We start from the raw sequence: 144179 nt of genomic DNA, 5'->3' as shown, positions 1-144179 counted from the left end.
AATTTTCCAGAAGTGATTGGCTTTACTCATAAAACAAAGGAAAACCAGTTGTACTGAAGGTAGCAGGACAAGAGGTCCAGTAGCAATATTAACGCAAGGTTGTATTGACCAAACAAACACCCTCTGTTATATGACTTGCAAAGTTTCCCCCTCCTCATGCAATAACCTGTATACAAGGTATCACTGTGGGAGCAGAGCTGTGGCTTGGAATCTCCAAAAATGGCACAACAGAAATGTTTTTGAGATGGCAGCACATCCTTGGTTGGGCGGGCAATTGGCGTCTATTGAGAGGGCTATAGTTGAGGTCTTGTGAAACCATGCCAGTCCTTTGCATGGTGCAGCATTATTTGAGGCTGAAAGATGGATTACCTATGTTAGTCCCAGGCATCCTTGGAGGCTGGACCCAACAGAGTGCTTACTCGTTGTCCTGTAGAGTGACATTCAACACTGTAGAGTTGTCATGGTGTGCGTGGATACGTCCTACTGTACCCATTTAGCTGACAAGGCAGTGGTGGTGGTATAACAATAATTTGAATTTTCAGATCGGCAAGGATTTATTTTAAAGGCACTGCACACGGGTTATACAAAAGGCTGGTTTTTCACTCCTGTCTCTATAACTGTGGCATCAAACTTCGTCTCATACTGTGTATCAGTGATTTCTGCAATGATATTTATCAGCCTACACTCAGAAGTGACCTAGGGCCTGTTTCATGGAACTTTTAGCGCAGTGCAACGTGGCTTTACACTGGTGCAAAATGACTTTACACTGCCAATAAACACCCGGTGCAAAGTGTATTTTTGAAGTGCAAAGTGACTTTGCACCTGTGCAAAGTCACTTTGCACTGCGCTATAAATTCCATGAATCAGGCCCATAATGTGTATCTTGCCCATCATCATCAATGTTGTGTGTAATGGTGTGCAGGAAATTCCCCCTATTCCTCATCACTGCATGTGTGTTTTTTTGGCTCATCAGTCTATGCAATCCGCACCTATTCCTGCCCAACCTCAGAGACTATGAACTTAGCCACTCCACCTCACGGGCAGGCCGCCTCTCGGAACATATGCTACTTTATGTTGCACACAATAGTAATGTGCGGCATAATGTGTGATTGATGCCTTTATAACACCATGGGAAACATTGGCACGCTCATTGCATAAATCAGCTACTGTAACTCTTGTAAAACATCATCCGCTCTCATGTCTCCTCCCTCCCTGCCACAATTAGGTGCTTCTGCCATGTTAGTACGTGTATGTTAGGTTTTTATTCCTAGTCACTAAAAATAAATGGTGCAAGGTTGTCATCGGGATTATCTGCTGCCCACTTTTCTGACTCTGCCACTGCTTGGATCAGTTCCTTCCTAAGCAATAAATCCATGCAGGTTTTCTCCCCTTCAGCTTCCGCGGACCCTGCCCCTATTTACTGTGGTGTCCCTCAAGAATCTTGTGTGTCTCCTACACTTTACAATGTGTTCACTAAACCACTCTTTGGTGTTCTTGACTATCTGGGTGTCTCATACACTAATTATGCAGATGACACCCAGATACTCATGCCCATCACGGGTGACCAAACAGTTGACACCAAATCCTTGAACGACGTCTACTTTGCCTCAATGATCACAAGACGGAACTCCTCATTCTAGGATCCACTCAACGTCTCAATAAACTAGAACACTCCTTTAAGTCTTTCACATTGACTGCAACGTTATCAAGATCTCCAAGGATACAAAAACATTAGGTATCTATCTCGACTCCACTCTATCTCTGATCAGACAAACTAATGCAGTTAGTTCAGCTTCGGCCTACACTTGCAAACTTATAACGGCGTGTAGGCCATTTCTGACCACTCCTAACTGTATCACAATGGCTAGAACTCTATCATGTCAAAGATTGACTATTGTAGTGCTCTCTATCTTGGAACTAGCCAGTCCAACCTTAACAAACTGCAAATTACCCAGAACAATGCCATCAGAGCGGCGTTAAATATTTATAGAAACCAACGGATCTCCTACTTCAGAACTAATCTACATTGGCTTCCTGTCAAGCACAGAATCTCCTTGAAAACTCTTGCCCTGACACACACGTTCCTGGCCAACAAGGCCCTTTCCTACCTATCCAACCGCCTTATCCTCCACACTTCTACCCGTCCCCTGAGAGCGGCCCAAACACACAGCCTATCCTTGCCCAGATTCAAATTACAAAAAGCTGGGGTTGTGAGCTTCCCTGTCCTGGCCACCAAGCATTGGAACTCACTCCCCAACGCCATTAGAACTGTGCCTTCTCTCCATTCTTTCAAGAACAAAATCAAATCATGGCTCATCGCACATAACATTTGATCTACCCACTGTGCTTGCTGATACAGCCTGTTGTCCCTAGCTTTGAGTTAAAGTTCATACTGCCTTATTGTCTCATTGTATATTTTGCCCTGTACTTAACTTATGCTGTCATACTGTTAATTGGTTCATATCTGTATGTTTCTGTAAAAAGGTTGAGCTAAGCTCCTTCACTATCGTATGTAACTGTAACTGTGTTCTATAAGATTATGCGCCCTAATGCCTCTGGGCCTGGCGCGCTTTACAAATAAATAAAATACAAATAAAAATAGTACTGGTAGCCACACGTTAATGACATACACTGTCTTTACAATGGGCCTCATCACGACCTCGGCGGTAACCCTTAAATCCGGCGGTAGCGCTATTACCGCCGGATTTAAGGGTCCGCCGAATCAGGGCCTCGGCGGATTTCAACCCAGCTCTGAGCTGGTGTGAAATCCACCGAGAATTCGCGCTCATACCGCCGGCGGGAAATCCGCCAGCGGTATGAGCGCGAAATTTCCCCATTGAGCCCAATGGGGAATGGGGCATTCCCGAATGGGCTCAATGCGGAATAGGGACTACCAAGTCCACCCAGCTCATGATCCTGTGCTATTAGCGCCAGGGGCTATGCCGGTCGCGCTAATAGCCCCCACGCTAATACCGCCAGCGTTACCGCCGAGGTCGTGATGAGGCCCAATGTCTTGCTTCCGAATATACTATAATTTCATATTCCCTTATACATAAAAAGGTGGATCACGAAGCCACACAAATTCAACTCCCACCTGACTTCATCAATTGTGGGATTGTGAACTCCAAAAAGTCCACTGACAGAAAATGCCATTTGGATGTACGATATGCAAACTGTTTTCTTGCACCTCTTGCAGTAATTACCAAAACAAGATGGCACATATTTACTCACTCAGCTACAATGTCTTAAGGTAATCACCTGCCTGCCCCCAACCAATTCTGGGCTTTTAGCTACTGTGACAAAGTCACTCTCGAGAGGGTCGGGAAAAGGGCTTGAGAATGGTAATAGGGCTTTGATGCTAGCCCCAGTGAGGGTAAATGGGGCATTCTGCAGGACCTCCAACCCGTCTCTAGCATCCAATGCTATTGATTTATTTAAATATAGTATTTTTATAATGGCAAACCCTGGGGTATATCAGCGTTTGTAGAGTAGGGGCATAATTACAACAGTAAGATCAGCAAGGCGGCTACGGTAAACAGTTCAATAGTACCTTGGTGGTTATAAACGGTAAGTAAAGAGTGTCATTATTTATTGAAGAGCCACGTTTTCTTGAAGGTAGTGTAGAATCATTCATCTCTGATGTTTGGTGGGAGAGAGTTCGAGAGTGAGGGGGCAGTGACAGCAAAGCTTACACCTCCAGCTCTGGACTTTTTGAAGTGTGGTGCAACAAGAGAGATGCTGGTGGAGGAACAGAGAGTAGGCAAAAGCTTTTTGTAGATGCAAAGATGAGCCAGAGTTGACATTGATGCAGGCTTTGATGGGAAGCCTGGGAGTGGACATGTGATCAGACTGGTGCAGGCCCAGTGCTGCCCGAAGGGCTTTATTTTAGAGGCATTGAAGCTTGGCTAAGTTGGTTGCTGAGGTGCCCATGAGAAGAATGTTGCAATTTTCAATTTTACTGTGAGCATGAGACAATTAGTTGTTGACAGAAATTGTCTACCCAAGGAGATGATTTTGGCAGCTTAGACTGTAGAGGAGGCCAGGGAGTTGATATGCGTGGGCATGGTAAACTCAGTGGGCCTCATTCCGAGTATGGCGGTAAGGGATAGCGGCCACCGGTAACGAGACCGGTGGCAGTATTCCCTTACCGCCATACTCCGAGTTCCCTCTGCGCCCTCGCCCTTAACGCCTGCTTTGAGCAGGTGTTAAAGTCGAGGGCGCAAAGGGGCCTGCAAGCCAATAACGGTGACCGTAATGAACGGTCACCGTTATTTGCATCTTCCCCATTCCCATTGAGGCCTATGGGGGCTCATTTGGGAATGGGGAAGAGCCTTGGTGAATGGGGAATCACCGCCCCGCCAACCTTGGAATGGGGCGGTGATTCCGCCATCCACCAAGGCGCTGCCGTTCCGGGTCCGGCCTCAACCAAGGCGTTAATAGCGCCATTGGTTAGCGCCGTACTCGGAATGAGGCCCAGTGTCCAAGTAGACGCCCAGGGTTTTGACTTGTTTGAGTACTGGGATGTCAGTGCCATCGATGGAGAAGGATTAATAGGTAGCATATAGCTTAGTGAGGCAATAGGGGATCCCACAATAAGTAACTCTGTCTTATCGTAATTCAAGTAGAGATTATGAGTGGCCATCCTGTTAATGATGATGGTGTCCTCAGTGTATTAGCCTGTGATGGGATGAGGATGTTTGTGTTGTCAGCAAACTTATTGTATGAGATATCAAGTGAGTCAAGAGGCCTCATTACGAGGTGGGCGGTTAGGGATTACCGGCACTGGTAAGGGCACCGGTGCCGGGAATCCCTTACCGCCCTACTACAAGTTCCCTTTGCGGGTCCTTCATTAACGCCTGGTTTTACCAGGCGTTAAGGACGGGACCCGCAAAGGGATACCGGGGTCAATAACGGTACCGCATTTTGCAGTCCCGTTATTGCTGCCTTCCCCCTTCCCATTGAGCCCTATGGGGGCTCAAATGGGAATGGGGAATGGCTCTGGTGAATGGGGAATTACCGGTCCCGCTGACCTCGTAATGGACCGGTAATTGCTCCATCCACCAGACCGGAGTCAGTAAGATTTTGGAGGCAGCCTTGGCGCTAATAGCGCCATGGCTACCTCCAACCTCGTAATGAGGCCCATAGTGGCTTAGTATAGGTATTTGATAGGGTGGGTGACAGACAAGAACCTTGGGTGACACCTAGGAGAATAGAGATGGGGTCAGCTGCAGAATTCCCAATGAAGATTCTTGAGGTACATTCACTGAGGAAAGATGTAACCCATGTGATGGAATCTGCAGAGAATACAAAGTGTGAGTCTAGGTGTTGGGAAAGGTTGTTGTGGTGAACCAAGTCGAAAGTTGCTGACAAGTCAAGATTGAAGAGGATGATGTCAAGATTGCCAGAGTCCTGGATACTATCATGCTGCATTTCAAGGTGCAACAAGGTTTTTTTGGTGCTGTATTTTGGTCAGAACCCTGATTGTCTTTCTACGAGAAGAAGATGGGATTCTAAGAAGTGTTGGACTTGGGAGTAGGCGATGCAATCAATCATTTTGAGCAAGAAAGGGACAGTGGCGATGGGTGGATATTTGGTGGGTAGTGAAGGATCAAGGAATTTTCTTTAAGGAGAGGGGTGATCTGCACAGATTGCTGGTCTTCAAGGAGACATTAACAAACTCAATGATAATAGTGGGACACTGTGGTCTCACAAAGCTTGACTATTTGAGCTGGGCAAGTCTCCCTTAGAGTTTGTGGGTTTGAGTGACTGGATAGTCTCCAGGACAGTCACTTCAGTGACTTAAGAGAATGAGAAGGGGTTTGTCACTGTGATTGGAGAGATTGCATGGTGGCATGGTTGCCTGAGGAGGAGATTTGGTTGCTAGTTGGATTTTGTTTGAAATAATTTAGTTTCATAGTAACTCAATTATGTTGGCTATGCAGCACAAATGGCTCATATACCCAGAACCTCCCACTGGCCAATGACATTCCACAGAAACCAACCTTGGCAGTACCAACTGTAAGTCATCTTTAAATCAAGACGCCATAGAGTATGCACCACATAACACCAGGATATTTCCTTTCTACACAGAACCATGATGTGTTCTTCAGCTAAAATGGCCATGTTGGAGAACATTTACGTTTTCCTGGTATCTGTCAATCAGAAGGTCCATTCCTGAAGAGCAAAAAGCTACCATGGATCTCTTTCTTAAAATAGTTGTACAATTATGAACAGAATTTAGAACGGAGGGCAAAACGAGAGGATGATGTTGCGAGAGTTATTAGATGGTATGGGAAGACGGGAATAGCTAAGAGGAATGAGAGAGAGAGAGGAGAGAGGAGGGTAAGGTTGGAGTGGAGCAAAAGCTAGAAAAAGAGGAGATGGATGCAAGAGATCTAAGTAGAAAGTAAGGTGAGGATTGGAGGAGAACACACTAAGAAATGAAGAGCTAGCAGAGAATAAACCATAATGGAGCCCTCAACCAAAAAGATGAAAAGAAGAAGAATACAGCTACCTAGGAGGGTGGGCCACCTGTCAGAAGCAGAATCAGTGATGGAGAAGGCAACAAGAAGTTGGAAGATCCCTAGGAACTGGTTTTATTTTCTAGACTTTAAAGGATGCCCTGTTCATGGCAGGTACTTCATCCATTTCCGAACCAAATCCACTGTGGCTCACACCATGATACGTGTCCTTGCTTGGTTTTATCATGATATATATTGCTTTGAATTCACACAAAGATTCCCCTGGTTCGACAGTGAGGATTTGCAGGTCCCCAACTACCACATGTCACAATTGACTTACATTGGTTGAAAATCCTGAATTGCATCCATCATTATTTGGCTCTTTGAGCATTAAAACCTGATATCACAACTCTTGACAGTTTTTCCTCTGGTGTTCCTTGGGATTGAAAAGTATTGATGCCAGAGACACAAGTAGGTTCTCCAAGTATATTCCTGCGACCCCACGTCCAGCACTCCAGCTCTCCCTCCAGCAGATCAACTGATTCTCTCCTAACCATCCAAGTTCGAACCCTCCTTAATATTCATTGCTCTAATTCTACCATTGTAATTATGTGTTGTAAATATATGTGCATAATACTACACATCCCCCTCGATTAAACAAAAATAAACAGTGAAATTAATAATTTTCCAAAACATCTTCACTACTTAAAAACCACATACTCCCGTTGCTTGTTAGGCATTTTTGAATTCACTTGCTTCTCCTAACTTCTTCATTCTCTCTTTCTCTCCTCACTTCTTCAGTCTCTCTTTCTCTCCCCAAGCCTACAACAACATCATTGGCATCCCTACCAACTCCGGCATCATCAATAGTCTCAACATAGAGTAATCCCAATAATGTATTTTTTATTATAATAGGTGTATTTGTTTAAACAACCTTTCAAACTAAAATAAACATAATGAAAAGAGATTAAGCATTCACAACATACATTGCAAGAGTACTTATCAATGTTAATTCAATAAAACCATAGGAAAATGCAGCATAAAATAACAATTACAGCCAATTGGTAGTTAATGGCATCAGTCTATCTTTCCCAGTTTGCCACATATAATAAGCACTGGATACCACAACAAGTGATTCCGCTCCATAGAGCATACTCCAGAATTGGTTGTGTTGAGGATTCCGAAACTTGGCAAAACCTTTGGCATATAGAGATTGAAGTTTAAAACATTGGGCCTCATTACGAGGTTGGAAGTAGCCTTTTACCGGTAAGGCTACCCCCAAACTCGCATCCTGCTCTGGCACCCACGAAATGGGATTCACCAGGCCATTTCGACCTCTGCGGACCCAGTAATTCCCCTTGTGTGGGTTCTGGAGCTGGTACGTCCCCATTCCCATTTGAGCCCCCATAGGGCGCAATAGGAATAGGGAGGATGGTAGCAGCAGTACCGTTTATAACAATTTACTGCAGCCAACTGCTTTGAGATATTTCTTACAGCATGTTTATCTCGCTATGCATGTCAAATCAATTAGACTGAATGCAGAAGAAATACACTGAATCTAAATTACCTTCTCAAACTTGTTCTTTATCATACACAGTACATGTGCGCCCACATTGTCATTCACAACATGAACACAGTTTTGTCTGAGATAAAGTACAACAAAACTGGCAGGAAAAATACACTCTAATTACCTAGGTTAAACTGGTGATATTCCCTGACTCAACTAGGCAGTGACCCAGGGTCATTCACAGATAAGGTCGCTGGAGACTTTGCTACTCTTCTAAGGATTGCCAACCTAGGAGAGAGAGCCCAGTAGACAGTCAGCTTGCAAGCACTGGAATCAGTCTGCCCAGGAACCAGCCCTTTACTTAATTTGTCAATGAGTGCAAGAATATGAATGCCCTGCAACTCTTCCTCAAACCCTTTTCATAAAACCCTCCCAAGAGCACCTCACTTTGACAACATCATCCCATTAAAACATCAAGTGATTTCCTCTGTGCCTTTTAGCGGGAATGCACACTGCATTGCTGAATAGAACTTGCTACATGTCTTCCTGCCTCACAACGATGCCATGATTTTAGTACAACATATCTTCACATTCCTCAGTTTACAACACAGATCCATCCTGCATGTTTAAATCATTTTTCTTTTACATTTTCAGCTCAATCTGCATCCAGTTTATATCATGGACTAATTTGCACTAAATGTTATCATGGGGATCAGTTACATGTTAAATGGGTTTGGGCTAATTAGTATATTAGTTTCATGTTAGTATTATATTTCAATGAATCTCAGCCCCTTAAATAGCCCCTAAAAATAGAACCATGGAGCAAAGTGATCATTTTCTAGCATGTGCCTGAGACTCATTTTCTTGAGTTCCTCAATGAGTCTCACACCCTTGGCCACAGTTAAAGTTCAAAACCTTGCCTTAATGTGAATGATGAAATGCGGAGTCTAGATGTTGAAATGCATAGCCTAGATCCCTACACTTCCTCCTTTTTTATTGCTGGGATATAACCCAAAATCACTGCAGGAAAAACAAACATACATGCTTTACAACACATGTGCTTCTCCCAGATTCACATTTTTCAGAATGTGATATTGAGCACAATTTTACCTGAATGTTATCAGCCAAAAACAAACATCATGCAACTGGTAATATTCATACATGAGAACATTATGTATAAGAGATAATTTTTTCAAAAAATGTATGAAACGCGGATTGTAGATGTTGAAATGTGGACTTTAGATTCTCTGCATTTCAACATCTAGACTCTGCATTCCATCATTCGCATTAAGGCTAGGGTTTGAACTTGAACTAGGGCCAAGAGTGTGAGACTCATTAATGGACTCAAGAATATGAGTCTCACACAATTGGCCCTAGTTAAAGTTAAAACCATCGGCTTCATGCGAATGATGAAATGCGGAGTCTAGATGTTGAAATGCATGGCCTATATTCCTACAAATGATACATGCCAGAATTCCCATATAAAGACATCCTCATGTTTGCAATATACCAGTAATGATACTATACGCAAAACACATCCAAGCTGGCTCTGCAGATATATGATAGTGCCCACACATAAGAAAATACTCCTGTTGATTTTGCCATTAAAAAAGGCATGCACCAATAAGAAAATATGTCTTACACACACACAGGTGGATTGTGAGTGGTGAAGGCTGGAGCTCAGATACCCTACGGGGCCCCAGCAGTGGAGGCGGTGTTAGGTGGAGTTTCATAAGAGTTGTGAGGTGAGGGGTTATTATGGAAGGGATCAATGTCTCTGTTCCGGGTCGTGGTGAGGGAAGCTGGGTGTATTCTTGGTGTTTTGGGGAAGTGGACTTGAGAGATGCAGGAACTTTGGGTGTTAGCTGGAGTGGTGGTGGAAGGTGGAGAGGGTGTGTGATCAGGTATAGGGTCGGGATCTTGGCTCCTGTTCTGAAAGGGGAGTGGAAGCTGCGATGGGGAAGGGGAGGAAACGGGTGCAAGGCTGTGAGTTGGAACGATGTGTTGGATTAATGTTGTAGGGGAGAGGTCTGAGGGACAGGATCAAGGTGCTGACCTCTAGGTGAGCAGGGCAGGGGTGCCTGGTGTGTGTGCCTAGAGTGTTGTGAGACAGGCTGCAGACTAAATCAAAACGAGTGAAGTAACTGGTTGAACACTGCTCAACACCTGCATCATATGGTGAGTTCAATCCCCATAGGGTGATACTAGGAATGGGTGGGGAAGTCAGAGAACCATATCAAAATCCCTTTTTCTCTTCAGGAGATCCCACTAATGCAATGCCACCCCGAGGGCAATTCGCTTCACCATTATCCTCATTTCTTCTCACCCATCACACAGTTGAGCACATTTAAGAAGTGCCATCTGTGGCTGTGTTGCTAGGAGGTGCGGGGCATTCCACAAGGAACCAGGCATCTCTGCAAGTCTTAAGGTAAGCGTTACAGGTGAGTGGGAGTGAGAGGGGAAAGGAGGACTGCAGTGTGTGTCGAATGGGTGGGGGGCATGTCGGTGCAGGTGGACCTGGAGGGTCTGGTGGGAGTCCTGAGGAGGTGGGACGATGAGGTTGCTCTTGGAAGGCTGGGATGGGAGTGTTCTCCATGAGGGGCCAGGATATGGAGGGGGCAAAGGTGAGTTGGGATGGGTCTGACTGAGGGGATGTGCTGGTGTCTGGTGTTTGTTTGTTTGTTTATTTTATTTATATAGCACGCCTGACCCAGGGGTATCTGGGCACTTAAGGTGAAGATAATGGTTACAAGAAGATTCATTCAAATAACAGGATCGGCAGGAGTGAGTGGGGAGCATAAAATGGTATGAGATACACAGCAGGAAGGGCGGATATATACATGAGGGAAGGGGAGTGCAGAAAGATGTCAAGTGGAAGGTGAGTAATGTTAGTTTTTGTTAAGTAACCATGTGATGAAGTGGCTTCTGAATTATTCAAAGGTTTGAATAGATTTGATCTCCTGTGGAAGTGTGTTCCATGGTGTAACAGAGTGCCCCTCTAACCTTTGAGCTGCATGTCATGGTGGATGATAAACTCTCTTTGTCCTGAGGGCATGGGGGTGCAAAGGAGGAGGTGGGACCCACAAGCATACTTGGTCAAGGAGAACGTCCATGCTATTCGTGTGAGTGTGTGGGGGTGAGGTGAAGTATGTGGAGATGAGGAGTAGAAGGGCAGTAAGGAGAGTTGAGGGAGCAGGGTATAATTTCTGGGTGGGAGAGAGATGCAAGGAGACGGCACAAAACAATACTTAGGTTCAGAATGGAGCTAAATTTAAAATACAGTTGACATTACAGTTGCAGGCCTACAGCCCTATCTCTGTGAGAAAAGCTGCAAAACAATAGCTAGAAACAGAATGTGGCTAGATTTAAAATACAGTTTACTTTACAGTTGCAGACCAACAGCCCTAACCCTTCGGGAAAAAATGCAGGGAGCTATTTAAGGAGCTCATGGTGGCAACAGTAAAGACAGACACATGTGATCACAGATCAAGGGTGTTTATTAAACTGTATGGGTAGGTTGGAAAAAAGCCTATTCTAAACCTAAATCTAAGATGGGGTAAGCGTCAACCATCAAATCAAAAATAAGGCAGTCCTAGTGGCGTTGTGTGAAATAAAAGGGCCTATACTAAGAAAAACCTATTACCAATTTTACAACTGATACAAAAAAGAATGTGTCATAGTTTACAAGGAAAGAAAGAAGTGTTCACAAATGATGTCTGGATGCGGTAGCCTGGGTCTCCCTTCCCCACATTTTGAGCACAGGGTAAGGCAAGATCTTAGAGTACACTATCGAGCTTCCCCTGCACAAGGTGATAGTTCCGCTTTCAGCTATCAGGGCAGTTGATGGCCAAGTCTCATTTTTCCTGAATGTCTCCTGCATTCCTGGACCTGATGTCTTCACAAAAATAAAAGTTCCTTTAACAAATGATAGTTCGAATTCTTATGACACTCAGGATGATTCTTCACCCCTGGGTCCCCCTCTTATGGCTGCTGAGCCTCTCAAATCTTAACATCCTTCTGCAGGATTCACTATAGTTGTCCTCTACCACTTTAGGGCAATGGCATTGCACCCGTGGATCCCCTTCTATTGGACTCAAATCTGCAAAAGTCCTTAGCAATATCAGGACCTTTTGTTCTTTATTTTGGGTGAAGATTTCACCCCTGGATCCCCCTCTTCTGGGCGCTAACCCCTCAAATAGTTCTTTATAAATATCAGTAGCTTCAGAAGTTGTTTTACCTGATGTATCCAAAACAGTAAAATAAAAAGTTCCTTTAAACAAATGGTGTTTCCTTATGCTACTTAGGATGAGGATTCCTCACCCTTGGGCCTCCCTCTTCTAGGCGCAGATGCTTTCAATCTCAGCCCCGATCTGTCGGGTTCACTATGGCCTTCCTTGCTTTCAAGAATCTTAGTGTCTTTTTAAACAGTTCTCTGTGTGCCTCCCTCCACCGGGTTCACTTTTATCAACACACTGTTTCTTGGGACTTTTAGTCTTTGCCCCCTTTTACTGGCATCCCGCCTCCAGGTTCACTCTTGCCATTTCACAGTTCCCTTTTTTTTTTAAATATCTGCAGGATTGACTTCCCTTGATTTCTCTCAATGCAGGAGTCACTTCCCTTGCTTTCTCTACAGTTTGTAGGTCAAAGACTTTGAATTGTACAGGGATTTTGCTAGACCTCCTGTATGACCACTTTGACCTGTCTTGGCGGCTCTCCTATGGCCTTCTGGTACCTGTAGTTTCATCAATATGGAATAAACCAGTGTTTCTCGAGACAACACCCATGTGGTGTCAGTCCCTTCTGCAACTGGTCTTCCCGTAACAATTATGCCACTTCGCGATTTTCATTCAACACAGCCCGGTTCTTATCGGTTCTCCCTTCGACTTACCGGCTGTGATGAACCGCTTGGCTTTCCTTCTATCTGGAGACAAGGCTGGCACCACGGTAGCAGAAGTCACCCTCGCTCCGGCTTATCGGCGTAGGCATGCCTCGTGTACCGTTGACATCTGCTGCAAGACTGTATAGCTATTGTGCTCAGACTTATGTATTTTCTCTTGAAGGTTTTGTGTGTTTGGGTCTGAAAGGACAAGGTCGCTTCTCTCCTTGTTACTCTTTAGATTATCACTGCCTTTCTCCTCTTCTTGAACTGCCGGACTTGATTAGCTGTCTCGTCATGCGGTCTGCCTTGCCCGTACTGTGCTCTCCTGCTCCACCTTTCATCCATGTGGGAAGGGAAAGGGCCATCAGGTGTGTGTAATTCTGGTAAATTGCCTGACTTTGCCTGACCCTTGTATTCCGTTGTCTTTTGTGTTGTGCAAAAGTGTTTGTGTCGGAAGGGGGGAGCAGTGTTTTTGGATAGCCTACGGAAGATGATGGGGAAAAGGTGTTGCAGGAACGGGGAAACCATGTCTCATCTGTCGGTGTCCCACCTCCACTCCCCGAGGACCCCCCATCCAGGTGATCCTCCGTCACTGGTCCACCACCAGGAACTGGATACAATAGCGATGGATGTGTCATGGTCACCTGGATGACAGATCACCGGGGACTAGCCAAGGAGACACCTTCATGTTTCTCACAGCTAACATAACACAATAGCTAATTTAAAGGCCTATCACAGTGCAGAGGGTAGACAATCGCTGTACCTGGATGTACAGGACTTTTGAATCATTCATCCAGTCAACTGCAACTTTCTTAAGAAGGTAGATTCACTGTAGAGCAGAGAACTTGCAACTGCATAGGATGGCAGAGCAGCATGAAGAAATCCACCTGCAAAGTTGTTCCAGGTAGCTGTGCAAAGGTCAGCTGACCCTGTTTCAGCAGCCAATTGCGGGCAGGAGAAGAGCAGGCCAAGGGTCGGTACGAGGGAGGGCTGAGGGCAGGGATGAGGACACAGAAGTGTTAGAGGCCAACAGGCCTTTGGAATCACTTACTGAACAACTGCAACTTTCCTAAGAAGGCAGATTCACCATGGAGAACATGCAACTGCAGCCTAGGATGGCTGGACAGCAAGAAGGAATCCACCCGCACTGTGGTAGCTGGGCTGGGACAACTGACACTGTTTCACCAGCTAATCGTGAGGTTGGGGGTGGGCCAAGTGATGGAGCGTGGGAGGGCTGAGGGCAGGGGTGAAGATGCAGAAGCATTGGAGGCCTACGGACCTTTCGAATCACTCACTGAACAACTGCAACATTCTTAAGAAAGAAGATTCACTACAGAGCACAGAACTTGCAACTGCAACCTAAGATGTCGGGACAGCAAGAAATAATCCACCCGCATGGTGGTTCCAAGTAGCTGTGGATGGGTCAGCTGACCCTTTTTCAGCAGCTAATCGTAGGACATGAGGGCCGGGCCAAGGGATGGAGCAAGGGATGGCTGAGGGCAGGGATGAGGATGCAGAAACGTTGAAGGCCTGCGGGCCTTTGGACTCACTCACTAAGCAACTGCAGCATTCTTAAGAATGCAGATGCAATCTAGGATGGTTGGACAGCAAATGAACTACAAAAATACTGCAAAACCCACAATGAGGGAAATAATGGTCACTAAACTGTGATTCTTCCTTGATCACCTGCAATATGTATTAAGGTATGTCAGTCATCTTGGCATTTCAGTGGAGATGTGCTGTTAACTTACTGCTTTTTTTGTAAGTGGACATGCATTTAAGAAGGCCGTATCCCACCAATTAAGAGGGATGCAAATTAAATTGGTTTATTAATCGAAAGCCAAAAGTGCTCCCTTGCTTGCAACCATATGTGACTCAGTCACATATGGGCCTTTGGCCATCTGCTCTGTCCTCGAAGTGGCGATTGGGTAATGATTTAAACAATGCAAGGTGGTCATGTCTATCAACAGTTTTTGTGTCTGTGGGCCAACAGTAGCCTACCTGACTTGGTCAATTGGGCTGAGAGAATTCTTGCATGTTCAAGATCTGGCTCAAGCCCAGAGACCTGTCTGGTGGCCTTGAAAAATGAGGGAATCCCTGAAATATACATTGAAAAAAAGGTACTTTCTCATTCTAGCTTAGTGTCCAGACTTGACAATGAATGGCATAAACATTTGTGACTCAGCATTTATGATTAAGTTGTACTTAACATAGGAAAATCACTTTTTCCGATGCTTATATCTTTGACAGCTTGTGATGAATTCTTAATAATGATATAGACATGCCTTCTATTTATGTTGGAAGGTTTACTGCTGCTTCATCCATGGGGGAATAGTTGTAGAGAGGTTCCAAAATATATGTTTTCTCATGTATTCTCCATAATCAAAGGTTTGCTGTAATAGGATTCAATTCAACACTACAGCTAAGTCAACACCTAGTCTAGAATACTGAATGGAAACCCTTATTGATATATCTTTATGTCCAGTTCATGCGTTCTGGATGACTACCCCTATATAACACCCCTCTCTTGGAATCCCCCTGACCCCACTGAGCCAAGAAGTAGTTCTGTTTTGCAAGTTAAAAGGTTTATTTGAGAATTTAAACAATATATATATATATATCACACTTTATAATAAATTAATAATTGGATATCACACTTAATCTGATCAGTAATCAATAATGGATAGTCTGGCACTAGCACACTTGTGAATAGGAACAGAAGAATAAGACGGTAGAGAATACTTTATATAAGTTCAGATGGATGTAATGTTGAATGAAAAATGCAATATAGAAAATACTCAATATGATTTCAACCAAAACAATGTAATCACTTTTCTCTGGCAATCCCCTCCCCCTTTATGCAATGCAAGGAAATGGAAGGAAAGCACACAGTTCTCAGAAATGCAATCAAATGTAATTCAGTTCACCCCAGCAAGCTTAGACTACAGAAGTTGGAAACACAGGCCCAAAATGCTTTTATATGTGCTGGCAACGAAGTGAAAAATATGCTAAAATGCTTTTAATTCCCCCTAGAGGTTCAGAGTGAGTGGTGTCAAGTTAATATTAGTCCAGGCTCACTCTAGCAATGATTCAGGGATGGTTCTTAAGAGGGAAACAAATTTTTAGCAAGGAAAGCAAAGAATCTTCTGTTTTCACACATGGAGAAATTTGCAAATCGCGGCAAATTCGCGAGTGCGTTTTTCGCGATTGCGGCAAAACTATAGGGAATCGCCACGGATCTGGTCAGGTTTTAGACTGGACTCTGGTCTGGTCTCGGCACTTCACAGTGATCTGGGTCAGCTCTCTGGTTCTGCTAACAGTGGTCTGGGTCAGCTCTGCTCTGCCTCTGGTTCTAGATATTGATAGATTTGAAGTCTGGATCTCTGGATGTGGATAGATTGAAGTCTCTATGTTGGCTCTCTGAAGGTTGATGGAGGTAAAGTATGGATTTTCCCAGCAGCGCGTCCCGCAGCAAATGGATTTGAAGGTCCCTATCTGTCCTGACTGTCTGCTTTTATGTGTTTTGAAAATGGGTGTGTGTGCAGCATCACTAGGCTCTACCCCTCTCCACTTGTCATTGGCCACTTCATCCTCTTCCCCTTGATTGGGGGAATGAAATGAAGTGTCATCATGATGAGGTCTGTTTATGGTACAGAGAACCCACCCCTGTCAAATTACACACAATCTATATTTTGACCCAAAAGACATATTTGCACAGGTACACATTTGTTTAAAATTACATGCACCCCTCATATATCACAGGAGGTATACCGTGTCCAAATATGCTCTTCCTGGGAGCTTGCATTCATATTTCACTTTTTAACTGGTTTCGCAATATCGGACATTAACCCAAATTTAAACACATGTGCGCAAGGAGTATGGACATTACTTGATGAAGCGTCAGATTTTTAACATGCATACATTTTAAGTAATACCCTCTTAACTGCTAGCTTGCCCCCAGATCATGCCACCGGTTCTAAAAACCTCTTAAAATGTGGGCAGAAAAATCACAAGAATTATGGTATCATTTAAATAATTATGACAAGTCCGTACTATGAGTTATTCATCTTTTTCTAAAACCATATTCTGGCTACAGGGGTGTGTCTTTTCAGGTCACATGGTACAGAAACCAGTCTTTCCACTTTCTTCAAGCTCAGCCTCTGTCTCCAGTTTCTCCCCCTCCCAGTTTCTGCCAAGAGGAAGCCATTTTTATTACACCTGCAATAAACCATCTGCCTGGGCCCTGGAAGGCCCATTGTTCAAGAGGAAGCCATTTATGGCCACTTCAATAAACCCTCTGCCTGGGTCCTATGTTTAGTCTCTAGCAGTCCCTTGATAATTCAATCAGAGAAGTGTCATATCCCTTTTGGTGGGAGCAGCAAAAGGCAGGTAGGCCTGGGAACACAGCTGTTGTGCAAGTCTCAACTCCTGTTGGGGGTAGCTGGTGGGCAGAATTCAGTTCCTTAAGCCAGGCCCCAGCTAATGTCACTTTTTGTTACCCAGTTTAAGTCAAGACAATGTTTACATATGCAGCTAGAATGCTGATTCTAAGTTCAAAACTATGACATTTAAACAATTGCAACCTATGTGACACTCAAAAGTAGGTCACTCATTTCTTTTAAACATTTAGATTTTTAGTGTCTTTCAGTCCAAATTTACTTAAACTGCTGAAATCCACAGCTCAGCCAGTCTTGTTATAAACCTTCAAGTCACTTCAGAATATAACTTTACATTGTATCCACCTCTCAGTAAGTCTTTCTTTGGCCTGCTTTGGGTTCATTTATTCAGTTTTACACAAAGTCTGGTGGTTTTAAAACGCCGGCTTTCTGATAGTGGTGAGTGCTGGTAATGCAAACATTTTTGGGATTTAAGAAAATGAATTCCCTAAAATTCTAGGTTGCTTTTGCCAATCAGCATTGCCATTCCCAATGGTTTCAGGCTGCTGTGTGGGTAGTCCAATGGTGGTTTTAGGCAGTGCCCTTCTGTGCCCATAACATCGGCAAAAATGAGTGGCAGCCTATTCTTCATGCATTTCCCTGTGCATTTTCTGGGAATCTCTGGCCATCATGATGTTTTCCATGTCAGTACTGTACAGTTGTGAGGTAGGGCTTGGATGCATGGATAAAACACCCCACATTGCTCTTACCTATAGCCTCAACCATTGCATGGATGGGAACCAAACTTTTGTGAGGAGAGGTGCTCTTCCCAAAAGTGAGATTTCCCAAATGTGGTGCCACTCCATCCTGCAAGGTCTTCAGAGGGTACCCAAAAGTAGTTAAAAACAATGATCTATATCTGGATTCAGCCAGTGATATCTGTGAACCAATTACACGGCAACCGTAGTGGCCGTGTAGTTATGGTTAAGTTGCTAAACCCATAGGAAGAGCACTTTTTGGAGGCCTATAACTTTGCTCCCCCCTTGACGAATCCACACCAAACTTTGCAGAAAAAGTATATGGCCCACTCTGAATTTTTTGCAAAGTTTGGTAAGGTTTGGTCCGGGGGGGGGCAAAGTTATAGGGGGGTCCCAAAATGTCTTTTTTTTCCCATTGCCTGAATGGGGAAAAAACTTTGCTCACACCTACAGCCCAAACCGCTGGACGGATTTTCACCAAATTTGCAGCAATAGCAGCGGCTTTGCCCCAAAAGTGTGCTTTTGTAAATCTGGTGAAAATCCATCCAGTAGTTTTATTTTTAAATGACCAAAAAGTACATCACAAAAAATGTGTGATATATATGTCTGCTCCGCGGACACACTTCCCTGTTCACTCCGCGGACAGAACACCAATTGGCTAGTCGGCTTGCGTCTTGTCCACCGACAACATGTTTGCTGATTGGATGGTGAAGAGCGTGAAGTGCGTCAGATTTTTGGAAACGCCCGCCATCTTGGATTCGCGGACACCTCAGTAATAATATATTAAAAAACACAACATTGCACTTGTCAAATAATCTCTGGGGAGGTGAGAGGTGATGAGAATGGGATGGGATATGGCTGCAAGAAGCAAAAAACAGGTGTTTTTTGCAGTGAAAGTCCGCGAACAGTTCGGATGTTCGTGAACAGTCCTGTGCAGGAACGGAAGAAAAAGTGGTTGATTCCATCTTCGCCTCCACACAAAGCACTTGAGAAGATTGTGTTTGATAAAACTCTATCAAGAGATCTGACGGGGCTCACAGCATTCTGTCATATGGTAGATTTGGAGGTGTTCCACAATATGTGCCTAAAGTACAGGCCAAAGAGATTGCAATTCGGCATTCAAGGGATGAAATATAGGACATTAGTAACGGTATTAGCGCATAACGAGAATGTAGGCCGTGACCAATTAAGGACTGAGGGAAACCTTGGGATGCTTCGCTACAATATGGCCTTTACAAAAAGAAGCAAATAATGGGTGATCAAGCCGGTATATGATGAAATGGAATTTGATTTTGTGAAAGATCTTATTATTAATGTTTTGGAGATGCATCATCATGGTAATGCGTGCAATTTTGTTCCGAGTACACATACATTGCCACAAAACATTGCCAACGTGCCCTGTCCACCTAAAACAGAGCTCGTGGACGGTTCAAATCCAGGTACAAATGATTACCATCAGTTTTTTTGATCAACAATGTTTTTAAGAAGTGTCCAAATAAAGCATCCAATTTATCTGTTAAAATGTATCCTCTTTGTTATTTTTTCTTTTTTAACTAGTGCAGTTTTTACAATTGCCTTACAATCTCACAAAGGGATGAGACCTAGGCTACATAAGTGAATGAGTCCGTAACCTAAGCATATGTGGGGCTATTGTTGGACACACTTTGACTCCTTTTTGTGTACCCTCTACTCCAATTTTGGAGTAGGGCGCATTCTGTCATTGCAAAGTTTGCCCTACCACTCAGCAGTGCCACAATCACCCAGAAAGGACAGCCCCCACATTTTTCCTCCTGTGCCCGTGCATCACAATTACAGTTCTCATGGGTGCGGTGAGCCAGGATGTTGCAAACTAAGAATGCATCTTCATTCTGAGTGAAGGTCACCAGCTTTGAATGTTTGCTTGCAAGCTAAGGAAGCCCACACATTGCACACACAGTATAAGGTTCAATTGTTTTTTGCCCTTGAGAGAAAGGGACCAGTCCGAAAGGAATTGAATCAAAGGAGGGGTGTAATAATGTAAGATATGATAAGGTTATCCATTCCAAAACTGGACTAATGAACATATAAATTCAGTTTATGAAAAATCGTTGGTGCGAACGGAGTCTGCGTTACGGTCTGAGTTACGCCAAGAGAATGGAAATGCTGAATATAATGTACGTTTGACTTTCGACGATTTCATACCCGAACGAGCATCAACTTATCATTAGCTGACCATTATTGCTGGGTTACATTCTATTTGTTTGTTCTGTGTGGCATATTGCAATGAAACGCAAGTATAACCTTTGTGTGTACTGTTCTTTCTACCAGGCACATGGCCAGTCCAGCATCGAGATGCATGTAGACCACCACTAGGTTCTCCCAGGTTCAACGCTAATATTTAATTAAAATGCCAACTACGCGCACCTCAAATTGTAGCGTCATCTTCCATATCCCATTTAGAGTTGAACATACTACATAGCACTATCCTCGGAAGCAAATTGTGTAGTACTTTCCATGTTGTTTTCTCTCTGTTGACATTGTTTCACATCTGTGCTAATCGTTAGTTTAAACTCTATGCCGAATTAATAAGTCAATAGATAAATTGTAATAAAGATCGGCTAATGAGACACATTTCTATTATGTTTTCGTAACAGGTACATCCTGCCATTCTGCGATTGTCATAGATTCCAGATGCCAACTGACGTGTTCTTCAACCGGCAGCTGCAGGTACTTGTGAACAACTGGATATATTTGACTCTTTTTTGGGACGATCGCCAAGGACCGATATGCCCTTACGCTGTACCAGCGATTAGGAGCAACATGACATCCTTTACGGTGGTCTAGCCCCAAGTTGATGCACAAGCCCTGCAATTCTCTGTGCGACCCAAGTGCTTATTTTCCCCAAAACGAACACCTTGTGTATCCAAAAGGAACAACGCTTGACTCACGATAAACATTTTCAGATCGCAAGCAAAGAAAAAAAGAAAAAAAATCCAATTTGATCGAATATAGCAATAGCCGGATGTTCTCGGAGCGTTTATTGTGAAATAAAAGTACTTTACAAATTGTACAGTCTTGCTGTTTCCTTTTAAAGTACGGTTTCATATTACGAATTATGACGTGCTGTGTTGTGAGACGATGTGTGTTGATTTCCGGGTTCTGCGTCATGTCACGTAGGTGATGACTGGGCTGCCCAGTAACGTCACATAGAAAGGTGGAGAATATCACTAGGATTGGTGATGTCAGGCTCAGGGGCAGGGCATATGATTTAATGCCGCCAGGGCAGTTCACCTTAGGGCAATGCAGCAACGGATAAGATTAGCACAAGATGGCCGCGCCCTGCTGCCAGATTTCGCATGTGTACAAAAGAGGAAAACTAAGGTAAGGTGCATTGGAAATGTTTGTGCGATCGATCAACGGTTGTTTAAAAATACATGCCCGAACCCTCGGGACAATAATATTTTCTGAGTGTTGCACTTGTCGAACTTATCTAATAATCTCTGAGCAGGTGAGGGGTGATGAGGATGCGATAGGATATTTATGACCTGATTCCGAATGAGATTACAAGGTTTGGTGAGATTCTGTCATGGGGGGGCAAAATTAGAGGGGGTTCCCAAAATAATGTAATGGCTTATAAATGAGGTGCCATTTGACGAATCTGCACTTAATATGGGAAACTGATAATAGATCTAGATATAAATGTTTTTGCGAAGTTTGGTGGGATTTTGTCAAGAGGGGGCAAAATTAGAGAGGGTGGTCCCAAAAGGCTTAAAAATGTGGTGCCATTTGACAAATACACAAAGGTTTGCAAAAAGATTATAGATCTAGATATAAATGTTTTCGTAAAGTCTGAATAGATTTTGTCAAGAGGGGGCTAGGTTATATGACAATTGTATGTGCATACATTTGACACTTTTGAAAAAATAAAACATGGGTGGATTTCTAGCAAACTTGCGTAACGAGCATTGGCAAGGACCTAAAAGCATGGTTTTGGAAATGTGCCAGTGTTGAAAAGTGTCATAATGTAGCTACAAAAAATAGCAGTATACATTTAGTGACTGAGGGGTAGCCTGTGGCCATGGGCAGTGGCCAGATTGTCTGGGTCATGGAATAAGGTCATGATCGGACAATCTGGCTACTGGCCATGACCACAAGGGACTAAACATAGGATTAAAGTGGCCATGTCCACCTGGGACAGGCTTTGTGGTAAAGTTATTCGAAATTAGGATAGATTTGAAAGGGAAGAAAAATGTGCCTGTGGTAATATGGTCGTGGGGTCCTCTTTTTGCCTTCTGCAGGCTGCGATGCAAAGCGAAGAAGGGCCCTGTATGGAACCCCCGCACTCCCTTTCCATGGCGGCCATCTTGGGAAAGGATTTTCCTTCCTACAGCGGGGCACCACAGGCGTCCCAGTGTAGGAAGAAAAATCTGCTTTTTTAGTTCCCCGGGGTCCCGCTTTGGGAACCTAGGCTGCTAATGGCCTTCATCCCCCATTTAGGGGCTGGAATGGGGGGATAATGGTCCAGAGACCTCGTTATCCACCCTCGCTTCGCTTGGGCTGATAACTTGGAACGGAGGATGAACGGCATAATATTCCCATTAGCATAACACAAAATGCAAATGGAAATGTTGGAAAATCCTATTCAGTCTATGTACTTTACTGAGAAATATAAAGTAGATGGAGTCTATACGTTTTTTTTTAGTTCTATTTTTTAACTGTGAAAGGTGGTTCCTAAAAGGAACATTTATTTTGTTTTTGGATGCATTTTTTTTTTTGGCAGGAGAGCTTAGAACGAAAGGTGGGGAGGGAAATGAGGAAAGAGGCACCAAACACTAATATGAAGGGGCAGGTGGACAGGGGAATGTCATCTTTGATGTCCTGGGTGGTAGTCTTAGCAGTGCACGGTGGTGGCACGAGTTATGGTTGCTTAGCTACCATAACTGGCGAATTTCAGGGGGTTTTCGGCTTTACTTGGAACCATAAAGTCCCTTCAACAATGTTTTTTCACTGAATTTCATAGGTTTTTAGTAGCGCAACTTATCCATAACATCCCTTTAAGAAAGTTTTTTCATTGAATGACATAGGTTTTTATTAGTGCAACTTAACCATAACTTCCCCTTAACAAAGTTTTTTCATTGAATTTAGATATAGTCGTTCATCCCATTGGCTTCTCAAAACCAAATAAGGGAATACCATATTGTCGCGTGGATGAAACCTATGTCATAATCATAATGGCATGACAAAGGTGATACTCTGGGAATAGGGTCGAATGTCACTGCACATGTTGACCACTGGCACTGGTGGCATGCCATAGTGATGTGTTTGTGCTTGTGACTTTTCTGGGGTTAGGGCCAAATGACCTACCTGGTGGAAAAAAGCTACCTAAACTCCCGTAATATATTTAGCAGCACACTTGCATTACATTTTAGAGCGTGCAAAAAACCAATCAAAACATCACTCAAAACGAGACGTTGCCTGATAACATGCAAGCCTGCTAGCCACTCCCACTGCACTCAATCACACCCAAGCCAAACAAAACACGCTAAAACATAAAAATGAAACATTTAGTACTATTAAACAACTTCAAGAGAACCTGTAGAGCTCTCACAGCACCGTCTCAAACAAGCATAGGTCAGAAACCACATCATAGAACAAACCACATCTTCAATGTCACCACCATCATCCTCTCACAAACAGGCAAACACAATCAAGCATGATTCTGTTTGCCCCGAGGAAAACAATCTTCGTTCTCCAGGGCTTCACAATTCCAACAAAGAGCATCTTGGGCTCTTTATGATGGCCGCCATCTTACGACAGAAGCTTGCATGGACCTGCACATCACCGGAGCCCGCCTGCACATTGGCCAGGGCTATCTATTTACTCTGGAGGCCTGGGTGCTGGCAGACGAAGCCGGCCCCCTGCAAGGGCCACTTATAAGGGTCATGTCTCTAACATGCCTGGGCCTTTCCAGGCATGGATGACCGCGGCCCTCCTTACAGCTACCACCAAACTGCATCGTATGCCTTCCTCATCTTTTCTCTACGTTTCTCCTGCCTCCCTGCTCCCCTGCCACATCTCCGTTCACGATTTGTACGACCCCCCCCTGCCTCTGTAGATCCCCTGTGCACTACGGTGCTGCTTTTCCTGTGGCTCCCTCACTTGCCTGCTTTTCCTTCACCCTCCCTTCTCCTGATGCGTTTTTTCCTGCCCGCCGCCATGCACATCCACTTCTCAGACAGTGCCTGCTAATCCACACCATTCGCCATCCTTGCAGCCCGCACTGCCTGTGCCCCTACTGGATCCGCTCTACATCTGTTCAGGACTACTTACTTCTTTAGTCTTCTGTTGCCACATCGGATCCTGCATCCTGGCCTACATTCTTAGATCTGTTTCTGTTGAACAATCTATAATACTGTGCTGCTTCATTCTATTGTTGTTCTTCCGCTTATATGTATCTGCTGCCAAATTCATGTCTGTGTTCTGCCTTTTCCTATCTGTATACACTGCTGAACTTGCAACCCTGTTTTGTCTGCATTGCCTACCTCTTACCACTGTGTTAACTTTCGCTTCCTGTGTTGCCTACCTGTTAAACTAAATTTCGCAAGGCCTAGTACTATCATCTTTTGCTGCACGTTTTGTCTCTTCACCCTGTTTGTCTCCTTTTCTTACATCCCTCCTCCCTCCCCTGTATTTCTTGCCATAACACGTGCACTTTCTGAATTGCCCCAAAGCTTACTAAGATTGTTTGTGTTGTCTCTGTTGTGCCTGCTCACCTATGTTCCCCCCTGTCCTCATTGCCCCCCTGCGCTGCATCTCATGCCATAGCACTTGCACTCTCTGAATTGCCGTATGGCCTAGTAAGATCACTTTTTGTTGTTTTGTGTTTTTGCCATTTCCATCCTCTTCCCTCCTCCCTTCTTTATTTTTAATAGCAATTTCTCATTCTGAATGTCTCAAAGCCTCCGCCTGTTTCCCTCCCCTTGCCTTGATGCGTACGTGTGTATAGGTGCATTACAAATAACCAGTAAATAAAAAATAAAAACAATGTAATGGGCAGCATGCAGTATAATAGCCAACACATTTTCTAGATTTGCCCACAAAGCCCACAAGGCACAATCTTTCCATACCAAACCGAGCAAAGTCAACAACTTTATACCACCTACAGATGCCAAATTGCAATTGAAGGTCACTAACCCAATTTTGCTTCAAGCTCTGGATTTATGTTCCCATTATATAAACACATGCTTTACATCCCAAAACCAGACTGTCGTAAACCCCAGCAAAGCAATATGAGCACACTTCAAAATTCATATTTTAAAGTGAACCTGCGATAAAGAAATACAATTAAATACCAGAATGAAAACTGTTCTGCGAACAAGAAGGAAAAGAAATCATGCACGTTCCATAATTATGAATCACATGCAAGCAAACGTTCCATTATTCTTAGTAAAAAGGCAGCAAATTCAAGGGAGTGGCAGGGGCAGTGTGAGCTAGTGAAATTGGACCTGAATGCAAGAGACGAGTGGTGGGAGTGCAGGGTTGCAGGTTGTTTTGCCTTGACTGCATGTTATTCAGTGTGCCTGTGTTCTGCATGTAAAGTATAGCAGTGCCCTAGACTGTGGACAGTTGCCTAGGGGTGGATGGTCTATTTATGATACGCAATCCCCCTCTTGCACTGCAACCCGTATAATACAGCAGAGTCCCATAATAAATGTGGTCCAGTTGTCGCCTAGTCAACTGACATGGCAGCAATCTCTGCACCTGAACACAGTGCTCTGCATTATTTTTTATTTTTTTAAACTACTTATATTTGCTAGTAATTAAATAGTCACCTGATTCTATGTACTATTTGCATGCAATTATAATGCTCTTTTTAATTTCCAGGTTTGTACAGACTGCAGTCTTCCAAAGAGCCTTCCACCCCACAGCGCTTCAGAGCCATAACAATGGCAGTAGGTGCTATTCAAATACTAAATAACATAAAACGCATTTTTAAAAAGTACAGATACCATGACCCCATATGTAATAATTAGCCTCTGCAATAGAGAACTTTATTGATTAGATCTAACCATATCACAACCCTGAACAAATAACTGTAACTGTTACTTGCACAATCTAAATATCTGTATCTGTACATAGGGCCTCATTGTGACTGTGCCGGTCCGGTAACAACAGTGCCGGTAAGACTACTGGCACTGTTGTTACCGGATTGGCACAGTACGAATCTGCTGGCGGGTGCTGCCTCGCCCACCAGGGTCAGACCTGGCGAGCAGAACGGCACCCGCCCATCGAGTTTCACAGATGCCCCGGCACCGTTCTTAATGGTTATTAACGGCGCGGGTGCTTCTTATGTGGTTCCCATTGAGTCCTACAGGACTCAGTGGGAATGGGGATTTACAATTTACCGGAGCATGACTTCCTGGAACGCCAGGGTTGTAATCCCCCGGTGTTACCGTTAAGCCAGGAGCCGGTAAATATAAGTCCGGTGGCAGCCCGCCAGTATCACCGGCAGCGTTATTGCCAGACTTGTAATGAGGCACATAGTAATCCTAAAAAAAGCCTCTAAGCTCACAAATCACTACTGAGCCGCCTAAAGGGCATGATTCATCAATTCCAACCGAGAAATTGCCCTCCAAACAGACTACCCAACCATTAAAAAATGATAGAAAATTGCATGTTTAACAAGGACAATTTATCAAAAAATCATAACACATAAGCACATATATTTGAAATATTAACTTACATCACCCATAGAGGGAATACATCAACCATGTGCCCTGAAGCCCACACACTCATTGACCACAGTTATCTTTGAAAAGTATTACAAATAAAAACGACCAATCACAAATACACGTACATCTACATTTGGTTTAGCACAAACCTTGACAGGATACATTACATTACCTTCACTTTTGCTTCAAGAACAATCCACTCACTCATCCAACCATCAATACAACGTTATCACAATAGGAAACATTCACTACTGTCATTGTGTAAAATAATATTCAGTGCTATATCAATACATCTTCAAATGCCAAACCTCTTCCATCGTTTGTTTTATCAACTGCAGATGCCGATCAACCCCCAAGTATTCACTCACACAAACAACAAATTACACGGAAATCTAGCAACAAAATGAGCGCATAGTTAAAACATTGAAACTCCAAACAAATCTGACACAATAACTCACATACAAATTATACACTACTGAATTTGTTTTAAACGAAATAGTAAATCAGTGAGGTCGCTACCTATAAAAGGTTAAACGATGGAAATGCCAACTTTTTGGTTTAAACTATAATTAGAAAAAGCGTTTGGGCACTAGGTTTTTAGAATTCACTTGCGCTTCGTTAGCATCATTAGTTTGCTGATGTTTTGTTAGTAAGCTGCGAGGTCACTGTTTGTGAAGGTGTTGCCCACGCCTCTTGTCAGTATTGTGGTTTGTTTGTACCCGGATACCTTGCGCTTTGTTAAATATGTTGTAGTCTTTATAACCTTATTGGTAGTGTCATAGGTATATTGTATTGTGCTCATTGGTGGTCAGCCGGCACATGTTTCAACCTCTACGGGTGTTTATCAAGGCTAAGGTGCAAATTCCATGGGCGCCGGATGGCAGTGGTGTGGTTAATATTTGCAGTCCTGTTGGATTGATATCAGTCCAGATGGGCTTGGGTCTGTCTGTTGTGCACTGAATTGTCCTCTGCGGTTACCATCCGGACGTGACCACAGAGGACAATCCATATTGTCAGTTCTGGGTTTTCATTTTAAAGATAAGTGCATTCTGGGAGTTGTAGGCTAGATTCATTTCGGCTAGCACAAGTAATTTGTTAGTGATTTGTAAAAGTAAAGCCTTTGCTGAGAAAAGTAATGGCCCGTCCAGTCACTGCAGGGCAGGAGAAGAAATGAATTGTAAAACTGAATTTTTAATTGTATTTATATATATTTATAAAGTGCTGAAAGCCTGCAGACATCAGAGCGCTGCAACAAAACAAAACTTACAACATAAAATAACACAAACACACAAAACAATACTAATCAACTTAATATCAATATTCTTCACAAATAGTTAGTAGTCAGCAGTTAGTCCACTATACGTTTTAAATCAGATGCACCCTTAGGCAGGTATCTGCATTTGCTAATACAATCAGGTATATTATTGGCCCACATCCTACCAGGACACAAACTCGATTGTCCTGGGTACATCACTCGTCAATATCCAGTCTACGTAAAATGTTCAAGTCTAAACATCTGACCACTCCGGCCCTGTTCTATGGCGAAGCCAGGACACTTTGTTCCTTAATGACTCTCTCGGTTCATACCCACATGATTTCTCTTCATTAGTGATGATGCAATTGCTATCATCCATGACAAAATCTTGTAGGGCCTGTGGGATGTATTTACCCATGCATCCGAGCCCTACCTCAAAACTGTGCAGTACTGACATAGAAAACATCATGATGGCCAGAGTTTCCCAGAAAATGCACAGGGAAATGCATGAAGAATAGGCTGCCACTCATTTTTGCCGATGTTATGGGCACAGAAGGACACTGCCTAAAACCACCATTGGACTACCCACACAGTAGTCTGAAACCATTGGGAATGGCAATGCTGATTGCCAAAAGCAAACCCATAACTGTGGAGAATTCATTTCCTAAATCCCAAAAAGGGTGCAGTACCAGTACTCACCACTATCCAAAAGCCGGCGTTTTAAAACAACACCAGATTTTACTTTTTTTGTGTAAAACTGAATAAATGAGCCCAAGGCAAGCCAAAGAAAGACTTACTGAGAGGTGGATCCAATGTAAAGTTATATTCTGAAGTGACTTGAAGGTTTATAACAAGACTGGCTGAGCTGTGGATTTCAGCAGTTTAAGTAAATTTGGACTGAAAGACACTAAAAATCTAAGTGTTTAAATTGACTGAGTGACCTACTTTGAGTATCACATAGGTTGCAATTGTTTAAATGTCATAGTTTTAAACTTAGAATCAGCATTTTAGCTGCATATGTAAACATTGTCTTGACTTAAACTGGGTAACAAAAAGTGACATTTTATCTGAAACCTGGCTTAAGGAACTGAATTCTGCCCACCAGCCACCCCCATCAGGAGTGAAACTTGAGTCACAGCTGTGTTCCCAGGCCTATCTGCCTTTTGCTGGCCACACTAAGGATATGCCATCTCTCTGATAATTGAATTAAGGGGAGCCCCACAGAATACAGGAGCTCTGAACAAAGCCCTGTCCTGACTCAGGCAGATGGTTTATTGCAGATGTCGTAAAAGTAGCTTCCTCCTGGAAGTAAAGGGGAGGAGCACTGCCTGTGAGAGCAAGCTGGCTTGGCAGAACTGGAAAAACCAGAAATTCAACCTTGTGCTGGGGGAAAACCACACCCCTTTGGGGCCAGAACATAACTCTAAAAAGATGAATAACTCGTAGTACGGACTTGTGAAAATTATTTAAATGACACCATAATTCTTGTGATTTTTCTGCCCACATTTTAAGAGGTTTTTAGAACCGGTGGCATGTTCAGGGGGGTTTTACGCGGAAAAGAGGATATTACTCAAAATGTGTGCATGTGAAAAATCTGACACTTCATCAATTAATGTCCATACTCCTTGCGCACATGTGTGTAAATTTGGGGTAATGTCCGGTATTGCAAACCAGTTAAAAAGTGCAAAATATTGCCATTTCTGAATGCAAGCTCCCAGGAAGAGCAGAGTTTGAACAGGGTATACCTCCTGTGATATGTGAGGGGTGTGTGTAATTTTAAAACAATATGTACCTCTGCAAATATGTATTTGGTTCAAATCTAGATTTGTGTGCAAGTTGACAGGAGGAGTGGACTTTCTGCAGGCTGTAAAATGACATCACTCTGACACAACTTAGCTCCCCCAATCAGGGGAGAAATGAAAGCTTGGCCAATGATAAGTGGAGAGGGGTAGGGTCTAGTGATGCTGCACACACACCCATTTTGAAAACACATAAAAGCAGACAGACAGGACAGATAGGGACCTTCAAATCCATTTGCAGCTGGACGCTCTGCCGGAAAATCCATACTTTACCTCCCTCAACCTTCAGAGAGCAGACATAGAGACTTCAAATCTATCAAATATCCAGAACCAGAAACCTAGACCAGACCAGCAGAACAGAGCTGATCCAGATCACTGTTAGCAGAACCAGAGACCCAGACCAGACCAGCAGAGAGAGCTGACCCAGATCACTGTGAAGTACAGAGACCAGAGTCCAGTCTAAAACCTGACCAGATCCGTGGCGAGGCCCATTTAACTCAAGAATATAGTGTGAGTACCTAGAAAACTGTGCAGAACCAATCTCTTAGTTAAAATAATATAATCCAAGCTATTTTAATCTAAGTAGAACTGCCTCCTAACTGTCAACTGTCATTTGTAAAGCTGTCACTTGTCATTTTCTAGTTGCAAGCTGCACTTGTCTTTTTGAACTTTAAAATTTCAAATCTGAAAAACGACCTTTATTTAATCACTCATATCTCCGTGACCGTTTGTGCTAGAGACTTGCAGTAACTTTCCTCTGAAAGCTGAGAATCGTGGCTTTTCTACGAATCTAGAACCGCATTCCTACCCCCTATAGTTTTGCCGCAATCGTGAAAAACGCACTCGCGAATTTTGCCGCGATTTGCAAATTTCTCCACATGTGAAAACAGAAGCTTCTTGCTTTCAGTTGCCAAAAATTCGTTTAACCTGCTAGTTACACCCTAGATCCTTGCTAAAGTGAGCCTGGACTAATATTAACTAGATACCATTCACCCTGAACCTCTAGAGGGATTTAAAAGCATTTTAGCATATTTTCTTCTTCATTTCCAGCACATTTAAAAGCATTTGGGCATGTGTTTTCAACTTCTGTAGTCTAAGTTGCTGGGTGAACTGAATTACATTTGAATTGCATTTCTGAGAATTGTGTGCCTTCCTTCCATTTCCTTGCATTGCATAAAAGGGGGGTGAATTGTACAAGAAAGTGATTACATTGTCTTTGCTGAAATCCTATCAAGTTATTTTCTCTACTGCATTTCATTCCACATTGCAGCCATTTGAAACCATAAAAGTATTGTTGCTATCTTATCCATTTCATGTCAACTCCTTAGTGATTATCAAGAAGTGTGCTAGTGCCAGATTCTCCGTTGGTAATCTTTATCATCTCAGATTAAGTGTGATATTCAATTATTAATTTATTATAAAGTGTGATAGATATATATTGCCTTACTTCTCAAATAAACTTTTTAACTTGCAAAACAGAACTACTTCTTGGCTCAGTGGGGTCAGGGGGATTCTGAGAGAGGGGTGTTATATAGGGGTAGTCATCCAGAACGCATGAACTGGACATAAAGATATATCAATAAGGGTTTTCATTCAGTATTCTAGACTAGGCGTTGACTTGGCTGTAGTGCTGAATTGAATCCTCTTACAGGCCGTATCCCCAACTAGTGACATTGATGTTTTCCTCACTCGGAACATCTTGGAAATGGATGAACTGGGGCGCCCTTTCACAAGTTTGACCCCCTCGATGGGGTCTGGTTTCATTTTTCCTATGTCCAACACTGGTAAGGTATATGGACCTTCCAGACCTTCACCTGCTTCACAGGTAATGTCATGAGGCCTAACCTTTGGGGGAGGGTCAACAACAGGGACAACAGCATCAGATGCTGACTGGATATTTTGTGTGCCCTGGTCAATTTTTCCCGGTATAGGAACTAATTGGCAACTGATGTTCATTTGACCAGGGTGTAGAGACATTGTAGAAGGGATTAAAGGATCAGTTTGGCAAGATGTGTCCATCTTGATTAGATGGTAGTTCCCTACACATGTGGTAGAAGGGATTAGTGGATCAGTTTGGCAAGAGATTTCTGTCTTGATTAGATGATAGTACCCTACACAGTTGTCTAAGGAATCCATCCAGGTACAAAAGTCTGCAAAATTATTACACCGGTTTAGGTCTTTAATTAAATTGGCCTTTACCAATACCCATTTTTCGGGGGGAATTTGCTTCTGGAGATTGTCGACCAGGAAATATGAGGCCAGTCCTATATGGGAAGTTTCGAGGTCACAGCTAGGCTTATCTCCCTCTCTATCAGAGTGAGGTGACATAAGAGGGAAAGATACATATATAACCTCTGCACTTAATTCTGGGCATTCACAATTGACAGCCTCCAGTTGTCATATCCGCCAGGTTATGAGGCAACTCCTTACACCCACTAATCAAGGCAGTACCATCCCTGATATCATGGAGCAGATCCGCCCTGTCTGTACGCAGCCTTTGTCTCCTGTGTGCGCTCAGCACCTGTACCTGAGACAAGCGGTGCCCCCTGAAAATCAGAGGAGTAACCCCGGGAGAGGATGCTGTAATTTCCTGCATCTGAAATTTGATAACAGCCTGCGCGATAGCCTGGGAGACATTAATTAAGGCTGAAGATCCCATTATCTTCTTTGGGCGGTCATACTGCATTTTACGTTCAGTTGTCATATGGTGGGCATTTTTGGTGCACGTTTTTTCACCTTCATTTTTCCCATTTTTAACATTAGTCCTTCCTCCAGGCATACTGCGCAACAAGGTAAGCACACAGTAGGGAAAGGACTCAAATACTCACACAGTACACCAAGAGACAGTATTACTTTTGCTCTGAGATTACAATGCACCAGCCGATGCCAGCCAACTGACCTCACCTTGGGTGGTACTTGAGTCAGGCTTCCATCTCCGCTGCCGATATCTACCCGAGGATGCTAGTCCCACAAAGCAGATACTACGTGGGCCTCGACTCCAGGCTCCAAGCCCCTAATTCAGAGGCTTCGGATGTTTCAGGAGCTTCTGGATCTCTGACATCTGTCAAACGAAAGGGCAGGCCACTACGACGTATTAGAGGAAAGGGCCTAGAAACATCACGCCGCACTGCTTAGCAGCCACCTGTGACAATTTAGACTCATGGAGACGTCAGACCCCTGTTCTGATGTGAAGTAGTCTTTTTACCTTTGTTGATGTTCTTCTCCTCTGGTTTCTCTCCTGTTTCCCTTTTTCACCCCCATCTCACAACTATTGCTGACCTTTGCTCTCTTCTGTCTTTTAAGTTCCCCTCTATGGCCTAGCAGGAGTTTATTTTTTATGAGCTCTGTATAGGAGAGTGATCATCACTAGATATCTAAAAATATCAGCAAGAGAGTGTGCAGTTTAGCAAAATAAAAAGCTGCATTTCGGCAGGGGCTCCGTCCTATCATTTTGGTAAAACAATGATTGCACACCTTCATTAAACAATATCACGTAACATATCGCGTAACATATCAGGCAATCCTCTTTTTCTCACTGCCTCTAGGAGAAATACATTAGGAGGTCTGCCCTCGAGGGCACAACGCGAACAGCTCAAGGAAACCTCCATCTGGAAATCGTTGCAGTCTACTGCTGTTTCCACTCTAACCACAAGTGTCTATTTTCTTTAGCAAGTTAAATGTTTTTCTAGAATTTGCATACACACATTTAGCGCTGTCTGTCTTGGCCCAGGGATCCAGCGTGTTTTCGGAAGAAGGAAACGCATGCCCAAAAATAGACTGTTGGAAGGAGGATGCGGTGCAGATATATGAAGAATGACCTTAAGCCCTTTTATTCAGCCAGGCGGCTTTACTTCTCATTGTGGTTTCAATCAATCATATGAAACAACCGCGCTCTACAAAGTGTATTTGACTAATGAGAGACACATTGCAGAGCTCCATCAGCAGAAGAAGCATGCTGTTTAAATCAAACTCATTCCCACACAACCGAGAGCCAGCCTGAATGTTAAAAGCCGTGCAGTGAAAGCTTTAATTGGACAGCATTTAAGGCACAGCAGTATTTAAGGTATGGGGCAGAGCAATATGACTATTAGGATTCAATCAGGCCTCTGTGTGTAAATTGAAGGTTACAGTTTCCAATTCCAGGGTGCTGAAGCATTGGAACCCCCCTCCTACTCTTGGAAATCTGAATCTGTCTGTAAGGAGTGCATCCTTTGGCTTTCTGTGGGTGGTGTTACAGAATTGCAAATAGCACCCTAGTGTGCAAAGCATATTCGTTCTATGGATTTTTGCACCAGGGCAATGTATTACCTTCTCAAAGTACTTGGCGCTGCTGTAAAAATGTATTCAAATAATATTTTTTTAGCACAATGGCAATTTTTGCCTTAGTGCTAATAGCTCTGCATCAGTGCAAGGTTTCTGTAATGCTGCTCTACATGTGTTTAGCCTACAACTCCTATCAGCCCCACCCAGTGAACTCAGTGGTGAGAGAACATGAGATCCGCAGGCTGAAAACATCTGGAGTTTGCCTAAACCTGTGGGTAACCAAGAGGACTAGAATGGTGTGATTGGAGAAGTACTGGTGAGATAAGGTAACCAATAGATGTGTATGCAATTCAATAAGGACAGGTTAAGGGCACAAAGGGACTGCTGCATCAGCATTGGGCATCACATTATTGCATTGAAGCATTTTAACATTTAATTTGTTTTTTACAGCACACCTAATACTGTACCAGAGTCTGGTTTCTAAGCGTGGACCAGGATTCAAACCTCTCTTGCTCCGCATGGTCTTGCTACCAAGACCAACACGTTGGCCCTGTGCTATCTGTTAAGGATTTCAATCAGGCGACGCACACCTTAGTCTCGGCCTAGTATGCAGCGCGCAATTAAAATGCTTATGTTTTATAGATTAGATTCAACATTGAGATGGTACACCACTCATATCACACCCCCTTTTCAAATACCCTGGGTCACAATGGACCATCCACCAGGCTGGTTGGTAAAATATAATGTTTATTTATTTATTTATTTGAAAATGAAAAGAAATCATACCATTTTTAATTTGGTGTAGCAATCACCAATGGGGTGATAAGAACAATAGGAATGTAAGCAAGGCACTCCGTTTAACCTTCTGTTGACACATCTACAAAACACCAGGAAATAGTAGGACTTTTTGATTTTAGGTAAGATAGCACTTGAGTTAGAATTTCCTCCGGCAATGTTCCCTCAACCCACAAAGACTCAATTCTAAATGGATAAACAGAAGCAGCAGGAATGACAAACAGGAAACAGATGGAAATCGGACCTTCCCTGCCCAAATAAGAGAGAATTTAAAGCCCTTTGCAAAGTTAAAATGACACTCAGAAATGGATAATTAAATAATGAATGTGTGCAAAAACCTTGAATAAAATATTATTCTTCACTACAGCAACAATTTAGAAGTACAAACAATCACAAACAATGTATAACCAAGAGCATACAGTTCAAAAATGAGAGGCAGGGTTTTAAAACATGTTGCAGCAAATGACACGTTGAAAACTGGCGACTTCACAATTCCCATGTGAAACTACCAAAATGGTTTCAAATAAAAATGGGTGAAATATTGTAATGTGGTTTTTGTGTTGTGGTGTAGCTATAGATCATAAGTGAAATATGGAAGTGAAATTAACTCTCTAGCTGGTAAATTGAGTGAGTTATGCAAGATCTAGTGAGGTTCGATTTTAGGAAAATAGAGCAGAGAAGCAACAGAAAAAACAGCTTTAAAATGGATTGCAAATTTTACTTAAACTGGATTTAATGACTAAGAAAAAGAGAATGCCACCTGTGAATCGCCACAATTACGCGGCCGTTGCAACTCTTCACATGGTGGACCTCGTTTCCTTTATGGAAAATTAATTTATATAATCAAAATCACTACTGGTTTATGTTCTAGCAAAACAAAAATGAAGAGAAAATTGGCGCTAACACTAGGAATCAAAGGCAGAGTTTCACATATAATGCTGACAATTTTAACAAGATATTGGGGTCAGAATAGGATAGCTCAGAGATTGGGATAGGATAAAGCAAGGCAAGGTATATTATGAATTTCTATGGTTACTATTGATACTCACCATCCACTTCTTAGTTTTTGATTTTGGACAGTTCGCTCTCTGGTCATCACACGGATCTGGTCTAACAACGGACAGCCGGACAAAATCAGTGGGACAGGATCAGCCGGGCATGGACTGGTTACCGGGTAGCACTTCTGGTCACTGATAAGATAGGGCATCAGGGTAGCAGGATGGCAGCTGTATGCAGTGATTGGCAGCAAACCAATCTCGATCAGGATGCCAAAAGTACCACAGTTTTCTCCTGGTTAATGGGTTGTTTTTTTTAAATATTAGAGGCCTTGCTGTAGCAAGATCAGCAATGCTTGGCCTTGTAGTTGGGATCTGGGGTCTGGAAAGATGAAACAGGAACGGGACACCGGCACAGGAAAATCAGGAAGAGTGTCTGTCTCTAGGGTCTTGTCAGGGACCCTTATTAATAATGCCTAGTGACATCATCAAGTTAGAGGCTGGGCAGGGTTAACTATGCATGCCACTAAACTACTTGTATTGGGCAGGTGTGCTAGTCGCTGCCTTGCTCTCAACTGGTTGGTTTTACTGAAAATCCAATTTTGCCAAAAACATTTATACTCTTGCAATCTCTTGGCAAATTACACACATCAATTGCATATTATGTGCAGCACAGGTCAGTCCAATCCTCCAGTCTGTGCAACCTTGTTTCGCCTTTCTAATACATTTTGGTAATTTTACACATGAAAGCTTTGGCCTAAAATTCCACAATTTTATACACAAATGAAAATTATCCCCAGGCATGTATGTACAAAATGTTATGTTTGCATTATTAATACTTTCCTTCAAATCTGTCATATTTTGTAACTTCTGTTCCCCATGCAGCAATGAGTTCTATCAAATTTGAAAAGAAAGCACATAAAATTAGATTTGAAACTGCACACTTTTTACATGTTTACTATTCTTGCTGCAGAGCTAAAACGTCTTTAATGTTTCTTTATAAAATAGTCTTTGTAACCAAAAGGCAGCCCATGGTTACTAGATTCTTTTTTTTTCTTCCTCCAACTGCAAGCAACTGTCATTTCCTTCAAGGCAAGGGGGGTTTCCCATCTTAATTGAAGGTTTTATTGTCCCTTACAATTGACAGGTTAGTGTCCCAGGATTTCTATTGTGCCAGACTGGAGCACAGAGAAATGTCTGATGAGCGTGTGAACTTTCTTTGTCCTAGCCCATTCAAAATGATTCAAGCAGGCAATGTTTACGTATGTGTCCTGGATTTATGGTGTGCTCCCTTCCTTGCAAATCCAGCCCATGTGTTTTAAACTCTTTAATTTCTTATTTTGGGTCCTGAATTAAACAAACCTGTGAAAGAAGATAGCCTCCGAAGATCTTTCTAGATTCCGCTGAGCATACGCAAAAGCCTTTTGAAGGTGTTTTCTTAGGTTCTCAACATACTCATGAGCTGTGGTGGCGGTAATCAGTGTCTGCTCCTGTGTTCGATAGAGCAGATGCTGAGGTAGCACCATCGTTCATCCAGTCATTCGCTCAAATGGAGACATCTTAGTTGCAGAAGAAGGTGTAGATCTGATGGTAATCAGGACAAGTGGTAATCGGTTGTCCCAACTTGGCCCAGAATCTGCAACAAACTTATAGCAAATAACAAAACAATAGTTTTATTGTGCCTCTCAACTCCACCACTAGAGGTCAGTGGTATGCAATGTGAAGTTTCCTTTTTACCTCAAGTATATCCCACATCTTTGTCATAACTTCACTCGTGAAGTGACTACCTCGTCTGACTCAATCCTTTGGGGTAGGCCAAAACGCGAGAAGATGTGATTGATCATCAGGGCAGCTGCTGTTTCTGCCTTGCAATTTGGGGCTGGGAGAGATTCCACACATTTGGTAAACAATCATGTTACGGTTAACATGTACTTGTTCCTCTTAGAGGACTGAATCACAGGCCCGATGAAATCTACTTGTAAATCTGACCAAGGCAGTGTCATCCCCCTATTCTGGAGGGCAGCTCGGTCTGTGAGTGAAGTAGGCTGAAATTGTGCACACACAAGACACCCCTTCAAATATTGGTCGAGGTCCTACCCCATGTGTGTCCAGTATGCAACCTCTTGCATGATTTCTAAAGTAGTGTGAAACCCCTGATGACCTGCTGTGGCCGCATCATGGGTGTGATTTAGCATTAGGCTTTGGAATGAGGTAGGTACCATCCACTGGTCACAGACAGATATGGATCTCCTTACCAACACACCGTCTTGGATTTGGAACATTTTTGGACATTTCACAAACACCCTGAGGTCCTCTTTCCCAATGTAATCAGTATCCGTCAGGGGAAATTTCTTAAGGTACTCAATGTGTTGATAAAATTTACCAATAATTGGATCCCTTTTTTGTGCCGTGATTATATCAGCATCTGGGGTCTCCTTACTCCATTGGGCAGTTGAGAATTAAATGTGAGCATTTGTCTGGGACCTAGTGATAGTAGCGACCTGGATTTCCCCCAACAGGGACTCGATCTCAAGGAGCTCCCCCTGGATGGCTCCGGTTTTGACCAGCTGATCAGCTAGGTTGTTTCCAGTTTTGTCTGGCACCTCTGTTCTGGAATGACCCTTTATCTTCTTCCAATAGATGGTCATCAATATTTTGGGTGAATTTGCCATGTTTAAGCTTTTTATTATTAGCACCTAGCATGCCTCTGGTTTTCCAATTAACCAGGTGCTCCACAAACCCGTTCCGGACACAATCTGAATCAGTGATTGTGACGCGTTTGTGGAGTTTCTGTTGGACAGCAGTGAGGATGGCTTAATGAACTGCCATCAACTCCGCCACCCGACTACTAGAGGGATCGATTTTGTACCCAGCGCAGGGTTTCGGGGCATCATTCACCCAGGCATTCCCAACGCCGTCCATCAGTTCCTTTTCCCTGTTGTTGTCAAGATGGTAGGATCACCCATCCACATAAACGGTGGGCATTCCCTCGCACTTGTCTTCTTCATAGATTTTGTGTGGGGAATTCAGGTACTCCTCCATGTTGTTCTAGGTTTTAAGACTTTCGTCCTCAAGACAGTTTTCTCTGCACAATCATGCAAGTCAGCCAGACCTTGCACGAGGGGACTCTTCTTGTTTTGGCAATATCTGACCTCCACAGGAAAGCCTTGCATTGACAGAATCCAGGAAGTAATTCTGGAATTATTCACATTTCCGGCCCGGATTCTGTCACTTTGGAGATATTACAACGGCTGGTGTGGAGTCTACACTATGATGTGTCCTGGATAAACGTGCTGTAATGTTTCTATGCCCACACCGTTGCCAGGAGTGCCTTCTCACAATCGTTGAATTTTTCCTCCACAGAGAATAAAGTCTGGCTTGCATAGGAGATGACTTTATTGACCTTGTCATGCTTTTGATATAATACTGATGTTAAGCATGTATTTGAGAACCCTGTCTTCAAGAAGAACTCCTTGTTTTTGACAGGGTAGGCTAGACAAGGCACTTGTGCTTGTTTTGAGTTGTTTTACTGCCTCGGCTTGTTCTGGACCCCACTGCCACTTGACCCCCCTCTTCAACAGATGGATCAAGGTGATTGTGATCTCTGTGTAATCTTCAATGAACATCCGACATTAATCAGGCAGTCCAAGGAGGCTTATTAGCTCACGCAGAGTTGTGGGGTCTTTAATTCTTAGGAGTGCTTCCACTTTCTTTTCCTGGGGACTAAGACCCTCAGGAGTTATCTCATGCCCCAAGAAGTTGACACGTGTTCTGTACCACTGTGCCTTTTGGAAGGAGTGTTTTGCTCCAGCAACCCTCAACTGTGTCAGAACATAACGTATTTCCGCTATGTGTTCCTCCACAGTTGAACTTTTTATCAAGACATCATCCACATAGGCCAAGTTACCCCTTTCACCCAAGTTGGGCATGGCCTTATGTAGGAAGATCTTGAATTTGTTGCCAGAGTTGATGTATCCGAAGGGACTCCGGGACCGGGTTTACTGCTGCCCCGAAAGTAAAGGCCAGCTTATATTGGTCCTCCCTACTGACAGGCACGGTCCTGTACCCATTGGTCAGGTAAATGGCAGTGTATACCTTTGACCCCTGGATCTGGGCCAGCCCCTGGTCAATGTAGGGGAGCGGCTATCGGGACATGTGGACCCGTTTGTTTACCTCCCTAAGATCAGTACAGAGTCTCCACTGGCCAATAGGTTTTAAAATCCCCAGCACCTGATTATTAAAGGTGCAATGAACTGGACAAATTATCTCACAGGACTCAAGATATTTGATTATTTCTGTCAGGGACTCAAGGGTTGCGAGAGGCAAGCGGTATTGCTTCACAAACACTGGAGTCATTCCAGGGTCTGTGGGAATTGTGGTTGTATGGATTATGGTGCAACCACAGTCATACGAGTCCAACGCAAAGATATCTAGAAAATCTAAGAAAACTTGTTTCAACTTTTGCTTTTGCTCCGGAGTCTCACAGGCAATCAGCTAGGTTGACTCGCTCTTCAACCATTTGCCTGAAGCCTGTAAAGACTTCTGGTTTTGCTATCTCAGCGGCCTCCTCCAGCTGGGTGGAGAGGTCCCTGGTTAGAATGTTGACCTGGACAGAGGATTTCAGGTAGGCAAGGCTGTCATTGGGGACCTGGAAGATCACCTCATCCTGCCTGATGTCACAGTCACTTCTTCCTCCCCATAAGGGCAGGAAGAGTACACCAGGAAATTCCCACCTTGCCGGGTGGAGATCCTGTCTGGTGGTGCGTCATTGTCACTATTACTGTCAAAACAGTCATTAGGGATTGATCCTATCAGTTCATTACCTAGATCGATGGAAAAATGTCAGTCATCTACCACCATCCCAATAATGGTGCCTGCGCCCAGAGTGATACTCCAAAGGTCGCTGTTATCCATCAATATTGGAATGGTGCTGTGTTCTACATTGACTAAAGGTGTTGGGTTTAACCCCAACCTCTGCTGTTGGAGATGAGCATTGAGGTGTCCATAGGTGTTAGTATTTTGCAGTTTCTGTCCTCTTTTAATTTTTAATTCAAGTGGGAATAGTCGTGTTTGGCCTGGGATGGTGACCTCCTCCCCAATTTGAACTTTAACTGCATACGGCAGCAATTGGGCTGACCGAAATGCTTTTTATGAATCATCAAATTCCATGGGATTGCCCCCTAGTCGGTACCAGGCTTTGTAATTTGTCAGGTCCAAGTTAGTGCCAAAACGATTGAGAATGTCACTGCCTAAATAGAATGCAGCAGGGACATCACGCACGACCCAACTATACTATGCTTTTGTTTCCGATAGAGATTTTGAGCATACAGATGGCAGGAGATGTTTGGAATTGGGAGTTTCCAGGCCCATTTCCCACTTATCGATCAATTTAAATGTGGGAATGGCTGGATCTTTTGGGAGCTGTCGGAACATGGCTTTGCTGATGAAGCTCTTACTCTTTTTGGCTATGGAATCGGGATTTTCAGATTGAGAATTGGTATAGAATTTTAGAATATTTCCTTCCAGTGTGTAATGCCACTTGAGACTGGAAGGCAGGTTGATTGTCAGAAATGGAGAGTAGTTCCCATCACGTCTGTTGTCCTACTCCAATTGCTGTCACGTCAGGTATTTGGTTCTTATGGAAATGAGACTCAATATGATGAGATTTTTGTTTAACCATGTGGCATGTGCCATTTAAACTAACATGGTTGACACTCTGTTTCAATTTTATTGGCCTGCTAGTCTTGGTTCAGAGGACCTTGTTCACACAGTCTATTAAGGGGGACAATCTCCGCAGGATGTCATTCCCTAGTAGACAGGGTGTGCCCTCTGGAGTTACGACTATGACAGGGTGTTTCACCTTATGTCGTGCAATTTGTATTTCCATATCCACAGTCCCCTCGACAGGAAGTTCACTCCCATCGAAGTTCTGGAGTTGTCCAGGAAGAGGGGTGAGAGGGATCTGGCATGTCTCCCCCGTTCCTGAATTTAGCTGCTCAAAGTCCCTTTTTGACAGAAGAGTGGCTTGGGATCCAGTGTCCACCAGTGCTGGAATTGCACATTGCCCTTGCACTTGGACGGAGGCGTAGAATCTAACTTCTTTCTCCTCTGATGGGCAAAGGTAATGGGCATTCTGGGCAAGCTGGGTAGTCAATTTCCTTATTTTTGAGTCCGGCATGGGTAGTTTGGGCATAAGTCTGTGTAGGAGTTTGTGAATCTGAAAGAAAAATGTTGCACTCAGAGATTGAGGAATTTTGGGCTTCTCCTTTTCTGATGCTGGGCTGCCACCCCCTTTTAGGAGGCAGCACCAGTGTTGCTTTGGGGAGTTTGTGAACCCCCTTTTTAAGATTATGGGCCTCATCACGACTTGGGCGTTAACACCGGCGGTATTAGCGCCAGCGCTATCAGCGCCAGCGCTATCTGCCCTACCGCTGAACCCCCGGCGCTAATAGCCCCGGGTCACGAGTTCAGCGGTAATGGTATTCCCTGTTGAGCCCATTCGGGAATGCCCCATTCCCCATTGGGCTCAATGGGGAAATTTCACGCTCATACCGCCGGTGGATTTCCTGGGCAAAATCTGCTGAAGCCTTGATTTGGCGGGCCCTTAAATCCAGCGGTAATAGCGCTACAACCGGATTTAAGGGTTACCGCCAAAGTCGTGATGAGGCCCTATGTCTTCTTGATGCTCGTTCTGGGGTTCGAGGATGGGCGATTCAGAATCAGTCCCCACTCCCACACAGTCTTCATTTAAATCCCTTGGGACCATTTTTATCTTTGGGAGGAGTCCCCCCTTCCCTGAAAGAGAAGATCTTTTTCCCAGAATCCTCTGAGGAGTCCTCTCCTTCAAATTGTAGGGCACTAACCTCTTCCACAAAATGGGTCTTTTTGGGTTCTTTATTACTCCTACCCGCCCTCTGTTCCTTGGGTGGCAGGTTTTTGGGGGCAGGAGATTTTGGTTCTGGTTCCTCGGTGTCCAGGGGCTTTTCACGAGTGAGGAAATAAGCTTCCTCCAGGGCTTTACAACCCCTTTTCCCCCCATGCCTCCTCCTCTGGAACTGGTGAGTTGTCCAGGTTCTCGCCCTGTCATTGTTCTGGGGTGCCAAATCCTTGGTTTGTGGGGTTCTGCGCTGCCATGTTGGTCTGAGTTTTCTGTTGAGCCCTCAACATGTGACCCAGATCCTGGGTTAGGTACTGGACCTGGTGCTCCAGTTGGGATACCCGTTCCAGCTGGTATGGGGTCTCTGGTCAACCCTAGGCAGATCACGGGAAGGGTAACTATCCCTTCTCCCGTAGTACCCAGGATGTGGCGAATTCTGGTAACCCTACACCCTTGGTCTCCCCTTTCCCGGATTGGGTTGACTGGGTTCCTGAAAGCGGGGAATGAAAGGAGGGTTGTCCTGCAGGTTGGGGTTTTGTGGGTATCTGGGAAAGAAGCTTAACCCAGCATTTGGGGAATTCCTGCCCTCCTGAGGGAAGATAGGAGGGAAGTTTCCTGGGGCAGCACTTACCTGATTGGACACTTGGGCCGGGGCAGTCCAGACATACCCCAGTATTGGTCAGTTGCCCTTGTATCGGGGGCTGATATAATCAGGGGAGTTAGGTGTCCCATTAGTGGGATTACCTCCCTGACTACCACCTGTTTGTGACTGGCCAGAAGGCCTTCTGGGTCTGGGATTCTGCGGACTTTGTGCAAGTGTATTTTTAGGCTCCCCCATCTCTAAGTCTAAAATGGGGGCAACCTTCACCTCTGCCACCTTAGCAGCAGCAGGGGTGTTGGCTGGTTTGGGTTTTTTATTTAGATTTTTATTTTCTGCAGGTTTTTGAACCTCATAAATGTGGGTCACCTGCTCTATGACCCAGTCCAGAGTTATTTTCTCTTGGAAGTTCCTCACCCGCTGGGTCATAATATACTTGGGGAGTGCATGAAAGAAGGTGGTTAAAAACTCCCTGCTATCTGTGCGCACCCTCCTAGTTGTGTGGGCAAAGGCGCGTTTGAGCTCCTGCACAAACTCTTGTAGGGCCTGATCTTCCCCAACCTGTACATTGTAGGCCGCTTTGCGAGCCTCCTGGCGGTTTCTGTGGGCAGAAAAGTGTTTCAAGATGGCTGCCCTGTAGGTGGACCATCTTGAATTGTTCTGGTCCTCCAGTCCAGCAATGAAACTGGAGTATTCAGGGGAGACTGTCCACTTTACATACTCAATACGGTTTTGGTTATCGTTCATTTGAAAAGTGTCCATCATCTGCTCATAGAGCTCCAGGTGTTCCCAATAAAAATATTTTGCATTTCTATGGTAGGGGGTTATGACACTCCTAAGGACCTTAATCTGCCTAATGGGTCTTTGGTCATAACTCGCTTGAGTTTGTTTGCCTTCTTTGGCTTAGTCACCCGAGTACAATCGCTCTCAGACTCAGAGGCACTACTAGCTGATGTCCCCTCATGTCCATCTAGACCCTCCCGGATTCTGTGATCTTGAGAGGGGCTCTCAGAAAGTGGGGCCTAGTTTCTCCATTCCTGTGGGACACAGGAGAGTAGACTTCTGACTCCCAGGGTTGGCAGAGTATTTCCTCCACTGCCCTAATTGGGTAGAGGTCTTCAGGATACTCTTTATGGGTCTCATTTCATCATGTTTTTCATGAAATTTGACCAACTCGTCCCTCGGAAAGTAATATTTCTGTGGATCTAATTCCCTGACCCTTCCCTCATAGGAGCCTTCCTTGTCAGAGACATCCGCCTGCCTTTTTGGGTATCTATACAGGGACGCTCTTCCATCAATTTCTGTGGGGAGCTGACCTGTCAGTTCCCTCATGCTGGGTCTATTGAATTCTGCCAGCCTCATGGTTTCTAGCTCATGTGAACGGATAGACATGAAGCTGGCAGTGTTCACAGTATTAAATGGGTTGGAGTTCCTTAGCATATAGGTCCTTATACTTTGATCCGGGGTTCCCCTGTCCCTCTCTTTCTGTTTGGGGTCCCTCCATTTAAGATTAAGTCTAGCACCCTCTTGCTCCAACCTTGCTAGATTTTCCTTTTCAGACCCTAGATGAGGAGCAAAGATCTGAGCTTTATGTTCAGCTATCAAGGATTTACTGGCCTCTATGACCCGCTCTTGCGCTGCCACTTGTTTGTTGAGCCCATCATTCTTTTCACAGAGCCTCATTGTCTCTCTGTGCTTCCTGTATGGTCTGGGAATACTGGACCAATTTCTGCTGCAGGAGACTCACCTCCTGGATTTTAGTATCTTTGGTCTGGGTGTTCTATTCCAGAGCACCCTCTACCCGTCTGGCGTGCTCCAGTAGCTTCCCACACTCTGTTTTCAGTTAATTTAGCTCCTGGAGGGCTAATTCCCTCCCCTGTAATTCGGTGTTTAACTTGCTTATTTCCTGGCCTAGGGCGTCTTTCTCTTGATTTAAGATACCCCTCTGTTCAGCCAGGTCATGCCTTTGCTTTTTGATGGCATTGGATTTCTGGCACCCTGATCAAATTCTGCTTGACAGTGGAGGTCTCTCATAATGACCTTATTATTTTCCTCTTTCAATTCATCTGATTTTGTAGCGTAACTGTCTGTTCTGCGCAGGCCCTATTATAGTTTAACTGTTGGGTCAGCTTCTGTTGACTCTCTTCTAGAGAGTCAACCTTCTCCTGACACTCTATTTTTGCTGCTTCTAGATGGGCCTCTTGGTCTGCATTATTTTGCTGTTGGTGAGCCAAATCCACTTTTAATTTTCTGATGTAGTTTGCAGATTCTTCCTCCCAACTCTTGGCTCTTTTGTAATGTTTGTTCCGCTAAACGTAAATCAATCTGGATTTTATTTAATAGTTCAGATTGATTCTGCGCTAAAATTACATTTTCCTCATGCATTTCCTGCATAACTCCCGTGTGGAGTTACAGGTAGGCAGTGATTCTGGCAATTTTGCTTTGCTCCTCTTTAATTGTTGGGGTCATATATAGCTCACTCAGAGCTTGGTGTAATAGGCCACCATCCTGCCATGTATCCAGGTCCATGGAGGTGACTTGTTGGGTTATGTCTTGTACCAATAACACTGAGGAGGTAAAGAGGGAAGAAAAGCCTGTGCTGGACCACCCTCAACAAAAGGTCAACAACCTTTAGAACTAAACATACAGGTCCGACAGGTATCTTGTTTGAATTCGACGTAGGTAACCTCGGGTCAACAAAAGGGTTGAGAGAAAAAGGCCTGCCCTTATTCCATTAAATCAATAGGCAATTTGTAGAAAAATATACAATTTTATTAATATTCACAACAAATGATCATAAGAATCTATACAAAGATAATACATTCACTGAAGAGTATAGCAGTAAATTTGAAGAGATTGTACTGACATTGAGTAGTACAGGGAGCGAGAACAATATAGTTTGCTGATTGTCAAATTAACCATCCTTGTTTCTTCAGTGTTAGCAATAATGGACAAGAAAAAAGAAGAACTTCAGTGTAATGACATAGATAAAACCGTCAGTCTAGGGTGTACAGGACAGAGCAAAATAGCTCTCCTACAAATTTGGGGTATTATGCACATAAAGTGTCATGCGCAATTACGCAAAAATTTAAGCAAAGTAACACCGGGTTTTCTCAAACATACACAGCATTCTCTCGTTCAACACATCTCATACACACCATTCTCAACATACAATTATCCAACATGTTTCTTTCCGTCAACCACTCAACAAAAAGAGGGGGTATAGACAAAAAATGAAAGGAAATTCGTCAGGGAACTGTCTCATCTATGTCGGTCATTTGTGCACTAAGTAAAATACGAGAACACACACATTAATTGATTCTCTCGTGATACAATCCTATCAGTGCCTATATAGAAGTACAAATGATGGCATAAGTACAATGCACCACTCTAGTATTCCTATAGGGTGTATATCCACAGCCACAACCCCATGTTGAAACGATTAGTTACCTATGGAAAAAGAAAAACAAGAAGGACAATTAGAACATGGTCCAAATGCCCTACCAAACTAACCAGTATATAAGTTACCAGTTGCGAGTTTTTTTCTATTTTTTTACAAAAATAACTCAATTTGGCTAAAAAAAAGAGAAAAGTGTTCACTAATCAACACCACCAGCCGACATCAGTACAACATCGAGGTCCGAGTCTACAGTGGGTGCCCATCACTACCGCTACCCCACTGGGTAACTAGTCCTACAAACATGCCACTGTTCCTGTGCCCCAACTAGTACACCACTTTACAAATGTGTGGGGCAGGTGCTTACCATCCAAAGGAGGTCCAGGAGGCTCAACTGCACTCTCACGTGGGCAGTTTGACCGAATGTAACACACACCAGGCGTAGAGATCCTCTGCTGCTGGATATTCTCAACAAGAATGTGCTTGGGCATCACACAACTATTCTCTTCTGTAACAAGGTGGAAACATACAACACATAAGTGGACCTCAATAGGTCTATTTCCCAAAGCAATAGGGAGAAGAAAAAGGGAAACTCTAACGTGATCCTTCTGCGATCCGGGTCGCATGACAATTACCTTTCTAAGCAGAATTCCATCCATAAATGGGTAGAGTTGTCTCGGCCTGGGGGATCCCAATAATGAGGAAAAAGGGGGAACGAGAAGCCTTGGAGTCTAAATTTCCTACAGCATGCTTCTTAATGCAGGGTCTAACACGTGTAGACACTAGCAGAGAAACAGGAGGAGAAACACATAGGGAAGGAGAAAAAGAGAGAGGTGCGGTTGAGTCTAGACCTCGCGGGTGCTCATTAACAAAAACGCATAAGACTAGCTGCTGTTTTTTACCTTGCTGCAGTCAGGCTTCTTTCCGTACAGTTCAGTCTTCCGGTATGTGATGTGGGCGTGGCTGGAAGTGCAAATCTATCCACCCTATGCCGTCCTTTATGCAGGAAGTGGAAATTGACGGAGCATTATGATTGGAGCGCCTGTGTTCTACGTTCAGTCACGTGACATTATTGGATATATCCGCTCGAAAACCCCATTCGGATTCCTATCGCGTATCTAGTGTCATGTGCTATTTCACGTGACGTCCGTGTCCCTGCTTGTTTACGTCCACAACAGTGGTAACTTAGTGAAAGTAATCGCGCTATAACATACCATGAGTACGAAAAATCCTGAACTGTACACAAGCCATACTCGGCATCGGCCCTACCAGACGCGTGCCACCCATAAACAACTCACCCACCCCATGTGTTAGGCACGGTAACCAACGCTCGATTATATATGGCACATCGGAACCTCCCACGGCACGTCCCGGACTACAACAAGAGGGCAATCCGCCCAAAAAACGGAACATCCACATCTGATAAAAACCGGGTAAATGCCATCTGAAGTGCTGGGGAGTAAGGCAAGAAATATCAGCCATCACGGGTGGGGAGAGAAGAATATATACCACAGAGGGTAAGTATGACAAAAGGGAGAGGGAGTGGAAAAAGAAAGTGGAGTCCAATATGATCCACCAATCTCATCCCTCATACCAACTCGAGATCAAATATTAAGCCAGTCGATTTTATCATTCAGACCTGTGGTGGCACTTTTGGTTAAGAAAATTAATTCTTGTTCCTTATGGAGAAGTAGACGCTTGTCTCCATTAGTGTCGGTGCTGGGTGTAAGTTTGTATATTACTGTCCATTGTAGATCTTCGAATTTATGTCCAAACTCGATCCAATGGTCGACCAGTGGAGCATTGGCAGTTCTATTTCTGAGGCATCTCTTGTGCTCCCCTATCCTCAATTTCACCTTTCTGTCCGTTTTGCCAATGTAGATTTTTCTACAGGGACACCAGATGGTATAAATGACCATACTTGTGTTACAGTTGGTGAGCTTAGTTGGTTATGTCTTGTAGCCAGACTTTCTCATCCTGTTCTGGCCACTCACCTCTGACAAATAGCTTGTGCAGGAGGTGCTCCGTAGCCATATTGATCTCTACTGGAACAGCCATTTCGGAAATGTTCTTTCTTTATTAATTATTTTGGGGTTGAATTAATTTTACTTTTATAGACACAGGCCTGGTACCTAGAGTATTTGTTTTTGAGAGGCGCTTGTACAGTGTAACCTAGTATTCACACCACACAAAGTATTATTACCCTGCAGGTTAGTCTGCTCTGTTAGACTGTCATGGGTGGCAACCAAACTCAATCCCCGGACTCGAGCCGCCAAAGTTGTTTAGGATTTCAATCAGGCGACGGACACCTTAGTCTAGGCCTAGTATGCAGCGCGCAATTGAAATGCTTATGTTTTATAGATTAGATTCAATATTCAGATGGTACACCACTCATATCACACCCCTTTTCCAAATACCCCGGGTCACAATGGACCATGAACCAGGCTGGTTGGTAAAATATAATATTTATTTATTTATTTGAAAATTAAAAGAAATCATACCATTTTTAATATGGGGCAGCAATCACCAATGGGGTGATAAGAACAATAGTAATGTAAGCAATGCACTCAATTTTACCTTCGATTGACACATCCTCAAAATACCAGGGAATAGGAGCACTTTTTGATTTTAGGTAAGATAGTACTTGAGATAGAATTTCCCCCTGCAATGTTCCCTCAATCCACAAAGAATCAATTATAAATGGATAAACTGAAACAGCAGGTAATCAGGAATGACAAACAGAAACAGGAAACAGAATGGAAATCGGACCCTCCCTGCCCAAATAAGAGAGAAAAACGGATTTTAAACCACTTTGCAATGTTAAAATGACACTCGGAAATGGATAATTAAATAATTAATGAGTGCAAAAACCGTGAAACAAATGTTATTCTTCACTACAGCAACAATGTAGAAGTACAAACAATCACAAGCAATGTATAACCAAGAGCATAAAGTTTGAAAATGAGTGGAAGGGTTTTAAAACATGTTGCAGCAAATGACAAGTTGGAAACTGGCAACTTCGCAATTCCCGCCTGAAATTACCAAAACGGTTTCTAATAAAAACGGGTAAAATATTGTAAATCGCAATGCGTTGTGATGGGGTTTAGCTATAGATCATAGGTACAATATGCAAATGAAATTAAGTCACTAGCTGTTAAAGTGAGTGAATTATGCAAGATCTTGTGAGGCTTGTTTTTAGGAAAATAGAGCAGAGAAGCAACAAAAAAACGGCTTTAAAATGGATTGCAAATTTTACTTAAAGTGGATTAATGACTAAGAAAAAGAGAATGCCAGCCGTGAATCTCCACAGTTACGCGGCCGTTGTAACTCTTCACGTGGTGTTACCCGTTTCCTTTATGGAAAATTAATTTATTTAATCAAAATCGCGACTGGCTTATCCACTAGCAAAACATAAATGAAGAGAAAATCGGCACTAACATTAGGAATCATAGGCAGGGTTTCACATATAATGCTGACAATTTTAACAAGATATCGGGGTAATAATAGGATAGCTCAGAGATTGGGATAGGAAAAGCAAGGCAGGTATACTATGAATTTGTATGGTTCCTATTGATACTTTTTTTTTTTATTTGTTTGGCTGAAATATTCAACCTTTCAAATTTCAACATATTAAAAGAAAATATTCATAATCGATTTCATCAGTTATTAAAATTCATCATCATTAACAATATATAATGCTCAACTGAAAAAGGTCATACATTTTTTATTTTTTTCACACAACCAATATTGAAACATAAATCAAATTTTTATATCTAACAATTCATAATCATAATCAAAGCAAACATTATAGGAATACAAATTTGCTCATAAAATGTTAAAAAGATATTAAACTATTTAATGCGTTTCGAAACTGATTTAAAAAGATAATTGATACTCACAGTCCACTTTTTAGTTTTTGGATTTTGGACAGTTAGCGTTCTGTTCACAACAAGGATCTGGTCTAACAAAGGACAGCTGGTCAAAATCAGTGGAACAAGAACAGCTGGGCATGGACTGGTCACTGGATATGATAGGGCATCAGGGTAGCAGGATGGCAGCAGCATGCAGTGAGTGGCAGCCAGCAATGCTTGACCTTCTAGTTGGGAGCTGGAGTCTAGATAGATGAAACAGGAACAGGAGGCCGGCGTGGGAAAATCAGGAAGAGTGTCTGTCTCTAGGGTCTTGTCAGGGACCCTTATTTACAATGCCTAGTGACATCATCAAGGTAGAGGCTGGGAAGGGTTAACTATGCAAGCCCCTTAACTACTTGGATTAGGGAAGGGGTGCTAGTCTCCACCTTGCTCTCAACTGGTTGGATTTCCAAGGGATGATGACAGGCTTATGAGGTGAGGTTTACAATGTCCAAGAACTCCCCCATTTACTTTACTGAAAATCGTATTTTGCCCAAAAAAAATACATTCATACACTTGCAGTCCCTATGCAAATTACACACATAAGTTACATATCATGTGCAGCACAGTTCAGGCCAATCCTCCAGTCTGTGCACCCTTGTTTTGCATTTCTAATAGATTTTGGTAATTTTACACATTAAAGATTTGGCCTAATATTACACAATTTTATACACAGATGTGAATTATCCCCAGGGATGTATGTACAAAATGTTATGTTTGCAACGTTAATACTTTCCTTGAAATCTGTCATATTTTGTAACTTCTGTTCCCCATGCAGCAATGAGTCCTACTAAGTTTTAAAAGAAACCACATAAATTAGATTTGAAACTGCTAACTTTTTACATTTTTACTAATTCTTGCTGCAAAGCTAAAAAGTCTTTAACGTTTTTTTATAAAAAAGTCCGTGTAAACAAAAGGCAGTCTATTGTTACTAGATCCTTTTTTTTCTTCCTCCAACTGCAAGCAACTGTCATTTCCTTCAAAGCAAGGTGGTATCCCATCTTAAGTGAAGGTTTTTTTGCCCCTTACAATTGACAGGTTAGCGACCCAGGACTTCTATTTTCCCAGCCTGGAGCACAGACGAATGTTTAATGAGTGTGTGAACTTTCTTTGTCCTAGCCCATTCAAAGTTTTTCAAGCTGGCAATTTTCATGTCCGTGTCCTGGATTTATGGTGTGTCTCCCTTCCTTGGGGAAGTTTCATGGCTGGCAACTGCAAGGTCTGGTTTTTCTGAGAGCTTGCAAATGCAGCCTATCTGTTTTAAACTCAGTAATTTCTTATTTTGGGTCCTGAAGTAAACAAACCTGTGAAAGAAGATAGCCTATGTGTGTAGTATCACCACTAACATAAACCCTTTACATTGTTAAGTAAGCAGGCTTTCATTCACAATTTATTTTTAAACAGGCCAATTTTCTTCAGTCAGCAAAGCCCATTTTTCCACATGTGTTAAAACTGCTAGCACTTCTTTCTTTAATTTCAGTTTTGCAGCTCCCTCAGCTGCCCACACTGTCTTGCAGCTGTAGTAATTTCCTTGAAGCAGGAGTTTTATCTAAAGTATAGATACATTTACACTCGACCTGGCTCAGAGAGTTAAAGTCTCTTTGAACGGCTGAGCCTGGATACATTTCGGAAAGAAATAAACGCCTGTTCCTGTGCGAGTGGAAGTGAAGTTGCTTATTGATTTCTCTGAGAGCTGTTTAGACTGGGCTTGTCATTCAGGAATCATGGCTGGTTTTGGTGAAGCACAGTGAAATATCCTGGGCATGACAGGGCCTTTTGAATCACAGTGGTTTCAGAATGAACAGAAGTAAATAGCATTAAAGTAGCATTTTTTAAAGGGTGAACATTTTTCATTTTGAAGGGGATTTTGGCTTTCGCAACAAAGCAACGCTGCTTTTTCACTTGATTCCATTGATAGGTTTCAGCACACACTGGCATACTTTTTCAGGCTGTCCCTTTGTTCCATTTTGCCTGAAGTGTGCTAGGCAGGATGATGCAGCCATTTTTTCTGTTGCTGCCAACATGCAGTTTTGATGTCCTGGTGAGCACAAGAGCCAGCACAGCCAGGTTGCTGTTTCTTGCGCAAATGCAGCTTAGTAATGTGGGGCAATGCCGTTGAGTGGGTCAATATATCCCAAACATTGTCTGTTCTTTCACCCTAATTTTCGATGATATTTCATTCAGATCTCTCTAGCTCACTCGCTTTTACAGCATTCTTCATTTGAATAATGATGGTACTGATAGCTGTGCTGAAGGTCTCCAATTTTAATCTGCCTCATTGAATCTTTTTTGAATGACCATCTACATTAGAGATTGTCTAGATAAATATTGTTGTCTTTGTTCTACAATAGGGATTTCCTATGGTATCCAAAGTTAATAAAAAAAGTCTTTGCATGAAACATGAAGGCCTTCTAATGCAACATTCATGATGATTAGGGTCCCTTCATTGGACAGGGCAACATTTTTTTGACATTATTCAAACCACCAAAATATTGGAACATTTCTGATGAATTCAGTTGTTTTAAACATAAGTGATTTGGGAAAAAAGTTTTGTGTTTTACACTAAAGCAGTGTATGGCTCAATTACTGGCTCAGACTTGTTAGATAGATGCAGGTTGTTAGATCATTTAAAGGATTCGGCTTTAGTTGAGAGTGATGTAGAAATTCAAAGGAATATGTTGATAAAAAGGTAAAACATTACAGTAGGCTTTTAGTTAAAGTATAGGTAGAAAATGAAAATAATATTTACCTGACTGAGAGGTAGAACAATTAAGTAGAATAGAGCATGTTTTGTCACTAATAGCTAATACATCCCAATGACCACCTTGAGTGACATTAACACAATATATATATATATAGTATTTAGTGCCTTTAAATCATTCTGGCATGTTTTATTGGGAAATCAAAATATGTGCTTCTTGCGAAGCTGTGCATAACAAACATGAGATGTATTTAGCATCCAAAACTGAATGATAGTCTTTTTGTGCCCATTCCCTTTAATTGTGTAAGATAACAAGTTGTATATTTATTGGCGAGCAGGGATTATATTCAATTGCTAGAAATCAGAGTATCATCATTTAGTAAGCCAGATGAGATACTTGTCAAAAGATGCAAAGTTGAGACTAAAAGATCTTAGAATTATTTGTAGACAACATGATACAGTATGGAAAAGCAACTGAGTGGGCTATCTATTTTTGCCAAAAAGATGCTCTAGTTCCAGGTAAATCATATTTTATATTTCTTGATTTGATTGATCTGATTATATCTGTATCTGTAGCTGAATAGTGCTATGCTGGAGAGAATCTCAGTGACTGATCATGTAGGTAAGACAATTACATTTGTCATGAATATTTGCTCTATCACATCCCATTGACCACCTGGCAAGACTTAAACATCTGTGAATTTTCTCATAAAATTCAGTAGATAACCTCAAAGATTACATTCAGTGTTTGTAAATCAAGGTGCCCTCTTTTTATGACCAGACCAAATCTTGTTGATCAAAATGTTACAAATAACAAATATGTGATTTTGTTATTATAATTATAATTGTTCTTTTATAATGTGCTTACTACCTGTTAGGCAGAACATTGCTTTCCAGACCAATACTAGTGTTTCATAAAAGGTTTTAGATATCATGGCAGGCATGACACGATTACATTGAGTGGCTATAAATCATTAGACTATCTTTTAGTGGCCATACCAAGTACTTGTTGCAAGATGCAATGTTCAAAATAAAACAATCCTAGAATTATTTTTAGGCAAGCAAATGTGTTCAAAGGCATTATCTGAGGGTGTTGTTTTTTTTAACCAAAGAAAAAATTGTTGGAACAGTCTGATCATTATTCGTAGGAAGCAGAAGATTATGTCCAGTGATGCAAAGTTACTGCACAATTTTAATAACAGAGTATAGTCATCTAGGTAGTGGGAACCTTGCAAGACATACATTTATGTAACGTTTCTTGTCACTGCTGCAAAGGACATCACATAATTGTTTGGAGGTAGCGAGAAGATTAGTTGATTTTCAGTGGCTGTCAATCAATGTGCTTTCGTTCAGTGGCTAGATAAAAAATTTGACACAATTTACTAACTTACAACTCACAAACCATAGAAATGATTTTAATGATAGATTTCATTCTGTGTATGTAACTGAGAAATGTTTTTGTGGATTTTCCAAACACTAATTTCAGAGAAAAAGTCTTATCATTCTTGGTAGTGTAAAGAGCTATGTGCTAAGAAATCTGTGCAGTACATCCTATGTGCGCTGCAGTGTAATACATGTGTTACTAACTTGAAGTACTAACATGGATCATGAATAAGGGGTTGACTGTAGCATTAGGAACTAAAATGGGGGTGATTTTGAACCAAACAGCTGATACAGATGTTAGATTTGTGGCCTGCAGACCTTAACTTACTAACTTTGCGGCAGGGTCTAGACAGATACGCTGGCTGTGATTTGCCAGTTTCTGAGAATAAAGCAAAGAGTGAAAACTGCATTTGCAGGCAAGAATTAGAGCGTGTGCTGTGAGGCTGTCGAAAAGGGGCCTTGAAGATAAATGGCCATTGTACTAAGTGGAAAAGAGGAAGGAAGGAATACGTTACACTATCGGGAGATGTGCTGAATGCTGCCAAAAGGTTGCTTAGGGATGGGCTGGAAAATTAAACGAGATGGGTGAAAGAAAGGCTGGAAGATTCTCAAAGGTGCTGTTACATGTTGAATTAGGATTGACACAAGAAAGGGGCTGGAGTTTGAAGGAGGGAACAGCTGACATCATAAGATAGGTGTGCAAAAATGTTCAGAATCCATGTGTGGTAGAGGAGAAAGGGATGTTTCTGAAGAAGAGTTTATATTGGACTGTGAGCTAGAATGAGGGTCTTTTTGGGCTGTTCCTGCTTTGGCTTTTAAGAGTCTGTGGCTGGTGTTTGGATTGCTGTAACTTTAAAACTGGGCTGTGCTTTAACAAACTCTGACTTCTAGCAAGGCTTGGGGTTTTAGTTGACAAAATTTGAACGAGATCAGGGGCTTATCAGAAAAAGAACTCTCAGGGCTTTGGAGCGAGGCGATGAGCTTCTCCCACCGCTGTTTACATGAAATGAGAAAACCAAGTAGGCTCATTCGTGTGCTGTTCTGAGCACAATCAAAATACTGAGGCCTTGAAACCTTCTTGAAAGCTGCTTGGAGCCATCTTTCAGCAGCCAATATCTGGGTAGCTGGCAGTGTGACAAAGTTCAGAGGAGCGCTGTGTCCTGGGATCCTCAGCTGGAAGGTGAAGGCAGCTGCCGAGTGGAGCCCAGAATGCAGACTGGCCGGAAGGGATGGCTTCACCAAAGTCTCAAATGAAGTAGATTGAGTATTAATTGGGACACAATTAGATGGGAATCACTTGCAGGGGTAATGTGGCAAGGTGTCAAACTGAGCCAAAAGTCATAACTCCCTTTATTTCTGAGGTACCCAGGGATAAAGGTAGTTGCCTGATCAAAGTACGCTATTAGGGTTGTTCTGCTATGCAGGAGAGTCCATTATATCTAATCCCATACTAATCTAACCTTAGCTAAAGGTCAACGGGTAAATGAACATTGAAGCTGTATCGATAATGAATTTGTTTTCATAGACAAAGTACTAGCTGGGGTCTAAGGGCTGTGTTGAACCAAAGTTCAAAGTGAGTTCCTATTATTTTCATGTGTTCATTGCGAATGTTTGTTTCTAAGGTTTCTATGCTCACCACTGTATCCGTTTTGAGATTGTTTGATAGTCTACATGTGCATTTTCCTGTGATGAATGAACATATAAATGCCTAGGAGGCACCTTCCATGATGTTAACTTTTTCAAATAATATTAGTATTATGCGTTACCAAGAATTTTTAGTTTTTGCAAATAATTGTACAATCTGTTAATGTTTCATCTGTATTACTGAGCATCATATTTTAGCTTTTTAAAATGTATATGATTATTGATTGCATGTTATAGTGCATGGTTTGGTATCCTCCTTGTTCAGTTAATAGCTAAACATTTGAAACATGTGTAAACATTGTCTATTAGGGATGTAAGATCACAAGAGCACAAGGAAGAAATAATACCTATAATGAATGGACAAAAACAGTAGCATGGTAAAATCTGTTTGATACAAATTCCATGTCAAACGAATATTTGTTCTCCAACCATTAACAAAGACATCTGAGATAGTGGTGTCCCTTGGAAGCATCAGTACAGCAGCCATTTCATATAAATTATATTTTTTTATTGGGGAAGTCATATTGGATCCTTCTACTGCTAGTAACTCTACAAGGATATCTCCATTTATTAGGCACATTTCTGAGTCCACACATATTATTCTAATATTGTATATTCTCCAATAAAAAATATTTTCTAACCCAGTCGTGAACCTAGGGTAGTTCAATTTGCATACACAATATAGAATGCTAAAAAAAACATTACTTATGTTAATGTAGATATAAGATCACCTAACATAAATCAATGCTGATCTTTATGTATTAAACATGATATGTGCTTAAGTAGGCTATGAGCCCGGTGGGGGGCTATTGTTTAGGCTGCAAGAGGGCAGCATCTTGAGAGTGCTCCAGCTACCAATAAAAATGTCCTTAGAATCCTATCTTGTTGTCTCAGATTCAGGGACAGAGAGATTGTGTAGAGGAACAGGTAGGCACATATACCCAAGCTCCCGCCCCCTCAACGCTGGCATTCTGAAACAGCAGGAGAAGAGCTGCACATGGGACACCCTATGTTGTCCCTATACTACATCGAGTGTATGAAAGATGATATGCACTCAGATGACCATACCGAATGTACCCTCACTTCGAGAGAGTGGATGGATGTCTGCACACACCATTAGATATCATGGAGAACTGAGTGACATCTGATGAGGGCAGAGTGATGTCATGAAGAAGATATACAAGGACATGCGAAAATGATATAAAAATACTTAAGAAAGACGATGTGACTGAAGCGACAATAGAAACATGTACAAATTGATAAACTAATCATGTATGCAAAAAAAGATGAAGTAACTTGTGGATCAATAAGTGTAAATATGCAGCAACGCAAGTTATATGAGACATGTTGAAGGTTGTTATAGAGGAATATATAATGTGGCTAGGATGCCCATAATTGGAAAATGGACGCTGGCTCATGCAAAGATTCAATCTAAATACCTTAGAAACGAGATGCTGCAAAACATATTTGTTTGCAAACAAAGAGTAATATATGTTTGCCTGGGATCAAGGATGCTATTTCAGGAAATAGCTGCAAAGCAAACAGGGAGGCAGACGGATAAGCCATGAGTGTAAGACATATTTCTGTTAGATTAATGAAGATGACAAGATGTGCAAGAGCAAAGTATTGGACAATTTACAGTGAATAAGGCTCATTCAAGATGGAGTGAGGAAGTCTCTAGAGGCCAAAAGCGTAACAATGCCCAACATAATTGAATCAAATGTTATGTTATGTTACTTGGCATTTATATAGCGCCTTATATGTCATTGGTACAACCTCAAAGCGCTGGTAGGTTGAACGCCCACGGGAACCGCATAGCAATAAACAGGAGGTCGAAATGGACACATTTGCGGGATCCTCACTTGTGATTCAGAAGTCAAAAACTAGGGCTATTCATTAAGCTGCGATTGAAGATAAGTGGTGTGCTCATACTCCCTTGAATTTCCCGAGAACAGAGAGCAACAGCAAGATCAACTACAGACGGGACCTTTTTGCTTATGGTCCAATTGGGAAAGTGGGGAGTATCTGACATGACTCAAGCACCTGGGTTTCGGTTTCCTTACGTACTGCTAGCGGAGCCGAAAGTCCAAAGTTGGGTGGGATGGCAACCAATCAGTGGATTTATGGGGCTACCTACTATACAATGTTGCATAGACCAATCCACTGCCAATTAAGTACTAACCCTATAGTTTCTGACATGATGAAGTCCACACTTGTAAGCTTAATAAGATTTTATTAAGATAAAGGCAACAACCCCCTGAACAGCTCCCTCCTCTTACCGCCACAATTCCTACTGCTGTGCTTGGAACTTGGTGTACAATTTATCAGATACATTCCACGGGTTATTCAGTGTTCTTCATTCTAACATTATAATCTCGAACATATCCTAACACATTCAATAAGTAGATATGTTCCCTTAACCAATCCCTCCCGCCACTAGGTTTGTCAGTTTGCCACGTAAAATGACATCATAGATGATGCATATTGGGTTATTGGACCTATCTGTAATCACGTTTGATGGCTGCTGGTGTACCCTGCTTTATTTAGAATAAAATAATATGTTGCCATATTCTTTGGGTCTGTCTGGTTATTTGGTCTGAACTCTTTATTGGTTCTTCCATCTAGCACAAGAGATGCTTGAAGGTACTAGAGCACAGTTGTGAGATGTGTCCTGGATGAAGAGCCTGCTTGAGGTTCTGATCCTAAACAAGCTAGCAGCCGTTTGCAGGGAGAGGCAGCACAGGTCTGTGTGAGGCCCTCCTAAGTGTTTGTGTCAGTGAAGGCCACTGGGGAAGAGCCAAGATCCGAGCCCAGGTACTCTGAGGGCCAAAGAGCAACCTATGGTGGCTCACACATGATAGACGTATGTGCGGCGCCAGGCACTGAGTTACTGCACACCAAATCACTCCTGCCCGGATTTAATGGCTCCTGAATTAAGCTCTGCACGCCAGCAATGGCTCTTCAGGGAGTACCAGAGATGGGAGGATAGTGCCTCGTGTTGGCGGATCCAACATCGCCCACCTCCAACCAAGGACGGTGGGTCCGATGTGTGAAGGATGTGTGGTCACCCGTATTGTGTGCACTAAGGTATGCTGGAGAACAAGCATATGGCCGTGTAGGAGTTGGTGCAGGCATCACCAAACTCGCCTGTGCCCCTTTCTGTTCATTGCCTTGCAGGCCTTCGTCCCCAGTCTCTGGCACGCTAGGGCTGTTGGGAGCTGTCATCAACACACAACCATGGGGCTGGGAGCCACAGGCTTGCCTGGTGTGTCATTCCTAATGTATTGGTATCAGCCACACCCTTATTTCCCACAACAACAGCTGCATGAGGACTCCACCTGGCACCACACCATCAGGAACCATGGCTCATGTGCGAGCTACAGCAGGGACCCCCACTTGTGTGGAAAACGATGCATCGGGCACACACTACCATCGTTATGCTGCCTGGGTGTCAGGGGAATTCTTATTACAACCAACCCCAAAAGGAGAACGGGGCATGGTCCCGCTGGGTGGTGGATGTTTGCAGCCGGCATTGGGCCTGTACTGAGGTCATGGCAAACCAAAACAAAAATGTGAAAATGGTTCACTACACAAAATCGGGAGCCACCCCTATGGCCAATCCTGAACAGCCAGGAGGATCTATGACAATAGATCTCAACATGTTGAATATGATATTATATGACATGATATGATAGGTTATTTATAACGTGCTTAATACCCCGAGGTTTCTAAGCACGGACCCAGGGATCGACCTGTGCTGTTCTGTGTTGTCTTGATTTCAAGGCGAGCACGTTGCCACTGAGCTATCCTCCTGAGCCGAAACCCTGCTGGCACTGAAAGATGGTACAGACACCCATGGCCAGAAGAACAATAACCACACATGCAAGGTGGATGTATCCGCGGTACAGATGGAAAAGCTGTGTGGTTGAATTTTTGAAGCGGAACAGAGAATTAGTGATGGTGAGGAAAAACTCACACAACTGCAGAGGGAGGTCACTTTGCTTCAACAGGCCATGAATAAAGTAATTGCTAAGAACGATGATCTTGAAAGGTAGATCCCAGGGGAGCAATCTGCACCTCGGGGGAGTTCCCAAATCAACAGTGATCGATAAAATTGAGACATTTGTGGAGTCTCTGGTATTGGAAGTACTTGGCAATCAAACATTCTTACATTTGTTTATAGTCAAGAGGTCACATCAAACCATGGCTCCAAGACCGCTTCCGGGAGCCCCAGAGAGGCTGATAATGGCCCACATTTTCAATTACCGGAATAGAGATCTTTTATTGAGGGTGGTGAGAGAGAAAGGTGAGCTGAAAGATGGATCTGCAATTAATAAGATCTTCCTAGATTTCAGTCCCCAGGTCCAGGAAGTGCGGAAAATATATCTTGAAGCAAAAAGGAATGTAGGGTCCATCAGACCTGGGACCATAGAAAGCCAGGTTGATGTTGGATAGAATTACAAATGTATCTAGGAACATAAGGGCAAAACAAATGTCAAGACGTTTTAGCAGATAATGAATATGGAGGGAAGACCATATGCAAATAATGCTTGGTCCCACACAAAAAGGGGCAATCCAGCCCAAACTGCTTTATCACATTCCTTCTGCACGAGACCACAAACATTCCGAGACATTTTTTGGCCTCATTGGGCAACATCAGTGAAGAGTATCTTGGGTATCTAGGCATAGCAGGCATGTAACCAAGCTACAGGCACACCCATTCCAGCCTTAGTGACTAAAGCAAATAAAAAGAGGTGATGGCTGGAAGGTTTAGAATTAATCTTAATCCCTGGCATCGTTCTGGGCAATCCTCCAGACCATCGTTCTACACTTACCAAGCCATTATAGAAATGGGAAAGACTATATGCAAATTAGGCAGAGGGGTGGAAGGTTGCCCAGAGCAGTGACAATGGTTCAGATGAATTCAAAGCCTTCCCCCTATCACTTTTTTGTTTATAGTTTGTCTCCCTTTGTGAGAGAGGGCATGCCCAGACGTGGGTCACTTGCTTACTCCAAACAGGGAACTAAGCTGCACCTCACTGATGAGGCCCAAGAAGCGCTGAAACATGTCTGAGTTGCTTGTGTTTACATGCAGAGGAGTCCTGGTCTAGCAGTTTGGGCTGGGCTGCTCCATTGGTGGCAATACTTGACTGATTTGCATATGGCTGGACCCCTTTTGCAAATTCACAGACGGCCAAAACACATTGGATTGGAAGATTGTCCAGGGAAGTGCCAGTGGTTCTGATGTATTCAAAACCTTTCAACCCATCACTTTATTTGGTTATGGATTTCAGCCTGCCATCACGTGTAGTTTGCGAAGAAAGAATCCTCCAGGTCAGACCCCTTACTGCTTCGATACAACATCCTTCAGAGTTTAGTCCTATAACCAATATTGTTTAATATCTGCATGGAGCCTATGGAAATCTGAAGTCAGGAATGCATATCAATTTTCATCAATATAATGATGATACAGAACTCTGAAATAAGTTTGAATCATTGGCCGGTGTCCTTAAACTTTGGTACTGTCTTTGTGCTATTGAAAGTATGGAAGGCCGCTCTTTCTGTAAAGTTGAATCCTTCAAAAACTGATGTTCATATGAATGTCTCTTCCTCTTTTCCCCCAATTCTTTTTTACGATTGGTTTACACCACTTTCCTCCTTAGGTATGACCCCTTCTATTGTATTTGCGTTTAAATCTCTTGGTTTTACTCTAGATTCTAAAATGAACTTCAAGGATCATATGTCAAGTTGTGGTAAATCTTGTTTTGTTAGTTGTCTTTTCCTCATAGAAGTAAAACTGCCATTCCTTCAGCAGACTTACACTCTTCTTCCCCATTCGGAAATGTTCTCTAGATGGGGTTGCCGGTTTCTAACATGCTCCTCAACAATTACCTGCCAGGCTGCCTGCTTCTTTACATATATCACTCATTGTTGATCTCACTTCATTGGCTCCCATTCCACTTGCGTTGGATGTTTCAGATTTGCTACATCACGTATAAGCAGCTGGGTCAACCAGCTTATCTAGTAAAGAAGTACAATATTTATATTGCTTTGAGGTTGACTAGGACGGCTGAGGATTTGCACCTGAAAATATCTCTTTGAAAAATAAAGACTACCTGCTCATCTCAGGCACCATCATCAGCTGCTCCTCAAGCCTGCAACTCCCGTTCTGTATCGATCTGTATTGTTCTTATTCTACTCAAAATCAGGAAATCTATAAAAACACATTTATGGCTTCATTCATGGAATTAATTTGTGCGGTGCCAAGTTCCTTTGCAGTGGTGCAGAGTGACTTTGCACTGCCAACAAACACCCTGATTGACAGAACGGTGCAAAGTGTCTTGTTACAGTGCAAAGTGACTTTGCATCAGTGCAAAGTCACTTTGCACTGCAGAAATACTCGTTGCTCTGCTGTGTGAATCAGAGTGGTTGTTGGCAGTGCAAAGTCACTTTGTGCATTTTCAAAATTCCATGAATCAGGCCCTTATTCTGTAAAGCCTTTTCCAAATGTTATTGATGTACGATTTATTTTATCATGAAAGTTTTGTCTTGTTTAATTTAGTGATTTTTAGTTAGAAACCAAGAGTGCTGCACATGACAGGGAATGGTACATCAGCGGATGGATCTTCTTGTCTGAATATGATTCTCATTTGTGAGGATTTATGGTCTTTCCATCTAAAACTTTCCAACAAAAGATTTTGCATCGAAAACCTAATCATCGAAAATATTTGCATGAAATGCATTTTTTGTATTTTTTTTTGGGCGGTTCGTAACCCACCGTTTTTTACCCACCCCAACGAAAATGAACCCTTTACCCAACACATATATGCATTCGATGAATATATTTTCGATGGATAGATTTTGATGGAAAAGGTTTCCCTGGAAACCTTTTCGATGGACACACTAGATACCATTTGTCAGTGAAATGTTCCTTAAAGAGCAGGGTTTTCAGTTATTTGCGGAATTGCAGGCGGCAGAGAGCCATGCTTGTTTTCTGCTATTCCCCTTCTTGCTCTTCTTGGATTCAAGTGCGATATGTTGGCTTCTAGTGTTGCTTCTAGTGTTGTATTGTTCTCTTTGTGTGAACATGGGATGGGCATTCTTCGGTGCAATAACGAGGCGCCGGAGTGCACCAATATCAAAATGTAATGGCTCTGATGAAACTTGCATGCTACAGGGGGAAACATGTCATGTTAATTTCCTTCAGAAAACGTGTAGCTCACATTTATTGTCTTTTTTGTTGCGATTACGTAACCCGAGGATTTGCTTCACTTCGGCAACGTGAAACTGGAATGACATTGTTAAGACTGGTGTTTTATTTTTCTGTAGGCAATGTGAAACCGCGAAGGGACACCTGGTAATGAGAAACTGACATGCTAATACTCTCAGGAAATGTGACATTGTCACGCACATTTCCAAGGTGCAGAGATGTTGAAAACCAATGTGCTTACTGTGGTGATATGAAATTAGTATGGAACTGTTGAACCTGTCATGATAACACTTTAGAGTTAATGTGACACTCTCTCCAAAACAATATCATGCAAGTTTCAAAAGTCCCAGAACAATCTCACATATAACCTACATTGGCCCTCATTACGACCCTGGCGTTGGACCATGGTGCTAATAGCACCATGCTCCATGCCGGTAACTTACCGACTCCTCCATGGCGCAATGTGGAATTACCGCCCCATTCCGAGGTTGGCGGGGCGGTAATTCCCCATGCCGCCATGGCCCTTCCCCATTCCCATTTTTGCCCCATAGGGCTCAATGGAAATGGGGAAGGCGCTAAGTACGGTGCTGCAAATTGCGGCACTGTACTTAGCACCAAGGTCCCTTTGGGGTTGGTTTTTAAAGCCTGCAAAAAGCAGGCGTTAAAGTCTCCAACCTGCAAAGGGACCTCGTAATCAGGCGTTAAGGGTTTAACAGCGCCGCCACCTTTTACGGCGTTGTTAACCCCTTAACGCCTGGGTTGTAATGAGGGCCATTGTCACAAAACATTGATGCATCGACTGTAATTAAGTTCAAAAGCCGGCACATGCAAAAGCCCAAAATGTGGCTAACACTTCCAATATTTTGTGGAGTCTATTAACTTTTTTAGTTGAAATGTACAAAACAAGCTGTATTTCCAAATACTGCAGCTTTTTTCCAAATGCCAGATCATGGGTCGGATGTATTGATTGTACACAGTATTCTTATTTATATTGTGCTCGTACACAAGTGTTTCACAGCGCGACCAGGCACAAAGGGAGGGGTACAAGTGAGAACAAAAAATAAAACAGCGATTTTACTAGGCCCAGTGACATCTAAGAAAGCACAAGTGCATGGAAAATGGAAAAAGGGAAAGTGCATGTAAGTGGGGTGGAGTGGAAAGTGCAGAGCAGAGGAGAGAAAAACTGAATACATATTAAATAAAATAAATAAAGGTAGTGCAGCCAGCAAGTGGCAGGTGAAAGTTGGTCAGATAAGGTATATCTGATAAGTGCAGAAGAAAAGTGGGAGGGGTACTGCATGGGTACAGATACAGAACCCTAGTGCAGAGGGGGGCCTGGCGGCAGTGCAGAAGGGTGGCAGCGTGAGCAGGTACCTGGGCCCAAACAACAGATGGTGGCCAGGTGCACAATGCCAAGAGAAGAAACAGAACAACAGGGGAGAAGGGGGGCAAAGGCAGAGGCAAAGAGGAAGGTCTTGAGATACTACCTGAAACAGAGATGGTTTTCCTCACGTTTCAGAGTGGCCGGGAGGCTCTTCCATAGGGTGGCACCGGCAGAAGAAAGTGTAGAGGAGGAGCTAAGTACCCCCACTCTGACTGTCCCGCCTACATTACCTGAAATGTATGAACCAAAGTATGTGAGGTATACTGAACAGTTAAACCAGCAAAGAGAAGAGTGTTAACTCTGTGCATAAGAATATCTATACCTAAGAGAATATGGGAGGTAAAGTACCCATTGAGGAAACCATATTTGCATCCAAGACAATATGATGGCTATTTGAACGAGATTCCTGAAGAAGCAAATAAACTTAATTACAAAGATGAATGGTGACGTCATATAAAGTTGAGTCGACACCCATATAAAGGATAAGCAGACCAGAGAGGCAGACGATTTATAAAGAACAAAGAAGTATCAAGGATAAGTGGCATCTTGGGATCAATATGACAAGATTTATGCCGCAGACCTCATGAAGATACTTAGATAGTTTAAAAGTGTACAGATGTAATGAAATGCAAGCAGCAAAGCAATCATGAAGAAAGCCACATGCTTTTAAATAGATTAGATCGTGGCAAGCGCCAACATATTCATATATACCTCAATAGATACAGATGGACAAATAAAGAATACATTTTTCCACTACATATAAAGCAGCACTGAACAAGCAAGCAGGCCTCATTCAGTGTCGCAGTTCAGAAAAGCAATTGAATTAAACAGAATAAGAGCTCAGCAAAGGAGTTCACTGAGCCAAGAAAGCCATGGTCTTATCAAACTGGAGTTGACTATCATTGGATACAATTAACGTGAAAGAATAGAAGCTCCTGTTCAGAGAGGTCCAGCAAAAACAAAATACATCAATGGACTATTGAAAATAAAATCAAATACATGAAAAGGCTAAATTTCATGGAGTCCAGTCAAGTGATAGAGGGAAGTTGGACGAGCGAGATGATCGCACCTACGCACGAAAGCCAGCTAGTGCCTATACTCCTTAAAAATTCTCAGAGAACAGTACAAACTCAAGGCCGACTTCAAAGTACTAATTGACACTCGACCATTGAGGTGATGATGGATGAAATTTTAATTTGTTGGAAGCTGGTGAAAAGACAAGCTTGACCGCACCTGGTTGTTCAGTCTGCATGCTGCTAACATAGGTAGGAAAAGTACTGGCGGGGGTTAGAAGCCAGCTAATTGTAGGGAACCACGTATTTGGGGGTCCTATATTGTGTGTAGCCAATGGGATGTCGTACATTTAGTGACGTTCATAGTGGCCATTTTGAAGGGAGGACTTAGTTGCCCCACCTGATGTTAACTATCCAATTACCTCTTTCTGTTACTCTAAACAGATATAGAACCTATGCTTAGTTATTCACTTAGAACCAATCCCACCACACGATAGGTTTTAGTAGTTTGCCACGTAGGATGACGTTGGTGATGATGCAGGTCAGCACGTCAGTGATGACCACTTTTGGGTACAAAAGCACAAGTTTTTTATGAAGTAGTTAGAGTATCAAGCCATTGCTAATGTTCGTTGTACTCCCTGTTTTAAGATATTTGACATTAAAACAGACAAACTTTGCCTAACTATTTGTGTCATCTTGATTATTGATGTATGAATATAATCTGCCTCCCCATCTATCTCCAGGATACCGCTACTCATCGTAAAGGGCTGGAAGCCTGCAGTCCAAAAGAGATCTACCCCCAGCTCATTTCTTTGCAAAACGTCTAACCCTGAGGGAGTTAGAAGTAGAGGAGCGAAGGGCTCGGGAAGGAATGTATTTACGGAGGGATAGTTAAAGGTATTTTCGACCCAGGCCCAAGAAAGCCTTGTGGAAAATTCAGAGGGTTTTAAATGTAATCCTTGCATCCACTGGGAGACAATGAAGGGATTTCAGGGCTGGAGAGATACGGTCCCAGGGCTTGCAGTCCTGTTCTGGATTAGTTGTAAAGGGCAGAGAGTGGAAGCAGGAAGATTTAGAAAGAGGCTGTTACAGTTATCCAGTCTGGAGAGAACCATAGCTTTGGAGACAGTGAGTTTTTGAGGGAAGGAGAGGAAAGGCAGGGTACCTTTAAGGAGGTGCAATGGAAAGTTTGACTTTTGGAGAGGTCAAAGATGTGTGCGGAGAAGAAGAGTGTAGAGTCAAAGATAACTCAGAGGTTCTTGGCTGCGCAGGTGGGGGTAGGAGGAGGACCAGGGGAGGCTGGCCAGAGAGTGAGAGAAAAGGATGGAGATGGTGTACCAATGAGGAGGATTTTGGTCTTGTTGGCATTTAGACATAGATTGTTGGTGGCACACCAATTTTGAATGGCGCTTAGACAATTAGAGGTGAGGGAAGGAGAGGAGGAGGCTGAAGGAAGCCTGAAAATGAGTTGGTGTCATCAGCAAAGCACTGGAAAGTTGAGCAGAAAATGGAGAAGCAGTAGGCGAGAGTTGCCAGGTATTGGTTGAAAAGCCAGGGCGAGAGGTTAGACCCCTGGTGGACACCAAATGTGGGGAGGAAGATAGAAGATAGAAAACATCCAAGTTGTACATGGGAGCGTCGATCAGAGAGAAAAGAGGTCAGCCATGCCAGAGCCTGATCAATGATACCCAGGTTGTCATGGAGATGATGGAGCACGTGGTATGGTTGACCGTGTCGAACACAGATGAGAGATCAAGTAAGATGAGGACAGAGGGAATGTTAGAGTCGAGGTTGGAGAGCAGGTCTTCACGGATGTTCAGGAGAACAGTTTTCATGCTTCTGGCAGCTCTGAAGACGGATTGGTGGTCATGGAAGGAGCCAACAGAGTTGGAATGAAGATTAAGCTGAGAGATGACAAGCTTTTCCAGGAGCTTACCCAAAATGGTAGTAATGGAAATTGGACAGTAGTTTGCTGGACATGATGGATCAGCAGTGGATTTCTTGAGGAGAGGATGCACACGGGAGTGTTTAAGAGGGGAGGGGAAAGAGCCAGAGGCAAAGGAGAGGTTGCAGAAATCGGACCAAGGGCTGGAGCAAGGGTGTCAATGTGGTCCTTAATGGTTTTAGAGGAACAGGGATGGACCTGTTTTTATGAGGTTTTCATAGATCAGACTTGTCTAACAACCTCATCAGGGGAGAAAATAGGAAAGGAGGAGAAAGGGAGAGGGAAGGTAGCTGAGGGAGAGTCAGCAAGACAAGAAGGGGAGGGAGCAGGAGGAGGAGCAGAGGAGAGGGTGGGCAGAATGTCCTGGGTTTCAGAGATAAAGTGAGAGCCAAGAGCAATGCAAAGAGTCTGGGAGGTGAGAGAAGGGTTGGAGACTGCAGCAGAGATGGCCAGCTCCTTGCAGATTTTGAAGCGTTCTGCCAAATTTTTGGATGCCGCAGAGATGCAGGCGTGTATGTGGACTCTCTTCTTAGTGCGGACAGAGAGTCGGAATGATATGATATGATATGATATGGCATTTATAACGCACCTATACACAAGTATTTCAAGGCATTGCCTTTGGAGCAGGCGGCAGGCTAGTTTGTCAGAGGATGAGCAAGAAGCCCTCCATTTCCTCTCCGCCACCCTACACTTCGGTTTAAGTGTTGCTAGGTCAGAGTCATACCAAGAATTCCACTTGGCTTTGTAATTCAAACGGATCCTCATGACGGGGGCAAGAGTATAAAGAGTAGCAGAAATAGAGGAGTAGAGAAGAGAGAGGGCCGTGTCAGGGTGTAAGTCAGCCTGGGGTTAAGGACGGGGGGAGAAGGTTGCAGCGAAGGCATCGACTGACACACGCTTCATGGGACGATTATCCAAGAAGGTGGGTGGCAATCTAGGAGTGGCCTTGGCTTGGGGGAGGAGATGGAGAGATGAGAGGAGAGGAGAAAGTGATCACACCAGGAGAGAGGGGTTGTAGCTGGGTAGAGATGGGGAGGCTGGGTGAGATCAAGACATTGAGTGTGTGCCCAGCAGAGTGAGTCGGGATAGAGGGAAGGTTAGAGAGGGAGAGTGAATCGCAGAGGTTGCAAAAGAGTGAAGATGAGGGACAGGTAGAATCAAGATGGATGTTGAGGTCAGCAAGGAGAAGAAGTTGAGTGTTTGAGGCCAAGAGGGAGGAGGAGATGTCAGCCCACTCAGAGAGAAAAAAGGTGATTTGACCAGGCGGCTGGTAGAGGGTAGCAACAGTAAGAAAGTGGCTAGGAGAGAGAGAGAGCATGCAGACTAGGCATTCAAAAGAGGAGTAGGGTTGAGTGGGAATGAGAGAGGCAGGAATTCACTCCGGAAGGATCAGGGCTACCCCCCCTACAGGTCGATTTGATCTGGGGGCTGAGAGGATCTTGTAGCCATCGGGGAGGAGAGTGTCAAAACACGTGACAGAGCTGGCCTGTGAGCCATGTGTTGGTAAGACCGAGGACATCAAGGTCGAGTTCTTCAAGGAGGTGACAGATGTCAGAGAAGTGTTTAACAGCCAAGCGCAAATTGACAGCGGCGAGATGGAGAAGGTTGCCAGCCTTAAAGACCTTCCGGGGAGGGGTACAGACCAGAGGTATGCCCTGCGGAGGTGTGGAAGGAGCTTGAGATGCCCTACTGGTGATATGCCCTACTCTTGGCAAATCACCTGTGTTTGATGAATAATGGGTGGCTAAAAAAAGTGAATTCTGTGTGCATGATTCACAGAGAATGTGATGTGACCTAATTTTAACTTGAACCTAAACAGACCTATTCGATTCACAAATCAGTGAATCTGACTTCTCCTGACTCACTCTGTGAATATAGTTGCCTTCTCTATTTTTAAACTAGGAAAAAGTCATCCTACTCTGAATAAACCGCTGTGGAGCTCATGAAGGCTTGTGGAATAACGTAAATGTGAAAAGCCATTTTCATTAATTTGTATGGCAGAGGGGGTGGGGGGTCCAGATCATAATTTACAATTCTGCCACCTCCTTCCCCTCCTCCATGCTAATACTACAGCATTGTTCATGCCAGAGCAAATGCTGTAGATTCCTATGGAGTCCCCTTGCTTTTCACACAAGCAAAACACAGGTGGACGCCACAGGAATCCACTGTATGTGCCGCTTGCCATGAGTACAAGCGTGTCTGCCACTTTTTCACCATGCCCCTTTTTACACTTCGCTGTGCAAACGAGGAACATTTGGTGGTAAGGACCTTTGCATGCAAAACTGCAAATGTAACAGGTCATCAGAGCCTAATCATGCAAGACTCAAACATTTGCTCCTGTGTGTTTTCTACCTGTTCCAGTCCCTGTTACACGCATTCATTAATCTCAGTTAAGAAAATTAAATGTTCCAGCAAACATACTACATTTCTACAGCCGCAAATTCGCTAGCACGTGTGGGTGATTTTCCACCTGTTCGGAGCCATGTTGTTGTATATCACGTTCATGTTGTTGACCTGACAATTCTCTATTTCTCAGTTTTATACTGCTTATGAAGGAGTCACATATCTTTATGTTTGACTCTTAGTAAATAACAACCAACAAAGGGACAAAGATAATAAGCACGTTAAGCACTTTTAAGTCTGCTATTCGGTCCATCTAAACTTCAATTGAACAGGGATAGCTGTTTCATAAACACAGCAGGAAGTCGCAATTGATTTACTAATGAGCCTACCTTTAATTTTTTAATTGGAATTCTTAATCCTCCATTTTATCACATAAACTTGGACTAAATACCTTAGGTCACGACTGATCCATTAACACTAATGGACGTGTTTAATAATGGCACAATCACATAGGAAAACGTTCCATGAATCAGGCCCTACATGATTTTGATGTACTTGCCCAACTTTGCTGACACACGAATAAAGGGTTGTTTCCTATCTGCGCATTTAGACTGAATGCGGTGAAGAAAAGTAAAAATGGGCCATGTAGTTACATTATAGCAATACATATACACCTTTCCTCAGATTGGTTACAGTAATAAAGCGTGGATAACATTATAATGTATTCCATAGTAATTGTAGCATGTGGGAGAATAAAGAAATGCAATTCAATGCGCTGCCGCTATGAGGCAACCCACCCCAATTCAAGTATCTTCCGCGCTGAATTCACACAATACAGGCCATAGAGGCCAGTCCAAGGAAGAGCAGCCTTGGCTGCACCCCACTCTCAACATGGCGGATGGAGACAGTGGAAATCGACGCAGCTTACCCCATTCTGAAAAGAATCCCCATACCTAGAGGGAAATGTGTGAGACACTCTGGATAGGCGATTCTAGATTGGTCTTTCTGCTCTGTGTGGGAATCTGAAGACTGTTTACCTGAAAAATAAATGAAAAAAGGTGGAGCAGCGTGTGGGGAGACATTGCTTTGACAGGTAGCTTGTTGATCATGATGGGAGCGAAAAAAAAAAAAGTTTCATTGTGGATCTGCTTTTTCCAAACACGCTTGATGCGCTCCTCAATATCAACATTGCCAGGTAATTAAGTTGTGCTCACTATATAATAGTCATTTTCAGAGCCTCTTGGCACCATCATTGACTGACTGTCCCTATCACCATAGGTAGCTTGTGTGCACCAGATACTACAACAACCAGAACACAAGACAGTTCCGCTCTCATTTTTGCCTCCCTAGACGTCATCAATTAAAGGTGAGGTTTAGACCTATTCTCGCCTAAATCCAATTAAAAAAGAATGAACACAATCACACTCCCTTTTAATACTCGCCCCTTCTTTTTATTACTTTTAGATCAACAGTTGCATGTCTAGTTATACTGTTTTTTCGTCCTGAAGAAGGTTCGGAGGACCTGAGAAGTCAAGACCACAGTGTGTATATCTTTGGTATTTGACTGACAAACACTAAAATTGGTTCTTCAAACCAGAAACACGAATCTGTGTCGACAGTGAATACGTGCTACACACTTATTGCACATTAATTATCTCTCTTCATGTGAAATAATTCCATCAACTTTTGTTGGTTGTTTTGCCATTTTGGAAGACATCTGTCTATTTGCTTTCTTCTTTTGGGGTAACAAATGTACTGCCCCTTTAGTTGACAAATGTTTTTTAATATGTTCCCTATATTAAAAAATGTTTTATATGCTTAAAAATTGAGTGTGACTCTGTACAACTAGTTTAAATGAATTACTAGTTTTCTCCGAGAGGTTCTCCCACCTCGCTGACGCCTAAGGGAGGGGTAGCTTGGATCACCCCACTTTTTTTGCTTCATAACCTGATCATGGTGGGAGCCAATACTGATTTCCAATGTGTATGCGTGTACACATAGCATTAATCAAGGCAATTCATTTAGTAAAGCACCAACTGCCACAGGAACCTGGTTCTTACCAAATCTCGACGCTTGCCAAAGCTGCATTCAAAGAATGGTTCTATGTCCGTTTGCTGACTTTTTTGTTGTTCGATGTAATATTTTAAGTAAAAATGACAATGAAAAAACACATCCATTTCTTTTTCTATTTGGGGGTTCCCCCCAAGATCCCTTTCCCTATATTTTATTTTAAACCCTGCCCCATCCCCCTTCCTACCCGTCGTACTCCCTTACCCCCTCTCTCTATTGCGATTCGTTTTTTCAATTATTTTATTCTGTAAAAATTCTATTGAAAAAACTTATTTCGGCCAAACTACAGTATACAGCAAAGAACCTGTGAATCCAGCAAAGAGGCCCCAAATTGAGTGATATATAATGGTAGAGCTATTTCTCAATGTATCTCTATCACAAAGAGAATGAAGAGCATAACGCCAACAATCCCAATTTAAAGAAATATATTTAGTCTATCATGTTATACATATTAATCACACATAATGCTATGTCATGTTATGCTATGCTACTTGGATTAATACCGCACTCCCATACCATTTTCATAGTCTCCTGGCACTCACATTGATCTGAAATGGAAGAAAGGGAGGAGATGAATTTAGAGAGAATTGCAATTATCTATTGCTCACTGTAGACACAGGACACCCTGGCACCTGGGTGGGTGTCGTCTTTACGTTGAATAGTGATTTGTACAAAGGCAACATTTTGTTTCCAGATGGTAGACGTTTCTGAAGAAGAGCTGGGTGTTTTGGCCAATAGATAGATTTTATGAGTTGATTGAAAAAGTTTGACTGTTTGTGCTGCTGTGTAGGTGAGTATGTGGTGAGTGGGGGTGAAGGAGTCCCAAGGCTATTAATGGGTTAAGCTTTTTCAGCGATATTTGCATTCAAGATTTCGTTTTAACATGCTTGGATCTTTCTCACTGTTCTTGGTGGGTGATGGGGAACATTTGAAAGAGGGCTCAGGTTCATAACCTTGTTCTGTTTTCGGGTCATGTTCCAAAGGATAGTGGTTGATTAGTTTAATTTTAATTGCTAGTATTTGAGTGGTGTGCTGTACGAAAGGTTCCATTTGCATGTTTGTTCTTTGTTCCTAATTATGCATGCAAACGGGCCGAGCAAGGATCTCCTAGAAAATGGTATAGTTGATTGGCACTTTGCTGGGACAATATTTAAATGTGTAGAAAATATTATTATGTATTCCACAATTTGCTGCGCTTGTGATACCTTAAGGAACACAAAGATGTTGCTCCAATCCTTATTGTATCATGTTTCTTACACTTGAGAATTGAAGACACGCGCTTATTTAGTACTTTGTCAGCTACTTGACAGATGTACACTTGTATTACTTAGATGCTTTGGCATGACTTGAGGTCCCGCTTCATTAACTCTCACAATAGTTCAATTGAATGACGGGTTCTGCGTAGGTATCCGAAAGCGCTCCTATGTAGCCTTGGTAGATGGGTTTTATTTAAACTAAAGTTGAAATACAGTACTGAAGTATCTTTAGTATATGTCGCTTTGGGGTATACCCTGACATGACCTCCTTGCCCATGGAGTGCCAGTATGTGATTCTAAGACATATGGGGTCATTACGAGTTAGGCGTTAAGGGGTTAACGGCGCCGCCAACCCCTTAACGCCTCATTACGTGTCTGCTCGCAGGAACCTGCTAAGGGTGCCTGGTTTTACCAGGTGTCCTTAGCGGGTCCCGCGAGCATACCAGGGTGCTAACAATGGGTCTGTTATTAACGGGCCTGTTGTTAGCACCCTCCCTATTCTCATTGAGCCCTATGGGAGCTCGACTGGGAATGGGGAGGTACTGGGTCCGGGTTCCTTAAATGAGGAATTACTGGATCCTCCAAAGTTGGAATGGCCCGGTAATTCCTCATTTAAGGAACCCGGACCCGGTACCTGGTAAAGGGGTAGCCATGCCACTAATAGTGGCATGGTTACCCCCTAACTCGTAATGACCACCATAGTTTTTATCAGTGTAGTTGATTTGGCCTTTAACACTCACTCTGTGGTGAGACTAAATCATCCTACATATTATCCTTCAGCGCTCGACAGTTGCTGGAATGTACTTTATACTGCGGGGCATATAACAGGCCCCACTCTCACACTTATATGTTATTTGAATCAAATAGGAGTTGCTATTAGTTCACTTTTGCTATAATACATCATTTTTATGAAACATTAAGTAAATATATATTTGCTAGGGTGCTTCTGCATATACAAAATCAGCCTACACTGCTATCAAAACTTCACAGAGTTGTAGTGTTTCACTGCTTAATTTTTAACATAATCAAAACGTTCTATTGAATTATTGTTTAATTTGTTATTTTGTAACCAACCACACATGACATGATGTTTTGTTCAATGGAGATTAAGATACGTCCTCAAATATGTACTCAGAAAAAGTAATGAGCTGTACAACCATGTGTAATCATACCACATGTCTGTAATATTTAAATGAAAAACTAAATATGTATACATTCCTGCAAGAGACCCGTTTTACTGCTAATACCATGACAAACTGAAAAAGTCTACATTTAACTGAATGTCTTTATTTTGTTATTGTGATGTTCATTGCCCATGCTCAACCTTGCACAAATAAATACACAAGTTTATACAAAGAGTAAAAAGTTACATTACATTTAAGATCATCATGCTTCATGATTCAGCACCAAAAGGGGAAGTAAAACCAAAAGCTAAAACAAACCTATGTACCCATCACCAACTTAACCTAATCAAGCCAGCCTCCTTAAGAATTTTAATTAGAACATGTGTGTCTGTAGTTTCCTCCCCACTCATGAATCTTCTCAAAAACAGACTGTAGTTCAATAGAACAAAAATAATGTATGAACCGACCCACCAGTTGAGTTCTTACTATTTAGAGGGCAGGACAAAACATAACAAAATGCTCATGAGTCTGAGTGACATCCTCATTACTGCATAATAGACAGCCCTTTCCCACTCCCACCCTGAGGGATCTGATATTACAAATCTCGCTGGCAGGGATCAGATTTACCCTAAATCTAGGAAATTGGACAATTCATACTTTCTCACCTTATTTATGGTATTTATTCAATCCCACGTAAAAAGACGTTAAACTACAAGTATATCCTTCTCCCATCGTTATCTCTCACTTTACATCATTAGGAGATTTGCATACAGTTCAAATCTACTTGGCTTCGAACGACCAGAACATTGTATGTATCCACTAAATACTTTTAACTGTATCCTGTTTTAACAATTGCGACGTATTACTGCTGTATGTTCTGACTTTGTGATTGTGATTCCAGTCCCTCCCTCCACCCCCCAGCATAGCGTCCACCTCACCTATGCTTGGTCTTCAGAACCCAGCAGTAAACAGCCATCCACTTCAGACCTAATGTCCAACGAGCGAGCTATCACTCTCATAATTGCTACCCTCCCACCACTCCTCAACTCCATTGCCACATTGAACCACCTTCCCTATAGCGTTAACAGACTACAACCCAAACAGAATGATGCTAACGCTGTAAGCAACATCTTCCTCACCCCTAGTCAATGGGTACTAAGCTTTGACACTAGGCCAACTCCTAATATACCATGTTCCATAGCCTATAGAAATGCTACACCTGGCTCTGGGACACTCACTAAAACAACTCAATCATACAAATTCCAATCCACTAAATATAGCTCAGCCAATTCCGATCTCTTCAGCACAAATAATTCTAGCTTAACTATTACTCTGCTGGCACAGGCAGCTAAACCTAACCCCTTAACTCTACCCTTGGACTCAGAGACCACTCACATCAAAGGAGCCCTTATTAACGCAAGGTCACTCATTGCTCATGCATTATATATTGGCAATCTCATCTCAGCTAATCACCTTGACTTTCTGGCAGTCACAGAAACTTGGCTCCATCCTGCAGTAGGACCATCCCTTATGCTTGCAGTCCCTGAAAATGTCTCCATCATTAGAACTGACAGGACCACCGGTAGAGATGGCTCTGTCGCTATTATTGCCAATAACGCACTTGGCATTAGAGAATTCAATAGCCATCTAATTCCTTCTGAAAACTCCTCTCCGTCAAACTCCCACTGTCTACCACACGCACATTAGCTAACTTAGGACTCCAACAGCGCATTGACAAACCTACCCATATCAAAGGTAGAACGCTTGATTGGATCTATGATCTCAACTGCAACACTACCATAAGTTCTAACCACGCTTGTGCCTGGTCCGACCACCACATCATCATTTTCCACCTTCCAGCGACCAACCCTCTTACCACTCCCACGATAGCTCCAGCCACTCCCACAAGGAACAAAAAAGACATCACCAGGGATAAACTTCTCCCACTCATCCTTCCTATATTGAACAAATGTGTGTCACAACACAACGACCCTACAGTCTTAGTAGGCATCTTCAATCAAACACTTCTCAAAGCCATTGATAATATAGCTCCGCTTAAATTACGGAAAGCTAAACAACAAGCCCACTTGAATTCCTGGTTCACCCCGCAGTTACGAGCCTTACGCAAAGAAAAACGCAAGGCTGAATCACTCTGGATGAGCCACCCTTGCGACCCCAACAAAGAACGCCTCATCATCTCCACCCATAACTACAAGGAAGCAATCCTACAGGCAAAAAAGGAGACTTACAACCAACGTATCACACAAGCAGAATCCAACACTAAGGAGCTGTTTAAAATCCTTAAAGAATTGGAAGCCCCCTCCCCCATCCCTGATACCTGCACTAAAGACAGCCAATGGTGCAATAACATCCAAAACGCTCTCCTCAACAAAATCACCACCCTGCAATCAAAAATTAACGCCAAACAAACTACTCTACTCAGGGCCCAGGCAGATGGTTTATTATGGGGACCGTAAAAGTGGCTTCCTCCTGGAAGAAAAGGGGAGGAGCACTGCCTGTGAGAGCAAGCTGGCTTGGCAGAACTGGAAAAACCAGAAATTCAACCTTGTGCTGGGGGGAAACCACACCCCTTTGGAGCCAGAATATGGTTTTAGAAAAAGATGAATAACTCATAGTACGGACTTGTCATAATTATTTAAATGATACCATAATTCTTGTGATTTTTCTGCCCACATTTTAAGAGGTTTTTAGAACCGGTGGCATGTTCTGGGGGCAAACTAGCAGTTAAGAGGGTATTACTTAAAATGTATGCATGTTAAAAATCTGACACTTCATCAAGTCATGTCCATACTCCTTGCGCACATGTGTATAAATTTGGGGTAATGTCCGATATTACGAAACCAGTTAAAAAGTGCAAATGTTGCCATTTCTGAATGCAAGGGCCCAGGAAGAGCAGATTTGGACAGGGTATACCTCCTGTGATATGTGATGGGTGCATGTAATTTTAAACAAATGTGTACCTGTGCAAATATGTCTTTTGGGTCAAAATATAGATTGTGTGTAATTTGACAGGGGTGGGTTCTCTGTACCATAAACAGACCTCATCATGATGCCACTTCATTTCATTCCCCCAATCAAGGGGAAGAGGATGAAGTGGCCAATGACAAGTGGAGAGGGGTAGGGCCTAGGAAGTTAGCCTCTCCACCCATTTTCAAAACACATAAAAGCAGACATTCAGGACAGATAGGGACATTCAATTCCATTTGCAGCGGAGCATGCTGCCGGACCATACCACATCCAGAGATCCAGACTTCAAATCCATCAATCTCCAGAGAAAGCTGTGCAGAAAGATCCAGAAGCAGTGCTGTACCCAGAGAGAGCAGAGCTGACCCAGACCACTGTTAGCAGAACCAGAGAGCTGACCCAGATCACTGTGAAGTGCCAAGACCAGACCAGAGTCCAGTCTAAAACCTGACCAGATCCCTGGCGAGGCCCATTCTATTTCTAAATATATTGTGAGTACCTAGCAGAACTGTGCAGGACCTATCTCTTAGTTAAAATAATCTAATCCAAGCTATTTTAATCTAAGTAGAACTGCCTAAAAGCTGTCACCTGTCATTTCTAGCTGCTAGCTGTCACTTGTCACTTTGAACTTTTAAAATTTCAAATCTGAAAAACGACCTTTACCATATCGCTCATATCTCCGTGACCGTTTGTCTTAGAGACTTGCAGTAACTTTCCTCTGAAAGCTGGGAATCTTGGCTTTTCAACGAACCTAGGACCGCATTCCTTTTCCATACACTTTTGCCGCAATCGCGAAAAACGCACTCGCGAATTTTGCCACAATTTGCGATTTGGCCCGATTTCTTTACTTGTAAAAAGACAGCTGCTGTTGCCTGAACTACTAAATTTCGTTTGCCTCTCGAGAACCATCCATGAATCATTGCTAGAGTGAGCCTGGACTAATATTAACTAGATACCACTCACCCTGGACCTCTAGAGGGAATTAAAAGCATTTTAGCATATTTTTCACTTCATTGCCAGCACATATAAAAACATTTTGGCATATTTTTCACTTCATCCCAGCACATATAAAAACATTTTGGGCCTGTGTTTCCAACTTCTGTAGTCTAAGCTTGCTGGGGTGAACTGAATTACATTTGATTGCATTTCTGAGAACTGTGTGCTTTCCTCCCATTTCCTTGCATTGCATAAAGGGGGGAGGGGATTGCCAGAGAAAAGTGATTACATTGTTTTGTTGAAATCATATTGAGTATTTTCTGTATTGCATTTTTCATTCAACATTACATCCATCTGAACTTATATAAAGTATTCTCTTCCACCTTATTCTTCTGTTCATATTCACAAGTGTGCTAGTGCCAGACTATCCATTATTGATTACTGCTCAGATTAAGTGTCATATTCAATTATTAAATTATTATAAAGTGTGATATATATATATCTATTGTTTAAATTATCAAAAAAACCTTTTAACTTGCAAAACAGAACTACTTCTTGGCTCAGTGGGGGTCGAGGGATTCCAAGAGAGGGGTGTTATATAGGGGTAGTCATCCAGAACGCATGAACTGGACATAAAGATATATCAATAAGGGTTTCCATTCAGTATCCCAGACTAGGCATTGACTTAGCTGTAGTGTTGAATTGAATCCTCTTACAAATTGGGGGCTCGAGCGGGACGTTTGGGTTAGATCTACCATTTGTGCAGATTAATATAGCGTGCCAGCTGACCAGATACACATATCCGGTCGGATCACCACGCTGTGTTACGCTGTAAAGCACTCCTCAAAGGAACGCTCTAAGGAAAAGGTCTGTTTTGCAAAAATAAAATACAAACTTCTGTAAGTCAGGAAGGAACTCAAATTTCTAGAATGACGACCTTAGTAGACATGAAAATAGCCAGAGAGCACTTCTTACATAAGTTATTTGTGAGAGGTGAGTGGACTCACCAGGACCGCGTAGTCTGGTTGAAGGCCATCACGCAACAGGTCACGGAAACAGGGTCAGATATATGGAGAGATCAGGGTCCCTTACATGTGGCCCTGAGTTAACTATACATGGCTCCTAAAGCTAAGGATGAACAAGACAAGATGGTTAGGATAGCGGCATACCTGTACCTATATATGGGAGACAGGCAGGATAAATGTACGGAAAGCCAAGATCTGGCGAATAAGCGACAGATGGCGTTAGAGAAATGTGGGATGTATTTACCCATGCATCCGAGCCGTACCTCAAAACTGTGCAGTACTGACATGAAAAACATCATGATGGCCAGAGCTTCCCAGAAAATGCACAGGGAAATGCATGAAGAATAGGCTGCCACCCATTTTTGCCGATGTTATGGGCACAGAAGGACACTGCCTAAAACCACCATTGGACTACCCACACAGTAGTCTGAAACCCTTGGGAATGGCAATGCTGATTGCCACAAGCAAACCCATAACTGTTGGGAATTCATTTCTTAAATCCCAAAAATGGGTGCAGTACCAGTACTCACCACTATCCAAAAGCCGGCGTTTTAAAACCACCCTGTGTTTCTCTGAAGGCAGGCTCAAACTGTCTATTTTAAACATTGCAACACATCTAAAAACTCACTGGACACCAGCAGACATTTGGTAGAATGGAGTGTTGTGTGCCTACAAAATCTGGGAAATGAAGAGCCCAAAACAATGCTTATAACAAAACTGCTATGGAGTCAGCAGTTTAAGTTGCACTGGATTTAAAGACACTAAAATCGAAATGTTTAGATTAAATGAGTGACCTATGTTTGGTGTCACATGCCTTTGTAACTGTTGAAATGCCATAGTTTTGCACTTAGAATCAGCCTTCTAGCTGCATATGTGAAAATGTTTAGTTTTATTTGAATGCAGAAACTGGGGAACAAAAAGTGACATTTTATCTGAAACCCGGCTTAAGGAACTGAATTCTGCCTGGCAACTACCCCCATCAGGAGTGAAACTTGAGTCACAGCTGTGTTCCCAGGCCTAGCTGCCCTTTTGCTGCTCACACTAAGGATATGCCATCTATCTGATAATTGAATTACCTGTGCTCTACAGGAGCTCTGAACAAAGCCTGTCTTGACTCATGCAAAGGTTTTATTACAGCGGTCGTAAAATGTAGCTTCCTCTTGGCAGAAGCTGGGAGGGGCACTGCCTGTGAGAGCAAGCTGGCTTGGCAGAACTGGATAAACCAGTATTTCCACCATGTGACCTGGGAAACCACACCCCTTTGTAGCCAGAATATTGTTTAGAAAAAGATGAATAACTCATGGTGCGGACATGTGAAAATTTTATAAATGATACCATAATTCTTGTGATTTTTCTGCCCACAGTTTAAGAGGTTTTTAGAACCGGTGGTATGTTCAGGGGGGTGTTAGCGGAAAAGTGGATATTACTCTAAATGTATGCATGTTAAAAATCTGAAACTTCATCAGTTAATGTCCATACTCCCTGCGCACATGTGTGTAAATTTGGGTCAATGTCCGAAATTGCAAAATCAGTTAAAAAGTGAAATATGTGCCATTTCTGAATGCAAGCTCCCAGGAAGAGCAGAGTTTGAACAGGGTATACCTCCTGTAATGCATGATGGGTGCATATGATTTTAAAACAATATGTACCTCTGCAAATATGTATTTGTTTCGAATCTAGATTAGTGTGTAAGTTGACAGGGGGAGTGGACTCTCTGCAAGCCATAAAATGACATCACGCTGACACATTCTTCCTTCCCCAATCAAATGAGAAATGGAAGTTTGACCAATTAGAAGCTGAGAGAGAGGTAGGGTCAGTGATGCTAGAACACACCCACATTCTAAACACATAAAAGCAGACAGACAGGACAGATAGGGACTTTCAAATCCATCTGCCGCTGGAAGCTCTGCCGGAAAAATCCATACTTTACCTCCATCAAACCTCCAGAGAGCCAAACTAGAGACTTCAATCTATCCAGAACTAGAGACCCAGACCAGAGATCCAGAGAGAGAGCAGACCCAGATCACTGTGAAGTGCAGAGACCAGAGTCCAGTCTAAAACCCTGACCAGATCCGTGATGAGGCCCATTTCACTCAAGAATATAGTGTGAGTACATAGCAAAACTGTGCAGAACCAATCTCTTAGTTAAAATAATATAATTCAATCCTATTTTAATCTAAGTAGAACTGTCTCCTAACTGTCACCTGTCATTTGTAAAGCTGTCACTTGTCATTTTCTAGTTGCAAGCTGCACTTGTCTTTTTGAACTTTAAAATTTCAAATCTGAAAAACGACCTTTATTTAATCGCTCATATCTCCGCAACCGTTTGTGCTAGAGACTTGCAGTAACTTTCATTTGAATGCTTAGAATCTTAGCTTTGAATCGCACCAAGAACCACATTCCCTTATAGTTTTACCGCAATCGTGAAAAACGCACTCGCGAATTTTGCCGCGATTTGAAAATTTCTCCACGTGTGAAAACAGGAGTTTGCTTGCCTTCCATTTGCCAGAAATTCGTTTAACCTGCTAACTATCCCTGCATCATTGCTAGTGTGAGCCTGGACTAATATTAACTAGATACCACTCACCCTGAACCTCTGAAAGGGAATTAAAAGCATTTCCAGCATATTTCTCATCCATTGCTAGCACATATCAAAGCATTTGCCTGTGTTTTAAACTTCTGTTGTCTGAACTGTGGGATTGAACTGATTTACATTGATTGCATTTCTGAGAACTGTGTGCTTTCCTCCCATTTCCTTGCATTGCATAAAGAGGGGGGGAGTGAATAGCCAGAGAAAAGTGATTACATTGTTTGGTTGAAATCATATTGAGTATTTTCTGTACTGCATTCATTGAATATTGCATCCACCTGAGCTTACTTAAAGCATTCTTTACCACCTTCTTCTTTTGTTCCTATTTACCAGTGTGCTATCTTATCCATTTCATGTTAACTCATTAGTGATTATAAAGAAGTGTGCTAGTGCCAGATTCTCCGTTGTTATCATATCAGATTAAGTGTGATATTCAATTATTAATTTATTATAAAGTGTGATATATATATCTATTGTTTAATTTATCAAATAAATCTTTTAACTTGCAAAACAGAACTACTTCTTGGCTCAGTGGGGTCAGGAGGATTCCAAGAGAGGGGTGTTATACAGGGGTAGTCATCCAGAACGCATGAACTGGACATAAAGATATATCAATAAGGGTTTTCATTCAGTATTCTATACTAGGCGTTGACTTAGCTGTAGTGTTGAATTGAATCCTCTTACAAATTGGGGGCTCGAGCCGAGACGTTGGGTTAGATTTACCACTTGTGCAGCTTAATACAGTGTGCTAACTGACGGGATACATACATCCGGTCGGATCACCACGCTGCATTACGCTGTGAAGCATTCCTCAAAAGGGACACTCCAAGAAAAGTTCTGTTCTGCAAAAATAAAACACTAACTGCTGTAAGTCAGGACAGAGACCAATCTCTAGAATGACGACCTTGGTAGATATGAAAATAGCCAGAGAGCACTTCTTACATAAACTATTTGTGAGAGGTGAATGGGTTGAGCAGGGCCAGGATGCCTGGTTGCAGGCCATCACGCGACAGGTCACTGAAACAGGGTCAGACTCATGGAGAGATCAGGGTCCATTACATGTGGCCCTGAGTGAACTATATATGGCTCCTAAAGCCAAAGAGGAACACAATAAGATCGCCAGGATAGCAGCATACCTGTACCTATATATGGGAGACATGCAGGATAGATGTGCTGAAAGCCAAAATCTGGCAAATAGGCAACAGATGGTGTTAGAGAAGGTCCAATCTGACCTGGTCTCTTCTGAGCAGAGGCTGCAGAGGAGCCAGGAGTCAGAAAATGACAGCAGACTGTACATCACTAAAATGAAGGAGGATATGGATGTGCTGCAAAAGGAAAAGTCAGAACAGGATACCAGATGTCTGGCCTTGCAGAAGGAACACCAAGAAGGTTTGGACTCCCTACTGCAAAGCCAGAAAAAGCTGGAGCAACAGCTAGACTTCAATAGGGCATGTGCTGAGCAGGTAGTCACCCTGCAAAGCCACCTAGATAGAGAGAAGGCAGAGAGCAATAAACTGATTTTGAAAGACCTGGATACCCAGACAGAGTTTGACCAGGAGCGCCAGAAAGCTGGTACCTTCCAAAGGCAGAGGGACGACCTGGCGGCACAAATGCAGGCTCTTAGTCAGGAAAGAGACGCCATAGGCCAGGAAGTCTGCCATTTAAAAAGGAAAATGGAAGAAAATCACCTGTCCCTCCAGGGGCTGGGTGACCTCCAAAAAGAAAACCAGAACTTGTTAGAGCACACCAGGAGGGTGGAAGAGGCTCTGGCAAGAAAGGAGCAGGCCAATAGGGACATTGCCCAGGAGGTAACCCTCCTGCAGCAAAGACTGGCCCAGTACTCCAGGACCAATCAGGAAGCACAGAGAGAGAATGAGGCTCTCTGCCAACACAATGATAGGCTCCAACAACAGGTAGCGATGCAGGAGAGACTGATAGAGTCGAGTAAGGCCTTAACAGAGGAACTGAAAGCACAAATGCAGGCTCTTGCATTGCAACAGGGAGCAGGGGCGGATAGAGATGAGGTTCGCTGGGAAATGGAAACTCCGGAGCATAACCTCAGGAGCCCTAGTACCAGAGGCCCTCATACCTCTCAGTCCCTGGACTCTGCCACCCCCATGTCCCCTGGCGCACGTGAGCACAGGACCACAGGGATGGCAGATTACTATCCAGCCAGAAGCATGGGGCTCATAGGCCAGTACCACCCAGGAATGGAGGGGTGGGCATCCGGGTATGGGCACCCAAGTACAGTACAGTTCAGTGGGGAACCCCAGGAGAGTAGGCCCATTAAGGGCATCCTGAAAACCTCTGCCCAATTAGGTCAGTGGAGGGGGTACCCATCAAATCCTGGCAGCAAGGAGGAATCTGAAGACTCCTCTGAACTGCGCAGGAAACAGGAGACCAGGTCCCCACATTCTGCCAGCCATTCCCAGGCTCGCAGAATCCGGGAAAACCTGGAAGAACAGACGGGAACCTCTGGGAGCAGTGCCTCTGAGTCCGAGGACGAATGGACAAGGGTTACCCGAACTAAAAAGGCCAATAAGGCAAAAAGGGCCTTGCTAAAGGACCCCTTAAAGCAGATTAAGGCGATCAGGAGCGTCATCACGCCTTACCATAAGAACGCTAAGTATTCTGTTTGGGAGCACTTAGAGTTGTTTGAACAAATGATGGAGACTTTCCATTTGAAGGACAGCCAAAGCTGTATTCAGTATGTAAAGTGGACCTTCTCCCCGGAATACTCCAGTTTCTTTGCAGGGCTGGAGGACCAAAATCATTTAAGATGGTCCACCTATAAGGCGGCCATCTTGAAACATTTTTCTGTTCACAGAAATCCTCAAGAGGCTCGCAAGGCAGCCTACAATTTGCAATGTGGGGAGGATCAGGCCCCACAAGAATTTGTGCAGGAGTTAAAGCGGGCTTTTGCACAGACCACAAGAAGGGTGCGCACGGATAGCAGGGAATTTATTAATACGTTTTTCCATGCCTTGCCCAAATATATCATGACCCAGCTCGTGAGGGATTTTCACGAGAAAAGATCTTTAGACTGGGTCATTGAACAGGCTACCCGGATCTATGAGGTGCAGAAACCGATAGATAGCAAAAGTAATGCCCAGAAAACCCCCAAAGCCAACAGCACCCCTGCTGCTGCCAAGGTGGCAGAGGTAAAGGTCACCCCCGTTTTGGATTTGGAGATGGGGGGGCCTAAAAACCTACCTGCACCTAATAATGCTAGGCCCAGGAGGTCCTCGGGTCAGTCACAGACAGGGAGCCAAGGAGGCAGCCCCACAAATGGGGTCCCTCGCTCTCCTGATTATGTAAGTCCCCGTTACAAGGGAAATCGACCCATCCTGGGTTATGTGTGGACTCCTCCAGCCCAAGGGGGGGGGATCCAGCCAAGCACCTAACCCAGGGAACTTCCCTCCAAACTTCCCACAGGAGGGCAGAAATTTACCAAACCCTGGGCAGAACTTTTTCCCCAGATATCCACCCGACTTTCAGCCCCAAAACCATCCATCCTTCTTTCCCCAATTCCCTGAGCCCAGACCACTGAATCCGGGAGAGGGGAGGCCAAGGGTGGAGGGGTACCCAAATCTTCCCAACCCGGGGTATTACCAGAGGAGGGACAGCTACCCTTCCTGGGATCAGCCCAGGGGAGAAAACAGGGCCCCGTATCAGCCTGAGCGGGTTTCCCAGTTAGAGCGCCAGGTTCAAAACATGGCGCGGGATCTGGGTCAGCAGAACCCTCAGATGGGCGTGCCGGCGCAGAACGCACCCAACTCTGGACCTGGTGCTCCAGAACAATGACGGGGGCAGCACCCCGATAACTCACCGGTTCCCAGGGAGGAGGCACAAAGGGAAGGGGGGTGTAAAGCCTTGGAGGAAGCTTCCGTCCTCACTTGTAAACAGCCCCTGGAAACACAGGAACCGGAAACAAAATCTCTTGCCCCTGAAAGTCTGCCTCCTAAGGAGCAGAGGGGGGGTAAGAGAAACAAAAGACCCAAACAGACTCAGTTTGAGGAGGAGGTACAGGTCTTCCAATTTGAGGGAGAGGGATCCTCAGAGGATCCTGGGAAAAGGATCTTCTCCTTCAGAGAGGGGGGAACTCCTCCCAAAGAAAAATGGGTCCCTAGGAATGCAAATCCAGACTGGGGAGATGTGGAGACTGAGCTACCGCCGCCCACCATCTCATCCCAGAACCAACAGCAAGAAAATCCCCGGGTTCAAACCCATACTGGGGACTGCCTCCAAAAAGGGGGGGGCAGCCCAGAACTGGAACCAGGGGAACCCACAATGGCTCTGATCTCCAGTTGCCAAATTTTTCTTTCAGATTCCCAAGACTCTCCACAGAATTCTGCCCAAATCCCTTCGCTAGCAATGTCCAAAACCAGAAAGTTAGCCCACCAGTTGTCCAAAAATGTACATTATCTGTGCCCCCTTGAGGAGAAGGAGGGAAGATATTATGCCCCGGTACAAGTACAGGGGCAGGGTACAATCTCGGCACTGGTGGACACTGGATCTCAAGCTACCCTTCTGTCCAGAAGGGCCTTTGACGAACTGAATGCAGGAAGGGGAGAGAATTACCAAATTCCTCTCACTTCTCTTCCTGGACAACTGCAAAACTTTGACGGGAAGGAAATTCCCGTCGAGGGGACGGCAGATTTGGACATTAAAATTGGGCGACATAAGTTGAAACACCCGGTCATAGTTGTGACCCCAGAGGGCACCCCTTGTTTACTAGGGAATGACCTCCTGAGAAGGTTGTCACCCCTAATAGATTGTGTAAACAAGGTCCTCCGGACCCAGACTAGCCGACCAATAAAATTAAAACAGAGTGTCAACCATGTTAGTTTAAACGGCACATGCCACATGGTTGAACAAAAATCTGACCAAGTAGAATTTCACTTCCAGAACAACCAGATTCCAGACGTGACAGTAATAGCAGTAGGACAACAGACTAGTGATGGGGGGTCCTCTCTATTTCTGAAAATCAACCTTCCTTCCAGTTTAAGGTGGTATTCCACGCTGGAAGGAAACACTCTGAAATTCTATACCAATCCACAATCTGAAACTCCCACTCCTATAGTCCAGAAAGATGTGAAATCAGCTCAGAGCCTGGCTGATATTCAGCAAATTGGAGAGCAGTTGTTCATCCCTGTTCAGTTAAATGATGGGAAGGACTCTGTTCTCGCTCGAGTGTGTGTGAACAACGGTAAGAGCTTCATCAGCGAAGCCATGTTTCGCCAACTCCCAAAAGATCCAGCCATTCCCACCTTCAAACTGATAGACAAATGGGAAATGGACCTGGAAGCACCTAATTCCAAACATCTCCTGCCAAGCAGGTGTATGCTCAAAATCTCCATTGGCAACAAGAGCATCGTCCACAATTGTTGGGTCGTGCGAGACGTCCCTGCCGCCTTTTACTTAGGCAGTGACATTCTCAATCGCTTTGCCATTAGTTTGGACCTAATAAACTTCAAAGCTTGGTCCCGATTAGCGGATAATCCCATGGGCTTTGATGATCCAGAAAAAGCATTTAGGTCAGCTCAATTGCTACCTTATGCAGTTGAAATTCAGGTTAAAGAGGAAGTCACCATCCCAGAAAGGACCCGACAATTCTCCCTGGAAGTGAAAGTTAAAAGGGGACAAGAGTTGAAAAACCCTGATGCTTACATACATCTAAATGCTTCTCTCCAACAGCAAGGGTTGGGGGTAAACCCAACACCATTAGTCAACATAGAACATGACACCATTCCAATAGAGGTGGATAACAGCGACTTAAAGAGTATTACTCTAGCCGCAGGCACCATTATTGGAATGGCGGTTGATGACCGACATTTCTCCATTGATCTTAGAAATGAACTGTTAGGACCAATCCCCAAGGACTGTTTTGACAGTGACAGTGAGGACAATACAACACCAGACAGGATTTTTACCCGGCATGGGGGGAACTTCCTGGTGTACACTTCCTGCCCTTATGGTAAGGAAGATGTGACTTGTGAATTCAGGAGGGATGAGGTGATTTTCCAGGTTCATGAAGGCTGCCTTGCCCACCTGAAGCCTCCGGTCCAAATCAGCACTCTGACCAGGGACTTCTCAACCCAGCTGGAGGAGGCCGCGGAGATAGCCAAACCAGAAGTCTTTCCAGGCTTCAGGCAGATGGTGGAAGAGAGAGTCAACCTAGCTGATGCCTGTGTGACTCTGGAACAAAAGCAAAAGTTGAAACAAGTTTTCTTGGATTTCCAAGATCTCTTTGCGGTAGACTCATATGACTGTGGACCTGGGTGCGAGGGGTAACCTGGCTTATGTAGATGATGTCCTCATCAAAAGTTCATCTGTGGAGGAACACATAGCGGAGATCCGTTATGTTCTGACCCAGTTGAGGGCCGCTGGAGCAAAACTTTCCTTTCAGAAAGCACAGTGGTGTAGAACCCGTGTTAATTTCTTGGGGCATGAGATTACTCCTCAGGGTCTCTGTCCCCAGGAAAAGAAAGTGGAAGCACTTCAGAAACTGAAAGGCCCCACAACTCTGCGGGAACTAAGGAGCCTCCTTGGACTGACTAATTACAGCAGAAAGTTCATTGAGGGCTACGCAGAGATCACCAGACCCCTGATTCATCTCCTGAAGGGGGGGTCAAGTGGGAATGGGGTCCAGAACAAGCCGAGGCAGTAAAACAACTCAAAAGAAGCCTCTCACAAGCGCCTTGCCTAGCTTACCCTGTCAGAAACAAGGAGTTCTTCTTGGAGACGGGGTTCTCTAATACGTGCTTGACAGCAGTATTATACCAAAAGCATGACAAGGTCAATAAAGTAATCTCCTATGCGAGCAAAACTTTATCCTCTGTGGAGGAAAAATTCAACTATTGTGAGAAGGCACTCCTGGCAACGGTGTGGGCATTGAAGAATTACCGCCCGTTTATCCAGGGGGAACACATCATAATGGAGACTCCACACCAGCCTCTGCAATATCTCCAAAGTGACAGAATCCGGGCCGGAAATGTGAGTAATTCCCGAATTACTTCCTGGATTCTGTCAATGCAAGGCTTTCCTGTGGAGGTCCGATATGGCCAAAACAAGAAGAGTCCCCTCGCGCAAGGTCTGGCTGACTTACATGATTGTGCCAGAGAAAACTGTCTCAAGGACTAAAGTCTAAAGATAAAGGACAACACGGAGGCATACCTTAATTCCCCACACAAAGTTTTTGAAGAGGACAAGTGTGAGGAAATGCCCACTGTCTATGTGGATGGATGCTCTTACCAAGTTGACAACGACGGGGAGAAAGAACTGGTGGCTGGCGTAGGGAATGCATGGGTGAAGGAGTTCCCAGAACCCTCCGCTGGATACAAAATTGGTCCCCGAAGTAGTGAGGTGGCAGAATTGATGGCTGTGCATCAAGCCATCCTCACTGCTGTCCAACATCAACTCCACGAACTGGTCATAATCACAGATTCGGATTATGTACGGAACGGGTTCGTGGAGCACCTGGTTAATTGGAAAACCAGAGGCATGTTATGTGCTAATAACAAACCCTTGAAACATGGGAAGTTGATCCAAAACATTGATGATCTGGTCACCTCGAATGAGATGACCATCTATTGGAAAAAGATCAAGGGTCATTACAAAGTAGAGGGACCAGATAAAACTGGAAATGACTTAGCTGATCAGCTGGCCAAAACCGGGGCCATCCAAGGGGATCTAATTGAGATTGAGTCCCTGTTGGGGGAAATCCAGGTCACTGCTATCACTAGGTCCCAGAAAAATACTCACAATGACCTTTCAATTGCACAATGGAGCAAGGAGACCCCTGATGCTGATTTGATTACCGCTCAGAAGGGGGATCCAATTATTGGCAAGTTTTACCAACACCTTGAGGACCCTGAGAACTTTCCCCTGACGGATACCGATTACATTGGGAAAGAGGACCTAAGGGTGTTGATGAAATGTCCAAAAATGTTCCGGATCCGAGACGGTTTGCTGGTAAGGAAATCCAAAGCTGGCCACGATCAGTGGGTGGTTCCTACCTCATTCCGAAGCCTGATGTTAAGTCACGGCCATGATGCGGCCACCGCCGGTAATAGGGGGTTTCACACAACATTGGAAATCTTAAGAGAGGTTGCATACTGGCCACACATGGGGCAGGACCTCGACCAATACTTGAATGGGTTTCTTGTGTGTGCGCAATTTCAGCCGACGTCCCTCACGCACCGCGTGCCTCTCCAAAAGAGGGGGATGACACTGCCATGGTCAGATTTGCAAATCGACTTTGTAGGCCCTGTGATTCGCTCTGCTAGGGGGAATAAGTACATGTTGACTGTGACATGCTTGTTTACCAAGTGGGTGGAATGTCTCCCAGCCCCAAATTGCAAGGCAGAAACTGCAGCTGCCCTGATGATTAACCACATCTTTTCCCGTTTCGGTTTACCTCAAAGGATTGAGTCAGACAGAGGTAGCCACTTCACCAGTGAAGTGATGACAAAGATGTGGGAGATACTGGGGGTCAAAAGGAAGTTCCATATTGCTTACCGGCCAGCTTCTTCTGCGGCAGTAGAGAGATATAACCGAACCATTGTGAGCATATTAAAAAAGTTTGTGGCAGATTCTGGGCCAAGTTGGGATATCCGATTACCTCTGGTCCCAATGGCCATCAAATCTACCCCTTCATCTGCAACCAAAATGTTACCATTTGAGTTGATGACTGGGCGCAAGATGGTGCTTCCTCAGCATTTGCTCTACAGGACCCAAGAGCAGACACTAATAAATGCCTCCACAACTCATGAGTATGTGGAGAATTTAAGGAAACACCTTCAACATGCTTTTTCTTATGCTCAGCGGAATCTAGAAAGATCAGCTGATAGCATGAAGACCCACTATGACCTGAAGACTTCCAGGAAGGAATATCAGGTGGGGGACCAGGTCTATCTATACAATTTCCAAAGGAACCAGGCCAAACAGCGAACATTTTTGCCTACATGGAAGGGACCCTTTGAGGTTATAGACAAAATCTCCCCTGTGGCCTACAAGACCCGCATCCCCAAAGGCGGTTTGGCAGAGGGGGAAGACAAGTGGGTCCACATTAACCAGTTGAAGTGTTGCCATCCCAGGCACACTCTGCAACAACTGGAGGAATCCTCTGGAATCCTAGAGGGTACTGTCTCAGATTAATTCAGTTCTAACTTAAAATATCCGACATATCGCCTATCAAATTCTGAGTTTCTCAATGTGGGTGTTTTTCGTTTTTGAATGCAAAAAGAAATGTGCATGTTCATATGTTTTGACTATAAATTTATATGCCACCCCACTATATCAATGGTGGGGGAAAAATGTCTATGAATAGGTATTGCCGCTCTTCCTTTGTCGTCCTAGGAGAAAGAAAACCTGGAGACGGGCCAAGGAGGACGATCCGGAGACCGGGAGCAGAGACGCAAGGGGCCCAGTGTACCGCCCAATACTCCCATCAGGACCGGCGAGGAAAACCGATCGATCCGACCGGATGGAGGAAAAGATGCTGAACTGTGCCATCTATTGGAAGAAGATGAGGAAACATCCCAGGTCTTGCGAGTCCCATCAGTGAAACAGTATGGCCATCGCAAGAGGGTGGCTTGTGGGATGTTTTTACCCATACATCCGAGCCCTACCTCAAAAATCTGTGCAGTACTGACATGGAAAACATCATGATGGCTAGAGCTTCCCAGAAAATGCACAGGGAAATGCATGAAGAATAGGCTGCCACTCATTTTTGCCGATGTTATGGGCACAGAAGGGCACTGCCTAAAACCACCATTGGACTACCCACACAGTAGCCTGAAACCATTGGGAATGGCATGCTGATTGCCAAAAGCAACCTAGAATTGTGGGGAATTCATTTTCTTAAATCCCAAAAATGGGTGCATTACCAGTACTCACCACTATCAGAAAGCCGGCGTTTTAAAACCACCAGATTTTTTTTTTGTGTAAAACTGAATAAATGAACCCAAAGCATGCCAAAGAAAGACTTACTGAGTGGTGAATACAATGTAAAGTTATATTCTGAAGTGACTTGAAGGTTTATAACAAGACTGGCTGAGTTGTGGATTTCAGCAGTTTAAGTAAATTTGGACTGAAAGACACTAAAAATCTAAATGTTTAAAGGAAATGAGTGACCTACTTTTGAGTGTCACATAGGTTGCAATTGTTTAAATGTCATAGTTTTAAACTTAGAATCAGCATTCTAGCTGCATATGAAAAATGGGTAGTTTTATTTGAATGCAGAAAACTGGGTAACTAAAAGTGACATTAGCTGGGGGCTGGCTTAAGGAATTGAATTCTGCCTACCAGCTACCCCCGACAGGAGTTGAGACTTGCACAACTGCTGTGTTCCCAGGCCTACCTGCCTTTTGCTGTTCTCACCCAAAAGGGATATGACACTTCTCTGATTGAATTACCAAGGGACTGCTAGAGACTAAACATAGGACCCAGGCAGAGGGTTTATTGAAGTGGCCATAAATGGCTTCCTCTTGAACAATGGGCCTTCCAGGGCCCAGGCAGATGGTTTATTATGGGGGCCGTAAAAGTGGCTTCCTCCTGGAAGAAAAGGGGAGGAGCACTGCCTGTGAAAGCAAGCTGGCTTTGCAGAACTGGAAAAACCAGAAATTCAACCTTGTGCTGGGGGGAAACCACACCCCTTTGGAGGCAGAATATGGTTTTAGAAAAAGATGAATAACTCATAGTACGGACTTGTCATAATTATTTAAATGATACCATAATTCTTGTGATTTTTCTGCCCACATTTTAAGAGGTTTCTAGAACCAGTGGCATGATCTGGGGGCAAACTAGCAGTTAAGAGGGTATTACTTAAAATGTATGCATGTTAAAAATCTGACACTTCATCAAGTATTGTCCATACTCCTTGCGCACATGTGTATAAATTTGGGGTAATGTCCGATATTACGAAACCAGTTAAAAAGTGCAAATGTTGCCATTTCTGAATGCAAGCTCCCAGGAAGAGCAGATTTGGACAGGGTATACCTCCTGTGATATGTGATGGGTGCATGTAATTTTAAACAATGTGTACCTGTGCAAATATGTCTTTTGGGTCAAAATATAGATTGTGTGTAATTTGACAGGGGTGGGTTCTCTGTACCATAAACAGACCTCATCATGATGACACTTCATTTCATTCCCCCAATCAAGGGGAAGAGGATGAAGTGGCCAATGACAAGTGGAGAGGGGTGGGGCCTAGGAAGCTAGCCTCTCCACCCATTTTCAAAACACATAAAAGCAGACAGTCAGGACAGATAGGGACATTCAATTCCATTTGCTGCGGAGCATGCTGCCGGACCATACCACATCCAGAGATCCAGACTTCAAATCCATCAATCTCCAGAGAAAGCTGTGCAGAAAGATCCAGAAGCAGTGCTGTACCCAGAGAGAGCAGAGCTGACCCAGACCACTGTTAGCAGAACCAGAGAGCTGACCCAGATCACTGTGAAGTGCCGAGACCAGACCAGAGTCCAGTCTAAAACCTGACCAGATCCGTGGCGAGGCCCATTCTATTTCTAAATATATTGTGAGTACCTAGCAGAACTGTGCAGAACCAATCTCTTAGTTAAAATAATCTAATCCAAGCTATTTTAATCTAAGTAGAACTGCCTAAAAGCTGTCACCTGTCATTTCTAGCTGCTAGCTGTCACTTGTCACTTTGAACTTTTAAAATTTCAAATCTGAAAAACGACCTTTACCATATCGCTCATATCTCCGTGACCGTTTGTCTTAGAGACTTGCAGTAACTTTCCTCTGAAAGCTGGGAATCTTGGCTTTTCAACGAACCTAGAACCGCATTCCTTTTCCATACACTTTTGCCGCAATCGCGAAAAACGCACTCCCAAATTTTGTCGCGATTTGCGATTTGGCCCGATTTCTTTACTTGTAAAAAGACAGCTGCTGTTGCCTGAACTACTAAATTTCGTTTGCCTCTTAAGAACCATCCCTGAATCATTGTTAGAGTGAGCCTGGACTAATATTAACTAGATGATACCACTCACCCTGGACCTCTAGAAGGAATTAAAAGCATTTTAGCATATTTTTCACTTCATTGCCAGCACATATAAAAGCATTTTAGCATATTTTTCACTTCATTGCCAGCACATATAAAAGCATTTTGGGCCTGTGTTTCCAACTTCTGTAGTCTAAGCTTGCTGGGGTGAACTGAATTACATTTGATTGCATTTCTGAGAACTGTGTGCTTTCCTTCCATTTCCTTGCATTGCATAAAGGGGGGAGGGGATTGCCAGAGAAAAGTGATTACATTGTTTTGTTGAAATCATATTGAGTATTTTCTGTATTGCATTTTTCATTCAACATTACATCCATCTGAACTTATATAAAGTATTCTCTTCCACCTTATTCTTCGGTTCCTATTCACAAGTGTGCTAGTGCCAGACTATCCAGTATTGATTACTGCTCAGATTAAGTGTCATATTCAATTATTAAATTATTATAAAGTGTGATATATATATATCTATTGTTTAAATTATCAAATAAACCTTTTAACTTGCAAAACAGAAATACTTCTTGGCTCAGTGGGGTCAGGGGGATTCCAAGAGAGGGGTGTTATATAGGGGTAGTCATCCAGAACGCATGAACTGGACATAAAGATATATCAATAAGGGTTTCCATTCAGTATCCCAGACTAGGCATTGACTTAGCTGTAGTGTTGAATTGAATCCTCTTACAATTAATAGAGTATGACATGTCTAGCTGTAGATTTAGATTACATTATTTCCTCTATAGAACAGTATGCCACCCCAAAGCACACACCGAGAAGCAGTAAGGGAATGCTTTGAGGCTGTAACCAAACAATGTAAGTTTCAGTGCGCCTAAAAGTCAGCAATGAAGGGCACCACAGTCCTGACTGGCCATTTCTGTATTAGAGATAAGACGGTGACACTTAAGACACTTAAAGGTTATGGTTGCTTTCAGTATGGATTATCCTAGTGAGGGTAGAGCCCTGGTACAGCTGGCAAAGCAGCCACTGTGCCATGCCAACAGACGTTCGAGAGTTCCTTTGTTGTTTTGGAGGCTGGTCCCCTTTTTGGCCTTTGCTGAATTCTCTTGGAATAATCTGCACAAACATGATCCCTTGCCATTCCCTTACGTGGGCTGCAGTATCTACTTCGGCTAAAAGCTGTCAGCAGGGAGTAACACAGCTGGCTTTGAGAAAATAGCCCAGTCACTGGACAATCTAATTTTCATACAGCACTGAACTATTGAAAAAACGAAACATACAGTACTCGGTGGTGTGGATTGTGTACAGTGACAACATATCATTGGCGGAAGATAATTACACCTACAAAAGACCTTTGCAGTGCAACCTAGTTTACCTTTATGAGCATAGCTGCAAAGGAGAACCTTAACAGGGATGGGGAAAAGCAACTTTACATCTGTGGTAAAGGGCACTACATTCAAAAGTGTTTTCTTTATGACTGTAGATCCTTGCCTACCTCAGTGCCCACACTACATCACTATAAGGAGAAAACAACATACGATGAAAAACACGATTTTATTGTGGAAGATGAAGGCATTTTCAATTTACTAAACTTTTATCCTCGTCAGGCATCCTTCACCAAACAAGTTACCAGTAGAAAGAAAGAAGGGGAGCAATGCAATTAATCACACAATGAAACTATACACCAAACGTGCCCTTTGGTCCAAAGGTGGACACATTATGACATTTTTTGCTTCTTTCTGAAAATGTGGGGATCAGGAATGCCCCTCAGCATGGTGGACGTTCCACTTAAGTGCTGCCAAATGTACCATTGACGTGGTACATTCAGATTACACAATCTAGGAAAACGACCATCGGATCTGTATCACAACGAGGGAATCTGTCTATGGTAAGGAGGGTTACTAGTCCAACAATTGATTTATAGATCCTGCTCTGCACCTATGAGAAATGCAAACGGTACTAGGAGGACATATCACACATAGTAAACACAATCTTATACTAAGCCCTGTATCGACTCCCTCGCAATTGACTCCCTCGCAATTGATGTAAGTGCAAAGTACATTCATAAATGTATGGATGAGTATGATAATTTTGACTTTAAAAGCCATCGCAAATTCCATGATAACATTCTTAAGGAACTGAGTCCAACATCCCGCCCTGTGCGTTAAGAAACAATATAAGACACAATGAGAGTATGTTTTCTAAGGTTTGGCATGGTACTTGATGCAGGTGTGTTGGCCTGGGGAGAAAGAGTATACAACTCTGCAGTTTTATTATAATATATTTTTTTAATATATTGTGGTATTAGTTGAAAGAACTATTTAACATCAATAAGACAGTTAATTTCACCTTTCAACAATAACTCACTATGATACAAACGTTTAATATAACATACATTTCATAATTATAAACCTATTTACATTCATCACCTGTTTCCATGTCATTTATCTGTATAGTTTATCTAAAATGTCCCCCGTAACCTTCCATTATATATATAAAAGTAAAAATGTGTTTGTTTGTGGCGGGATTTGTGGCGAAGTGTTGTTCCTTATACAATTCCACACCGTTTCACCAATCTGCACCACATTTTGCATTGTCGCCTGTTAGTATTTGCCGGACATTACTGGCTATATGACATTTGGACACCCCACCCCGTTCCCTGGATTTCATCAAAACTCAAAATAAATGTGGGGGTTCCTGGTGAAGTGTTGTTCCTTAAACAATTCCACACTGTTTCACCAATCTGCAACACATTTTGCATAGTTACCTGTTAGGGCCATCCAGACATTACTGGCTACATGACATTAGGACACTCCGTCCCGTTCCCTGGATTTCAGTACAAGTCAAAATTTGGTTTTGTGTTTGTGGGTTAGCAAGTGTTGCCCTTACACAATTCCACACCATTTCACCAATCTGCACCAAATGTTGCATAGTTACCTGTTAGAACCTTCAGGATATTACTGGCTACATGACAATTGGACACCCCACCCATTCCCCAGATATCAACACAACTCAAAATGTGATTGTGGATTTGTGGCTTGGCGAGGGGGTTGTCGCTTATACAATTCCACACCGTTTCACCATACTGCACCAAATGTTGCATTTGCCTCCCCCTCGATCTCTGCTCTCTGGTATTTCAGACAGCCTTAGGCACCCATTATCAGTGCAGTTTACTTCAGAGTGCAAAGCACATCAAGCGATAAGCGAATTGGAACATCGGAGAAAGGGTACATATGCAAGTACATTACAAAAAGCAATCGTTAGGTTGGTATTACAAGAGGTAATACAATATTTCTGATAGTCATGGAGTTATGAGTGTTATCATGTCTGTCTACAAAACCCATTTAGAGAACGGATACATCTGCTAGTACATTACATAAAGCGATCGTTAGGCTGGTTTTACCAGAGTTAATACAATATTTCTGATGGTCATGGGGTTATGCACAAATCGTCCCAACAGTCACACATAATCATCACACAACTTTCCACACCCGGTAAGTACATGTTGTGCACTTTCTCGTACCAAGGTTCTTTACATAGTCTACAGGTCCGCAATGCTCGAAGAATGCACCTAACATGTCCCAAAGTGGTATGATTAGGCACGTGGTCAATCCTCAGTAACAGCTAAAATCTATGAACACACACTGCAGGGCAATTCTTTAGGTATGATTGAGTTTAAAAATATTGTATTGCATCAGACTGTGCTTTGAATATCTTCACAATGATTCCATATGGGTGTAGTTATTTATCCAATCCCAATCTTTTAACTTCTTCTCTAAATCATCGCATAATGCAAAGTAATCCTTGGTTCTGTCTGGTGACCAGTCACTTCTTCCAAATAGCTCTACTGAATAGCTGGCCCATGCATACAATCTATTTATTTTTGCATATTTCATCATGAAATTGCCCACTACATTCAACAGTGCACTGACTGCACAGACTGTTTTTGTGCATTGATGTACAATATCCCCTGTTCTTTAATACAACAGATGTAAGAGACACTAAGCCAAACTCCAGGCATATTAGTTCCTGGACCCAGACCCAGGAGAGAGCTTCACAAGGGTATAGTTTTTTACCACCTGAAATGACTCATGATCAGTGCCTCAAGGCCATAAACAATAGTGGTAATAAGACTTTGTTTATATAGCATGTTAATTCCGGTTTAACTATATCCCGCAGTATTTATTGTACCTATATGACGGTACCCTTTCAATTGCACTTCCTCCTAAAATCAGTGGAACTGTGATATAGGCCTTAACATAACACACCAGTCTAGTTTTTTCAGCGCTGACAACCAGGTTATTGGTAGTAGAAAATGTATAAAGTTTAGCTGCTTCCCTACACAGATCCACAAATGTGTTATCAAATAACATAATGATGTCTGCGTAGTAGAGCAGGTGAACATGCTCTCCCTCCAGTTTAGGTGGACTGCAATTAGAATTCTCCAACTGAATCAGCAGATTTGCCATGTAGATGTTAAACAACAGGGGTGCCATCACACACCACTGCTTTTCAGCCTTATTAGTGGCATGATGTAATAGGCCACCGTGTTCATGGCATTGACCTGTTGCATCATTTCTACTAGCCAGGCCTCCTCATCTTGATCTTCCCATTCCCCTCTGACAAATAATTTGTGCAGAAGGTGCTGCCTAGCCATTATAATCTCAACGGTGCTCATTATAAAATTATTTATATAAGCATAAACCTGTATTCTGTTTTTTGTCTAGTTCAGGGTTGATTTTACATAATTTTTACACACAGGCCTGATTCTTAGGGTCTAATTTTTTGGATGGCGCTTTTAAAGAATGACACAGCTTTCTAACTGCAAAGAGTATCACTACCTTTCCTGGGTTAGCCTGCTGAGTTTAGCTGGCACGGATGGAAACACTATCTCAATCCCAGCAAATGAGCCCCCATTTTGTTAAGGATTTCAAATATGTGGCACACTCCAGACTAGGACTCTTTGTACTGACCCGGGATGTGGCGTACAATAAAACACTTTCAAGTTTATTACATTCAGATTCAGTTTTTGAGAAGGCAGCCAACCCGTCTCACACCCCCACTCAATGTACACACCGGGTCGCAGTGGTCCGTGAACCAAGCCGGTGTGTAATCGATGAAATATTTATTTATTTTTAATTTTGAATAAAATTCAAACACATTCAACATAGGGCAGCAATCACCAGTGTGGTGATATTTACATAGGAAAATGATAGGATACACTTAGTTTAACCTTCTAACATCAGATACACAATGCGCAAGTGAATGAAAACAAGATTACTTTTTGGGTAGTGCTTTCAAATGGCACCACAGTTAGGTATTCCCCCTGCAACACTCCCTCGAACCCCTGTCAAACAAGTGTTGTGTGGGTGTAGAGGAGTAGCAAGGAGTCAGGTATACTAGGCAAACATCAGAATGAAAACCCAAACTACTACCCCTGAATGGGAGGCCAAAATCGGATGGCGCTCCTTTGAAAAATGAACAAAATGGGACTCTGAATTACTGAATGCTAAAAAATGCACATGTAAAAAAATGCATATTTTACATGTGCATTTGAATGGATAAGACGTGAATGTGTGTGGCTGTACTAAAGAAGCAGGAAACCTTACAAGCTTCAAGTCAAGGTACTAAACAACAGGCATACAGTTCCAAAAATAGACTTTTGGAGGAAAAACAGTGCAGAAGAAATCACACATGGAAAAATTGCACTAGCTTAGTTTTCACAGGTTTAAAAATAGCAAACAATTTCGGAATTGGGCTAAACAATCAAAATCGGAAGTTTTAATGCTAAGGTACAAAGGCACATAACTGATATGATAGTAAAGTGGAAGGATGACTCTGGATGGGGACAGTGTGGGATTCTTTGTAGAAAAAGTACATCAGATTCTATAATGAAAGCAGTTACACCGGCAAAATCGGTTTTAAGAGGAAAAGGACAGGTTCTAATGAGACTATTTTTTTAGTGGCAAGATTATTACAGAAAGACACTGCCCGCAAGTAGGTTAAATTGCAATGTTAGCCTGTTCACGGCGTGTGCCTCTTTATATGGGAATTCATTAATTTATTCGAAATAGTAATAAGGACTGAAATGATTTGGAACAAATTGCGGTAACACATGGAGATTGACACAGATTTTCCTAAGGACAGGATACACAGATGCTTCTGACAATTTAGGAATTTACTAGGGTATTTATGGGACTTTTATGGGATTGTACAGAATACAAGATAACACAGCAATGGGTGCAGTTTTTTGGTTACTGGAGAAGGGTGATACTTAAAAAAATCTTGAATGGGGTAGTTTGGACAGCCAGCTGGGCCTCTGGACAACGCGAAAAGCATCCGGTCACTTGGGAAACAGCTTGACTCTCCTCTAGGGACACAGCGGGACAACCGGGGTCTGATCACAGTGGACGGCGTGGTGCTTCAGTTGGGCAAGGACTTGTCTTGTCACAGGGTTCTCCCAAAGAGGTCCACAGCCTTTCCTTATTTCTCCCTAAATGAGAGGGATTTTTGTAGGGTTTAGTTCTGGAGGTGGTTCTGCTTGGATAGGAGGTACTGCATGGTTCTGGATCATCTACCCCTGGCCTGGCACTGAAGTCTGGAATCTTGCAGGGTGAATGTGGAATGTTTGGATGTCTGGATATTGATTTGTGAATGAATGATTCTTGAAGGTCTGATTCTTGAAGTCTGTCACTTGAATGTCCTGCCTCTCCCTAAGCTTCCTCCTTTTATAAACCGGATTTTTAATATGTGGGCAGAACTAAGCTAGACCTACCTCTAAGATCGGATAGGTCAACCTGTGGATGTTGCTGTCTCCCTGTAAGCAGATTGGACCCAGGGAAGTGACATCAGTTTTAGTGTGGGTGTTTTTATGAGGTGCTTTGTTATACCACAATCACTTTCGCCAAAAATCAGTTATGAGACAAAACTTTTATATTTACAATTATTATTCTCTTGAAATTCAAATAGGCAGACCCCATATTTTACAAGGAATATGCTGTTCCAACTCCCTAGTTTGCACAATGCTGTTTTGTCCTTCTGGCACTTTGCTCTCAATTTTGAGTGGAAGGAGGGGGCATTTTGGACCCCCCACCCCAATTCCTACACTTCCTAGGTAGGCCCAGTCGTGGCTGCTTTAGGTTCAGGGCCCCAGCTCCAGAGCACTCGTGCGGGAACACCAATAGGAACTGTGACCACCCCCTTGTAACACCCCCTACAACAGTGTAAAATCAGAGGTGAGCAAGATTCAATTTTGTAAATTACTGACTCCATTTTGTAAAGATAAAACAGCCGTGAAGCTTCAACGCCGGCCTGCAGCTCTCCCAGCCAGGCGCGCACAGCAAGAAAGTTCTTCCGCCCCACCTCTTCCCCTTTGACATCTCTGCAGTTCTTCGGTTCCCATGAGAAGGCTGGCTGCGAGAATGCAACAAAATTCACACTGCATCTTCTGTCTTCCATCTCACTTCATTTACCAAGATACAGCCCTGAGCAGGAGCCAGAGCAAAAGCTATGTGTATCTATAAACCTGCCCCACACCCGCAGACCCTGGACATAAAGAACATAATCTGCATGCCCCTCTGGACAGAGTCAACAGTTAGAAGGGACCCCTGAGTCCGTTTGATCATTCACGCTTTAATGTAGACAAAGCCAACGTGCCTTCTGCATGCAAGATCATATAAATGATGGGGCAATGTGTATGCGAGTGAACAATGTAACATATGTGTGTAACTAGAAGTTTGTATGTTAAGCTTAATAATGAAAGTGTGATGTATATTAACATATGGTAGATAGATGCTCATAGAAATAGATTGCAACAACATAATGCATAACCAGTATAGTACTGTAGACACCAGCACTAAGCTACCTCATTTGCATAAGGTGAAATGTAAATATATGTATAATATCGTGTAAACGTAATACAGCAGCTAATCACTCTCGACAAGCACAATCCCTGTTAAGGTTGCACACACAGACCCCAAGCCATGAACTGCTTTTAATGAAAGATGAACATTGATTCAAGTACACGTTTTTTTTTCTTGATGAGTTCCTTTGTTTTCTTTTGATATGATGAGAGTGTTTAGCCAGACAGAAAATATAGCATACTTTAAACTAGTATGACTTGAATGCAACATAATAAGGCACGTGTAAGAGCCTGCATGTAAAATTGTGTTTCAAAGGCCCTGTTTCTTTGTGCAACGAGGAACCCTACCCCCAAGAAATTTCAATTCTCCTCTACCCATCATAGTGTAGAAATAGATTAGCAAAGATTTAATGATGTTGGGACGTCTGATCACTAAAACTCCCAACAATGAAATGTGTGCCCATGATGGTATGTGCCTCTTGTGACCTAGTCGTTTCAGCCATATATTAAAAATACTCTTTGTTGTTATCAGACAGACACCCCAGACCATACAATGACCCCATGAGCACTACCCCTTAGTCAGTATATCCTGAACTGTCTAAACAGGTCGAGCACAGTATTTAATGGGTGAAGTTTAATCTATGGCCAGTAATAAATAACCTGCCTTTGAACCATGTTTTTACAAGTGTTTAAGATACAGGTCTTTGAGTTTACCGGACAAACAGATTATGGTAATGAAAGAATGGGAGTGTGTGGCCACAAGGGCAAATGTCAAATGGTTAGTGTAGCAGAAGAACCATTACAAGTGTCGACTCTACATACCAACTCGATGAGCCCAGCTAACCAATTGACCCAGGACTACAGCGTCATCTCACCACGTGCCCTCAAGCCAACCAAGTGCCTCTGACCCTATAGCACCTATAGGTGCTTGCTCTTAGTGACCAATCCCAACCATTCATATGCCCTTTAGGCCTTCCCACAGCCCGATGATGATTTTTCTGTATATAACTGAATTGTAACATGTTTTCTGCAGAGCGCTCTCAGCATGAGCAGAGTAGATTCTGCTTGCCCTACTTTTAGATAAGCCTTTGATACCACCAGCACTTGGTCTTGGTCTCATTCCCTCCTGGGATGCGTTTTCATTGACTCCATTTGGAGATTTAACTGTATTTTTGGAGGCCTCTCACTTACATTGGTGACCCCGACGTGATAGCCTTCTTTTTCGCCCTTCTGGCACGAGACGTCCCCCTGTTATGACCCAGAGCGCGCTCCCTCAAGAGCTACCCGCCAATGGCAACCAGTACACATAGACGTGTGCACGCAGTAGGGCGGGATCCCCCTTTACAAAACCCACCGTACCATTCGCCGGATGCCGGGCGTGGTCTTTGAACGAGGAGCAGCGCACTGACTGACTGGCTCCAGACGGTCTCGGATCAAGACGGACACGTGAGTATCAAGTGCAGATGATATTGAAAGTGTGGGTGGGAGTCAGATTAGAAGGTCTTGGGATAACCAGCATAATTTGAGTGAAAAAAGGTGTGGAGATCTGTAGTGCAAGGGGAAAAATGGTCTTGGGAACCTGGGTCTTTTTTCTATATTCCATTCAATTCTCATTCTATCGCATATGGCCAATAGGACAGTGATAAAGCACAAGGTGAAAAGCGGTTAACAGGGATCCTATCTGCGGTGGGGGGTGGAAGGCGGCGCCACATAGTGCTATCTCGACTAGTACAAGATATATGAGTGTCGGAAATTGAGGCAAAAGAAGATAACGTAGGGGTCTCAAAGGAAGACCCGGAATAATATTTAGAAACGCTTTTTCCAACTTCATCTTACCTATCTCTTTTCTTCTCCCTCTCGGGTGGACTAGAGCAAAGTGAGGGGAGAGAATTGTTCTAGGGGAGTGTAGTTAAGCAGAAGTAGAAGGGGTATTAGGGATGGTGAAGTACAATTTATGTTGCCTATGTTTTTCGTTGTATGTGAAATGTGTTAAGTGTTCGTCTCTTTGTGGAAAACATTGTCTTTTTATGCATGAATACCAATGAATAGATCTGATGTTGCATGGTAAGAGTTGTACTTATGTTGATGCAGTTTAGAAGTGTTCAAAAGTAAGTAAACAGTTCATTCTCTTAAAAAGGATTGCATAGCGCATTAAGTTGGTCATACGAGAAGTGTACGAGTCTAGATAAGAATTGTCAGTTGAGTTACACCAGTAGTAAAGTACAATGCAGAGATGCCCCAATGCCCATATTTTTAAGACTCCGCCAGTCCATGCAGAACAGATTAATAAGTACCATGACCAGTCGGTCATGGAGTTGAAGGGAGAAGGATTGCCCCCAAGTGTGGCCGCAGGGAGGGTGCTTTGATAAAGCGGTATTAGATATGGTCGCCACCAGCCTGTCCATTAAATATAAAGGGAAACAGTTGCAAAACAGGAGAGAGATATTGGACTTGTGGCGCCTGTTTGAGGAAGTGCCCCCGGAGAAAGGCAATGAGTGTAATGCGTCTCCCCTGACAACAACTGGCAGTGAAGGGCCAATCACACAGAATGAGAAGACAATAGAGGTCACACGTGTATATCCCTTATCGTCAAAGCCAGTGCCTGCAGAAGGATACAGTGACCCTTTATATGTAGTACAACCCACAGCACCATCTATATTTAAGCCCTCCGCCACAGCACCACCCCCGTATGAGAGTCAAGGAGTAACAGGACAGGTTGATACCCCTACAATCGATATTGAAAACCTCACACAGGATTTAGACTCACATCTAACAATGGCTCGAACTGAGCTGTCCCGCCTAAGGGCCATGGGAGAACGAGGGGGGGTCACTCCTCCCCCGGGTAGAACGTGATGAGATGCCCCAGTCGAGTGAAGGGATAGGGGAAAATGGATGGAAGAAGGGAGAGATACTATTTCAAATAAATGACACCCCCACGCGAATCATAGAAATAAACACAGCTGACAGTGAACACGAGGCAGAAGAGAGAAGGCTGACATCAGACAGGGAGGAAGAATATTGGAGGATTTAGAAGAACAGGAAGAAGAAGAAAGAAGGCTGGGAACTGCCACCGGTGGGGCCTCATTTAGGGGGAGTTGTCTCCCATGGAAGAATGGAGGGGGAGGCTAAGGAACAGAACAGGGCGCATGGCTGTGATTGAGAAGAAAGGGAGGAAGGTGAGTACCAAAAAGGTTGGTGGAGTTACAGCTAACATTAATACACAGGGGGCGGGGAGGCCAAATTACATACCATGGGCTCAAATGGACAAGGCCATCTTGCTTAAACAGCTTCCCCCAATGTCAGGAGGCACAAGCAAGTGGATATATGCATTTGAGAAACACACGCAGGAGTGCCCTTGGCGGTGGGGGATGTTAAAAGCTTGCTGGTATCTGCAGTGGGAGATCAAGCCAAAAGGGTCTGGGTGAAGGCGGGGTTCCCCGGAATAACATTAGATTGTGACCGTCATGATGGGGACTCAGTCAACAAAGTGCGAGCACGTGTGTGGGATGCATTGAGAGAAACATTCCCAGACACTCCAGATTTACAGTCGGTAATGTAGTGCACAATGGGAGATGAGGAAGATGCCATGTCTTTCATCCTCTGGGTGCAGGACATGTGGAGAGCGGAAACGGGTACGGACTGGGACCAATCAACGTCCCTGTTCTACTTCATTATAAAGACGGGGCTCCCAAAGGAAGTACAGAAAGCCCTTGATAAAATAGCTGTGATAGAAGCCTAGGGGTGGCTTGAAATTCAAAGCATCATAGTGCACCACTGTAAGAGGATCAAAGAGAAGGAAAAGGAGATAGCTCAGCGACGGTTGGCAGACGAAGCTAAATTAGTGCAAAGTAAACCGCTGAAGGTCAGTGCAGTAGCACCAACCAGTGCGGCAGGAAGGGAGCGGGAGGAGGAAGACGGACAGATGGGAATACCAATGCAGATGGTGGCAAATTGGACAGGTAACGGCCAGGATCAATGGTCAGGGGAAAATCAGTATGAGGGACCACAATGGCCATCAAGAGGGGGGCTGGGCAATAGAGGAGGATTCAGGGGATCAAGGGATGGGGGTGCGGGATATGGAGGGCCCCGAGGGGGAATACAAGGACAGTGGTGGAATTGTGGGAGGTGGGGACATTTTATGAGAGAATGTCGAAGCAGGCCCAATAACTCATATCCAAATGAACACCAGATCAGACACCCCCACCCAGGGAGCACCTATGGGCTACAGATGGGTGGGAACAGACGAGACAGCCAGCCCGACACAAGATACATGAATGAGCATCCAATGCCCCCACAAAATACATCTCCACACCCCCAGTGTCATGACAGTACTAGCCCCATGCGTAATAATGCTTATGCTACCACTGAAAATGTTGCACCTACACCGTGCAGAGGGACAACGATGGTACAGGAAATGTTTTTGATGTTGATGAACTCTCATGGCATTCAGCATAGGACAGCCCACAGGGAACACTTGCGTGTCCAGTACTGTCGACGACCCTTAATGCAGCAGAGGAACTACTGGTAGGGGCGGCAATAGGAAACAAACAATTTATTTTCATGGTGGATTCAGGAGCTGAAAAATCATGCATCAAGGATGACAGGTTCCCGCTTTCTAATCCGACTTTGGAAATGCAAGGGTTCTCTGGGGCAGTGGTCGAGGTTACATACACTAGAGAGCTAGACATAACAGTGGGGGGAAAAACTGTACGGGCACCCCTGCTGTATTACCAAGAGTCACCCATTAATTTGCTGGGACGGGATCTTCTCAGCAAACTCAACATGACCATATCCTTCACTGACAGAGGAATAGTGTGTTCTACACCAGGCATATGTGCAATCCATGCCATGTTAGTAATACACACTCAAGCAAATTTCCTACAAACATGCGGTATACATGTAAATCCAGATTTGTTCCTACAGGGATTGAGGATACTAGCAAAAGTAGTGCCAGAATTGAAAAGTGAAAAATGGAGGGTGCCTTCAGAATTCATTTTCCGCCCAATCGGTCCATAGTATCCCTGGACATACATGCAGTACAAGTGTCATCCCAAAGAATAACAGTAATAGCAATGGATATGCAGGGATGCCAATGGAGAACAGTGCTGTGCATTGACACCAATAAGGCCCTGCAGAACCTGACAGATGAGGAACCTTTTTGTGTCACAGAAGACGATGGGGAAATAGTGATGGAAATTGCAATCCCCTGTGATGTCATGACCCAAAGAAGAGAGGTGCCACTACCCCTTGTAGCAGTGATCAAAGCTCCACCAGCTTACTTTGATGAAGACATGTCCCAAGTACCACAGCAGCTGTGGACCACAGGCCCACACGATGTAGGGTTACTGCACGAAGTGACACCAGTAAAGATCAAGCTCAAACCCGGAGCCATTCTACCCCGGGTGAAGCAATACCCCATATCTAGGGAAGCTGAGGAAGGAATAAAAGACACAATCTATGCATTACTGATACAGGTAATAATAGTGCCATCTAACTCACCCTGCAGCACTTGCATATATCCAATCAAGAAATCGATGGGAGGGGTGTGGAGGATGATACAGGACCTACGCCCCCTCAATGACGTAGTACAGAAGGAGTTCCCTCTTGTCCCAAATCCTGCCTCAAATCTTTGCAGTATCCTAACAGAGGCCACTCATTTCACAGTAGTGGACATAAAAAATGCCTTTGTCTCAATTCCACTCGATCAAGGCTCATGGTACCTGACAGAATTCACGCTGTGGGGGAAAAGATATGAGTACTGCAAACTGCCTCAAGGGTACTGTGAAAGCCCCAGTATTTTCAACAGAATATTGCATGAGGACCTTGGAAACATACACACAAGTCCAATAATTTAGTACATAGACGATTTGTTAGTCTGCGGTAAAGATGAAAAAGAGTGCAGAGAGGACACCATCACCCTGTTAACATATCTTGCACAGAAAGGGTACAAAGTAGACAGACAAAAACTGTAATAATGCTTAACAGAAGTGCTATACTTAGGCCAGTTCACATCTAAAGATGGTAAGAGAATAATACCTGACAGAGCAGCAGCAATAAAAGCAGTAAAAGAGCACACCACAGTAAAAGAGATGCAAAAGTTTCTCGCCATGTGTAACAACTGCCGAGCTTGGATATTGGATTATGCAGCATACACAAAATCTCTGTTACAGGCACTCAAGGAAGCGCAGCGGGAAAATACCAGTTTGCAGTGGACACAGGAAATGCACACAGCTTTTGACACATTCAAAGAACTGATATCTACTGCCCCAGATCTCGCAAACACTAACTATGAGCAGGAGTTTTATTTATTCTCACATTGTAACAGCACACTCATGACTGCTGTACTGACACAAAAGACGTCCCTGGGTCACAAGCCCCTGGCGTTCTACAGTGGAACACTAGATGCAGTAATACAAGGACACTTTGCTTGTGAACAGGCTCTCGCAGCCGCCGCATTTGCGATAGAAAAAGCTCTACGATCGTGATGGGATGCTCTGTCACGTTATACGTAGAATACTCTCTGTTTGCCATTCTCAAAAGATCAAAAAGCACATTGACTACTTAAAGGGCCACAGCATATGAGTTGATTATTTCTAGTGCTAACATTCATATTGTGCAGTGTAAAAGCGTAAACCCAGCCTTATTTATCACAGAAGCATGCACCGAGGAAGACATGCAACAGTACCACTGTGCCACATACACAGGAGATGATGATGACACGCCCGAAGCACATGAAAATGCACTGTCAGAAGGGGAAATCTACTTCGTAGATGGGTCTGCATCCATAGACTGTGAAACGGGAGAAAAGCATGTAGGAGCAGCAGTAGTCCGGGTGGAGGATGGGGAATTTGAAGTAATTGTGCAGAAAAGATTACCCCTGCACTTCTCAGCCCAAACAGCAGAACTGGTAGCGCTCATAGAAGCACTACACACCACAAGGGGGTGCATAGTCACCATCTATACAGATTCTGCCTATATGGCAACAACAGTACACAGAGGATTAGCAAGATGGGGAGGAGAGAGTTCCGAAGGGCAGACGGGTCCCCAGTTCAGCATGCAGCACTATTAGGGGAATTAAATGATGCATTAAAATAACCTATGCTTGTAGCAGTCGTGAAATGCCAAGCCCATACGCGAGGTGATGATGTCTTCTCATTGGGAAATGCGGCAGCGGCCGCCGCCGCAAAAGAAGCCTCCTATTTACCAAAACCCCCAACAGGTGAGTACATACTACAGAAGACAGTAGAAGAAACACCACCAGAAAGATTTAACTCATTACCAGTCTCTCAAATAATTGAGCTTCAACACGATGCACCCAGCGAGGAGAAGGAGACGTGGGTAAAAAGGGGGTGCAGCAGTTGTCCACTGACCTATTATGGAGACAGAATAACACTGGCAAGGTAGTGATGCCAGCAAAATGGCAGGTTGCATTTAAACAATGCACTTCCCAGCTCACAGTGCAAGGCAGCACATTATTGCAGGCATACAGGAAAATTGGTTTGCCCCCAGAGTACAGGAACACGTGACAAAGCTAATAATAGAATGCAGCACCTTCCAACCATACAACTCTGGCATGACGTTACGAACTCTCAGAGGGACATTGCCAAATCCTGAAGGGCCCTTCAGAGAACTGCATATAGATCATGTAGTCATAGGAGAGCGGTGTAACGGGACTCGATAGTTGATTGTTGTTGTCTGCCCCTTCTTCAGTGGGTGGAAGCCAGCCCCTGCGCTCATCCAGATGCACGGTGCGCCGCCAAATTTTTAGTGAGAGAGGTGTTTCCCCGCTGGGGCATCAGTGATGTCATACGTTCCAACAAAGGAACACACTTTGTGAATTACATATTTAAGCATATCACTGCGATGCTAGACATAACCCACAAGCTCTGCACGATTTATCATCTGCAAACAAACAGGGTTGTGGTGAAAATGAACAGATTGCTCAAGAGTAGATTTCCAAAACGGTGTCATACACTCAAGAAGAACTAAGTATATTGTTTACCCATAGCGCTTTTTGAGATGAGAAACCAACCTAGCAAGGACCACCACCTGTCGCCCCATGAAATAGTGACAGGTAGGAGGATGCACACAGCCCACTCACCCTTGCGCAGGCAATCAGATGCACACCAGAGTGCCACAGTTCTAGAAGAAGAATTTCATGAGTATCTTAGAAATTTTACAAGAGCGGCACGAGCCATAGCCAAACAAATAGCACCCCCATTCACACAGGAAAACGCTACTGACACAATAACACTAGCCACAGATAGCCCAGACTGCCAGTTGATGACAGGCGACATGGTATACGTGAGGAGTTTTGTGCGGAGGTGGAACGGCCCAAGGTTCCATGGTCCATACAGTGTAGTATACTGTACACCCACAGCGGTCAAGGAACAAGGCGCATTTGACAGATGTTCGTAGAGCCCATGGGAGCACGGACTGCGCAGACCCCGAAGGTAACAGGGACAAGAATAGCGCACAAACGTAGAAGATGGGAAGCGTAGGAATATAAGGACCGGTGTCAGGCATGAAATAAGAGCAAATAAAGGATCAATAAAGATATGTAAATAGATCTACAGTGCCACCAAGTATTGGTAATTTATGTGACAATATGAGATTTGATTATACAGTTGAAAATGTGCATAATAATAAAGTTTTTCTTCCTCAGCAGTGAATCCAACTCACAGTGATTTGCCTCTCTCGATTCCCCTCCCCTAGACTTGAGGTGTAGGGGAGAGAAACGGAAGGAGGCAAAAAGGAAAAAAAAATATAAGGATGATAATAAAGCTGACATATGAAAGTAAGAGGAAAATAAATGTGAACAGGAAAAGCTGAATTAATTCACCAAGTAAACGAAGTGTAAAACACGCGAAAGTAATATGCACAATTAACAATTGCTCATATTTATTTATTAGGAGCTTCAATGGGCATGGCGAGGCCCCGGCCGCAGCAAATGATAGTGTAGATAGGAGGAGACGGAGGTGATATGTGTATCCTAGTTATTCATATGAGTGTGTGTTGTTTGTGTGTGCGGTAGTCTTCTTTTCAACATTGTTTGGCCTGTTACTGTATTGGGTCATTGCATATATTTCAATCAATGTTGGCCAGGGGGGTGTGGGCATAGAAACCATCAAGAAAGGGACCCATCTAATTTGGGATGGTGCCAAGTTAATATGGGCCCACGGGAGCCCTGAAGATGAACATAATTGCACCACAAGTGTTACACATATCACAACGATGCAAGCCACCCCACGGTCCCCAAATATAAATTAATCCGACTTCAGTGTGTACACAATGAATGACAGAAATCATTCAGAACTCACGTGGGTGCAGAATCACCCGTACCCAACGACCATGCCGGTTTCAGAAACAGTAACATCAGAAAACACAACCACCAGAGAAGGGAGTAATGATGACAAACATATGGCCATCACTTACTATAATTTATATGCACAATGGGAGGAGAAGGAGGGTGGCAGGCAGGTCCAAGGAAATGAGGGAGTTGGGTTTAGGAGGAAGAAGAAGGAAACACAACAGGAAAAGTGGGAAGAACATTATAAATTCGGCTTAGACACAGTTGATGATCCCCAGCACCCCCACCAGACAAACAAATGGTATGCGGACATGAGCAGCACAGCAAAACAAACAACTAACGAGAGTTGCTATCTATGCTCGCTTGCCTCGAGCACCCCCAAGGTATTGCTGCCACAAGAAATTCCATTTGCAGAGGCCCAATATCTCCTACATCTCGTGCTATGCTGAATCAAAAATACTTTTCAAGCACACACAGTTTCATTTGAACTTTTGCAGATCAAGCGGACATGTTACTCCTGGCCGCAAGGAGTAATTTGTGTGAAAGAGCTTTTTCTGGTAATCAAGGGGACATTGCACGAGGAAAATAAATGGCAAAAGGAAGAAATACTATGCAAGGCAGAGCACTGAGAGGGCTGTCTGAAGAAAAACTCTCATGGCTACAGAGAACATGTGCTCCTATATGGACTGAACACATAACAAAACTCACTTGGGTTACCGCCATCGAGAAACCCTTCAAATCGCAAAAAGACATTTCTTACGAACTGTGTTTCCATGGAGAAAGGAAAAAGAACATGGGGAAAACAAAAACTGCAACATAACTCTCATAATACCTGACATGAAAAAGGGAACGGCTGCAATGATGGACACATACTGGGTTTGCAGCAATATGGCATACCTGCATCTCGCGCAATCATGGAGAGTCACATGTTCCCTGGCAACGCTGCATTCTGCATTAATGGTGATCCCAGAAAGCCACATCCATGAAGGAAGCACACATGTGGCAGCCCCAAAAGAACCATCACCAACGCCACCTGAAGCAGTTCCCGTGCATGCCATTGACGAGGAAGCCCAAAGTCCAAAATCCACTCCAAAGGAAGAAACGATCCTCAAACTACATTTCAGCCAAATCATCAGACCTCCAGTCCCAAATAACGGCTCGATTCCGGTTGTTCAGCTCAGTATAGAAATTTTTTGCGTCCCTTGTTCCTAGCATCCAGACAAGAGCGAATGCCAAGTGGCTCCAGATAACAAGGTGGGAGTTCATCCAGTTGGCCAATGACACTGAAGAAGGGTTTAATGTCATCAAAGTGGATCTTAGAGCCCTGCGGTTAATGACGATGCAGAACCGATATGTGCTGGACCTGTTAACAGCCTGTTAACAGCAATCGGTGGAGGTGTTTGCTGAAAAATCGGGAGCGCATGTTGCACATTTGTACCTTCTGCAGACGCGGAGAATGGGTCCCTCTCACACGTGATAGCAGCAGTTCACAACCTCGGAGAGCGGATGAAGGACGAAGGAGGGGCACAGCCCAGAATCTGGTTTGATAATCTTTTTTCCTGGGTACCATTACCTGACAGTAAAGCTCCTCATACCACTCATCGTCTTTTTGCTCCTCATTTTTTGTGTGTGCCAATTAGGACTCTGATGCTGCGCAAATGCAGTACCAAATGGTGCACTGATGATGGTAACAATGGGTCGTGAAAATGGTGTGGCACAAATCAGACATGAGGCGGAGGTGCAAACAGGAGACAGTTCAGAGCCCAAATATAGAATGACTGCCATATACAACACGGGGCACATAGTGGATAATCTATATCAAACAACCATAAAGGAACCTAGAGAGTTACAATGGTACAAGGAAGTATGGGTGGACCTCGAGGTTGAGGGAGGGTGTATTTATATGAGCTGCACCCCAGATGAATATGCTAGGAGGGGGGAAATCCTTTGAGCGGTATGCAGGGCATGGATGCCAATAAAGGGGACACATGCATGGGATGAGGCAGTGGCAGAGGAGGAAGAACGTAAGAGGTTGGGACAGTTACAATATTCATTACTTAGTTTAGTTTATTACTTGTAGTTTAGTTTATTGCTTGTATTGCGCACCAAACCCACAGGTAGTCGGGCGCATCACATAAGATTACTCACAGCTTAGTTGTACATAGATAGAAGTTACAGTATAGTCAACAAACATAGTAAGGATAACATTTTTACAATTATTTACATTTTACATAAAAATAGCGCAGAGAATATATATACAATGTGTATAAGAAAAGTTTATGCCCAGTCTTTATAGACGGCATGCCAGTTGGAGTCTGAAGTAAAAGAGGATAGGATCTAGGTGACGAGGGTAAACGCCAAGGACCACTTAGTCATCAGAGTCTTTGAGCATTTTTATAAGGGTGTGGCGAAATTTTGTGTAGGATGGTTCTAGTCTGAGTGAGATGGGGAGTGAGTTCCATAATTGGGTGGCCTTGACCTGGAAGCTGTTGCCTCCCATTCTGGCTAGTTTGAATCTGGGGGTCAGGAGACAATTAGTATTTGAATGTCTAGTTAGTCTTGTCTTAGGTTTAGTGATGATTCTGTCCATAAAATAGCGAGGGGCTGCTTTGTTTACACATTTATGAGTCAGGGAGGCAACTTTAAGTTTTATTTTGTCAATCGTAGAGAGCCAGTTGTGAGCTCTTCTAGTGTCCGAGATATGGTCTCTCCTCGCAATTCCAAGTGCAGCTCTAAGGGCGTTGTTTTGCAGGAGTTGGATTTTCTTAGTGGTTTGTTTACTCGCCCCAATGTACATGGCATTACAGTAGTCGAGTCTTGATAATATAAGAGCTCTAGCAAGGGTGATGCAGCTGGCATTGGAAAGGAAGGTTCTACCAGCTCTGATTAATTTACAGGTATAGGCTGTGGCCGAGGACAGCGTGTTTACCTGTTTGTTAAATGATAGGGCAGAATCCAGGTAAAATCCTAGTGTTTTTACTTCCTTGGCAGTTCTAATAATGTTGTTATCGACGCTAAAGGCAGAATAATTAGGGCTTAGTTTCTTTAGTGATAGTTGTGTACCCAGGATGATGATCTCTGTCTTGTCATCATTCGGGCATAGTCCATGGAAGGCCATCCATGCCTGGATGATGAGGTAAACCTTATTTACCAAGGCCAAATCCTTTTCATAATCACCGGTAATTGATAGGAGGATCTGTGTATCATCTGCATAGTTAGTGTAGGTGATACCTAGATGATCCAGATCATCGAAAAGGGGCTTAGTGAAAATGTTATATAAGGTAGGTGAGACACAAGAACCCTGGGGACACCACACGTGATAGGGATAGGGTCAGCTGAAGCAATAGGAGAGAATACTCTCATGGTAAGATCACTAAGGAAGGATTGTATCCAAGCAATGCTTCAGGGGTGAAGTGTGCTGCCGATTCCAGGTGGTTGCACAAGACCTGGTGATCGACCAGGTCGAATGCGGCTGATAAGTCCAGGAGCAAGAGGAGAGCTAGGTCGCCCCTCTCCCTGTGGTCGTCAATCTGGGCCTTCAAATCAATTAGCGCAGTTTCAGTCCCGTGTTGGGGCCGGAAGCCTGATTGTCTAGATCCCAGCAGATGATTGGATTCCAAGTATTTCTGAATTTGTAGATAGGCTATTTTGTCTAAGATTTTCAGGAGGAACTTAAGTAATGAAAGGGGGGAGTGAGTGGAATGAGGGGGCATTTTGAACCCCCCTCCCCTAATCCTACACTTCCTGGGTAGGCCCTGTTGCGGCTACTTTGGGTTCAGGGCCCCGGAGCACTTGTGTGGGAACACCCCTAGGAACTGTGACCCTCCCCCCCTTGTAACACTCCCTATAACAGTGTAAGATCAGAGGTGAACAAGATTCCATTTTGTAAGTTACTGACATCATTTTGAAAAGATAAAACAGCCGTGAAGTTTCAACGCAGGCCTGCAGCTCTCCCAGCCAGGTGCGCACAGTGAGCAAGTGCTTCCCCCCACCTCCTCCCCTTTGCCGTCTCTGCAGTTGTTCTGTTCCCATGAGAAGGCTGGCTGTGAGAATGCAACAAAATTCACACTGTATCTTCTGTCTTCCGTCTCACTTCATTGACCCAGATACACCCCTGAGCAGGGGCCAGAGCAAAAGATATCTGTCTCTATAAACCTGCCCAACACCCCACAGACCCTGGCCATAAAGAACATAATCCCCATGCCCCTCTGGACTGAGTCAACAGTTAGAAGGGACCCCTGAGTCCATTTGATCATTTGCGCTTTAATGTAGACAAAGCCAATGTGCCTTTTGCAGGCAAGATCATGTAAACATAATGGCCCTCATTCCGAGATTGGAGGTAAGTACCGGGCTTTACCGGCATGGCCTCAGACCGCTAATTGCGGGCCATTACGACTTTGCAGGCACGAGCTTTGCGCCATGCCGGTAAAGCACTTAGCGTCATGTGGCAAAAGGGCCCGTAAAAACCTTAATGGCATGATGCGTACCGTAAGTAACAATACCGCCATAGAAATAGCGGGGTCCGTAAACAACGGAGACCGCAAACTACGGACACCGCTAAATAACGGAACCGGAAATATCGTCATCACACAGGAACGGGAAGGAGCGCGGAGGCCATCTTTAAAAACACAATCCATTGCCATCCTCATCAGGCAGCACCCTTGGGAGCATTCTGAACTACGGAAAAGGCCATCACACCCTGCAGGAATGCCAAAAGTCCCGAAGAGGTCAGCAGACCGGCTCTGCAAGCAGCGATTTAGCCCGGAAGAGCTGCAGGCCATGGTAGACACCCTGAAGGAGCACGCTGATGTCGTGTTCAGCGGGGACATGTGCCGGGAGGCGGTGCTCCGTAAAAAGAACATCTAGGCACAAGTTGCCCAAAGGGTGAGCACAGTAGGCACCACCCCCCGCACTCCCAGAGACTGCCACAAGCGGTGGGATGACTTGTGGATGAGGGTGCAGAGCATCCTCTCCGCCAACCGGTATCAGGCACAGCAGACTAGAGGGGGCCCAAGTTCCCCCATGAAACTCACAGCATGGGAGGAGACATGCGCTGCACTGATTGGGACCAAATCCATAGAGGGCGTTGGCGAAATGGAGTGTGAGGCACCGTTGTCTGCTGATAGAGGTGAGTGTCCAAAGTAAACACCGCCAATGGGAATTACATGATAAATACACACCCAAGGGCCGTCCAAGGCCCTCCCCCCATCCAAATCATGCTGAGCCAACTGCCACCCAAGCAAGTGCAAGTACATAACGCACATCACACAAAGTGCACAAACTGGCACATTCCATGATGCACACTGTGCAGCTGGGTTGGCAGTGTGTGAGTCAGACTGCACTGTACCAGGTCAGGATGAGTGACTCTGACACCTGCGTACATATCAGATGCATGTTGCAACGCCCAAAAGGCCACAAACCCCAAATGACTGAAATGTGAATGCAGCCATTAATGTAATTAGCGTCTCAAACAATCACTCATGCCGTCCCGCTCTTAAACCCCCACAGGCAGTGAGCATGAGAGCGAGGAGGCCGAGACGAGCCGTCCCACCACCTCCAGGGGCAAAGGCAGGGTCCGCCGCATACCAGCCCGGAATGACACACCCACCCCAGCTCCTTCAAGGCCCATGGAGGGTGCAACACCTCCAGCCCTCCCTGCATCGCCGCCTGCCACAATGCCCACCCCAAGGTCAGAGGAGTCGAGCATCGCTGGGGAGGTGGCAGCCACGGCCCCCCTGGACACCGTGGACAGCCCCTTTTCCATCTCTGGGGCATCAGAAGAGGACTTCTACCCCACCATCCACACCCCATAGCCCAGCAATGTCCCCCAGGTGTCGTGCAGTGACTCAGGGGAGCCTGACACACCTGGCCGATGTGCACGTGGCTAAGCACCGGGAGATGCCAATCCTGTGCCCAGTCCCCATTCGAGGCCCTGTCAGGGCATGTAAGCCCAATCCCCTGCAGGGATGAAACCCCATCACTGGATGCACTGCGTGCAGCACAGCTCACTGCCCTCATCACTGAGGTGATGGAAGACAACCGCCAGGGCAGGGTGGAGTGGCTAGACGAACTGAGGGCAATGCGCCAGATGGTCATGGACAGTACAAACCGGTTATGCGAAGTCCTTGGACGCATTGCAGATGCCCTTGAGGCTGCGCATCCCACTTAGCCGCCTCAGCAAGAGGACACCCCCTCATCCAGTCGCTCTACCATGGCAAGCCCACTGCGACATTCTCTGCGTTCTCTGCGCCACCGGGACATGCCTCCCCCGGGCCCCGGGAGCATGGAGTAGTTGGCATAGCTGCCACATGTGGCCTTGATGGTAACCATGGGACTACTGTTGCGGAATTGGGGGGTAGGGGAGTGGTGGTTGAGGGTTTTTTTGCAGAGTTGGGGGGGAGGGGGTGGGGGGTGAGGGTTTGTTGTGGAGTTGGGGGAGGGGGATAGGGGGTGAGGTGGTGGAGGGAATGTTTACACTTATGCATTTAAATTGACAATACACCATTGCTGTCACAAAGCTTAACCTGTGTGGACATTCTTCATTGAGCATGTGTATTATGATGTCGGACAGTGCATGGTCTACAAGTATCCATACACCCAGTGCCCTGTGTGCCCATGTCATGCCACCCTTTGCTGACTTGTGTTTCGGTTTTGATGTCCAATCAATGTTTGCCACACAACATGTCCCTCCTGTGCACTGGCTCCATGATGCTGTCTTGCCCCTTCCTCCTCCTCCTTCACTCCATCTTCATCTGGTGTTAGCAGTCCCATGTCAGGGGACAGGGCCATGTTCCAATGGATGCACATTTTGTTCAGCTTTACACATGACATGGGGGTCTTGGACACCTACACATTGCAATAGATGGGTCCCCCACCAGACCAGCTTTGTCAACTCATATGTGCCTTATGCAAGCCAAGTGGCTGCTTCATCTCCATGCATGCACGGGTATGGGCAGTATTGTAGGCCTGCTTGGGCTTGTTCTGTGGGTTTCTGACAGGGGTCCTGTACCATGGTGTCAAGGGACAGCCACCAACACCTGCATGTCTAGCCAATGAAGGTAAGTGTTTGGACTGTCATGGTGGAGAACTGAACTTGGCTTACATGGCAGCAGGTCATTGATGCCCATACACACATGTCCATGGATGCATTTAGCCCATTCATGGCCCCAATATGTGTCCTGTGCAATGGAATGCTGTAGGGGGGAGCGTCTTCAAGATGGTCTATGAACAATGGCACGCACATCTCGTGGTACGTTCTTCATTGATGCATGCAGCAGTCTTGAGGTTAGATCCATGAAGTGCTGTTTACTGTGTGATTCCGTAGTTGGGTGTGTTGGCTGTAGTCAGTGGCATATTCATCATACTGCTCTGATCCGTACTATGGTGAATTCCACCACTCCTATGGGTGTGCCGAACCGGTGATGTGGTGTGGTATCCCTGCTGCCCTCAGTTCAATCCACTCCCAGGGATGACTCTCTGGTGTGGTGACATGCTGGAGGCAACCATATTCTGCTTATGCAGTGTGTCTTCCTATATGCCCATACGGTGTGTGGGGGCCGCCAATGAGTGGTGCATGTGTTGTGGGATTTGGCCCTGCCACATGTTGGTTATGTTGTGTTAGGTGTGTGCCTTACTCCATCAATGTGGGAATCTGTACTCATGTGCCGTTACACTGGATCTGTGGCACAGTGTTTGGTGGGGTCAACATCGTGCACTGGCATCATCATTTCAACCCAGTTTGCTTATGCAGGCACCCACCTCATGGCACAGATGCACTGGAATGACACAGTCAGACGACTCACCAAGCAGCCAGGCACGTCATCCTGCATGTCGCCCCATGGTGGAGTGATATTGCTTACAGTTGTGATACGCCACCTGCATGCCATGCAGGTCCGCCTAATCCACCTGGGTGCAGCCATGGGCACCCATGTAATTTGGCATGCCTGCCAATGCATGGGGGGCAACTTTTTTGTTGTATATCTCCTGGGTAGTCCATGGTAGGGATTTGTAGACCCTTGTGTGCTCGAGGAGGTGATCCAGCACTTGGTTCTGCGTCTGTGAAATGGACGGTTGTGATATGCCATGCATGGGCCCCACTGTGTGCTGGTAGGTGCCTGTGGCATGGGTGTGGGGCACAGGCACCACCTTCAGTTGAGCGGGGATAGCGGTGTGTATTTGTATGATGCTCACTTATCTCGTAATTTCTCAGGCCAACTATGGTGGTTATGGTGTCACAGTCAAGCTGGTAGAGGGTGTGTATCTGCTCAGGGGTTCGCTTGAGGGACCGGACCTGATGCGTGGGAATGGGGGCTGCTGGGGTGGTGACGGAGGCTGCACTGGTGCTGCATGCTGGGCCTGTCTCACCCTCCTTCTCCCCCTGCGTCTCCTCAGTATTGGGGCCTGGTGTTGTTGGTGTTGTTCTTGTGGTTGTGCCCTTGCAAGCAGGGCCTCCTGCTTTATGTACAGCTACCACTATTGGTATCATCTTGGTGTGGGAGGGTAGTGGTGTGTGGGTGTCGTCCTTTTGTGCTGTGGCAGACTCCATTGACTACAGCAGTGCTGATTGTGTGCACCTGTGGCTCTGGGAACTACTGCTCAGGGTTCTTTACTCCTTCTCTGAGATGCCTGTATGTACTCCATGCTGGTAAGGTACGTGTGCGCGTTCCTTGTGATCAGCTCTGGTTTACGCCATGCCGCTAATATCGGCACGGTGTGTTGCGCGCGCGGCACAAAACCGCTATTTACTGCATCGTACTTTGCGGTGCCGTAAATAGCGGTCTGGTTGGTCGCAATAGGCCGTAGCAGTATACGATGCCGGTAATCACTTACCGGCCTCCTTTTTCCCTTTACTCCAACCTCGGAATGACCCCCAATGATGGGGCAATGTGTATGTGAGTGAACAATATAACATATATGTGTAACTAGAAGTTTGTATGTTAAGCTTAATAATGGAAGTGTGATATATATTAACATATGGTAAATAGATGCTCATAGAAATAGATTGCAACAACATAATGCATAACCAGTATAGTACTGTACACGCCAGCACTAAGCTACCTCATTTGCATAAGGTCAAATGTAAATATATGTATACTATCATGTAAACGTAATACAGCAGCTAATCACTCACGACACGCACAATCCCTGTTAAGGCTGCACACACAGACCCCAAGCCATGAACTGCTTTTAATGAAAGATGAACATTGATTCAAGTGCACGTTTTTATTTCTTGATGAGTTCCTTTGTTTTCTTTTGATATGATGAGAGTGTTTAGCCAGACAGAAAATATAGAATACTTTAAACTAGTATGACTTGAAAGCAACATAGTAAGCCACGTGTAAAGAGCATACATGTAAAATTGTGTTTCAAAGGCCCTGTTTCTTTGTGCAACGAGGAACCATACCGCCAAGAGGTCTCAATTCTCCTCTACCTGTCATAGTGTCGAAATAGATTAGATTAGATTAGCAGAGATTTAATGATGTTGGGACATCTAATCACTAAAACTCCCCACAACGAAATGTGTGCCCATGATGTGCCTCTTGTGACCTAGTCGTTTCAGTCAAATACTCTTTGTTGTTATCAGACGGACACCCCAGACCATACAATGACCCCATGAGCCTCCATACAACTATTCATGTGCCTCCTAGGCCTTCCCACAGCCTGATGATGATTTCTCTGTATATAACTGAATTGTAACATGTTTTCTGCATAGCGCTCTCGGCGTGAGCAGAGTAGATTCTGCTTGCCCTACTTTTAGATAAAGCCTTTGATACCACCATCACTTGGTCTTGGTCTCATTCCCGCTTGGGATGTGTATTCATTGACTCCATTGGGAGATTTAACTATTTTTGGGGGCCTCTCACTTACAATTTCTATCGAAAATATTTCCCCTAAAATTCAAAAAATGGATACACCTAAGCCTTTTAATGTCAGGCATATTTTCATGTAACTTTCATAATTGTGGCATGTACGCTTTTTTAATGCCCCTTTAATGCCGTTTGCGTCCCCCACATGCTATGATAACCCACATAGTCTTGTTTTAATGGTATACAATTTCCATTAAAACGGTCATAATTTCACATTGCTGCTTCTTCAGGTCACTGAAATAACTGCTTTAAAATAGAAAATGGATGGCATCTGTCACTGGAGGGCAATCCTTAAAATGTCCACAGCCAGCCTGCCCCCTCTGTGTCAGTTCTGGGCCACAGGGTTACCATAGCACGCTTTCATTCTGGCAGATGAAGCTGAAGAGAGGTGTCACAAGAGTTTACACTTGCCTGTGATAAGGCCCGTTCCCCTTGATCCATTATTCCTGGCTGGAGAAATGCCAGTCAGTCTGACGAAATCGCAAATTCTAACACCTTGGCCTTTTCATAGTTTGTGGGGGGGAAATTCCTGTCCCAGGAAGGTTTAGTGACTTTGAATTTCCTGGCCAGGCCTGATTATTCTGCTGTTTTCAAACACACATTTATTTTTTTCTTCCTTACTTTCTTTCACAGCAACTAAGTCTGTAGTACATAAGTATAATATACACTTAAACCACCCCAGTTCCACCCATAACATACTGTTTCTGTGTGAGTATCTGGGATGATTCACATTTTCATCTTTAAAAAGTATTATTTCACTGCCTTTGCAAAACGAATTTACACTGCTTATTTTACATGGGGATTTCACAAGATGCAGTTTCTTTAACAAACATTTTAGAAAAGCCTCGACAGATCAGATCAGTTTCAGGGCATGGACAGATGCTGGACATACTGTTCTTTGTAATTGATGCAGGGCCAGGGAGAAAAAGCTTCCTTTTTGAAGTCTTCTGCATGGGTTACTTTGTTGCAAGAGTGAACGTGGGTCATATGGTCTGAAATGGATTTTTCTGCTCTTTAGAGATTTTATTTGACACAACATGCCATTCAGTGAGGAATGCCCCCATTTGCTGGTGCAAAACCTAAATATGGATGAATATGGCTGTGGTTTACTAAAAGCCAAGCTGGGTGATGTTCAAAAATGAAGAAAGCACCAGCACAAAGTTGTTTTACACAGCACATTTAGCTGCCTTTGAATTCCTCTTTTTGGATTCCCATGAGGAAAATAAGTGCAGCGATTCTTGGGGTGTCTGTGTCCATCTCGTCCCACATGTGCACAGCAGACACAGTGCAGCCATGGTTTCTGTAACTTCTAAAAAGCAGTTTTAATGCAAATAAATATGTGCTCCGCTGTTGCAGTGCAGCCATTATTTCTGTAACTGCTCAAATACAATTTTGTGAGGCAGGGATTTCTGTTGGGCTGGTAAATGTACCCGCACAGTGAGTTGGGCAATCTTAAGACCTTATGCCAAAAATACCCCTCCAGAAACCCCATACATTCCACGATAAGCTCAGCATAGTTTCAGCTCTGTGAGTTAAAATCTGTCCCACATTTTGCCTGTAGAATGTAAGCAAGGATAGAACTGAAAAGGCCCCATATCTCCTATGCAGAGCAATTCATTGGCAAGCTAACATCTTGGCCTTGGAACATAGCATCAAGTAGTGTGCATTATCGTTAAGATATTTCTGTTTCCCAAAAAGGTCATGGATTCAACAATTTCTAGATGTTCTCCTCTCACCCCTGATCCTCCAAGAGAAAAGTCCATTGTGTTTCCTGTGGGCCGATGCCATAACCAGGACTTTAGATTTTGTAACGTTTACCCGTAGGCCATTAGTTATAAGATATATCCAAAAAGCATTTAGTTGGCGCTGCAGTCCTATAGGCGTTTGATCTATAAAGACTAACTCATCAGCCTACAAGACCCATGGGAGGTTCACATCATTAATTCTGGGGAAAACACTCTGATCAGTTATTGGGAGTCTCCCAGATTAGAAATGTACAAATTGAACAAAATAGGTTCTAAGGAGCATCCTTGCATGAGTCCCTGGGACTAATACACAGAAGCAAAAGCACAACGGCAGAATTATAAAAGAAAACAATACAAATATGAAACCAGATCAAGTACAAGTCTCAGATAGGACGAAATGTTTCACATTTCTTTAGGCATTCACACTGTATCATTCTGGCTCTTCCAAGGCACTTGCTCTGAATGGTTCATCACTCCTTTCTATAAAAATTCAGATGCCCGGGACCCAAGCGTGTACTGGGGAATCTGTGCAAACAGTAACATCAACAAACCTTTACTCAGCCTCTTGAACAAGAAAACGCTGATCTTCTTAATTAACAGTAACATCTTAGGTATGAGTCAGATTGGGTTCTGACCCATGCATCATGCCATAGACCACATCTTCCAGTTCCTGATCCATGTAAGGAACTTATGTGCTTTCTTCCTAGATTTCCACTAAATCTAAAAGTAACTGCAGGCTGGTACAGAGCGGTGGAGACAGTAGGGGCTAACAGCATAATACATTCCCAGGTGAAGATTAAGAAGGTACAAGTTGGGTCTTTAAAGAGGAATAATGAGTAATACAATCCTCATCCCAGCTCTTTTCAACCTCTATGAATGACCTCCCTACATAGTTACTAAATTCTCAGGGAACTGGCTTGAGAGCGAATCACTCATAAATAAAATGCCTGCTATATGCAGATGGCCTGGCCATACTAGCTACCACCAAGGAAGTACTCTTAACATCTGTTGAAGAATTCTGGACGACCCAAAATAATGGTATTCCAGAAGAAAGCAAAGAGCAACAGCAACACATTAAAACTATTCCTTTCTGGAAGAGAGAAAGAGCTGGTTACAAAATACATTTACCTATGTCTCATAATATGTGCACCTGGCAATACAACCCATCAGGAAAAAGCTGTATATGCATTATTTTCAACCAAGAAGCAAATATCATACAAACATCCACTAGCAATTAGTGGTACAACATTTTACAAGTACCATCACCCCTAGTTTTGAGGTGTGTGACCCAACACTACATAAAAAGTGTGCAAAATGGGCAGAGTGGAACACATCTCCCGCAGAAATTCTGCAACTCCAGCTCCACAAACAGATGTTTTGTGTGCATAGAATATTCCCAAATTATTGGCGCAGCACACCATGTCACTGCAGGACAAAACAGCGAAACCATTGGAACCATCCCTCGCAGAAGTGTGCCAGTCGTCCTCAGTGCCCCATACCTTGATAGCACAGTAAAGCAAAGACAGCAGGTGAAATTGCCTAAAGACATAGAACAGGCATGAACGAAGCAAACCTAGGACAGCACAACACGCTAGAATGCTACAGGTCATTGGAGCTAGACCGTCATCTTGCAGGTTAGCTAATTTTGGTAAAGATCACCCGAAACAGGAACTCGTCAAATACAGACTGAATTCACACACGCGGGAAATGGAGACAGGCTAAGACAGGTCAACCAAGACGTTTAGGGCGGACGTGCAATAGGGGAATCAGACGAGGAGATGCATTTCCACCAACACTTTCCTGTCTTCAAGGGCATTTGGGACACTTATGTCCACACACCCGTCGAGAATACGGAAACCTTTGAAAGTACAACTGACTAAGAACTGCCTGGGCAACAACCTGCAAAGAGAAGAGCAAAATATGTTGATACATGGCGCCAGAGAAAGTGAAGTACATAAAACAACATGGACATACAATAACTACCAAAAAAAACGATTACTAATGAAGATACTGTAACATGTATACACACCATTTGTATACATGCCAATAATTTTCTAACATGTCATGACAATAACGTACTTTACATTTGAGAAGATCTGGGGGAGGCTTTTAATGTTGTACTAGACTTTTGATTTCACTTGTACATACTAAAGTTGTTGGAGTAGATATGGTGGGGTAGTGATATGGGGGTCTTGGGGTTGCTCAGCAATTGTTGCCGAATAATGTATGTATTTGGCATTTTGGGAGAATGGATATTGATCGGCACGTTTATCATTATATATTTTTGCTGAGTTTTTGGAAAATAATAAATAAATATAAAAATGTTTTGTGTGGAATTTGTTTTATTTATAACAGGCTATTAACAATGCATTGCATGGTGTGCAGTCAAAATTTTGAAACAAAAATGTCGAAAGTCATAATATCAACAAAAAGAAAGTCGAAAAAAAAGTTGAATTCCTTTTTTGTAATTATATATTCATTTTGGGGTCTGGGAATAAAAAAAAAAATGGGTACAAAAAAAGGGTGTTTGGAATAAAAAACGTAATAGAAAAAAATGCAACTTTTTTCAGCATTGTTTTCGATATTTTGACTTTCGACCTTTTTGTTTTTGATTTTTTCACTATAAACCGCATTGTAAACATACACTTAGGTTATATTATTGTTTTATCCAATTTGCTCAATATTTTCAAAACATTTCAATTTCAATTTGAGTCTCCTATTCAGTGTATTTGCTCAGGATCTGAAAACTTGCGCCGGTCGCAGAGATACACAGGCTGCACCTTACCATCACAGTTTGTATTGGTAATCATAGCTAGATCTTCAGCTGTGTAACAATCATGGATAGCAAAGTCTGTGCACAGTTTTGCTTGCCTATGTTTGGCCAGGTGACTGCTGCTGCCAATATAAGCTTTTTCCTCCGTGGTACAGCAGTCACACATGTGGCAGTATTTCTGTGGCCAATAACAGCATTTCTCCTTGTTGAAGGCATGTATTTGTCTGCTCCTTGACTGCCTGGCACAAGTGTGGCATCTCAAGAGATGTTTGTGGATGGCTGATGTTAGTGCTGTTGTCTCTGTCAGACATAGATGTAGTGTGTCAAGAGCCACCATAATTTTTTTGGTATCACTGGTGGACTGGTTGGCTGAATGGGTTCATCATGGTTGTTGGGAGACTCCCCCATCGAGGTTGTGACCACACTGGCCCTCTGCTCTTTTCTTTGTAAGAACTTCTGGTCAGGACCATCTTGAGCACTTTTGGGCCCCAGCCCACAGGCCCCCTTCTACCCAGGGTCGAATGTGGGACAACAAATAGGCCTAGCACCCAAATAAAAGTGTGCCATCCCTCGCCTCCAAAAAGGTGGCCCTCAAACCATCATCCGTGAATCGTGTCAATTCATGACTTTGCAGAAAATGCTACTTAAAGAGAGTTAATGTGTTTGTTGCATGTTATGTTTTGTGTAAATGCTTGAGAAAGTGATAACATTCCTTTTGTTCTTTTTTTTAAAATACATAATCACATTGCTAAATACTTATTTTGCAGAACCAAATTCAAGGCATGTCTACTTGTTGCCACCAGTAATGAAAATAGAGTTGCACTTATTAAGCAGTACAGTCAAATGATGACACTGGAAAGCACCCTGCCAGTTGTATTTATGGTCAAATATTGCATCACAACATAACTCATAAAATAACATAACTTTGTATACAGTCCTGAGGCACTGGAGTGGCATGAACCAACCACCCTCACTGCGGTTTTGGTACCTGCTGCAATTCGATGCTTATAAAGGGATCTGTGACCGCAGCCGGGAAAGACGGTTAGGGTGACGATGGTTAGATAGGAAGGGGGGGGGGGAATAGGGAAAATGGAATGAGGTTTAGGGAGATGTTATGGATAGGTTGAGGATGTTAGGGTCAGGTTTTGACCAATGCACATGCTTCCAGCGAGCTGTTACACAGCACTCATACAAACATGCATCCCTGCTTCTGACTCTACACACACATACACTATCACTATTACAGTATACAAAGGGACGGCAGCATAATAAACCACATGAAGTAGTGCATCACTTAGCTTAGGTACGTTGTCGCCAAGAGTATCCCTTGTTGGCTCCTGAGATTTCGCTTTGCCAGGGTGTGTCGTAGTAGTTGTTCAAATGCTGCAATTGAGAGAGTGCTACAATTAGTACACAAATAAAACATTGCCACGCGTGGCTGTTCACGTGCATGTACAGATTTAGCCTCTGACTCTGGTTAATGGGATAGCTCAGCACACCACAACCTACTGCTGCTTCCCTTCCTTCCAATGCCATTTACCTACTCAGTGGTTACTGGTGCCATGGCAATCCTCACTCACGCGACCAACTCTAGCCACTACATGAACCATTCACGGAGCACACCACAACCTCACCCATAGCATCTTCTTCAGCTGGCCGGGTATTTGTACTTACATGACTGTTAAATAAAGCATAACACATTCTTATAATGCATGCTAGTGTGCACCCGGGAACCCAGTTTGATGCAACAAAGACCCTCAAAACAGCCCTACACGCTCGGTCGGTTTACTGATTTCCAAATGTCCCGGTAATATAACCACATATTTGGATGGGATGAACGCACACCCCACCTAACCTGATATATCGGGTCATCTGCACCCCAGCACTCCTATTGCCCCCCTCCGCCCAAGCCTTGTGGTGCATAGATTATGCATCATGCTTTCATTCTCATCTCCTGCACCAGAGAGGGTGATAGCACAGCTGGGGACTCCACTTAACCCCCTTGTTGTATGAGGGTTGCACCTCATGTTGTGTGCACAATGCGTGCATGACGCCCAGACACACCACACACACAGTACGAGTACTTGATCTTGTGTATCTGTCTCCAAGTGACTTGCCAATGCTCCATAATGCCATTGAAATGCATAAACAGATGAAGCGAATGAATGTGGGCTGTTTATTTATCAGTGATAAAGTATGTGTTTACTCGCTACATGGTTTTCGGAAGATGGATGCTTAGTATGCTTAGTCCATGCCAATGCGATATAGGTCGTACACCCTTGTGGGAGTAGAGTAGCCTTGTACATTGCCTCGCTTGCTTCGCATAAACCCACCGGCTGTCAGGTTTAGTACCTTGAAAGGAGATGATTGATATTAGCATTGAGCATTTGTCTTCATAATGCTCTACAGAATATACTGCCATTATTTTCTAACTTTGAACTTCATGAAAAGTGACTGATATATTGTGCACCCTACGCCAATTTGGAAACCCATCGAAGTGAACTGCATTTCATTTTCAGAATGATTGTTTTTTGTTATCTTACTCTGCGTGGTAATGCACAAAATGGTTGTTCTATGCAGTTTACCAAATGCATAGGTGTTTGGAAGCTTACTGACTAACTCAGCTAAGAAGTAACAGGAAAGTGCAGGATGTGTTGCAATTGGATGTCAACAGTGTAGTCGTACAGGAGAAACAGACCCAAAAAGTAGCGTGACAGAGCCGAACCTCCCTATAATTAACTTGTACTTTTATAACACGCTTAATACAAGCAAGATGTTTCTAACCGGGGATCAGGATTCAAGCCCGTTTTATGCTGCGTTGTCGTGCTTCCATGATGAATACGTTGCCCTTGGGCTTTTCTTCCTCCCCTGTGGCTATCCACATGAACTGAGGGGAAAGCTTTGTGTATGATCCACACTGAAATAAATGATGAAACGTCTGATATTGCTTTAGTCAGGCAGCCAAGCAGGTTATCACAGGGAGTGTTTGGGAAAGGCTGCATGATATTGTTAGATGGTTGGAGATAGGAGTGCGAAGGGGGGCAGGTGGAGGGGGTTAGAGGAGCTCAAGTGGTCACCCCCTGTATTTTCGTGGTAATCAAATTGATAAAAGATGGTAGTAAAGAACGCCACAGTGAAAAATATGCAGTAAAAAACAGAACCGACAGGCACACATATACAGAACTTCTCATAGGTTTAGGATACAAAATGTATATCAAGCAAATGGCATGGCAATCAACTAATGGACAATATTGATTTGTACTTAGGATGTGGAGGACGGGCCTGGCGTGCAGGCAGGCACTCTGACTGTTGGATTCGGGTTGGGCCCGGTGTGGATCCGGGGCAGGCCGCCAGTGGCCACCCAAGCCCAACAGCTCAAGTTAGGCAGCAAGCAGGAGCACATCTAGGCCGTGCACCAAGTGGCACTGGAAGCGGCAGGCTGGGCTGGCTCAGTCAGCAGGCTCTGCCTCTGTGTTGGATGGCGAAGTAAGTGTCAGGTCCCTGGGCATATTGCATGTACACTAGATTACTTATCTAGTTATCAGCATCCTGAATCATGTACCTTTTTCCCCTGTACCCTATCTACAAGGAATAATTAATCAATTACTGTTGGTTTGGGCCTTTTCAGGGTGTAGGTGGTTCCCTACCCAAGATGGAGGAAAGGAACAGGCTGCTTGTTTGGAGGATGGACAGACAAAGGGGAGAGATGAACATTCTAAACTGCCTTTCATTTAGTTTTTCAGGTGAGCAGGACACTGTAGATTTTTGTCCTTGAGTTATAGGCCCAGGTCTTCAGTGAGGCTAACTTTTCTTCAGGAAGAAGTTCAGGATTTCAAGACAGCCTACCTTGTGAGGAGGAGAAGAAGATTTCAGGTGTTCAAGAAGAAAAGAAAAGAAAGAAAGAGAAGAAGGTAGATGAATTTAGAGCTAAGTAGCTTGCTGTATGTAGAACATATTATTAAATAGCTCTTCAGAGCTCTTAGGGGGTTAATTTTATGACTGGGTGTTAATATCCCTGAGTGCAGATGTTTATTTTGTGCACGTGTAATCTTGATCAGTCACATCCACTGGTTTAGTTTAACGTTACATTTCCTTATACGTTGCTAGGTGGCTATGTTCGTGTAGTCTGTATTGAGGTGAGTGGTGCGCTTCCCATTCCTTTTTAAATGCCGCTTTTTATCTTTTACTTCAGTTTTTGTTTATATGCTGCGCGGTTAGCGTGCAGACTGGGGAAAGATAGGCTAACGTTTTGATAGAGTTTGTTTATTTTCTGTGATGCGCGGTTTGCGTGGCGACAGAGGGGACTGCAGGCCATCAAGTCAAAACAAACTTTATTTGCCTGGATTCGTTGTTGAACAATTTCGAACTGCATATTTTGAAAACCATTTGAAAGGAACAATTTTGGAACGTTATATGAAGTCTTTTAATGTATGCTTAAGCAACTGAGTTAGCAAGCACCAATTTTCTTACAAGACGAAAGGGGCAAAATAATATTCAAACCAGCAAACAAAATACATTGTGAACACCGCCAATTAAAGGGCAACATTGCCCCTTGGGCATTCTATTTCCTATTTTTGGTTATCCTAAAAGACTTCCTAACATTGGAACTGTTTAGTAAAGGAAGAACCACCAGGAAAAAGGTTTTACAACTGTCAAGTAGAACTCATTCAAGCCAGCAATAAACAATGAAACATTCAGTTCCTCATTGAAGGCAATCTGGTCAAAATAACAGGTTGTAATCTTCTAGGCAGTTGAAGCGAAGAGGAGTGTTCAGATATTAGATCATTTGTTTACAAAAAAAGAATATTAGGAAAGGAAATTTAAGTGTGTATTCACATATTTGTCATTTCTCATCCATGCAGATTCCAGGACTAGTTTGGAGATCCAGTGTCTAAGTTTATTTGATCTAATTCCCCTTTCCCCCTGGGTTGTATTGAGCTCAGCTGGTTTTTAGTTTATTGAGAGCGCTACATCTTAGTGGGTCTGTGGGGTGCAGCAGCTCCTGCAATGTTCCGAAGATTGGTCATGACAATAAGAAGGTGGCCCCACACTCGTGACCTGCCCTGACCATAAGGAATTTAATTGGCGGCAAACAGCCAATAAAACACACTGTTACTATGGCCCACCACACCCCAGGCCCCCACCTCAGCCCCCAACCAAAGAACAATTTGTTGCACTTGCAAAGTTGAAACTGAAAGCATCTTGCAAATGTAATGTGCATGACTCACGAGCATATGTTACAATTCAATTCAATTACAGAAGTGGGACAGGGCCCGGCTGCCTCAGCGCCCTCCTGCTCTGACTGGCACCACGCCATCACCGACAGATGGCTCGCATCAGGGGTACTGCCAGGCCAGAGGTCAGCAGAGCCTACTCTCTGTTGTGATGCACATGCATTCATCAAAGCAAGGTAGCACTTACTTACAAGTTTGTTACCTTTCTTTCATGAATGCATCCACAATGCCACACACAAGCTGGCTGCTGTATGTTACAAAAATATTTAGAACCTGAAAAAAACGGCACAGCCTTAGGTGGCTTGTTATGAAACCGGCCCTCCAGATCCTCTGCGTCATTCAGCGTGTGGCTGAATGACCGATAGCCCAGTCTGACCCTGCTTCTACCGAACCAAAGAATTTGAGGGATCCAGAATATCTGTTCACAGAGCCCCCTTGCTGGATATGCAGCCTCGCAGCAATCAAAACAAGCACGGGGAACCATCTTTCAGTCCCCCCCTACCCTCTTCAATCTTGCTGTTATCAGAGTGATAAACATATAGTAGTTCAAGAGCAAAAATAGAAGTCCATGATGAGGGTATTTGTGTTTGAGCATGGGTGCACATAATCCAGAAAAAACTGAGGGCTCAGATTTGCTGCCACAGAGAATGCAAAGATGCTGAAGCATGGATACAGGAAACCAATTGGAAGCAAGGGGAAAACTACACATACCATAACATACATACAGGCTAAAAATGTCAAGCTACCGGGAATGTGTCTGTATCCAGACAGGCTCAGGTTAGATTAGAAACAGGTAGTGTTACCATTAGAGAGCAAAGAACCAAGTGGCTACGATGTACCGTATATCAATGCTCACTATTATTATAACGGAAGCAACATTATAGCCAGTAAAACCATGAACAAGGCTTTTTTGAAGATCATGCCCTAAGAACAAAATCACTCTAAAGAGCTGACAAATTTTCAAGGTTTTGGCACTGGCAATTTTGACAAGTTAGGCAATGAAAAATTGAATGAGATGCCCAGGGCCACACATTAGTTAAGTGCTGAGGCTGGAATTCACACCCACTCTGCAATCCCATTTTATAGCACTGATATGGAAAGTCCACAAACTTCATAAACTAACATGACCATTTCTAAAAAGAAAACATTATAGAAGAATATAAGGCAAAATGGAAATGTTCCCAGCTTCTGCGGCTCCGTCATCAAGAGCAGTATGTAAGTACCAGAATACTAATTGATGTGATCTTAAAATATTTCACCTGGGTTTCTCTTTTGTATTTTAAAACTTCAAATACACCCAAAACACAGGCTTTGAAATGATTTAAAAACGTGCAGAAAAACCTCTTAATTGCACAAAAAACAAACTATTTTTGTGTCGAATAAGCAGACCTTAAAATATGCTTGTCAGAGGCCTGGGCTATCTGGTTTGCTCTCTTCTGCCTAGATCCCCTTCCACTCAAATGGCCAACATAAAAAAAAGATCAGGTAATGGGCTAAACTTTGCCACCAGCATGGCAAAGCTTTTAACAGAATACAGGAGAGTACTGTCAGTGATATAAGATGATTTGTCCATGATCACTGTATCATCTGCCGTCAAAGCTAGGATACAAGGATGAACACTTTGGTTCCACAGTCTTGAATTTGGATACCTAATCACCTCTCCTGACAAACACGTTATGCTCTGCACTTCAGATGATGTCTTAGGTTTTACAAATCCCCATTAAAACAAACCAATTTCTACACCTTCACCATCCTGATGTTATGCTAGTTTCTATAGCAACCACTATTTGGTGCATGTGCATTGGTGATAATAGCACATTTTGTGCTGCAAAACCAAGTACATTGTAAGTGGGTTCAATCCGGCACTTCACCTAAGCCAACACCTAGCGTGTAATGCACACATGAAATCCCTATTTATTTGTGTCTAAAAGTTATTTTATTCTGAACGATGTACCACTCATATCACTCCCCTCTCCTGGAACCCCCCTGGTCACACTGAACCAGGAATTAGGCTGGTGTGCAAAGTTAAAATTTGCATTATGTAGTTACACATTAATCACACTATGTTTAATGGGTGTACAATAATCACCAATGGGGTGATGTAACACTAAGCAATCTCTTTAATGCACCGGTAGCACTAGCATGAAAAACAATTCAGCACAGAAATAATACTTTTGTGTGTGTTCAAATCAAATAGCAGTGTGGTTACTATTTCCCCCTGCACACCCCTCAGTCCCCCAATAGGCAATGTAAAGAGATAGGAGGAGGGAACAGTTTTCAGGAATGGCAAAATTCAAACAATATATCAATCTCAATTTCCCTCCAGCAACACAAGAGAAAAACAGAATTGATTGGCAAGCGGTCAGAATGGTTTCAAAGTTATCTGAAGAATGGATTGCGTGAAAACACTAAATATGGTCTAAATTGCTGAAATGGTTTAAATTCTTGTGGGAGCCTCTTTAGATAGTTACATACCAACACTAGCAATGATTTAATACTAAGCAGCAATGTAAAATCTTAAAAAGGAGGTTGAAAGCAATCAAAAGCTGTTTTACACGTGGTAAACTTTTCCTTGCATGATAATCGCGATTACGGGAGAACTATATGGATTTGCAATGCGGTTGTAGATGCGAATGAAAGCTGTGGATGTTAGCTACAAGCAGAAGTTGACATTTTGTTTCTAGCATAACAACTGAAGAAGTTATGGAGGTCATATTTTCGAGACAGGCGCAAGAATGGGAAAACAGGAATACACTTTTAAAAGACAAACAGCATTTTTTTTTACACAAGGGGATGACTATGAAGAAACAAATACCACACGGAAGCACAGCCACTGTATCAGGGTGACTGCCTGCCGAGGAGCTCACCTTCTTCAGATTAAATATATCAGCGCAAATATTAGTTTTAACAATATTAGTACAGGAGGAAGATAGAAGGGATAAGATAGAGAGTTCAGGCAATTCCAACATATTTCTAACAATGCAGGTTCTGAGGATAAGATAGGATGGGTTTAAGATAGGGATTGGACTAAGGACAGTACATATGCTAGTGACACAGTTCTATCTATAGATACTCAGTAGATATGTTTCAAACAGAACCGTCAGGGATTCTGGTCAGGAATTCTGGTAAGGACAGACTGCTGGGCACACCGAATTGGACTGGGTCTGTTCACAGCATGGCACCGGACAGGATCGGGTCTGCAATGGCTCTGGTCACAGCTAGGCACAGGACTGGATTGGCTCTCTTGGTTCTGATGATAATTATTTTCTGTAGGCAAGCAGTACAGCACAGCACAGCTGTCTATTTCCCCTTAGGTTTCTGGGGTTCTGGTTCTGGAATTTTAAGGCCTAGCTGAGAATGGTTCAGCTATAGAATGGGCCTTTCTGCGTTACCAAGTTTCTGGAGTATGGAGCAAGGAAGATGGATGGTTCTGTTACAGGGTGCTCTGCCAGCAATTGGTTAGTGGGTGAATCTGTCTGTCTTTTTTGAGTGCTGAGCAGTCTCTATTTATGCTTATGATAAAGGGGTGTATGTGCTGGTTTATCCTAAGCACGCCTCTTGACAAGGATTGGTCAGGGTCTCCTCTCTTCCTTGGAGGAGAAGAAAAGGGTGTCATCCAGGGAGCAGGACCTTGTATATAGTTTTACCAATAAACTGTGTGGCCCCATACCATATGGATGGTGTCCTCCGTGACGCTACGGCCAGTTATAATGTACTGATGATCATGGCAGAGCCAGAACATTCTCGAGTAGCAGAGTCCTCTGCTGACACCTTTACTTTTTGTACAATTAAACCTTGATATACTTGCAAACAATCTCTTGGCCTTTTTCCCTAGAGAGTTGTATTCTTTATGGTGTGAGCGTAACAGGGACTTCACCAGTATATCTAATTTTGAGCAGGTTGTGCATTGTACCTGAAGTTGCCAAGAAGGAAAAGCTGAAAAATTTAAATAATGCACAAAAAGTCTTGCCTCATGTAAATATATCGTTCTTGGGAGATTCCACTAAATGCATTAGAACATTGGTCACACAGTGCTAATAATGTCATAAAAGCTCTTTCAAGGTTAATGTATCAATGCCAACATGAGTTTTCTGAATAACAACACACACCTTCATGGATGCTCAAACGATTAAGTGGGAAGCGTACACATCTTGAGAGACAATTCAAGATGGCGTCATGCGTAGAACGTCCAAATGTAAATGCTCATAGAGAATATATTTTCTCTGTGCACTTGAAGCATATGATTCCACCACTTCAGATCCTAACATTTGAGATGTGCACGAGAATCGCCCCTTAAACATTCTTCCAATACTCATACTGGCATCCGCAATAGAGCACCACCCGTAGACTTTGGGGAGAGGTGGAAAGGACTACGCCAGCAAGAGTCACTTCTAGGCTAAAAAGACTAATACGTAATGGGCACTGGCATAAATATTAACATTTATATACATATATGCAGAAAGAAACATATAAGAATGTGTCCCTTATACTGCTAAAGGAAAAGCAGTATAGCTACGTTGGAAAATGAGGAAACCGTAGCCATTGTTAATTTTGACCTTGTCCATGAAAATTCACCAATTTGAGAAGCAACTGATCTGGACACATTCAAACACTAATGCCATATGTGGTGTAAATGTGTCAACGTTTTGATACAGAAATTGAGTGTTGAATATGATGCCTTTTTGCATTGGGGTTTCCATACGCGCAACTGTTTCTCTACGAATATCTTGAAATTCGCCACTTCGATCTTGGTGATTTCCAGTACAAAGCTAGTCTTCAGGAGTCACAAAGGTATTTGTCCTCTACTAACCGCAGTCACGTAACATTAGTTCTAAAGGTACAAAACACATAAGGGATGCCATATAGGATTTTGCCTGGCGGCTGTTTTTATTAAGGATATGAAAACAAGAGAAAAATACCTCGTTATAAAGACTATACCGAACAATATTTAGTATATATTTCTTGTTTACACAAGCTTGGAACCCAATGAAACTTGGGTGTCTGACACATATCATGTACTTGTGGATAAATAGATATCTTGTACTTGTGGTCAGAGCAATCATGCATAATTAGACACCTCTCAGCAAGTGCTGTGTGAAAACTGTTTGTTATCAAATGTGACACACCAAATTCATTGCAAAAGAGAAACCTTATTTTTGTGGGTAAACAGATATCTTGATTTGTGGTCAGACACCTGGCAAAATCCTATATGACATCCCTTACGTTTTTTGTACCTCTAGAACTAATGTTTTGTGAGCGCGGTTAGTAGAGGACAAATACCTTTGTGTCTCCTCTTTTAGGTGACCTAGGGAAGTCACCAGACCCTCCACTTCTGCAGCCCATTTTTCTTCCACTAGCCAATTAGTAATTCCAAGTGGTTGCACACACTCATATTAGGTCCCTTACCTCTATTAATAGTCTTCAGGAGTATTTGCATATCAAAGATTCATAGTAACACCGCAACATGCATTTGCATTTAATGGATGCGTATACAATCAAGCACAGTACTCAACAACAACATGCATAGAATACATGTATGCACCCATAATCGCTGCAAGAGGCACAAACAACAGGTGAAGAATGATCATATGTAGGCAAAGTATATACAGGACTTTAGGGAGCACAAAAGGCCGATATAACACCTACAGAACTAAACATTAAATGGCATACAGAATCCTCACACACACACATACACATCCCACTAATGCACCACACACACTCATAGGCTGATTTATGGAATTATTTGCACCGAAAAACAGGGATGTGTGCGCCATTCTGCCTGCAAATCCCTATTTGTTAAACAGGGATTTGCGGGCAGAATGACGCACAAATCCCTGTTTTTCGGCGCAAATAATTTCATGAATCAGCCCCTAAAACTCATCCAAGATACACACCGAGACAAGTATCCTTCCTACTGTACGTATGGCCACAAATTAACTACATCCTCGAACTAAATATTGATCTAATGTGCACATAGCATGCAACACGCAAAAGCAGTATCTTGGTCATTAACACAAGAAAGACACACTCTCAGAAAATATGTTCGAAAATCACACAAAAGAATAGGCACATACACCAGGCGCTTGATACGAATATGCCCCATTTATAAGATGCATTTTGTCCAAACACGCGTCCATAATGCACAGAGCCACCAGTCACCCACAAGGCAATGGCATCTAGCAAATGATGTATTTTGTTTGTAGTAAATAGAAGGGGGTGGTGTCTTAGAATTGCAATCGCTCATCACACTTCCTCCTTTTCCCTTTTCTTTGCACTTGCACGTTCTTAAAGTCACTGGGCCTAGTAAGATTGTTGTTTTTATTCTCCCCTGTTCCCCTCCCTTTGCTTGGTAGCGCTCTGAAACACTTGTGTATGAGCGTGATATAAATACAATATCATTCATTCCGTCATCATTCATATCATTCTTTCCTGAAGGTGTTGTCATAGCCCAGTCGTTGCTGCGTGTGGATTACGCTTCAACACAATATTCAAAGGCAGCATGCATTCAAGATGCATACACACATACGACAATCGCCACGAGCAGCAATTTTGTTCAGAATGCACCGACATGCAGAATATATGCACATTGCAGTTAAACACAATACGTTCATACACGGTTCACATGATACAACTATACACCACAAATAATATGCATATTCATATTTTCGTAGTGAATAAAAACATGGATACAATGATTGTGATCAACATTTGTTCATATATGCTTCTAAAACAGGTTTTTGAACTAGATAACATAAGCTTAGACTATGCATACCCACATTCAATAAAGGCAAGATGCCCAGAATCTGACTCATGTTATGTTATGTTTTTAGCATTTGTATCACACACTGCTGCCATTCGCTTGGTCTCCAGGTGCTCTGTCAGATCTCGAAGACGGTGGATGAATTTTCTTAGTTGGGAGGAGGAGGACAAGGCAATAGTGCAGTGCTTTGTGTTGAGGTTGCAGATCGGAATGCCATGAGCACTGCGTGTGTGTGGGAAAGCTTTCTTAGTGTGATGGGTTAGGAGCGTAAAGTGATCATTGTCCAATGGGGGAACCTCAAGCCATGCAGTGTAGGCATGCATTGGCCAGGACTGGATGTGTCGCTTGGTGTTAGATGTGTAGATTTCCGTTGTTTGGAGTTTGGAGAGAGGGTCTTTTAAAAGTTGACTGTGGCTGGCTAGTTTAAGTTTGAATGTAGAGTGTGATAAAATGATCTCTGCCCTTCAAGAGAATATGGTTTATTTATTTAATTTGTTTTTTTATACCACACTTAATACCATACCTGAGTTCAGCTTCTAAGCACAGATATGGGGTTCAAACCCCTGCAGGGTCTTGCTTGCAAGATCAGCGTGTTGCCCCTGTGCTATCATCCGTTTGCCAAGTTAGAATTGGATAAACTACCTGCTCAACCCCACACGTTTACAAACCAACAGTGATCCTAATTCTAAAGCTAGATCTCCTTTGTCTTTTGTGGTGACGTTGAGGGGAGGTGATCAAGTAGTGACCCAACGAGCAATGTATAACAGTTCAAATTAAAGGAGTGTCCATTCAAGTTTCTATACAAATGTACATACTAAACACTTATAACAAAAAACAACCCTGTAGGAGAGAACACAGAATATGCAAAGATAGGGAAATGCAGCGCCATGTAATGAAAAGAAGGGTGAGTGACAATAAGCAACCTAGGAGCTCAAAATAATATTTTGTTCAGAGGAACAATGTTGTAAAAGTGATCTAACCAGTATCTAGCGCCCATAGAAGCTCCTAGGGACAGACATGTGTTAATAATACTTTTCCACTATTCATAGGCAGATTGACAGCATCAAACCAGGTTTTCAGTGTACTGTGGTGTGGGTCAAACTATGTTCAAGTGCTGCAAGTCATGCTGGGTCAAGCAGTGAACATCAAGTCGGTTTGAATCAGGTGCTTATTGCGTTTCAAGTCTGACATTCAGGGTATGCAGTTTTGATGAGTCAGATAGAGATTTGAGGTGGTATGAAACGTTAGCAACCATTGGTTTAGGGGGGTATGTTACAATATGTTCCAGCAGTTTGAGTCGGGTCTGTTGGTTGGATGCAGTAACCTTGTTGAGCCAGTGCAGGGTTGATGATTCGAATGTGGTTCACAGCATCTAGCAGGTTGTTTGAGCTGAACAGGTGACATGCTCCACTGTGATGATCCTGGTTTGAGATTGGCTCAATGAGTTTGATGCAGCAGAACAGGGAATTTGGGCTGATCTATACCTCAAAATGCTGTGAGACAGGGTGAATCCTTTCAGATTATTCTCTCCCAGTCTAGGGAGATTGGCTCAGAGTGACAGGTGCTGGCCCTCGGCTGGAGTCAACCTAAATATTCCTTGGAAGTTGGTAGGGTTCAAAGCTTTCCTATGCCTTGGACATCTCCTTCTTCACCACACTGGTTGAGAGCTTCGAGAAAATCACCTCTCTCAAAAAAAGGTCCACATAAATTCTTCCTCAGGTGTTTGTCCAAGAGTGAATCAAGAGTGAATCAAGAAAGGTGTAGGAGACTCCCTCTTTTACATGCAAAAACCCACACGTGATTGGTCTAATTCAAGCCTGCTTTAAGAGTTTCCAATCCCTGTCCTTGAGGCAAGTGGTCAGTGCCTAGTGCATTAATGAACAATGAGTTGAAGGGGAATACGATCATGATAAACCACACAGTTTTAAGAATTGTACTATTCCTAGCAACATGGAAACAGATCTACCCTCCAGCATATACTACCAAAGGTTTTCTCCATCCACAGAAGCCAAATTGTGTATAGATTTGCTAAAAACGTTGATATGTTGCATAATCAAACCTTGGCAAGAAATTAAAAGATGTTTTGACTTGTATTCATTAGAAATGCAGTAGCCATATTATTCAAGTCTATTCACAATGTGTGTTCAAAGCAGCTTGATTGCTGCAACAAAAAGCCATGCTGATGATGTTGCCTTTCTAGCTCCATTGATATGGCAGGCTGATAACAGTCTATCCATTTCTTTGTTTACCAAACCCATAGATAGAAACAACCTATTGGATTACACAAGTCAGCATCCTCGACATCAGCAGGTTAGTCTCCCATGCAAGCAATATCTGCAGGTTAGCCTCCCATACAGTGAATTTCCTGGGCTCTGCCGCAATTGTACATTCAAAGAGGATGATCAAAAACAGGCAGATACCATGATCCGTACATTTCAGGCATTGCATTATCCACGGAGACTGTTGAAAAGAACATCCAAAAGAGTTTGCATAGCAATCGAGATACTTTTGTTGAGGCTCCGCAAAATAAAAACAGGAATACAACTGAACTCATTAGTGCATGTGTGACTACCATCTCACAATTTACTCCTCAATTGAAACAACTAATAAGCAAATATTGGACATCATTAGACCTGCCGACTTTGACCACACCCAAATTACTATTTTCATTAAAAAGAGGTCAACATTCTAAAGACAAGTTAGTGCACCCCACATTAAGGAAATCGAACACTGCATCACTATTTCTGGTTGGTTCGGATTGAACACTACTCTCCCGATGGGACATTTTCCCTGCAGACACTGAACATTGTGTCCCTATACCTGAAAGATAACTGAATTTATCCACCATCAAGTCCAATGGACGATGTAACAATGTCAGTCCAAAAACACAATCTACGCAATCATTTGTCATTGTGAGAAATGTTACATCACAATGACTACACGTAGTACCAGAGTGCACATTTCTGAAGATAGATCCATGATAAGGAACCAAACAATGCAAGCACCTCTGGATCTGAAGTGGTTTATCAATGACCCTTAATCCAGATAAGAGCAATTTCGATTAGTTACTCACCAAACCGGTTTGAATGATAAATTAGACTGGGCCGTTTTATTTCCAAGGTGACCAGTTGAGGGGTATTCAAAGTTCTCACTTCCAACAGATCGGCACAGTCTACCCAGTGGCAGTTTATATATATCCCATCACGTCCATTATTTGATGTCAGTATTATTTCACACCACGTGAGCCATGATTTGTTTTCCTTTCAGCACAGTTTGTAGTAATTTAGGAAGGTCTGCCAACACCTCAATTTTACACATCAGTGAATTTGTGCCTCCAACATGAGATTTTTCTATTTTTGGAAAAGTATTCACGAAAGACAGGTTGTTTTTTATAACTAGAGTTTAGCTACAATATACAGCCTATCGACATTGTAGACTGTAACATGGCCCCTAGGTTCAGACTGTATCACAACACTGTAGTGCCAGTCTAGTGCACATTATGGTCAGTTGGTCTGCTCCGGTGTGTTTAAATAAACTGTTGTCAAAGCAACGCGATTTGAACTCGTTACCTGCACTTCTTCATAACACGGAACATTGGGGGGATTTTACAGTTCATGAAAGTATCCCATTTCGGTTCGCTTATGGTATATCCGGTTCGTCTATTACACGAGTTTTTGATATACAACATTACCTACTCAGTAACAGAATGTTTTCAATCAGTATATGCATCAGTTTTTAGGAAACTGTTAACAAACAGCACATTGCCTTAACAAATGGGTCCTTTTTCTAGCAGGATCTGTATACATGTAAAGTGACATCTTCACGCTGTGCTGTCAAGTCCATTGAATACAGGCACTTTTATACCTTAGTTTTCCTCAGCAGACCTTGGTTTCTGTCAACGTGCATTATCGTTTTGTTCAATCTTTTAACTTGCACGAGTTGTTCCTATGACTCATTTGTCATTCATGGTGTGGTGCACAGACTATTAGCATCATTCTTTTACACTGTTTTTATTCCCAGAATAACAGAGTGAGACATTGTTGACTGGATTTAACTTATTGTAATGTTTTGCTTTCATTTTATTCTGTTAATTTTATTCTGTTCCTTTTAGGCTCTGGTGTTACCCTGGCCGTGGCGGTTGACTGGTCGGTTGGTAATTTTATTATTGTAATTATGGTTCTGTTTTGTTTACTTGGCTACTTGTATGTCGTCTTGATGACGTGATTTTGCCTGGCCTCATTTGTGCTTTAGGGATTATCAAGCTGTTGATTCGTTTTCTTTCCACACACACCTACTGGTACATTCTATCCTCTCTGCCCATTGGCGGAAGGGGGCTGTCATCGATACAATGCGTCATTATAGTTGGACGATCGCCCGCAAGTGCAGCGAATGGGTGCAGCAGGATCACGCCTCACGTACCTAAGTCCAGCCCGTCTGTGCTTGTTCGTGCGCAGGACGGGCCATGAACGGATATTGAGACCGATTCATCTTTCCAATTTTAGGAAGGATTTCTATCCCGTGATACTCTTTTGCACATTGCTCTATGGGTCATTGTTGCCTTTGGGAATATCTTGCTGTCCTATGACAAAGTATAGTATGCTTGCTCTGCCTAGTGATTCTTTGAAATGTTTTCATATTAATGTTCGTTCTTTAGTTGCACACTCAGTGTTGTGTCATGATTTAATTGTTGATCATCAACCAGATATTTTGTATATATTCTGTGTACAATAGAAACTTGCTTTACAGACTCATCTATGGTGCATTTCTTACTGGACAAATATTGCATTATCCATCTCGACCGGATATTCCCCATCGTGGTGGAGGAATCGCATTTATTTAGAACTCTCTTTGCTTTCTTCTCTCCATCTCACACATGCAATTAAAATGGACGCTTCATGGTTTGCCTGTCACTTTCTGCTCTAACGGTGATACACATTTTAGTTGTCTATTGCTGCCTTGTTTTGATTCATTTTTTGGGGTTCTATTCATGGACCTGCTTGCTGAACTTCAAATTAAGCTCACAAATTTGATAAATTGTGGGTGATTTTAATTTTAGATTCAGTTCCCCTTTTGATTTAGCTTTTGCCCAATTGTTTGACAGCATGTGTGACCTTTGTTTCGAACAGCTTGTTCTCAAACCTATTCATTGGTTGGCCAATACTCTAGGACCAAATGTTTTCTTCTGAGTAGCTAGTGATGTTCTTTCCTGCTTTTCAGGTCTTATGATGCAGTCACCTGGTAGTTCCATTTGTTATGAAGTCTCCGGTGGCTTGCCCTACAGCCGCTACTGTGAAGTTGTTCAAATGCAATTGGTGCCGATAGAAAAGGATGATATTGGGCCTCATCACGAGGTTGGCGGTAACCCGCCAGTGCTACTCGTGGGTTGCTTCCAACCCTGTGACACCATTACCAACACCTGCTATCCTCGCGCCAGCAGGATATCACGAGTGGCGATGGTAAGGTTACTTCTCATTACCATGGAGTCACATAGAACTCCATTTAAATGGGGACACAGAAACACTGGCACCATTGCTAACAGTGCCGGTTAATTTGTGAGAACCGTGCCGGTTGGGACCTGAACTCTGTGGCCCCTACCAGCATCACTGTAGTATGGCGGTCTGAAAAGGGTGCCGGTACGTTGCTACCGGCACCCTTATTTCCAGACCTCCATACTTGTAATGAGGCCCATTATTTCACCTTTGCTTTGTCGGTTTCTGTAAGATTCCTCTTTTTTAAGCTTTTTTCAGTCTGGTTTTCGTCCTGCCAGTGGGGCCGAGAGTGTCCTTGTGTCAGCTATGGATGATCTGGTGCAGATGTTCAATCAGGGTGGAGTGGGGCCATTGATTCTTTTGGCTATGTCAGCCACCTTTGATACGGTAGACCACTGCCTCCTGTTGGACCACCTAGCCCTAGCTGGCCTCTCAGGCCCAATATTGTCTTGGTTTTGCTCATTTTCCTCAGATAGAGGACAAACTCTTTCCCTTTACTCGCTTTGTTCCTGTACTCTCACTGTTTCTTGTGTGTCCCGATTTTATTTAATGTGTCCATATAACCGCTAGTGAGCTTCATCCACTGCAATGGCTTCTGCTGCTACTCTCATGCTGAAGACAATCAGATTTTAGTTCAACTTAATATTTTACAATTGCACACTGCGTATCAGCTTAGGGTTTGCTTGGAGGATGTTGGGCAATGGATGGGTACCAAATGGCTTAGCTTAAATGCGGACAAGACGGAGGTTATTGTGGCAGGGCGGCCTTCTTCCATGACTCTGTGCATCCCCTCCTTCTGGTCTTTGACTCAAGGAACCTTACCCACTCCAGTGTTTGTGGTTAAATATTTGGGCTTGAAGATCTCCTCACTTTCAATGGATGCCAAAATTGGTGTGACATTCGCAAGTTCCTACCATTTCTTCCATCACAATTTCAACTTCCGGTTGTGGTATCACTGGTACTGAACTGC

Source organism: Ambystoma mexicanum, chromosome 6q, assembly GCF_040938575.1.
Source record: "Ambystoma mexicanum isolate Mex_15411 chromosome 6q, UKY_AmexF1_1, whole genome shotgun sequence".
In the NCBI taxonomy this organism is placed as follows: Eukaryota; Metazoa; Chordata; class Amphibia; order Caudata; family Ambystomatidae; genus Ambystoma; species Ambystoma mexicanum.
This window is presented reverse-complemented; position numbering follows the sequence as displayed.